The sequence below is a fragment of the Lathamus discolor genome, chromosome Z, assembly GCF_037157495.1.
Source record: "Lathamus discolor isolate bLatDis1 chromosome Z, bLatDis1.hap1, whole genome shotgun sequence".
In the NCBI taxonomy this organism is placed as follows: domain Eukaryota; kingdom Metazoa; phylum Chordata; class Aves; order Psittaciformes; family Psittacidae; genus Lathamus; species Lathamus discolor.
Window position 1 is genome coordinate 74511687 of NC_088909.1, and position 112984 is coordinate 74624670.

At 39.0% G+C, this 112984-nt stretch overlaps 1 protein-coding gene across 7 annotated transcripts; it reads left to right on the top strand.

Moving 5' to 3' along the window:
• Positions 1-5186: 5186 nt before the first annotated feature.
• On the top strand, positions 5187-107177 carry PIP5K1B (phosphatidylinositol-4-phosphate 5-kinase type 1 beta). 7 transcript variants are annotated; one of them, XM_065662560.1, is made up of 18 exons: positions 5187-5303; positions 20914-20970; positions 43039-43119; positions 43308-43451; positions 43757-43825; positions 57645-57775; positions 68167-68284; positions 72003-72155; positions 73923-74222; positions 82250-82461; positions 84745-84828; positions 84929-84977; positions 85517-85601; positions 86659-86823; positions 90036-90191; positions 90909-91053; positions 99965-100085; positions 106505-107177. In XM_065662560.1, the coding sequence occupies exons 4-18, from the start codon at positions 43422-43424 to the stop codon at positions 106505-106507; spliced, it is 1821 nt and encodes a 606-aa protein (XP_065518632.1). In that variant the 5' UTR covers positions 5187-5303; positions 20914-20970; positions 43039-43119; positions 43308-43421; the 3' UTR covers positions 106508-107177. The 7 variants fall into 7 exon arrangements, with proteins under 7 accessions (XP_065518632.1, XP_065518629.1, XP_065518634.1 ...); XM_065662558.1 differs by lacking the exon at positions 5187-5303 and adding an exon at positions 19974-20794; XM_065662559.1 differs by lacking the exons at positions 5187-5303; positions 20914-20970 and adding exons at positions 40461-41186; positions 42326-42414.
• The last annotated feature ends 5807 nt before the right edge of the window (positions 107178-112984 follow it).

Sequence of the window (112984 nt, forward strand, 5' to 3'; positions counted from 1 at the left end):
AAATTCCCTGCCGTGAATCTTGAGTACTTTCCCTCTAAAGCTGAGATATTTTCTGAAAGGAAAACCACAAAACAGCACTGAAAGACTTAACAAATCATTCTTGAGGGGGCAGAATCCCAAGCCTGGAGGAAGGCATCTCTCTACATGGAAGATGTTGCACTGGCATTAGATTTCCCTGCTAGACAGTTTTGATCTGCCAGACAATCAACTGCGAGTTTTATACTCGATTGTCAGAGAAACCTGATGCATGCCCTCAGAACAAAGTGTACTTTGATTCACTATCTCAAAGAGAAAGCATAGCTTTTAGGAGAAAGCCACAAAAGCCAGTAGAAGTCTGCAGGATGCGTACTATGGGCTAGTACCTGCATTTTTCATTTGCTTTGAGTAATTATTTGTTTTGTAGAATTTAAAGATGCAAACATTCATACTAGTTTGAGTTCAAACAGAATTTTCATTTTCCAGGTTTCTTCAGATATGAAGCAGAAATCTTACACTCCAGTAACACAGCATATTGTAAATTAGTGAGTGTATCATTAGTGAACATGTATAATCTTTATAAATGAAGTGTCACTTTAAATCTGATGCTTCTTTAAAAGGGTGAGTGCAAACCATCCTTTTACCTAAAATGACATTACTACAGTCATTGCAATGTTATTTTAAAAAAACTTGAGTCAACAACACTAGTCAACAAAAACCTTCAGAGAACATTTATTCTCAACATTTTACTAATTTCTTTCCCTCCTCTGAAGATTTTCCACTGGTTTGCATCTTCATCATCTAAGTAGTACAATCAACAGGAAAAGAAAATACTGGTTTAGAATTTCCCCATGGCTGTTCTTCCTAGCAATTATATCATTCCAGATACTCGTCCTAAACTGGGAAACAGAATTAATGTCATCTAGATCTTAACAGCTAGGAGAGCTCAACACTGCTGAGTTTTCAAGTGAACATGAGGAAAACTTAATTTCATTAGTTAACTGCCAGAACTTTGCATGCATTCTGGGCGGCAGTGCTGGCATTGTAACTCACACAGATGCTTCTCCCTCTTTTGCAATTAGAAAAGTTTTTACCACTTCTTTTCTCTAAAATGCAATTTCCTCTGTGGACTTCACTTAGAGTATATAATTGTCTTAAAAAAAAACCAGGAAATAATGGCAACTCTCAGACTGGAAACCCTATCCACATGTTTTCACCACCATATACATATGCTCTGCAGCCTCACAATTACAAAAACAAAGAAACCCAGCTTATTGCAGGACTGTTCACTACTTAGGACAAATACAAGGATAGGTGGTTGGCTAAAGGAACCTAGTCATGGATGAGGAATGCAGAAAGACTGAATGTATTCGTAAACTTGGCTGGATTGAAGCAAGTGACTCAAGGAGGAGACAGTTTACTATATTTCATTGATTCCAGAAAAGTGCGCTTGTTCTGTTCAGAGTAACAATATCAATGGTGCAAAGACCACAGTTTTGTTCAAAGGAAGGGATAAAGATGACTGATTTGCCAACATGTAGACAAATACCTGAATTGCCATGGGTCATGTGAGTATATGTATGAAGAGCTCTCTCATTTCTAGAGCATAGCTGAGCGACTAGTTCTGCACAGCTTTTTCCATTGCTTGTGGAACAGCAAAAAACAAAAAGGGGAAAACGAGCAACAGTTCTTAGACATCAGACTTTTGCTCTTCTGAAAGCAGTCATCAGAAATCCAAGTAAACCCTACTGAAAAAGGTCTGCTTTCTTAAAAGCATTCAGGGTCCTCTTAGGAAGCCTTCTCCCTTGCCCTTTCTTTCAGCAAACAAAATCCGGATTCAGGCTGTGGTGACGTGCTGGCATGCCATAGCTCACATTTCCATGGCAGTAAGAACATACAAAGCTTATGATATCTGCAATTACTAGACAGAAAGAAGAAACTGTCCTTGAATATTCTGTCAAATATAAGAGACCAATACATTTTTATTTCCTGTAAAGTGCATTATTAATAAGTTTGCTTAATATTATTTTAATATATATCAATTTTTGTTATTTTGAGAAGTTGATAAAATCTGTAGAACTGGAAAACTGTTTTGGTTTTGGGTTTTTTTATAACCTTGCATACTCTTCAGAGACATGGTGGGAGAGGAACATAGGACAGGGAACAAAATTACTTATTTTAATTAAGATAAGAAATAGAACCCTTTGTAGTTCTGTACCTTTCTTGGGGAAAAAAAAATCTCCAAATTAACATATCACAGAATTGTCAGTCTTGAAACAGTGTGTTGAGTTTTAATTCTTGCATAAGTAATGATCTAGAGGCAGGATTCTGATGCAAAAGACTTTGTTACCCATTACTACTCAGAAGGCCACCTTACTACATTTTTAGATTTCTAGAAATTCTTTCTTAGTCTCCCCTCCCCTTCCCTTCCCTTCCTTTCCCTTTTTTTAATGTTGAAGAAAGTCATCCTATGTGCAACTCTCCTCCAAAAATCGGTCCATGGTAACTGGGTATGTAGAAACAAAGGAACATATAAATAAAATTAGTAATGGGCCTAAAATACTACCTGTGCATGATACTGGATACTGTATGCTAAATGTTAAATATCTGCACTGACGGTTTCAGCATAATTCATCCTGGACCTGTGCACCACTGGCTGTGCCAGTAGCATATACTTGTTCTGGCTAAGGCATGGAACGTAATTACACTTCTCACCACGCAATCAAGAATGTAAGCTTTTGAGAGAGGAAAGATAAAAAACTCATCATCATGAAGCTAATTCATATAAACTGTCTGAAGGAGTCTGAACCAGCAAAATGAGTTTATGCCAGATTGTCATTGCTGCAGTGCTTTTGATCTGGAATTATGAGTCTTAAAACTGACTTAAGTTTATTGTCAATACCTGTCTTCATTTTATAAAACTAAATAATAGTATTCCTCTCATCTCAGGTATTTTGTGGCAGAAATAAACAGGCTGTGAGATGTTTTAATATTTTGAAACCATTAACATAAATGTCCTTGACATAAACATCACCTTCGATCCCTTCGAAGCATAATTGTACAAATCTGAAAAATGTGTTGGACTACCACTTACAGCTCCAGATTTCCTGCAGCTACTTTGCTAGCTCATATGATGTAAGCTGCAAAAATTGCTAACATGGAATTCTGTGTAGGGTGATCAACTAAAATGGTAATTGCAGAAAATTAGATCATAAGCAGCAAACTGTCATCATAGCTAGTAGCAACTCTTATCAGGCTGGTTTTTGTGTATCTGTGCAGGCTGTTGCTCGCAGACCCCAGGGCAACTAGCTACCAGCCTGGCAGTGTGAGGAGAAGAAAATGATCATTGAAATTCATAATGTGTCACTTACTGACAGTTTTCTTCCATCACATAGCACTGTTACTGAGTGCATGCATGAGTGGGAAAAAATATTCAGGCACCTGCTTAGTTCAGCACAAAGAAGAAAGAAGGAAAAAACTCTCCTACATTAGGATGCTTTTCTGAGGAAAAGGAATCAGGGGTTCTGTCTGCTCTTCTTCTTGGGTCTGGGACTTGGTGTTGACTGTTTGCCACATGTAACAGTGTCACTGATATCTGTAGTTCTTAAAACTTCCTTTGCAAGAGTTATGTAAGACATAACAGTCTTGCCAGTTGAGGTGAAACCTAACCTGAAGCAGTCCACCTTAAAGATCTGAAAGGATATTTTGAAAAGCCCGGGCAGTATTAGATTATTCTCTGTTATCTTTCAAATACTTGTATTACCACAAACTAGTTAATGCTGCAGATTTTGAATACATTCAGAAAGTATCATCCACTCTAAAGACTGAGAGCTAAGCCAGATGGCACATCTGACTGCAGTGTATAGAAGCCACTGTACTACTACTGGTGTGAAAAGCAGAAATTGAAGTACCAGGGGATGAGAGCAGAAGCTAGCTTACCAGAGATTTATCTTCCAGCTCTGACCTAGGAAAGTCATCACCATTTATGTGGTGTGACTATTGCATATTGATTTGAGTAAACATATGATGCAGCTGATCTGCTATCATTTGTTATAAATACCATGGCAGATAAAAAAGCAGAGCAAAGTAAGGACCTTGAATAAAATGCAACAAAATGGAAGTAGCATGTTGAAATGCGATGCGATTTCTTTAACACACGCACACATACAGTAGTTCCTTCTACACTTGGAATTCAATGTGCATGAGTCAGCTATCTGATATCAGTAATTACAGCTATAAATGCACAGCTATTACGTACTCATCTTGTGTAGCTTGGGAGTAGTCTATTCTACCATGAACAAAAAGGCCCAGAGTAGACACTAAAGGTTTGTAACCATTCCAGAGCAGAGAGCAGACACAGACACCTGTCATGACCGTCTTGGGTCATGCAGCAGGGATACAGCCCTAGCACTCTGCTCCCTGGGGAGAGCTCAGGCCCCTGGAGAAGAGACGTTCCCTTGAATGCAGCAGTGTTGCAGATGAGGTCCTCCCAAACCCCATTTTTTCTCGAGCACTCAATCTTTCTATGTCCTTTCTCCCAGCTTCCTTTCCATGTTCATACATCTACACTTGATTATAGTCTTCCTCACTGCCCTTTTCCTTGGTACTTTCCTGAGGCCTGAAAAACATAAACATGGGAAGTACATGATGTTGGGGGAATTAACAACTTGGACTTTTGGCCTTCTCAGTGTTGATGGGGATGCCTGGGTGGACGCTGAGGTAACAATACTTGTGTGGTCCCACTCAGGGTGTATGGGTCTCTTGGTGGCCAGCACAACAGTTTTATGGGACAAGCAGTACTTGGAGTTCACATGTGATGAATGAGTGTAATCCTGGAGAAGCAAAACATGAAGCATGGAAGTGAGCACGCACCACACAGTGGCCCTTGGTCCAGGCTGCCAGAGCTGGCCCCAATGGCCAGCTGGCCGCAGAGGCAAAGTACCTCCTGCCAGAAATGGGCCAACAGGTGCGGTCACATTTCAGTGCACCACCACGGCCTCGCACATCAGAGCAGCACGCACCCCTCCATGACCAACCACAGCCGCGTATCCTGCAGACCCAGGACCCCCAGCCACCAGCCGCTCACCCACCGTCCCCCGCCGTGCCCTGAACCACTTCCTGCGTCCGCAGAGAATAAGGAGCGCCAAACGGGGAAAGGCAGCCGCAGGCGGCCCCGGCTGAACGCGCACGGCGCACACTGGACCGCCTCAGCCCCCAGGGTGGGCGGGGCAGCCGGCCCGCGGGCGGGGCCTGAACCGCGGACCTCCGAGCCGCGCCGCTCCGCCCCGCTCCGCTCCGCCTCACGCCGCCACACACCGGCGCTGGAGGTGAGGCAGCGGGGGTGGTGCAGTTCGGGCGGGCCGGGGGCAGCGGCGCGGGCAGCGCAGTCCGCTGCTCCGGCCTCAGGGGGCTCGGGCGGGGTGGCGCAGGCAGGGGGAGGCCTCCGGCGGGCGGGAGGCGCCTCGCTGGAAGCCGTCACAGGCTGGCCGTGGGCTGTGCCGGGTGCGCCGGGTACCTCCGGGCGCGCAGTGCCTCCATGGGCACCGGCAGGGTTTTCCCCGCTGTGGGGTGGGCGGCCTCGCCGCGGGCATGGGGGGCTTCGGCGCGTTTGGCCGGCTGTCCCCTGGTTGCATTTTTAGACCTGTGGAGCCCCTTGGGCGCAGGTCTGCGGGGGACCGGGAGGAGCGGGGCTTGTGGCTGGGCGGGGGGCGCCCGGGGCCGGGCGCCTGTCCCCGCTGGGGAGCTCCGCCTGCGACGGAGGAGGCCGAGCCGGCTGCAGCGTGAGGGACTGACGGGAAACGCGTCTTGGTGCTGGGGGCTGCTGGTTGGTTTGGGGAGATTTTTCTGTGAACTTCCACGGACTTTCAAGCCTCTTAATTGTGGGATTTGCTCTTTTTAAGGGGGAGCGGGAATGGGGAGGAAAGGGCAACAGCGTGTGAGGGGTAGGCTTCTGCATGCCTTAATGCCTTAGGCGCTGGATATTCTGGGATTAAACTGTTGTGATTGAACGAGTTTATTCAGGTGCGCGCAGCCCGCCCCGTGGAGGTCCGGCTGGGCGCCGTGGGGCGACCCCTCGCTGGTGCCACGGCTGCTGCCTGTGGGAGGCAGGTGTGGGCTGAGGCGCAGTTGTCCAGAATGCGCATCTTCCTGAACGGTATCCGACAGAAGTACAGTTTAAATGGGAAACTTACCTCTTGGTACCGTACAGTGGCTTTCCTAGAGTAGCAGTGTTTCTGATACACTGCTTAAGTGATCAGAGGGATTTTGGCTTGTGGTTTGGTTCGGTTTTTTTCAGTTGGGTTTTTCCCCTGCATTCCCACACCACCACCCCCCCCCCCAACCCCCCCTTTTATTTTTAATGCTGCTTCTTTAAAAGAGAGCTATGGTACATGCTGTTGCTTTAGGAAAACTTTGTGCGGATGTTACGTTAAGTCTCCCAAAGGAAATGTAAATATACTTGTTTCATGTTGCTTCTAAAAGAATGTTGCTTAAGGTGAAGAAACAGTGGTTTTGTTCCTTCTACTTTGTTAGAGGTTACATATTCATGTAAATGTTTTGAGCTAACATTTGGATAATGTAAGGTGGAGGAGGGCTCAGATCGAAATTTATACCGCAGAAATTCTTCTTGAAATGAACCTAACGTAAGGAGCGTTGTCAGTCTGGGAATTCGTAAGTGTATATTGTAGCAGGCACTGGCTTTTGAATGTCTCCATGTAAATTTATAGGATGTTTATCCCATGGTTTATTACGGTAGAGATGCTTTTTAATAAACTTCATTAAATGGTCACTCAAAGTTCTTTGATCTTCAAAGCAGAGAATACATAGTCTGATGAATGCCTAATGTAGCTGTTACTCTGACTCTTCCAGAACCTAAAAAAAAACCTACGTAAGTCTTAATTTGACACATCTCTTCCTCCACCCAGATGCTTTCTCCCATCCTTAATGTACCTTTTTGCCTTGTAGCCAACTCAGAATTGATTCATGAAAACCAAAATTGAACACAAATACTAAAATCTGTTTTGCTTTTAAAGGTCAGTTTCTGGTAATTAATATATTGAGGAGAAAATAAAACATGATTGCAGAAATGTTCCCCTTCACTCTATTTTACTGTATTTAATCTCTTTCTTGGATTTTTCCCTTCCCCACTAGATAAAATGGAGTGGAAAGTCATGTTCTAAGTTTAGGAACTGATCCTTAAACCATTAGAAACAGCAGGAGGATTCTTTCATTGAGTTAATTGGTGCTAGTTTAGGGCTATTAATAATCTTTAGTTATTTATTTAGATCTTGATATCGGGAGAATCGAAATACATGCCTAAAAATAAGCATATGCTTCCGTGGTTGGCTGTAATAGGGTGTGTTTGTGAAATGGCTTTGATTTTTTTATTTTATTTTTTTTCCTCTCAGTTTTGTTTCTCACCTGTTCTGTAGATAGCTAAGGCATTTCTTTTTTTTATTTTGACATAAGCAGAATGGTCTGGAAACTCTAAACATAAGCAGAATGGTCTGGAAACTCTAAAAAACAGACTTTCTCTGAGGTTGAAAACGTGCTTAGTGATTGTTGCAGCTCCGTGTGTACAGTGTCCACTCTGTTTATGGCCTGTGTAACTAAGACACGTTAAGTGTGTTGGTGTTCCTGGCCACTTCAGCTTGGAAGCTGGCAACAGCCTTTCCTTAGGACCTGGGAAGCTGTTCATGAGGCACTGCCTGCCCTTTTCTCCCCAGCTCCTTTTTCATTTTAAGGGGAGATAAAGAGCTGGCACAGCTTCTGTGCAGTTTTCAGCACCCTGGAGGATACTATGCTGTGCTAACAATTGCTGAGAGCCTGCCTAAACATTTGTTATACACAATGATCACAGAATGTATGCTTGTTGGTGTTGCGGTATGGTTACTGTGGTTACTTGATTTCATCCTATGACAAGGTAACCTGTTTAGTGGATGAGGGAAAGGCTATGGATGTTATTTACCAGGACTTGAGTAAAACCTTTGACGCTGTTGCCTACAGCATTCTCCTGGGGAGACTGGCTGCTCATGGCTTGGACAAGCATGCTCTGCTGGGTGAAAAACTGCTTGGATGGCTGAGCCCAAAGGATGACAATGAACGGACTTAAATCCAGTTGGCAGACAGTCACAGCTGGTGTTCCCCAGTGCTCAGTACTGGACCCAGGTCTGTTTAATGTCTTTGTCAGTGATCTGGACAAGCGGATCAAGTTGTACCCTCAGTAATTTTGCAGATGACACCAAAATGGCTGGGAGTGTCGATATGCTGGAGGATAGGAACGCTCTGCAGAGGGATCTGGACAGGCTGGATCAATGGGCTATGGCCAGTGGTATGAGGTTCAGCAAGGCTCGGTGCTGAGTCCTGCACTTCTGTCCAACAGCATTCTGGCTTGTATTGATATAATGTGGCCAGCAGGGCCAGGGAAGTGATCATCCCCCTGTACTTGGCACTGTACCATGCCTCGAATACTGTGTTCAGTTTTGGGCCTGTCACTGCAAGAAAGACATTGAGGTGCTGGAGTGCATCCAAAGAAGGGCAGTGAAGCTGGTGAAGAGTCTAGAGCACAGGTCTTATGAGGAACAGCTGAAGTAAGTGGGGTTGTTTAGTCTGGAGAAAAGGAGGTTCAGGGGAGACCTTATTGTTCTCTACAACTACCTGAAAGGAGATTGCAGCAAGGTGGGGTGTCTGTCTGTTCTCCCAAGAGACAAGTTGTAGAACAAAAGGAAATGGCCTCAAGTTGGGCAGGGGAAGGTTTAGGTTGGATATTAGGAAACATTTCTTTGCTGAAAGGGTTGTGAAGCATGGGAACCGTCTGCACAGGAAAGTGATTGAGTCACCATCCCTGGAGACACTTGAAAGATGTGTAGATGTGGCACTTAGGGACATGGTTTAATGGTGGACTTGGTAGTGCTAGGTTAATGGCAGGACTTAGTGATCTCAAAGGTTTTTTCCAACCTAAACTATTCTGTAATTTTGTGATTCTACTGCTGGTAATTATATGACACTATAGTTGAAATTTCTGTATTATAGAAGCTAAAAACCAAACTTCACTGATCAGGCAAAATGTGTGCTTAGAAGCATATATACATAAGCAGTTTGTTCTATGTTGTAATATTCAACCCACCATATTGTTGAGGACTGAACAGCAAACTCTGCACAAGTTAAATGCAATTGAATGCTTTTTTAAATGAGGTTGTATTAACTAAGCAGGGATTGGGAACTCATTCCTGCCATCGAGTGTTAGGTACAGCTTGGACCATTCTTCATCTGCTAGGTGTAATTTGTGTTTGAATCCATTTTGTACTGTACCTGCTTGTTGTGGCCCCACACCACTGATACTCTGAAATTTATTTTCCCTAAATAGATCAAGTGTAGCAAAGTAGGGGGCAGTTACAGGTGTTGCTGGTGCCTTGTATATTTTCACCATTGTCCAGATGTGCTTATGTTGTGAATTTTGAAGTATGAGATGTTGAATAACTAAAAGTAATAGCAGGCTAACATTAGTTTCTTCAGTATGTCAAGGCTATGATCTGTCATAGTAAAGAAGTAAGTTACTTGTAAAATTCTGTGTGGTGCTGTGTATGTGCATAGTCATAGGATGTTTCTGTCTGGTAAAGCAGGTGCTGAATGATGGCCATTTGATTAACTGTGCTTATTTTTATTACTAGCTTTTTCAGCTCAAGATTCATGTATTTTGTGACTTCATGCCACCTGGAAAGCCCTCTGTGTTTGATACACTTTGGTTTTTATGTGATGCTTGTTACTGCAGTAAACTATAAATAGTGGTATACCTTTTAAAATGTCTCACAAAGGTGAGGGAACACCCCTATTATACACCCTGGAGCTAAGACACAGAGGCTGAAAGATTCATCCTGTGCTGTGTAAGAAGTATGTGTCTGCAGGTCATGTCCCAATGTTAAGAATTTTTTTTTTTTTATCCTCTCTTAGTGGAGACCAATTCGCTGTGAATCATAAAGCTCATCCTGTGGAAAAAAGTGTGAGGGATCTGGATCTGGGTTCTGCTTGGCTCATTTTGTCTCTGTCCAAACTTACTGAGTTAGCAGTTTTCTGGCCTATGAATATATAAATTTGAAAACCTATCTTGATTTCCTATGACTAGAGCTAATAGGTTATGATCAGAATTATATAAAGTTCAACAGGCACAAATACTTTAAAAGTTGAATACCATTAGGTAGTAGAAATATTGCTGTATTTACAAATGCAATTATTAAATCTTCTTCATAACTTCAGAAACATACTTATGCCATTTGAACTGAAGGAAACTTCTAACACTGAAATTTATAGCTTGATGAGCAGTGTATTTTAATGGGATGTTGCGTTCATCACCAAGGCTGACTTAAAAATACTACAACTGTTATGGTAGTTTGCCACTATTTTGGCTGTCGTTGCCAAGTTATTGGTGAGGCTTGGTGATAACATCAGATGACTGAACCGATCTAGGTTAAAAATAACTTCACAAGAACAAAAGAAATTGGTGTGGAGAGCAGCTATTTTTCAACTGGCTTTAACTGGTGCCATTTGCTGGTACAACCATTTGTGATGTTGTGTGTGGGGATATGTAAACAGCGGTGGAGAGGTGGAAAAGAAGTGGAATGAGTAGAGTGAGACCTGTTAGTTTCTTTTGCTTGTGAGAACATATGTGAGATTGCTGTCAGAATTCCTATAATCTAGTTGAGAGAGAAACTTGCTTGGCTGCAACAGCTTTTGCCCCCACCATGTCCCCAGTCTGCATCATAGTCTAATATCACTTCCTTTGCCTGTTTGGGCTTTTTCTCTTGCTGCTGTGCGCTATAGCTTAGAAAAGACTATGCTCAGACCTGTGTTGGCTAAGGAGCGAATGGGCTGTATTCTCCTTGTGCTGTTTTGTACCCAGAACTTCCCACCTCTGTCTGTCTGGGGAAGTAATTTGTTTTTTTTCTCCTGCTGAGTTTGTTTTCACAAGAATTTCTTGGCCTGGGTACCAGTGTGAGTCACTGAAATGTCAGAGGATACATCCATGTAGCTAAATGATGGCTTGATAGCAGAGGTTTGCCTGTCAGTTTCCAACTCTCAACATTGCTCATTGCAGCAGCCGCAACTGGGGGAGCAGGGAGGTACCAAGAGTGGCAAGCTGATGGGAACCCAGAACTGTGATGGAGCTTCTGTCCTGTTAGTTTGCTGCTTTTGCTGACTGTAGTGTTTAGAAAGGTGCTGGAATGGCACTCCCACTTACGGTTTTGTAAACTCTTTTTACAGTTTACAGTTACATAAACTCTTGTGAAGTCTCCTGCCATTAGCCACAAGACCATGACAGCCAGTAAGCGTTTTCTCTTGGATTCATTACAAAATGTTGTTTTTTCCCCAAATCTCAGGTTGACTTTTTTTTTCAGTTCATGAAGAGGATTGTCTGCATGAGATAGCATGTCTTAAACTGTGGTTTGTTTATTACTGATGATTTTTTGAGGCAACAGTAGTGTCAAAATCTGTGTGTCAAGTGCTTTGGTTTTGGTTGGTTGGTTGTTTTTGTTTTGTTGGGTTTTTTGGGTGGGGGAGGTTGTTGGGTTTTTTTCTTAAGCTTACTGAAGGTTTAAGCTGGTCTCTGAGTGATTTGGAGGTGTCCTTGATTCAGCAGTAGCAGTCATTTTTCTCCTCCTTAGTAGCTGGTGCAGTACTGTGTTTTCTGCTTTAGACTCAGTCAATTATGTCAGGCTCCATCTCTTGTAACAGTCTTTCAGGGCAGGAGAGATGGTGTTCTGGAGCTTGCTCCTGTTCCATAACCTGGGCAGTAGTGTCCATTGTTAAGTCTGCCCCTCGATCGCAAGCCCATCTATATGTTGCATCTCTGCCTTGATGGCCTGAGGTGTCATGGCATGACTTTATTCTCTGCTGATGATCATAACAGCACATATCTTCTTTTCAAAACCCAGAGTGGTGGATATGGCCATATAGCTGAGAATAAAGTCATGTGTTCTGATGTTCCTCAGTGGCCCGACTGTTGGGTACGTGAGTGTCTATGTGGCGTACCTTCACCACCAGGTTCTATAGAGAGGGTTTACAATCAGACTGTAATTTGGGATGTGCATTCTCCAGAAACCCACAACACCTAAGAATGAATGTGTTTCTTTCTTATCCCACTAGGGTACCCCACTAGTGTCAACAGCTGTTTATTTTGTGGTTACTGCCTTGTATTTATCACGTGACTCAGAAGAAGAATGATTTCAAATGGGGCCCTGAGCAACAACAAGCCTTTGAACAACTAAAACCGTTGGTATGTTATCAGCACTGTTCTCAGGCTAAAGTAGAAAACACAGCACTGCACCAAGAAGGAGAAAAATTACTGCTACAGCTGAACCCAGGTCAGGAGGACAGCTTGTAATCTGTAATCTGTTGGGTTATGAAATTTGGGAAATACGTTTTCTTTGGGTTGAGGTTTGGTGTTTTGGTGGGGTTTTTTTGGTTTTGTTTTTTTTTTTTTTTTTTGGTTGGGATTTTGGGTTTTTGTTTGGTTTTGTTGTTTGGTTTCTTTTTTCCCCCTAGCAAACTCAGTTTGTTGGTAAGCCATTCTGAGTGCTCAAGACACAGATAAACAGGGAACAGACAAGTTTTTATTTGAGTAGTGTAAAACTCCATTTGCAGCCACCACTGCTGCCTTGTCTTCAATTAAAAGATTAATGAAAATATTTCTTTTGGGTCAAGATAGCTGTCTTGGTGGTTTGTACCTTCCCTAATCGAGGCTGTAAAATTGTAGGACTATTGAAAAGGAGTTCAGAAATTCATGAGCTTCCTGTTACAACTGCATATGAAAATCTTCAGAGGATAATTGAACTAAATGGAAAGATTATGGGATTCCCTGGATATTGCAAAGATTACTTTCTACCCTGAAAGGTTCTGCACATGTTCTTCCCTTTGTACCTATTTAAACTCTTGGTTTAATGTGTCATGAATCAAGGCTTTTTGCCTAAGAGCAATGCAGCATTTGAATGAAGCCATGCCCAGGTTTACAGTGTGTCAGTTAGCACTACAGGGCTTGTTGATGCTTCCTTCTCAGTAGGAAGGTGTGCACATGCAGTAGCATGTGGCTAGCTTGTCTGCCAATCATTTATAACAGTAGGACAGTGCCTTTTTTTAACCTCTGGAAAAGAACCCAAACCATCTCAGATAAGAACACAGAACTTTATTTTCAGTAGTGCTATCTGAGTTAAGGTTTTTTGATCACTTTAAAGTTACTTCAGTATCAGCTTTGACATTCAGAGCTCCAGTAAGTGATGTGTCAGATGTGTCATGGACCTTTGTCTTTAGTGTGTGCTTCTCTTGTTCTAATGTCTTACAAACTTGAGAGGGCTTGTGTAATGATTTGTTTGAATATACAATATTTTTTAATGCAGAATTCTAAAAAAAATGAAAGGTAATAAACAATCCTGTTCAACCTTCTTTCTCCAGTATGTCTGCTGGACATAGAGGTTTACCTGAGGATGGAGGGGTGAAAATTTCTTGGCTAATGGAGAGGTTTCAGGAACTGGTCCTTGAGTCCTTTATTCCTTACTGAACATTGAGCACACTTTGAGGAAAAGAAACTTTCACATTCAGAGTGGTAGTGGAAGCTCCTGGAAGGGAGGAGAGATGTCCCACCATGTTCAGTCACTTTAAACATGGAAACAAAGGAAGTATTATGAAGAGGTTTTTGGCTAGGAAACAGAAAATGTTTTCATGAGAGTCTGCAGCTTCTGGTTTTGTTTTTAATACAAACATGATGATGTAACTAGTCATTTCATTAAATAATGATACTTGTACATTTCATGTTATTAGGTTTTGTTTACACTATAAACCTTTTGCCAGCTATTCACAGATTGCTATAGTAGGACACTGAAGTATTGCAAATGGAGAGAACATTATAATAGCTATAGGATAAGAGGTAATGGGTTTAAACTTAAACAGGGAAGTTCAGGTTAGATATAAAGAAGAAGTTCTTCACTGTGAGGTTGGTGAGGCACTGGAGCAGGTTGCCCAAAGAAGTGGTAAATGCTCCGTCCCTGGCAGTGTTCAAGGCCAGGCTGGACAGAGCCTCGGGTGACATGGTCTAGTGTGAGGTATCCCTGCCCATGGCAGGGGGCTTGAAACTAGATGATCTTAAGGTCCTCTCCAACGCTGACTGTTCTCTGATCCTACGATTCTGTTATGTACTTCTGAATGGCAACAAAAATGTAAATTGGAACCTTACTTTGAGGTTTCACCAGTCTTTACGCCAGAAGTACTTCAAAAATACTGGGAATTTAAGTGGGTAAGGATCATAGTCTTTCATGATCAGTTTTTCTCTGATTGTTGGACTCCTGCAGAAATGTGTGGTTGTGCTCCTGGAACTACTTTAATCTTCAGTCATGTCATATGGTGATTCTTCGTATATGCAGAAAGCAGAGATGACATTCTAGAAGAGGCAGTTTGACATCTGAAGGAGAAAAACATACATACATAGAATATTATTGCTTGGTGTGCAAATAATGGAATCCAAGTACAAGGTATTAAAAGTACCTAAAATTAAAACACATATACCTGTGTTATTTTAGGTGCATTTTTAAATTTTGCCATATCTAGATGAAACAATTTAGGAAAAAAATTTAGGGATACTAGTTCAGAGAAGGAAGAGTTTCAGAGCTCTTCAGTAAAATTATCTGTAGTAATTCAGAAGGACCTCTTAAATGGCAATGGGAATGGCAAATTGCTTTTGTTTCGTTCATGTAGAAATATTTGCTAAAATGTTCACTGTTAAATTAACAGTTTGTTCAAGAGGCAAGAGTAAAGAATTAACAGCTTGTAACTATGAATATTTAGGTTACAGTGGTTCATGTACTGCTTCACATCTGAGATGTGTTCAGAAAGATGTTTTATTCATAGAATCATTAGGGTTGGAAGGGGCCTCTGGAGCTCATCTAGTCCAACCCCCCTGCCAAGACAGGGCTAGAGGGTTTGAAAAAAGAAATTCCAACAGTCATAGGAGAGTCCTATTTGTAAGCTGTCAGAACTTTAATTAAGTCTTGGAGTATTGTAAACTGCCATCTTTGCTCAGCCCCAAACTCTCTGTCTGGAACTATGTAGAACTTGGGGAGCTAATTCTGACTTGTCTGTGAAGACCTATTTTACTTGTCTGCATCTCTCATGCGAAATAGTCAAGAAACATACCGGTTCCTAGCTAGACTGGATATTTTGTAAGGCTATCCCATGACTTTGTTTAGGCTTTACAAGGTTGCTTCTCTTTCTTTAGAGATCCTGTCAGTTTTTGCTGTGTGTTGGTATATACCTAGGTATGACTTTGGTCATGTGCTTTGTATACACTGACCATGCAGTCTGAAGTGTTGAAGCAGGCAAACAGACTCCACCTAGGATTGTCTATGGTGTTTGACTAGCTGTTTGTAGCAGAGTAGCAAAATGGGATTTTGATCAGCTGATGAATACTTTGTGTCACCTGCAGCCTATACAGCCTGCGATGAAGGCAGTGTTTCCATCATTTATGTCTCCTCATCTCAGCAGACTAGGTTGTTATTATGATGTGTGCACAAGCCTTCCTGTTGTGCTGTAATTAGCGAAGAGTGAATATACAAAGCTTCAGGGTAAAAGAAGAAACACATTTGGAGCTACTCTTAGGAAATACTGATTTTCAGGTTGCCCTTATTTCCTTCTATTAGCAGCTGAACTGATCAATTAAATTCCTCTTTCCAGTAGCAATCCAGTTAGTAATTGAACTAATTATTCCTTTGCTAATTATTACTCGCACTTTTTTCCTTTTCTGCATAGGGTTGATTGTAAAGGGGTGTCTGTAACATGCGCTTCTGTCTCTCTTTTAAAAACATACTACGCTTACTGCGGGCGAGCTGATTGTGTTGTAAGTTCAATGTACATTGCAACACCAAGAAAGGAAATTATTTGTGTCTTTCAGCAATGTACATTAGCAACGTTTTCTTACTATATGAATGGTTAGAAATGTTGTTTAGAAAGGAAAGAAGAGCCATGGTCTGTTCTGTCTTTGGGGGCTTCAGTTTCTAGGTTTAGCTGGATTCTTTGGGATCTGAACTCTGATGTAGTAAAGCCTAAACAGAGCCTGTCTTACATGTTACTGACCTCTAAGTTTATTTTGACAAGCCTTTTCAGTGTTTAAACATACCCAGTTTCTTTCTGCTTTCTGTCCCGTATGTTACAGAGCAGACAAGAACTATATAGAGTGGAAAATGAATTTGAGGTTGACATTTCAAGCTGTCAGAGAACAGCACCCTTTCTCCCTTAGCTTCTCCAGAGAAAAACTTGTGTAAGGATCCCTGCAGTAATTGTCTACTGCTGAACTAATCTTTTTACCTGCTCAGGAAAGGTCACTGTAGTTCAAGGGCATTTGTGATCAGACTGTGATGTTGCAGTGCCAAAGCAGTTATGCATCATAGGAGTATCCTACCTCATATTTTTGGTGCTTGAATTTATTTACCTGTGATGTAAGGATGATAATTTAACAGCTGTCTGACCTTATGTGGAGGTTAATCATTACCTAGTAAGCAGCCATGAACATCTGCACAATTACTAAGTGCAGTTACCTTTAGCACTCACCTTGACTCCTCCCAGTTTGTGCATACACATTGCAGAGACTATCTGTCATTCAGAATTGCCCTTTGCATCTCACCACTTGAATCGTGACAATCTGCAACCACAGAACGTTGAAACCTAATCAAGACACTTTCATGCAGTCCCACTGTTTGTGTTCCCTTTGTTAGTTTGCTGCACAGGCTTCTCATCCACAGTCTCTCCCTCTGACACATGTAGAAGCTGAAGTGGTGAGATCTGAGTCTGGGTATTCTTTGTGCAAGCAAGGGAAGTTCCTTCTAGGGGTAGGTGTGTATCCTGATGCAAAGATTGAAAAGGGCTTCTGCCTGGCCAAAGCTAGTCTGTACTTGCCTGCATTTCTTTTATGTGGGTAAAGACCCCTCTGGCCTTTACTAGCAGCCTTCCCAACGGCAGCCTTGCTGATACCCTTAATCAGCCTTGTGGCACAATGATCTGGGCAGATGTGCCCTAAAACACAGCTGGCAGAGGGGAGACATCAATGCAGTATTGATTCAGCTGACTCATGAGGAGGTGTGCATCTGGGGTACATATCTCTTCTCCCAAGTAACAACTGATAGGACAAGAGATAATGGCCCCCAGCTGCACCAGGGGAGGTTAGGTTGGATATTACAAAAAAATTCTTCACCAAAAGGGTGGTCAGGCATTGGAACAGGCTGTTCAGGGAAGTGGTGGAATCACTGTCCCTGGAAATGTTAAAAAAAACATGTAGATGAGTCCCTTAGTGATAATGGTTTAGTGGTGGTCTTGGTAGTCCTGGGCTAACGGTTGGACTTAGAATCATAGAGTCATAGAATAGTTAGGGTTGGAAATGACCTTAAGATCATCTAATTCCAACCACCCTGCCATGGGCAGGGATACCTCACACTAAACTGTGCCACCCAGGGCTTTGTCCAACCTGGCCTTGAACACCGCCAGGAATGGAGCATTTACCACTTCCCTGGGGAGCCACCTCCAGTGCCTCACCTAACAGTAAAGAATTTCCTCCTTATATCCAATCTAAACTTCCTCTGTTTAAGTTTTAACCTGTTACCCCTTGTCCTGTTACTACAGTCCCTAATGAAGAGTCCCTCCACAGCATCCCTGTAGGCCCCCTTCAGGTACTGGAAGGCTGTTATGAGGTCTCCATGCAGCCTTCTCTTCTCCAGGCTGAACAGCCCCAACTTTCTCAGCCTATCTTCGTATGGGAGGTGCTCCAGTCCCCTGATCGTCCTCATGGCCCTCCTCTGGACTTGTTCCAAGAGTTCCATGTCCTTTTTATGTTGAGGACACCAGAACTGCACACAATACTCCAAGTGAGGTCTCACAAGAGCAGAGTAGAGAGGCAGGATCACCTCCTTCGACCTCCTGGTCATGCTCCTTTTGATGCAGCCCAGGATGTGGTTGGCTTTCTGGGCTGCGAGCGCACATTGAAGCTGGCTCATGTTCATTTTCTCATCGACTTGATGATCTTGGAGGTGTTTTCCAGCCTAGTTGGTTCTGTGACTGTATATAACATACTGCCATAAAAAGAACTGATGCATGTACATAATGTCTGGCAGGCTTAGGTCTATGTTTAATTTAAAAATAAATTGTAAATGTCACTTATGTTTGAAGGGCTGCCTGATCTGATTGGTCACGACATGATACAATACAGTAACTGTAGCTTTATATGTTTCATTCTTCTTGCACCATGTTGTGTTTGAGTAAAAAAAAAAGTCTGGGGAAAAAAAAAGCTAATAAACATCTTTTTATTAAATTAAGGCATCTAGTGAGAATTGTAGTAATGAAAAAAGCATCTCTACTAATAGTGTATTGGAAGCTAAGTTGCTTAAATTAGTTATTTTCAATAATAACACTTACTGCCAAGTCATAATGTAGCTTGGATTGTACATTTGCATTTCAGGAGAGAGATACTGTAGACTGAGGGTTTGGGGTTGTTTTTTTACCCCCTCAACCTGAAGCAGCCTACCACAAAACTGAGGTGGTTTATTTCAGAAATATACGTCACATCAATTAAGATAAAATTTCTTTAAACTTTTTCCATGTATGGCATTTTTGCAGCTCTTATTTGCAGTAATTTATTTGAGCTCTTATTTGAGCTGAATCTTCCCTATTTATGACTGCACTGCTGTTCCAGGTTGACTCTGTGATCAGAGAAACCTTGAAAGTCAGTGGGAGACAGTAGTGTTAGGCAGTTCATAGCTCGTTGTGAAACTAAAGCAGATTTACCTTTGGTGGGGAGGGGCTCAGGTAAGAGCTTAAATCTAAACCATCACATTCACTTTATTTTAGTCTGAATTTACCTGTTCTATTCATTGTTCATACATACTGTGGTGTTCATACAGATACTACATATCTTTTAGTTGCATAAATTCAACTCACAAATATGATCTGAAATTACCTCAGTCTTCTAATTTATTTTTTTTTTCCCCATGCAAGCCTTGTCTGTCTTTTTTTATGTCTGGTATATGTCTGATTTAATGTGCAATATCAGGATGACATCATTAGCTATAGCAAATGCAAAAGCACACAAATACATTGTTTGGAATGGTGAAACTTGGAGGTTAAAGTGCCACTAGCAATTTCAGCTGACTTCAGTAGAAGTTAGATGTGTAGTAACAGACTCTGGTAGGAAGTAATTTGTAAGATGTTTGATTGGTTTTGTTGCTTGTTTTTTTTTTTTTTTTTTTTGTCACAGCATTCTTTAATAGAAGAATTTAGGTTTGCTCAGCTATACCTGCAAATGATGCTAAAATGCATGATGAGTATGACTTACAAAAGTGAGCTAAAAACAAAAGATGCCTTAGGATATTTTAGTTGGCTGCTATTGAGAAATGTCTCGATTTTTACATACACTTTCTAAGCAGAAGGAATTCAGCTTAAAATGTTAGGTTTAATTACAAGGACAGTAAGTTTCTTTCAGAATTTTAACTTGTTTGTTGAAATGTAAACATTTTTCTCAGTATTTGCACTCTGTAACATTATGCTAAAGCATCTCAAATTATATGAAAACTACAAGAAATACGTTTGTGTGAAGTAGTTTAAGAAGGTAATTAAGTAGGCATAATCAAAAATAAGACTTCTATTTGCAGTAATCTCTAGGGATATTAGTGATGAACCTCTGACTGGAATTTAGTAATTGGGGTAGAATTTTGTTGCGGTAGCAACCATATTAAATACATTGATTTGCTCATTTAGTGTTGCTTATCTTATGTTTTTATGCAGAACATGTTTAAAACAGTGGGGACTATTACATTTAGAGGCAGCAAAGCTGAGGCTGAAGAGGTTGGGAGAAAACAATTTTTGACTTAGGTGTTTTTGGTGGTACTTCTGCTAATTGAAAGAAGCAGCAGCTGTTGACATAGGGAGATGGAGGGTCAGACTCTTTCTGTGGAACCTCAAAGATATTCAATATAAACATTGATTGTGTGAATTTGTTGCTTCTACCTATCAACTGTAAATGATATTTATGAAGTGCTTTGCAAACTCTGAAAAATACTATATAATATGTATCTACAAAGTGAGAATGATAATATGTTGGTAATAGTTCACCCAAACTTCCCAGAATCACAGGATGGTTAAGGCTGAAAGGGACCACTGGGGGTCATCTAGTCCAACCTCCCTGCTAGATCGTACCTAGAGCACATAACTCAGATTTGTGTTCAGACAGCTCCTGAGTATCTCCAGGGAAGGAGACTGCACAACCTCTTTGGCAACCTGTTCCAATGCTCAGTCACCTTCACAGTAAAGAATTTCTTCCTCATGTCAGTGTAAAACTTCCTGTAGTTTAGTTTATATCCATTGCCTCTCATCCTGTCGCCTGGAACTGCTGCGAAGAGTTTGGCTTCATCCTCTTGACACTCTCCCTTCACGTACACATTGATCAGATACCCCCTGAGCCTTTTCTTTGACAGGCTGAATAGACCCAGCTCCTTTCCTTGTATAAGAGATGCTCCAGATGCTAAGTCATTCTAGTAGTAATTTGCTAGCCTTGCCTCAGGAGCTACTTGTCTCTCTCATACTGGGAAGCTCAGAAGTGGACACAGTGATCCAGGTGAGGCCACACCAGGGCTGAGTAGAGAGGGAAGATCACCTCCCTCAACCTACTGGCAGTACTCTTCCAAATGCAACCCAGGATGCCACTCACCACTCTGGCTATGAGGGCATGTTGCTGATGACTCGTGGACAATGTGTTGTCTACCAGGACCCCACAGATCTCCACAGAGCTGCTTTCCAGCAGGTCAGCCCCTCACATGTGCTGGTGCCTAGGGTTGTTCCTCCCCAGGTGCAGGACCCTGCACTTGCCTTTGTTGTATTTCTAAAGGTTCCCACCTGCCTCTCTCTCTCTCGCCTGTCTAGATCCTTCTGAATGACAGCACAGCTCCCTGGGATCCCTCAGCCAAGTCCTTGATAGGGGTAAGTTAAATAACACTGGACCCAATATTGGCCTCTGGGGGACACTGCTAATTACAAGTCTCCAACCAGACTCTGTGCCATTGATCATAACCCTTGACACCTGCCTTTCAGTCATTTCTCAAGTCACCTCATGTTTCACTTGTTCAGCCTGTACTTCCTGAGCTTGTCTGTGAGGATGTCTTGGAAGGGGGAGAAATAAACTTGGAAGGAGGAGAAATAAATTTTTTTCAATGGGTTTCTTGTCACTTCCATGAGGTTTGCTGGATACTGTTCTTTGCCATTAAAATGAAATGTAAAGCTGCAGACACAAATTCTATGATTGTGTAGGTTTTTTGTATAAAGCATCGGAGGTAGAAACATTTTATAAGTTCAGCATATAAAGCCTAGGCTAGAGAAGTTTTTTTTTATTAAAAACTTGCACTTAGGTTGTCAAGTTCAACTCAATGCTCTGAAACAAGCTGTCACTTAAAACCTGGGATATGACGAGAAAATTATGTCTTAGACCCTGACAACTTCTGAGTCACCACAGTCCCTTCTGGCTGTGAGGAATTCAAATTTTCCTCAGAAGTGAGGAATACAAATTTTCAGCCCTTTATGTGAGAGCCTGTTAAGGACTAAACAAAAAAGTAGCAAGTGCTATACTTTTAAGGGCTAACTGAAAAACAAGGAATACAGTATATTTAGTATAGGAAAGGGTAATGTCTTATGATGAGGGCTGCTATCTACATTGTGTTTCCTTCTGTCATTGTATCACGGTAGAACAGTGCACTCAGCCTGTTACTTGTCTGTATGCATGGTAAACAAATGCTGGCCGTGGACCTGCGTGTGCTGTAGGGTTTCTAAGAAACTCCAGCAGCACACAAAGTTGGTTTTGTCACAGTGAAGCATCTATGTTATTTAATGAATCTTGAGAATGTATTTCATGTTGTATATTCCATTAAGTGAATTTTTATTTGTGCCTGTAAATTACTGGAATCTATTCTACTAAGCCATACATGTTCTGTTGACCTATAGCGTTGTATACATGTGAAAATTAGGCAGTGTGAGGATGGGACGGGGCATTCACTGAATAGTTAGCAGTGACTTTGGGAAGTTATAATGTCGTTCTTGACCCTTCCATCTGTTCATTTACCCTGTCTTCAAGAGAATGAGGCTCTCTGCAGCAAAGGCAAACATTTCAGTGAACTAAACCCTCAGAGAGTGAACTATCATTTCAGACATGTGCAATGGCTATTATACGTAGAGGGGGGAAGAATCACACCATTTGTTCTGGTTTTAGCTTTGTTGTGCTCACAGCAGATAACAAAGGCAGGTGACAACAGTCGCAAAAGAGAGCTTGTAAGGAATAGTATTCTAGGTAGCCTGGGAATGGTATGTGAGAGATTCTTTTATCTTTGCTATGTTCATCCTGTTCATTTAGCACCAAGGATGATTAATACAGCCTTCTTTTAAAAATCTGTGTACAGAAGCAAAATGTATCCCAAAGTATCATCTACTTCCTGGGAAGAGAAGTTCCTATTCCTGCTCAGCCAGAACTGCAGTGATTTGGATGTGGTCCATGAAATGTTGGCAGTGCAGCTCCTTTGCCTCCTATTGACAAGGATTTTTTTCTTTTTGTGTAGCAATACAGCCTGAGAATGCCAGTAATCAACAGCAAGTTTAGCTAAGCAAGATTTAAACAAATGCAACAGAGAGTAATTTGTCTGTTTACTTGCTATGATAAAGATACAGAGATTTGAAAGCCTGGAGTCACTCAGATCTGATACTGTGTTGCAGTGCCATCTATTAATATTGTAAATGATTTTGAATATGTGTAAAACTAAGTTAAAACCAATCCCTTTTTATGAAAAGTCACTGACTTCCAACATCAGCTAAAGTATTGGTGAGGTGACCTGTTACTCGCTGATTCATAATTCATATTCTGTAATAATTTTAATAAATATAGTAATAAATTTGCTTTGATATTCTTTGTATTTCATATATTGTAAGAACATATCTTCTCACATGTAGGAATATATCTTTCTTAGGTGTTGTGGAGTTCTGGAGAATGCACATCCCGAATTACAGTCTGATTGTAAACCCTCTCTATAGAGCCTGGTGGTGAAGGTACACCATGTAGATGCTCAGGTACCCAAGAGTCAGGCCACTGAGCAGCATCAGAACAACCAAGTGGATAAAGCTGCTACAATTGAAGTGGCTCAGGTGGACTTAGATTGCAACACAAGGGTGAATTATTTTTAACCCTGGTGAGCTTATGGTGCCTCAGACCATCGATGCAGAGATGCAACATATAGAGGGCTCGTGATTGAGGGAAGGACTTAACAATGGACACTGTTGCCCAGATTGTTCATGAGTGTAAAGCATGTGCTGCAGTTAAGCAAGCCAAGAGGTTAAAGCCTCTCTGGTATGAAGGCTTTCATATGCTATATGGCTGAAGTACAAATATGGAGGCCTGGCAGATTGGTTGTTTGTTACTTCCCTTATCATTGTTATGATTGGTGGTAGCAGCAGTGGTTTTATATTGTACCTTAATCACTGGACTGTTCTTATGTCAGCCTGTGGGAGTTACATTCGTTAGATTCTTCTCCCCATCCCTTCGGGAGCGGGGCAAGGACAGAAGGTGGGGAGTGAGCAAGTGGCTTCATGGTTCCGAATTACCAGCTGTTCTTAAACCACAACAATGATGTAGTAGTTAAGTTTTCTAACATTTTAGATACTACTTTTCAGTAAAAACATCTTTTTTAGTGTAAGAGAGTTATACGGGAATGAATTACTTTTCCGTTTATATGTATATCAGCTGTATATGTGTGCATAAAAACAATCTTCAGCTTACTTCTGAAGGGCCTTTCTGGACTCCAGTGGGGTTTAGATCTTGTGTATTTTCTTTTGGCTCAATATACCTACCTGTGGCTTAAATGTATGCTTTTACAGAGATGAAAAGCATGTGCTCTTTTCCTGTGTTTCAAACATCGACTCTAAATATCAATGTTCTCAGATTTACGTTTATTTCTAGTAAGTTTGTGAATTCTTAGTGTAGGTTTTTTTCCTGTCCTGAATTACATTATGGAGGGAAAAAGAGCTGCGAAGGAGATAATTTTAACTCATATTTTCTTTGAAAATGTGGGAACAATTAAGGAGGTTCCCCCCCTCCCCCAGTCTTATTTTGACTCCTTAGGAACTTGAACACATCTTGAATGATTTCATTCTTCTGACTGTAGAAATTCCACAGGTTGCTTAAGCTGTAGAGGTCTGTACTGCCTTCCACATGGGTGGCTGTCTCTGCCACTTGTCCCACGGCTAGAAGGAAGTTCAGAAGATGTCTTATAATGTGCATAGAGATTTCTTGAAGTTGTAACTCAAGAGAGCTTCTTGTAAGCAAGTTAGAATTCTTACGTATTTGTGCTGCTTAGACATTGGAATTGAAAAATGCTCTTAAATGTCACACTGTTGAAGCATTAAAAAAAGCTTTGCTGTGCAGTGATGAAACGAGTAAGCATTGTCTTTTCAGGTGTTCATAGCTATCAAGTGGGCAAAGCTGTACCCCAGATGCTTGCAAACACAGCTTTGAGTTGCTCACCCAAGAGTTTATGATAGGGGGAAGAAAGAATTAAGACAGAAGGTGTTTCTCAGGTCTCTTGCCAGCTAAGTGTGAGAAAGTGTAGTGTACCCCTTTATAACATGTGAAAATGTGCAGAATTTTCAGGGGGGCTTAGAGGTGAGGAACAAGGAGAATGGTAGGAGTGTTATGACATGCTTTTTTTAAGGGAATAATAATGTTTGAGATGCTGCACTCCCGTGATTAGATGTATCTTCTTTTCTTGTGAGCTCCAGGTTGTTGGCTATCTAATTAAAATACAGACTGTTTTCCAATAAGAGATGGACATGTTTCTTACCTGAAGATGAAGATTTTGATGACGTAGTATATGAGAATTTCTCATTAGAGGGAAGTTTCACATGTAAAGCAGTGTTATATTTAAACTAACAGAAGTATTCAAGTAGTTTTTACATTCATTGTTTCCTCAGGATTAGTTTTGCTGTTGCTATTCTATGTGGATACTAATGCAGCTGTTTCAGTAAAGGAAGAGTTTTGTTCAGTTTGTGACCTAGGTACTCCCACTTACTTTTTTAAACAGAACCTGGTTCTGCAAGCTGCTAAGGCATCAAGAGTAATTTTACTTAGGCCATAGTGGTGCAGGAAGTAAGGAAGACACATTTCTTCAGAAACAGTATGCTTCTCTTATTTTTGAGTGATCTCTTATGGTACTTTTAACTTGTTCCTAATTATATTATAAATGTTATCTGGAAAAAAAAAACTTAATGGAGTGAATGTGGACTGTTCATCGTTCACTTAGTCTTGGCATTATTGCATTTTTCCCACTGTTACAGGCCCATGGAAATAACCATGCGTGGTGCCAAGTGATAGGAGAAAACTGTATTGGGAAAAGCATGCAGTGACAAAATTGGAGTGTAAGAATGCAGTGGTGAAGCTTGCTTATAAGAATCACACATACTGCAGCATACAGTCAAAATGATGTTGATTTAATGAGCTGCAAAGGCAGTTCTTGGACTTATACCTCAAATTTAACACTGATAAAATGGTGCATTCTGCAGAAAGCCCACTCAGAATGTATTTATGGATTATGTTCGTGTCCAAAAATACTAACAAAGTTTATTTGATGTGGAATGTTGGGGGTTAGGGAAAAATCACACTGTAATTTTTTCCTTGTTATCAAATGATGTGTTTTTCTGGTAAGAACTATATAGGAATGAGCTGCAAAATGGGGAAAAAAAATGAGTTTCAAGTTATACTGAGAGCATTAGTATAGTTTAGTGGTCGAATTTGGAGGTTAAGGTAGAAATTGTCTAGTAAGAGTGTGGGTCAGTTGAAATGACTAGATAGTTCAGATGTTCAGTTAGAAACAGCACTCTGAAAAATCACTCTTAACAATTTCAACAAGTACATGAAGGACCAAACCGGATAAATAACCTTCTTGTAGCTACGAATTACGTCATTGTGTCCAGGATGGTGCACTGTGAGAAAAATTCAGGCCTCTGCATAGTGTCTCCTTTTCTGCGGGGTGGGGAACAGAGACCTCAGGGATTGCATGTCGAGTGTGGTGGTTCATGTTCTGGCCTTGCAACAGACAGCATGTGGCTGAGGTCTGTGCAAAAATATAAGAGGTAGGCTCCTTCTGTGGCTATAAACTGCTAAACTAAAATTCACCCATGAATGCTATTTGAAATCATAGCCATGAGATATAAATGCAGGTAAATCACAGTAGTTATTTGCTGTATTTCTCTCTCAGGGCCTACAGATAAAATGCTATGCCTAGAAGAAAAATACTCTGCATGCAACCTTCACGTTCTCTGTTCTTTCAGTCTGTGATCTATTTTACATAGTATAATGACAGAGGAAAAGAAAGCACAGACAAGGCCTAGATGTCTGTGCTAAAGGCTCTCTGTTATCACAAAACATGTTACAGAAGTAACTTAAATCATTTAAACCTTTTCCAGTTTATTGTGATTGTACTTCTCATGCCTGTGAGGCTAACTTTGGCCTCTGATAACAGAGGTGGGGCAGGAGCTAGAAGTCTTTATTCAGTATGCAAGAACAGGGTAACACAAAATTCTGGGAAAATAAATACAGGTTCACATTTTGCTCCTTCAGCTGCTTCCGTTAGCTCATTGGTTCTTCTTGTAATGATCAAATTATCCCACACAGAGAATATGCAAACACAAACTATTTTCTGTATGCAAATATTACTGTCTGCTACAGAACATTGTGCACCTAGACTTCCAATTCTGTCTGTTTTGAATGGTAAAACACCATTTGGACGCTCATCAGGAATGTGGACAGTAATTCAGCTTAGTTGCTTCACAAGGTTTTAAAACATGCTTTAACAGCATCTCCTAGTAAAGATCGATATGTTTGAAATAACTGTGCAGAAGGTTATTTTCTAGTATTGGTAGCATGTACTGTAAAACGCAGGAGTAGTGTTTAATATATTGCTGAATTCTTCAGTATATTTGGTTTTTCAGACGTTTCATCTGGTTATTAAGCCATAGAACTGAAGTGTTAACTCCTTTTGCTCTGATTTCTTGGTACCAGAATTTTTTGTATGACTGCATTTCTTTTAGCCAAAATTATGCAAATGGATAATAGTTTAGATTGATCCATCTGCAAGTATTGCTGTACTTGATGTATTCCTCACAGAGATGCATCAAACTATGCAGTGGCTAAAAGATTCATATGTAGTGGTACATTTGGGGTTTTTGTTCTTCATTAAAGAAATGACAGGAGAAAAGAGGTATGAAGTGATTGTCTCAAGCCAATGATACTCAGCTGCCTGCTGAAAGAAGATTAGGAGGCTTGGTAATACAGGTGTGAAGAATTAAGACTGCAAAGTTTCTGAGAGGTCTGTAGGTCCCTCATTGTTCTCTGTTTTGGCTGTCTAAAATTGTGACTGCTTTCCACAACAGCACTACCTACATGAAGTGTAACTAAAAATTCTATATAAGAGTTTGGGATCACAGTGTGATATGGTGATATCCACAGTTAAGGATAATAAAAATCATATCTCGCACAGGTACACCAGCTGCAGGTTGTTACCAAGTAGTAGAGGAGAATATGAAAAAAAGTGTCTGTGTATGTATACATATGATTTTTCACTGAACTTCTGTCTGTAATTTGTGGTCCACTTAATAGTAGTTTGTGGTAAATATCTGAAAGCAATGAAGCCAAGACAGGACAATGTTTTCATTTCACAGTAGCTTGATAAAAGCGAATGTGATTTACTGTAACAAGCTGCTCAGGTCTGCTGACCTGTATCAGACTGGCTTCTGCATGAGCCAGTTCTTTGTTTGCATAGGCCCCTTCAGTGGTCCTTTGCTGATAAAAGCTCCACTGCGCTTTGGGTTTTGCTGGCTGGTTTATTTTGATCTGTCTCCTCGATCTTGACCATGGATTGACGCCATTTTGTTTAGGTAGTAGCAAACAAACAGGACAGGACTGAGTATCTAAAACCCTGTCTATGAGATAAATGTATATATATCTGTGCTTCACAGTCAACTGACCTTTATGTGTGTCAGGACACCTATATTGTCCTGGGGATAAAAATCAAATCTGTTTTCTTTGCTCTCTTCTGTACAACAAAACTTTATACAATCAGCACTTTATTGACTTTTTTTATTTATTTTTTTTGCCTCCCTTGAGTATCCTTTTGACTGTTCAAAGTTAATGGCATTGAATGCCTGTTTTTAGTAGACCAAAGCAGAAAGCCTTTCCTATCCATGTATTACCTATTAATATGTATTTCCCTTCTACTTTTACTCCTTTACTGTTCACCTACTACTGCTTCACTTTCCTCCCAGTGCCACTGCGCACAACCTGTTGTTGACTCTCCCTCCCTTTCTTGTCTTTCTCTTTTTCTTCTTGTTAACCATCTTAAACTGCCAGTTATGTTCACTTGCACCCTTCCTATCTGTTCTGTGTGTGAAAGTGTTCAAAGAGAAAGTTTGTTTTTCAGCTAGTTTTAATTTTCATCCTGCAGTGAGACAGAAAACACAGCAAAGCAAAAGAGCAAAATGAAGGCTAGCCCAGACAGGATTTCAATACCCTTGGCAACTTTCTGAGCAAAGAAGGGTGCACCCCTTAGGGCAATACATGACATGGAGGTGTGAAATACCCCTATAGATTCCTCCTATAGATAGATTCCTCTTCTGTCTGCCCACCCTGAAACATGTCAGCCCTTGAAAGCTGTATGTGTTATGCACAGTACTTGTGCTACCTTAAACTCAGTGGTATGGAAAGAGATTCTTCCAAAGCTGTGCAGAGACCACTCTGAGTTTAGGACCTGCTGGGCCCATTGATGCAAGAGGCTGTTCAGAGACAGTTGTACCAACATGGGCAAACCGTTTGGTAGTACAAATAATCAAAGTTTAGTTAATTAGAAACCCTTATTATTACTTCCATGATCTGGAGAAACTCCCAAGTGAAGTGTCGACCAAAAAGCCTTTCAGGACCTCTCCTTTACCAAGGGGAGAGTGGCGACCAAAAAGCCTTTCAGGACCTCTCCTTTACCAAGGGGAGAGTGGCTTACTGTTAGCTGCAGGGTTAAGGCTGTGTATCTTTCTACATCACAGCCTCACTTCACATCGTCTTAGCAACTCCTTCATCCTCTGGAGTGAAAATGCAAGCTTAGACCTGTATCGCCAAACCGGTACTTTCTGCTGAAAGACAGTTGCTTTGAAGGGAGATATGCAGTGTCCAGTTTTTCTGGCTTTTATGCCAGTCCAGTGTTAGTCACTGCTAGTTAACAACAGCATTTTTTGATGTGGTACAGCACATTCAGCCTGGCTTTGTGAGGCATTTTACAGTGTCTAGCCTGCCTCTCTTGTCACTCTTGCATGTACCAGAGCATTTCAGTAAAGTGTTTTAGCTGATCTCCTAATCTGCTTCTCAGACTAATGGCCTTCTCTTAAAAGCATTTGGATAATACAGTGTTCTGCAAGAAGCTGTTCACACCACTGTCACCGTTTTTGTGACCTTCTGCTGCAATGAAGGGGCCATCTGTCTGTCTTGTGGCCGTTCTTGCTGCTAGAATAATGAGGAGGGGTAAGCATGCAGGGTGGTCTGGCTGGCTCTTAATTGTCTCACTATTTTCTTGCCCTTTATTTGGTGATCTGTAGTAACTAGTGCAGGGCTGCAGTTCAGTGTTCTTACCAATGGTATTGTATTTCAGGCAAAACTAAAGACCAGTCTCTTTATTTGCTTTAAAGTAAAAGCATAGCTACCTAGTCCAACACAGTATTTTTTTTTCTAATTATTTAATTAATTTGCTCTTATCCTAGCTAGTTCTCAGTCTGCTGAGCAAGACACACAGCTGAGAAGTTCAGGGGGTAATGAGCACACTGCCAAATATTGCAAAGCAGTTTTCTATAAAAGCATTTCAACATATGTGCTGTTCAGCATACTGATTCTTTTTTTTTTTTTTTTTTTAGTCACTTTGGAGTAAAAAAAAACCCAATTGAGCAACTGGTAAAATCATAGGCTGAAAAAGGTATTTACTTAATCAGCTTATTTATTAATTCCGGCTGATTAATGCCAAGTAAGGCATATCAGAAAGTGTATCGCATTGTATACTTTAAATTGTAAGAACACTCTGTTCCTGTGAGAACGTATTGATTTAACTGATTTTTTTTCACTTTAGTTTCTGAAAACTTCATAATGTTCATAGCCACTGACTATATTTTATCTTGTTGGAATTTTATTCTCTTTCTAGTTAATGATTCATAGACCAGTATGCATTAGGCAAAAAGTGTGATTAATGGTTTGGGGTTTGTTGTTTTTTGTTGGGTTTGTGGTTTTTTTTTTTTTCCTTTCTAAATGCGAAAAGGTGTATTTTTACCTTTTGAAAACCAGGGTGTGGGCCATTAACTGACTTACAGATAGTACAGTATGCCTCTTCTAACCTAGTAATAATGATTCTTCTGCTTATAATGATGCATTGAGAAGTGTAGATAGTGTTTCAGAGAGCTTCTGTGTGAAGGAAGGAGATTCTTATTCAGGCTTCTCTGGAATCAGATACCTCTTTCACTTGTGGGAAATCTCCCACTCATATACCTTGGAAGAGCTGACAGGTTCTAAGTCTGTTCTCTTTAAAATTCGGTGGTGTCAGGCTGTGTATGGTTCTGCTGCAAAGTGCTCACCCACTGTTTGCTCTTGCTGCTGGTGGAGAGCTGTCTCCTTTTAAAGTCCCTTTCTCATTGTGTTCACTATATTTTCTTTTTTAATTGGAAAAGCTAATTCATGTGAAGATGTATCCATTGCTTATAGTGATAGTTTAAGATTTTTAATGTGCCCATAATATTTCAAGCTAGGTTATTAAAAAACCCAAACAGCTAGCCGTTTACAGAGAACTCCCTGGGGAGGAAGACTGTGGTGTTTATATATTATTTATAGACTTGCTTTTTATATATATATATATATATATATATATATATATATATATATATATAAATGTTCATATTGGTGCAATTAATGTGGAGTATAAACCATATCTAAAAAATAATGGAGTGTTTCACACTGGTAAAAAATAATCAATAATGGCTTAATTTTACTTTCTTCCTGCCAAAAATATTCAGGGATAGTTTTTTTCAGTTTGATTTGGCAAGTGGAAGCCTGTTGGAAAACAATTCACTTATATTACTGGACTGTAAATAATGACTTAAAAATGTTTATTTGAAAGCATTTATATCACCATTTAAAAATTCTGTGGCTATGTTTCCATACCTTAAAATATCTGTACATATCCCAAGGTACTCCTCACATTCCTTAATGTCAATAGGATAGGTATGCTGATGTGGTTTTGTTTCTGAAAGTACACTACAAGTATATTCATAATCTCCGATGAGTACCAAATTCAGCATACTGTCAGGTGACAAAGATGGTAGGTTGCTCATTCTGGTCTGCCCGTAGGTTGCTCATTCTGGTCTGTCCATCCAAGTCTTCTGACTTGCAGAACAGAAGCACACAGTGCCTTGTAAAGGTAGTAGTAACCTTTACATGTAAGCAGCCACACGGTGAGAGAATGGAATAACTTTTTTAAATACTAGCAGTTCTTTTGGTGCAGTTAGTGGTGCAGTTCTAATCTAGTGGCTGTAAAATGGCTGTTTCAATTTGATGACAACTAGACAACAGCAATGACAAATAGCAGCTATTTCTTCATGTGCTGAGCAGTTCTTTGTTTAGTTGGTTTCAGAATTTCATTTTATTGTATTACTCTTGGGTTTTGAACTAATCTTGTCTAATGCAGCTTCTGATTTTTTTTCCCCCTTTCTTGAAGATTTCTCTGTAGTTTAAAAAGAAGCAAGTTAGAAATCTTACCTAAACCTGCTCCAGCTTTTGTGCTTTATAGGGCGTTTTGTAAAAATGGGCTTATGGTCTCTCTTTCCATAGCTTTGCAAGTGATTTGGAAAAGGTCTCTGAGAAACTTTTGCTCTATAGGAAACTAAGACCTCTTAATCTGAGAAAAGGAATTTTGATGATGTAGGAGTTGTTCTGTGCTGAGAATGATTTATCTTTTTTTATGAGAATTTTTTTTTTTTTTTTTTACGTGAGAATGCTGAAAATTATTTTTTTTTAATTATTCTCAAGAATAAAGTGAGCTTTCTGTTAAACTCTCACTAAAATTAAGTTGGAAGGATACAAGGAAAACTTCTTCTAATTGCAGCTTAACTTTCCTGAAGGAAAATAGTGGGTTTTTTAAATAAGTCATAATAAATTTTATTATTCGGTGCAGTACCTTAAAAGTGTCTTTCATCTGAATTTAGAAATAACTTTCAGATTTGATGTTTACATCAGTCTGTTATATGCATTCTCGCATGACCTTATTTTTCACGAAAGCTAGGCACCTGAAAAACAAGTTGCTGTTTAAATATGCATTTGGAAATGTAACCTTAGATGTCTGTTACTGTAGATATTTCCCCCAAGCTAGTCTTGAGTTTAGCTCTGGTGCTGTTGCCCAGCCTGTTGGGCTGACACTTTTCACCATCAGTCTAGTTTCCTGGTTTTATCACAAGTGGACTTCAAACTCTGAGGTTATACAAAAGTATGTGAGTGATTGAAGCAACTGAGAACAGTCGATCTGTCATTCAACATGGGCCTGACGTCATATGTGTTGCATCATTCTCCTGATCTTCTTAAAAGCCTTTGCATTTCCTCAGGGGAGTCCATGTAAAAGCTGTGCTTGTCGTTGTAAGGAGCTCCATTATGATTAGTATTCTTTGGCAGATTACTTCGTTTAATTGTCTAGGTGACTTCTCCTGGGGCTGGAGGAGCACTGGTGACATAATAAGGATGCTAGTGAATGCATGCTTGGAAGGCAGGACCATAGCAGCACCAGCTTGGTTCAGCTGAAATTGTTGCAGATATACAGCCTGAGTGGGACACAGTGATACTGTGGAAACCATGAAAAATCGTCACAGGGTACCCAGACCTTTCCCTTCCTTCAAGACAGTACCAACTACATTTAAAACAGGTGTCTGATCTGGCAAAAAGTCTCCAGTGTTACCTATCAGATCTTCCAAGGTAGTCTCTTCCACTCCTAGGCTTTTTGTAGCTGTACGGCGGTGCCCTCAAGTGGAGACAGAAATAGGATTCTGAAGACTTGAATTTCTTAGATAATGTGGCTACTGTTATGAGAAGCTTAACTTAGCGACTGTTCAGTAATAGCTCTATGTATAAAATTTGAACTTGTGGGACCCAGGGTAAGGAAGCATAGATAACTTGAAGATCATGATAACCCACTTCAACACTGAGCTTAGTGTTTCTGCAGCACATCCTTCTGCAAACTTTGATTGATTACATGCTGATATACTAATGGACCAAATAATTCACTGTAGTCTTTCACTTACAATTTGCCTGTGGAGAACTGATGAACAAATTATGCCATCTATTTTAGTTCATGTGAATTATTTTAACCACAGATTGTGTGTTGTCCACTTGACAATCTTTTTTTAAATGTTGTTCTAAGCAAATAGTTCCAATTATCTTTCTTCATTATATGCTTAAGTTATGTTTGCATAGCAATTTTGAGTTGCTGAATTGAAATGCAGTACAGCTGACCTTTTGCTGAGGTGGGAAAAAGCAGATGAGTAGAGAAAACAAAGGTCTCAAAGTAGAGCATTACAACTGTTGTGAGGTTCTTGTTTCATAGGTGTTTCTCATCATAGTAATTTGCTCTGTGCTTTTCTGCCTTTGATCTTGTGTGTTCACTCTATGCTTTTTATACTTAGCCTTATCTGTTTGAACTATTTTCCTCCTTTATTTATTTATTTATTTATTTTTAATTAGGATTCTTTCTGGAGTTTTAGATCACTAAAGTTGCTGGTGTTTGACCGAATTCCTCTTCTGTGTTACTCCTTTAGAAAATAAGTAACACTTCCACTGACCTCCTTTTCCCCTTATATGAGATTTCATTCCCCGTGGATCTCATCTGCTGATTACATGAGTGATGCAGCTTGCCTCACTTTCCCTCCAAAAATCATGACCACCATGTTAAGGGATTCCTGACATTCAGTTATGCATGTACTGTCAAAGGCAAATGTAGAATTTTCCCTCTAATTGTGCTTTTTGGTTTTTTAATCAACCACCTGTCCCAACACGCTGCAGCATTTTGTCAGGCAGCATACATTGTGTGGCAGCGTTATCCCAAAATGCAGTGTCTGGTGTGTGTTATTAACATTACAGCCATTACTGTATCAAAGTTGCCAAGGTAAAAGAGTAGAGCTCTGGTTCTGGACTCCGCAGTGTCTTTTTGCCTGTGCCCTTCACTGTGATACTGCTATTTTCTTCTAATGCTTACAGCTGTATATGGTTTGCAGATGTTTCCTTCTTGCACTTGTTTAAAAAGAGAAAACCCATAAAATCTTGACCATTTTTATGAATTTGTAACTTGACTTTACTGAAAGATTGCTTGCCTTCTAAAAGCTACTGTTGTTGGCACATGAAATCTCAATTACAAAGACATAAGGAGCAATGGGGAAATCTCGCTATGTACAAATACACCTTTCTACTTCATATGCTTTCAGTCTGTTACAAAATAATGAGAAATTAATGAGGCCATTTAACTTTGTGAAAGGAGGGCCTGTAACGAGTTTCTGCAGAATACACAATGTGGCATCAGTTATGTCAGGGACCAAATGTTTGTTCTTTCTGCTGCTGGTCTGGGATCAGTGATTAGGTATAGTCCCATAGTTCTTAGTACATGAACGCCATCTACTACACAATAGAAAGTTTACTCTGCTTTCACAGTTGGTTTCTGGAAGTACACAAGAGATCCCTCAGTGCTTCTGGGACAAGCAGAAAACACAGCAGTTGACAACAGAGGTTAAATAGTTCTAATAGGCAGTAGAGGAGTAAGATTTAAGACTTTCAGAATGAATCTCTAAATTTTGAAATTCATGGAAGGAAAAAAGCCCCACTTTTTCCTAGAGGGCTTTCAAGTTATCTGTGAGGTGCAGAACTTAAAATTACAGAGGTTACAAATGGAAAACAATGTCTTTGCTGGAGGAACACAGTATGCTATGTTTCCAAGGACTTCTAAACTTTGATTCCGTTAATAAATTTGCAGTTTTATTTGCATTGTTGTAAGCAAGTTTCCATCTGAAAAATCAGAGATTATTTTCAAAACAGAGAATGTGATTGTAACAGAAAATAAAATATGTAGCTATAGCTTGTGCTATTGTTGTGACTGTTACTATGACTCTGGATATTACAGTTGTAGTCTGTTTTGCCTCAGGGAACAGGTTAATGCACCAGGAGGACACTTTAAATAGGAGAGGGCAGGACTCTTCTAAGTTGTCAGATCTCCTGGGTAATTAAACTTTATTCTGAGTATTTCTAAACTTTGGTGGAGGTAGTACTTGCTGAAGTTCTACCTTTTTATTTGGTTTCCCTTTCTGAAAGCTAAAGGAGAAGTATAGGTGATCTGACACTTCTTGCAGTAAATCAAAGCATTACAATATAAGCATATATAGTTTTTACTATAAATAATACTGGTAAATTACTTTTCAAATTCAGGCTGCAAATTAAAAATAGGTGGTACTCCTATTACACACTTTTTTTTTTTTTTTAGTTCAAATACTTTGCTGTATTCCTGGAAATAGGGGTCACTGTAGAAATCAAACACTGTCAGGATATTAGCCTCATACTGTGCTTGGTTACTGGGAGCCTAAAAGATCTGGCAGGGCACTGAAACTAATGTGTGTTATTAAGCTAAATAAAGGTGGTATGAACAGCTGAAATGTCTTAGATTAGATGAACAGTCTGAATGGCAATTTCATTATGCTTTTTGCTAGCTGCTTTCTCTATAGCCTTTGTGCTGTCGTGGTGTTATCATGAAGACCATGAGAAGGAGGACGAGACTTTTTCCATTTTACTTTGTATGTGAATTTAATGACTTAGATTAAATTAATCTAATTAATCTAATGACTTAATTAGATACTATTTCTGATGTACATCTCCCTCTTATTTTTGAGGCTAATTAAAAAAAAAAAACCAAACAAACAAAAACCAAACAAAAAACCAAACACAAACCAAAAGCCTAATTATCTTTATAAGCTAGTTGGGGTTTGAAACTGGACAAAGTAAGCAGGGTTGTTTTAGGAATAATAACTTGCCAAGGTAACAGACCTAACCATTTTTTTTTCTTTACTTTCCTCCCATTCTCCATTAAAATTAATGCAATTTGTTTTTTCTGCCAGATAGGCAGAAGAGAGTTTATTATTATTATTTTATTTATTTATTTATTTAGCAGTATGAATTGATGGTATCTATGATGCAGTAGAAAGTTTGCACTGCTTTCACAGTTGAGTCTGGAAACACTTAAGAGGTCCTTCAGTGTTTCTGGGAAGAGCAGCAGTCATAACGGTTGACAGCAGAGGTCAGATAGGCTAGCAGGCATTACAAGATAGGTTAAAAACTCTGAAGTTCTGAATTTGGAAAACTTATGGAGGAAAAAAGAGTTCAGATTTTAATCTTTCAGAATATCTAATTCTTGTTCAGTGAATTGTAATATGTAAACATTTACTCCATTCTCAGGATATATTGATTTAAAAATACATACTAACTTACTGCTTGGATGTTTCAGGTATGTTTGATCTTAGATGGCTCCATGAATTCTGCCGCAAAAAAGTGAATACATTCCACAGACCGGTGTTTGGTATATTATTTAAAATTTTAAAAAACCCCAACCAAACAAAGCAAAAAACCAAAAAAACATAGCATTAAATGACATGAGGTTTTTGAAGAGGTGGTTGAGTTGTGATGACTGTTGAGAAAGCTGTAGAATATTTTTTGTATTACCTTTTTTCTTACTCTGTGCACTATACAAAATTATGCTTCATTTCACTTGTTCATGTCTGCTTATTGGCACTCTGCCTGGCAGTGCTTGCAGGTTCTTTAAACTCCACTCTGCATTGTCTGACCACCTCAAAATGAAGGCAGTTAAGTCATGAAAATTACAGTCAGCATTGTTCTAAAGCATAAGGAAAAGTTTTGAAAAGAAGCTAGAATGTAATAAAAACATTTCAGGTCACAGTTTGCACCTTATACTAACAATTCAGCTGCCTCCTGAGCTTTCTATCTGTCACTGAAAATCTGGAGAATAAAAATCCTCAATACGAATGTAGCATTAAGAAGCACGCATTATTAATTGCAGCACCAGATGTACAGGGGATACTTTCACCTAGCATGCATGTCAGTTCTTACAAATTCCTTACAAGTTTCTGACTTCATGAGGAATGGTTCCCAGTTCAATGAGCTGAATAGGCAAGAATGTTCTTTTCCTTTTGTCTTGTTCCTTTTTGACATATGTATGGCTTTGTTTAGTTAAGGTCCAGCTTGGCAGTTTGCTTCAGCTAACAATCAGTAAAACAAGTCCTCTCTTGTCATAACCATTCTATAATGCTGAAAATAATGCAATGCAAAAGACCTCTGAGGTTCCTTCTCCAGTTCCTGTTCCCAGGGACACCCGGAAGTATGCTGATTCTTTTAACTTGATTTCTTGTGGAAACAACATATATGTATGCAATTTGTACGTGTGTTGGAGGACGTTTAGTGTGTCCTGAGCCCCTTCCTTTACACATAGTCCTACTAACAAATTCTACTGGAGAAAGAAGGGGAAAGCTATTGTCAGGTTTGGGACCTGAATTTGTCGAATAAATTTGACCCTCGTCCAGAGTACCAGCAAGTTTCATGGAAAAGCAGACAAGGCGAGATGATAATCTGATTGGGAAAACTCGTGCTGATGTATGTATCATATTAAGTAGCAGAGAATCCAGGCAGGAGGAACACTTTACAAATGCCTCATCTGTGAAAGAAGTTTGTTAAGTGACTAAAAAAGTATGAGTTTGTCTTGATCATCACAAGCAAGTAAGGGAGTTAGCTTTACTAATGTCTTTTGAGCTTGAAGCTACTCCCCTGTAGCTCCAAGAATACCATGAATAGTCTTGGTGCACTTGGGATGGGGATCGCAAGAGGACACGTACTTAATAATTTTTCATTAATGGATATATGTTAATGGATTTCTTCCTACTGTGAAGCATTTTTGGGTTTAGAAGTTTTTTCCATTTCAGCATCGCTGTTTAACAAAGATTTCCAATTTCAGACTTCTGGATGGGAACCTAGCTTGTGAGTTGATTCCCTCTTATGACTGAGAGACATAACAAAGTATGTTTTTTTCCAGAGTGTATTTGGTGGAGTATATATGTTTATGTTCATAGTGACTGTTGGGAAAATGCAGGAAAACACAGGTGTGCAGTTGTTCTATGACCTTCATACTTGACCGCACTGGGGCGCCTGGCCAACGCTCTTAGCCTGGACAACAGTGAGATCATGAGAAACTGCACGGCCCCACAAATAAACAATTACTGGCATAAAGCCGGTTGGCTTTCTAAGGGTATAAAAGCAGGACCCTCTTGTAGCTGAATCCAAAGCCTTACCTATGGGTGTACGCACCACATAGGAATTTTCCCAATTACCTGAGACTCCCGGCGTCAGCGGCTTCCCAGCTTGAAGTCTGGGCCTGGATGATGTTTCAGTGGTAGCCGGTAATATATTTCTTCTTAATCTCTGTTCTCTTTATGCAGCGATGATTTGATGCATTCCTAATTTTCCTCTGTACTTATATGGGGGTATATATATATATATATCTAATTTGCTTTATTGTACTTATTCACTATATATAGAGATATATACCTGATTCACGTTAGTGTGCTTATTTGCTTTAGTGTGCATATTCACTTCAGTGTGCGTGTTTAATTAACTGTGCATATTATACAGCTCAATGTAGTCATTTTGTGGCTTACCCTGCTTATTAGCAGAACAGCACTGGAGCTGAAATCTGCTAGTGTATGACTGTACCTCAAGTGGTTTGGTGAAAGCATATTGCCATATAGATCTCCAAGTCCTTTTAGGGCATTGAGGAACTGACTAGTCAAGCTACTTTCACAGCTAGCACAAGGAAAAGTATGACCATCAAATCTTACCAGTAAAGGTGACTTATGCAGTAAAAGAAGTGGCTGTGATTTTCATAGTTGTATTAAAAGATGCTGCTTTGAAGTCATAATAGAGGAGTGACAAGGGCTACAAAGGAATTTGACTTGATGACTCTTTTAAATGGAATGCAGTCTTGTGTTGTAAACTTCCAGTTACATCTCCATTTTTTTTATCTGCTGCTCAGTTAACATCCTTAATGTGAATTTAATACAAGATTCTGGGGGTTTTGTGCTGTTGTGGAAGAAGAGAACTGTTTAAGGATTAGAAAATGGCTATCTCTAACAAATAGGTTGTCTGAAATGTAGGGAAGTGTAAGAACCAATTTTCTGGGTTAGTTCCAAAATTTCTGTTTTCCATCCCAGTGCAATCACTTACCAAAAAAAAAAAAAAAGTGTTCCTGAGAATCCAGTGGTGTGTTTCAGGCTGTTAAGGATGAAAAATGTGCACATGTGCACCAGTCTATTTTATTCATATGTTAATGGTATAAAACAGGCATAATTTCTTCTTGTATTCTTTAACTTCTGGTATTCTTCCTGTGCCCACTGGAAAATGTTAAGTGCCATCTTGGTTTATTTTTTGTTTGGTTTTGCCTCCTCAAATTTAAAGTGATAGATTATGCCAATTGAAGAGATAGCAATACACTGTCTTTCAAATGATGTTTCTCTTTCTGAATGTACTCACCACTGTAGAAGTGCCAGCAGTACACCTGGGGAGATGGCTGTCTTCAAAGCTAGGTAAACAAAATATGTATTTTAACTGTCATCCAGGACAAGGCAGGAGTTGTAGTGAGAAGCTATATGGCTCGTATTTGGAATGTGATTTCTAAATAGTATGTTTTATCAGTGCTTTTGAAAAATGATTTATCTAAGAAAAGTAATTAAAGAGGCCAAGAAATGCTTTCTTTAAACAAATACTGTCTTTTTAATAATGGACAGAAGGCAGAACTAATTTTTGGTTGATATTAATATTGATATATTAATGCATGAGGCCTGTAGGTACCTAGATACAGCATTTGTGATGGATACTGGCTTTCATTGAAGTCGGAGAGAATCCTAAAATTTGCTTGAAATCGATCTGAAAGTCCATTCAAGTGTTAGTATCTGTTTCTGTGGGCTGGGCATAAGCAATTAAGGTTGTATTAAAACAGATAGTTGCATATCTGCAAAATGAATGCCTTATGTTGCCAGTAACAGGTGAATTTCTACTATATAAGGAAAATGCAGTTAAAAATTACAGAACAAAAAAAAAAATAGGAGCTAGGTAGGAAGCTCGCATTTGCTGTCTGTCACCTCAGCTACCAAAACTTTGCTGTGTGGTGGGCAGGCTAGTGCTGAAGTAGGCTTCTGGCTAGTCAGAGGAATTAAAAAGACACCATTTAAGAAGCATACAAGTCAATAGTTGTAGTGTGAGAAACTAAACTGTAAAATGCAGATTTTTTTGTTTAAAGGTTGCAGCACATATTGACTAGGTGTGATTCTTTTAAGTCTGCATTTAGGGCAAGGAGATGTTCTGAGCAGAGAGCTGGAGTTCAAGACTGTAGGCTGGGGAGCTGAACATGTCGTGCTAGTTTTTGCAGTGAATAAGACTCATGGCCAAAATGTTGACTCTTCAAGAGCATTGGGTAAAAGTGCTCTTTAAATTCTACTGGACTTCAATGTTTCCCTTTTTTCCTCATCAGGTAGGGTGTGTGGCATCTAAGAAGCTAAAGAGGAGATCTATAGCCCAGTCTTTGACTGAATACCTAGAGTATTTTTGAGACTAAATGCTCTCCTCCACTACACCCCCCACACCAGCCTTACTTTATTGTGAACCTGCCCTTTGTCAGATACATGGAGAGACCCAATGCTTTTGTTAATAATAGCTTTCTGCTATTTTAATAAATAAATAAGTAAATAGTTGTAGCTTAGCTTGGAAGTGGGTCAGTGACTAAGCTGTGACCTGTCTAAGCATTGTTAAACCTCAGTAGAACTGGGTAAGTAATTCTTGCTATGCATATTACTAAGCACGTGATAAGGCACCCTGTACCATTCCGGTAGCTGCAGAGAAGGTGAAAATACATAAAGTAACACTTGCTTTAAAAAAAAAAAAAAATGGAAGCATGGAATAGGAGACATTTGTCACAGCAGAGATCTTGAAAAGATGTTTAACACAACCCCAGGTAAGCACAGATGTTTTTCAGACAATTAGAAACTGAAATAATTCTATTTTAGATGTCTCTAGGACTGAAATGAACCACCATAGATAGGAAAAAAAATGCCTTCTATGTGTTTTTTTGAGTTTTTGTACTTGGTAATTACTGAACTTGGGATCTCACTGTCTGTTTTCCTGTCCTTGGCAGTATTACAGGGGTGTATTTTCTCATGAATGAAGTGTTCTTGAATAAAGAACAAGAAACAAACAGGCTTTTCTTCCCTGTTTGGCATGAGTGTTTTCTTCAGCTAACTTCTTACTTAAAGAGGGTTCCCATGTTGCAGTCATCTTTGGCTTTTGCTGAAAATGCATGATCATATTTTAGAAAGCTTTGGTAGTAGTAGAGTATCTTAATTCTGCCAATAGTCTTGAGGGTGTGTGGAGAATAACATTTTGGGGGGGTTTGGTGGTTGGTTTATTTTTTTATCCAGGTGTAAGTTTAAACAGTCATCTTCCTACCAGTGATTAAAATTACATTTATTTTCCTAGAAAAGCTGTTTTAACTAAAGTTCTTGATGCCTGTGTTCATGCACTGACAGAGTTACAAGTATAGATTGATATGAATTAATATAGAATGTGTGAGTATAGGTAAGCTAGATAAACTACACTCAGTTTTAAAAGCTACCAAAACTGAGTTGTTGCCTTTAAGTAGGAGTTTGATAAGTAGAATAATGCTAATGCACATCCAAGTAAAGGAATTACTGATTAAGATACATCAGTTGCATGAAGGCTACAAAGAAGACTGTAGCTGACTGCAGTTGAAATGTACTGTTATGTAACATTAGAAGGGGCTTTTGAAAGGAAAAGTGTTCTCAGAAAATCAAAAATCCAGGTTTCTATTTGTTGGGGGTTAGGGAGTGTTGCTTGGGTTTTGGGTTTTTGTCTCAGGTGCAGTTAATAGTCTGCTTCTCTGAATAGGAGGAAAATACTGTTTTGAAGCCTTTTTTGAGTAGGTTTCATAGTGGTGTTATGTATACCTTTCGGATTACTGGAGAATTAAATTCAGTGAATGAGGCCTAGGAATATTTCTTTGTAATCAATTTTTAGTTATGTATAAGATGCTGTTTGTAGTGATTAAAGACAAATGAGATTTTTTTTTCCTTCCAGTGTGGTTGAGAAATTAAATTTAAGAATAGCTTTACTGATGTGGCTTAAAACAGATGCGGAAGATAGAAGGGAGAGCTAATTCCAAATAGGTATCAAATAATATCTGGTTACATTATATTTTCTCATAGGTTTAGTCAAACCATGTTAACTATGAAATAGCTTACCTTGACAAGACTACTTGCAGACATTTTGCTGATAGTAACTACCATTATGGAAAACTTCCAAAATGAGTTTTTTTGTTATCTATAACTATTCAGAGTGCAGTCCTCCAAACCATCACTCCTATTGCTTATCTTTTTGGCTTTTGTGGAATTAAAATATGGGCTATCCCAGGTGAGTGGAGATACAAGGTTTAGTACTTTATTATTAAAGTCCTTGTGGAAGAGAGCGTGTAGTTACACAGCACTCCACGGCATGTATGTCTGCTGCTCTACATAAATGTTTTATTGCATGGTTGGTTGTGCCGCAGTAGTGAAATATCAATGGCAAAGGGAAATTAGACTAAACTGATTTTCTCCTGTGTAATACTGCGAGTTTCTAAGTACATTAAATGACCCATTAGTAGCCAAGTTATTTGAGATGATTCTTGAAAAGCATCACTTGTAGCTGGATTTTTCCTTGGGCTGAAGAATATCACAAAAAGGAAATCTAAAGCTGTTCTGCAAGATGTAAGTTTGTGATGGCATAATTATAACAGATTTTTCTTCTAATAGGTCTGGAAAACATTATCACAACCAGTGAATGGGTTGATCTTCACTCTCAGCTCCAGATGACTTGTTCTACTGTTTGTAAGGGTATGTGTAGTTCCATTGTGAAAGTGTTGGCAAAATCTAGAATGATTTTAAGATGTCCTTGTAGACTATTGTTTTATACACTTATAGTGACTGACTCAAGTGATCTGTCACTTAAGTGGTTTATTCTTGATCTAGCATTGCTTTAGAGCCATAAGATGCAATGTCAAATATCTCATTGCTCCTTTAAGGAGATACAGTGTGTCAATACAGCCAAAAGCCTTGGACCTCTGAGACTTGCCTCTGAAAATCTGGCTCACAAGCTTCATAGTTTTGCTCATCATTTTACTTTTCAAGATCATCTCATGCAGTCTGCTGAGGAGCACGATTTCACTGTAAGTTCTTTCTGTAGACCTGCATACTGGTGTGGGGAAAAAGAAATAGAGGGCTGTGTAGAATCAGTCATATGCTGGACATGTTCCTGGGGTAGTGCTGTCCTTTTAGTCTGCCAGAAAAATACTTTTAGAAATATCCTAGATATGTCACTGATCTTGGAGATTTCCTGTCCTCTAAAAAGTTTGAATTTAGTGAAAACCCAGTAATGAATTGTATGATTCATCAATTGTATGATGAATTGTATGACAAACAGTTACTTTTCTAAAGCAAGTACTTTGTTTATAACTTAAGCTTCTGTTGTTAGATGTCATCTGTTACTGAAAATGGAGGTGTTACTGCTGGAAAGCCAAATGAGGAGAAAACATATAAAAAGGTAAATAAGACTTATGATCTTCTCATTGCATGTTTTTCTTTTCATATTGGTAATTAAAACCTGCCATAAGTGAAATATATTTCAGAACTGGCTAAATACAAGAACAAACAAGAAATGTTCCATGGAATTTTTCTAAGTACAATATTCCTTCTGTGAAACCATACGGCATTTCTACCCACTGGAAGGCTGACTACTTGAAAGCTTGTTCAGTACAGCTTTAAAGTATAAAGTTGTGCTAGACTGATGGAAATTCTTTGCTCTTAGCAACAGATACACCTCTGGGCATAAATACTGTTGTCAGAAATATAATATGGTAAGTTCCCAAATGCTTCGAATGTTTATGCAACGTGTGTGGACTACAGACTTACCCTACCACTTCCTCAGTGCATTGCCAAACAGTACACTTTTTGTTTGCTTTCCTTTTTAAAAAAGAAATCTTGAGTAAGAGAAGACACATTTAATATAGTAGTGTGCGTCAAGGGTAGCAGCATAGGGCTCTTTAGATGTTGTAAGAGTAGCCGATACCTGCTTTTCTGTCACTTGCTTCCTGAGACCAGCATTATTTGGGTCCATCTAACACTGTTAATAACTAAGGGGAGCTACAAATGCACATATTCCTATACATATTTACACAATCAAATTGTTAGTTGCTGGATTTGATCATCTTATTGACACAAAAAAGTGGCGATTTATTTTTTTTTTTAAACTTCATTTCTGTAATCTAGCACAGAGATCCTCATGATCCTACAGTACATAGCATGGGTTAGGGTTTTTAATTTCTGAGTGTTGCCTACAGCAGTGCTTGTGAGTCAAGGAGAATACTAAGCTATTATTTTTTTTCCTCAACTCCTTTGTTAGCAGCTACATTTTCAGTATCTGGGTGGTCTTCATGTTCCAGATAATTTTCTTAGAAATGAAAGGAAGTAATGCTTGAGAAAAAAGATACGTTTATTTGGTTGGGTTTCTGTGTGTTGTTTTTTTTTTTTTTTTGTGGATGTTTTATTGCTTTTCTTTTTTCTTTTTTTTTTCTTTAAGTCTGAATTGTTCTTGACATTTATTACCAGAAAGTAGGAAAAGTTCAGTGCATGATGTGGACACCTTTGCAATTTTATGTTGCTGGACTAGACAAGACAATTCATGGGGGTCCCAGCACAGGTGAATTCCATTCCTGCAGTTGTCTTACATGTTATTCTCTGTTCCTGTTCAACTCTAACTTCATAATATTCCAGAGGAAGATTTCTCACCATGACACAAACTACTCTCGTGTATTTACTGAAAATACTTCTCTGACAAAACCTAGGATTCACAGCCATGTCACACTGGGAGATCACAGTGACTACCATTTCCAAATTCTGCCTTTTTCCCTGAATCACTAGTTGTCTGTACTTGTATCTTAATGCCAGTTTAATTCCCTTTTTTATACCCTCAGTTGTTCTGTGTTCAAGATCCTGTGTTGCATATGCCCCATAGTTTAGTGTTATCACCAAGGATTACCATTATGCTTCTGCTTTTTATGATAATTAAAAAAAAAAAAATTGACCCCACAATTTATCTATGCAGAGGTTACTGGTAGCATGGCTTTGCCTGATGCTTTCAGTTTTTAACAGTGTACCTCTCTTCTTAAGCTAAATTCCTTACAAACCTTTCACTTTCTGTTCTCACCTTCAGATACTCCACGTAGCGTTGTTTCATACTTTTTACAGAAGTCCAGAGGAATCAGCCACATATGTCTAGAAAGTTTGTTACAGGGTAAGCCTGACAGGACCTGTATTTGACAGAGGCATTTTATGTCATTTCCCATTTAATTCCCTATTTTTAGGTAACTTTCTCAAGGAGGTATCACTGTTTTTAAGTCTGGTTTACAGTTAAGACCCTCCTGTCCTTTATTACCCGCATCACATTCCTTCACTCTTTTATACAGGTATTGCATTTACAGTTCTCCAGTCATGTGTGTTTGCACTTGGTTTGTTTGGCTGGAGAATACTTACAGTTCTTTCTTGTCTGGGCTGAGTAAGAGCTTGTTTCCTCAGCTGGTGCTTTTTCAGCTACCCGGCCAGTTCCTTTTCCCATTTACCACTGCCTTTGATTGCAGTGGAAATACTTGGGTAAGATACATAGTTCTGAAGTAACACCATGCTTGCTAAGTCCTTTTCATTGCTCAGGGGCTTCACTTCCCCCTTTAAAATAAAACCAAAAAACCACCAAACCAACCAACCAAAAAATAAAGCCTCTTAAAAAACAAGCAAACAAACCAAACAAAACAAAAAACCCAAATGCAACATTATGAAAGTGAGGAAGTTGTGCTGTTCACCTTAGAAAAGCAAAGGACAGTACGTTGGCTTGAACTGAGGCAATTCTGGTTTTTACACTGACCTCTAATGTATAGCAGAGTAACTGCTGTTGAGGTGGGACTGAGTAAGCTTATAAAGGACTGTGTGACTTGGGACCTGTGGTACTGGTGTGTATCTGCCCTGGGTTCAGCAGTAGCAGTCCCAGCAGCCTGGGAACTGGGTCTGGCTCAGAGAGTCCTTGGCCAGACCAAACATTTGAGCAGCAACTGAAAACATTGGCGTTACCCGCACTATTCCCAGGCCAAAAAATCAAAACACAGCACTGCACTAGCTACTACGAAGGAGAAAAATAACTACTACTGCTGAACCCAGGACAGTATCTTTGGAATCTGGAATATTCTTTTCAGTGATGTGCTGTCCTAAAAAGATCTGGTAGCTGAAGAACTTGTGTCAGAGCAATAGTATAGCTGGAAGCAGAAGGGATAACTAGCACATAGTTCAGAAATGCAGACAATAGAAGAGTTTTGCAATGTCAGGTAATGTGGGTAATTTAAGGGGTTTCTGTGATAATTCTTGGAGATAATCATCCTGAAATGTGACAGTTTCAGTCTCAACCCCACCCCAGGTAAAAGGTCACCATTGCAAAGCAGATTGATTAGTGAAGGAAGAGTTAATGTCATCCTGCTATCGGCCTCTATTGTGGGACCCTCTGTTTCCACATGAGGACTCCGTTGACAGTAACTCTGCCTTGAGCTGTGTGAGGTTTGGTGTTAACTTCAAAGTCTTCCTTGAGATCTTCATCTTCTCACAGTGCCTCTGTCCCCTCACATCAGTTGCAGAGGCACTTGCTGATTCACAATTTGCAGTCGTATGGCAAAAAGTGTATGATACTCAGGCACATGCTAGAGTATCTATAATGCCTAAAATAAAATGAAATCTCTAGGGATAAGGGGAGCCGTGATACTGCCCTGCTGAATGGTTACATTTTCCTTGTGTGGGGTGGGAGGTGAGAGAGTACAATCCTCGATCTGATCTAAAAAGCAAACCAGCCTTTTCTTTCAAACATTTTTCCATTTAGCTTAAGTGTACCATGCCCATCTTTAATAATAGCATGTAAAGATTATATTTATGCAGCTTTAGTCATATATATACTTTTATATATATATATATAAAACACATACAAGCAGAAAAAGTGCTGTATAGAAAACATATGCTTTGTTATGTAAAATCCAGTGAGCTGTAAGAGAAACCCTGCAGAAAATTAGAGAAAATAATTAGAAATACATGATTTTATTTTTTTCCCCAGTGTAAATTTACCAGTGTAAATGTAACTACTTACCTTAGCCAATACCATCTGTCCCATTCATAAAAAGATGAATGATGGCTTACTAAAACCCATTTCCATCAGAAAACAAATTGTTTCTAATGGCCATTTGAAGAAAACCAAATTATTGCTGGGACATGTAGAAAACTTTCACGTTCTTTTCCTTGTAGTTCACTCCCCTTTACTACTGAAGACTCCGGAGTAGATGATGTAGGTTATGCTTTTAGTAGCAGCTGGACTGGGCTGACTAGTGTGGAAAGGCCATACCACTGCAGTTGCATCTAGTGATGTGGAACTCAGTTGCTGCAGCAGATGGAGAATGTGTGGGAACTAAAGACTCCTAAATCTGCTCCTTCTAATGTTGTTCCCTCTTCATTCTGTAGTTCTGCCTTTTGCCCACTTTTCATGCTGTCAGTGTGTGTGCACTGTTGAGAGTGATGTTCTTCTCTAGTGCAGCTCAACTCTGAGGACTAGTTAGCTGTAATAAATTAGTTTGTAGCTCAATGTGTAGAAGAAGCAGCTGAATCATTCACTGGTGAATATGGGCAATCCTTAAAGTATGCTTGTCCTTTTCCTTTGTGCATCAGTGTATTTTGCCTGCTGTAACTTAAGCACAGTTTGGCTGTGGGTGAGTTCCAAAAGGGATTACTTGCTTGTTCATCCTTGGTGAAAAAGGAATCTTGTTAATAACAGAAAAATTTATTTCTGACCTCTGGAATCTTTGCTATGCAGTAGCAATATGTTCCTGAATTAATTAATTCTTCATTTCTTCAATTTTGTGTATTCAAGCAATACTTAAGTTTTGGCCCTGTCCTGGCCCTGTAAATGCAGGACAGGCCCATTTCCCTGGCAGAAGAAAATTTGACTTGCCAGCTCCATGAATGTGAACAACTTGGAGCTCTAAGTAAATGACTTTACTAAATCCTTGTGTGAGGCTTTGGATGACCATTGCTGCAACATCCTTACAGACTCTGAAATACATAACTAGACCAAGTTAGTGGCACAGTTTCTAGTATGGATTGTGCTGCTTCATTCAGCTGTTGGTTTTGGGGTTTTTTGTTTGTTTGTTTGTTTGGGTTTTCTTATGTTCTAACTTGGGGGTTTTTTGTGTTCTAACTTTTGTGTCTTCTGTCAATGCAATCTGACATAAATGCTCTTGGGGCTTTTAATTACCTAATATGACTTAGTCAAAGACCTTGAGAGATGATGGAATGTGATTTTCTGGTTTTTGGTTTTGTTTTATTTGTTTGTTTTCTTCTCTTCTGAAAACCACAACCTTCCCTTGCATATTCTCTCTTTAAAGCAGTGTTATTTAAGGTGGGTCTCTGGGCTGTTCAGCTGCAGTCATTTGCTATAAGCATTATAATCTGTAACTCCTCCTGAGTTTTCTCTGTATCTGTAAATTGAAGAAGTTGCTAAGTTTACAGTGTGAATATCACCTAAAAAGTTTCAGTCACTCTAATCAACTTGGTTAATGAAGAAATTTCACAGATATATATTCCATGTAGCTTTTAGAATGGAGGATTCTAATAACTTTGAGATCAAAGAAATCTTAAATTATGCAAACTGTGGCCAGCTGTTTGAGGGTGGAGGTTTTCAGAGGTGTTCTGAGGTGTTTTTTCAGAAAGAGATAAATGGGGAAGAAGGGGAAGGAAGGAGGAGTAGGAGTGGGCTCTGATTATTTGTTCTGTCATGCTGGAAGATGGAAAGTAGCAAAGGAGCCTGGCAACAAAATGCAGTCATCATACTAGCTTCTTTTGGGTATCCATCACAGTTTATCCTTTTCAGTCTATCCATCACTGAAATCTGCAGTATGGAATAGCCACTTCTTTTTTTTTTTCCCATTTCCTCCCAATATTCTGCAGACTGTTGTGAGAAGCTGCTGACACTCATGCAGCTTTTGCATTGTAATGTCATCAGTCACACAGCAGCCCCAAAATCTGCTTCCTGACAAAATAGATTTCAGTAGCATCCTGATGCTTAATAGCAGGGGCGTGGCAAGAATGTGGCACAGATGTCTATCAAATCTGAGGGCTGCCACACATAAATACATTTATACTTTGTTTCTGGTTACTACATATCTTGAAGCTCTTCTGCTTAACATATTACACGTGTTTTAGATAACCTATTTGAAAATTTGTGTTGTGTGAGTCACTTTGCCAGGAGCAAAGGGAATTTTCCTCAATGAAGGAAACCATAACCTATTGTTAGAGCTGGCAGACATGTACAAGCAGCATTGCTGCATCATGTTTGGTACTGGCTTATGTCCTGTGTCTAATTTCTGCATATAGGGAACTTACTCTTGCACACTGAAGCTTTGCTACTGGAGTTTTTGCTGCACTGGGACCTATGTTTTCAGTGGCAGACGTTTGAGCACTTTGTGCATCTGCAAAAGATACCAAAATGACTGTATTTGGTGGCTTTGCCTGGATCAGCAGCTACTACCAAACTTGCAGGTCTCAAGTTCTTTTCCTCAGAGAGGCAGAGAGAAGGTCCAAAGCACTTGGATTCATAGCTGTCTGAAATTTCAGCATATATGTTTTGAAATGGAGGAAAAATTAGTTGAAAGACATGGAGTCAGTGAAAGCAATTTTGGAAAATTAAGGGAGATCAGATACAGGTTGGGTCAGAAAATCATTCTGAAAGCAGTTGAGCTGGAAGAGTCTGATGTGTAGATGTCTTAACAATTTCCTGGGAGAGCATCCTGACAAAGTTGTTAAAATTATTGGTAGAACTACAAGAAAACTACTTTTAACAACTTTGAACATCAGTTCTATAAAGCGGTTAAAAAAGACAATATTAGCAGTTGCACTTGTTTAGTCAGCTAGCATTTATGATGGCATTCAGCATAGTATGCCAGAAAAAGATAGGGTCTACTGTTTATATTTTAATAGCACATCTATTGATATGTATAATTTAGAAAGCACAGTCAACACTATATAGTCCAGCATGTAATGCGGATTAGGTTGTGCTGAGACATCACTCTAGGATGCAAAGAGAGAATGACAAAAGAAGGTAGCATAGACTTCCATAATTTCAGCACTGTGAAATGGGTACACCCTGGATATTTCAGCTCTGCTGCAGGCCTTTACTTTTCTGGGTGTATGTGACCATTTGTAATTACCTCTGCATTGTACAAGTAAATACCTGTCTTATCTTCCTGGTTATTTTGAATTAAAGATTGCCTTATTATAAAGAAAAATACTGACTGGGGTTTTCCTTTGGAGGTCACAGCTGCTTCTTGCAAAGCAGGCTAGCAGAACTAAGGTAATTTTGTTCTGTAGGAAGAAAGAGCAACTTAATACTAGCCATTCACAACCCCCCCAAGCCCTCCCTGCCCCAGAGCAAGACCCAGAGGTGAGGATGATGGGTAGTAGTCCAGGTTCGTGAAGTGTGACCTGTAGCAGCTGGGCAAATACTTGATAAAAACAGTGTGAACTGAAGGAAGAGTGAAGGAGTACCATGGCTGTAGTGACCCATGGTTCCAGTTAGAAACAGTAAAACTACTACAGTCGTGAGATTTCCTAGTAACTATTTTAATTTCCCTGTTTGCGTTATCATGTGTAAGATTTCAAGCTCAGATGTAGCAGCTGAAGAAAGCATGCTGAGATGGGGTAGCCGCATCCAGAAGCTTCAGCAGAAACAGCTGCAGAAGGTGCTGCTTCTGTGGGACTGTAAGCACAGCAGGCACTCAAAGCCAAAAGAGCTCTAGTGCAGAAGGAACGGACTAGACAATAACCACTCATACATCTTGAAACTAATTGCAACTTCTTAATGTTCAGAGAAAGCTCATTTTAAGTGTTGCTTGAAGAAGGCATGCTGGTTTTCAATAGGCATTCTCCTCAGGTGCTTTGGCTTAAGGGTTTACACAATTTGTGGAAGCTTAGTATCTTTTCAGGAGTCTGGGAAAGATAAACTGTGTTTATATGGGAGTGATAGTGTGCATGGGTTCCTCTTACTTGTGGCAGCTAGTGTAACTGAAGAACAAATGATTACTTGTAGCAGAAAATTCATATCTGGCCTAACCCATTTGGCTTAAATCACTTTGACCAAGTGAGATCCTGTGGATTTAATTTAATGTTTTTGGGGTTTTCTTGAGCTTCACTAGAGAATGCTGCCTAAAAGAAGGCAGCTATTCTACATTAGTCCAGTTCATTAAACCCCACCAAGCAGCAGAATGGGCTAGTGTGGGACATGAGAGCAGGCTTCCTCACAGATAGTAGACAGAAGTGAACTAATGGAAACTACACTGCGGGAAGCATGGCTGCAGAGCAGTGCTGATAGGGGTGGCTCCTGCTCAGATGCCTTTTTGTTCCCATCTCTTACACAGAACCTTGGTAACTGGGTATCTCTACTGTCTCGTTAGTCAGATTTTAAACAAGTGTGAATGATAATAGTACAAAGGGTGAAAGAAAGGAAGCATGATCTTGCCTTCCAGGGTGATAAAGAGGTGGAGTTCCTGGGGGCAGAGTTGTTTGGTTTTTGTTTTCTTTTCTCATTGCTTTATAGCACCTGCAATAAGGCATATGTTTTCTAAAAGAATCACCATCTTTGCTCCAGAAGTTCATAGGCCAAACTTCACCTGTGATAAAACTAAAACTTCAGCTGTGATAAAATGAGTTATAAACAGGGAGAACAGATAAACAAGGACAAAGTTTACATCCACGCAGTCCTAAAGGATGTCACTAGGATTCTACTTTCAAAGAAGGCCAGAATTTTTTCATGAGCTGCTTGTGGGGAATGCATAAAGACCTAGCAAGAACAATTTATAGTTGAAAGAAAAATGCGAGAATAATTTTGTGAGAGTAGAGGGGAACTTCTGTTATATTAAATGAAGCCTGTATTCTACTCAGTTCCTCTCTGCTCATGGTTTGTTAAATAAGTTGTCTTCTGTCAGTAATAGTCCCATACTAATATGGAGAGAAGACAAGAAAGCTGGTTTAAAGGAAAATTATTTACCATATCTGAAGTCTTTGTGTACCATGTACTCGGTACCAATCCTTTACATCGTATCAGTGGTTGGCTAGGTTTGCCAGCCATTTACAACCTGCACACTCTCATAGAAATAATTATTGAGTAACGTGTATTTTCTGGAACTGTTATACGAATATTTTTGTCATCCCTGGATTTTTATTTTTTCTTTTCTTAAATGAGAGATTTTTTCAGTCCTTTCAATAGACTTGTCCCTAACTTGCACAGCTGTTAAATAGCTTTATTAATTTAACTTTTTCTGTTACCTGAAGGTTAATTGCCTTTACATACATTTGTGTGTCTGATTAACACCTTTCTCTTGTGAAAATAACAAATGTAAATTTTAGAGAACTATCCTGAAAGTAATTATCTGTAGGAAAAGCAATGTTAAAATCCTTCTTAGTACATCTGTGGGATTATGCGCAAACTCAATACCTGATTTTGAAAGGATTTAAGTTCTCATTTATTTTGCTACTCGGAAAAAGGATTTCAGCTTGGAGTGATGTACAGTGAGTGAAAGACCCATCTGTAGAGAACAGTAATTCATGGGACAGCACATTTAGTGTTAGATTTTTTATCAGTGATGCAAATATTCCATATACCTGTCCATATTCTGAGTTACATTCTGTTTTCATCCTGTAAATTGTTACGATTGGTGACTGTGCATGCAGTTTTTCATCTCTATAGGCCTTTTACCAATGCCATGTGGCAAATACAGAGAAAATATATAGTTACTTTTGGAAAAAGGGGCAAAGGTAGGCTTTGTCAGAATTAAAAGAACTTAAGCTTTTATATGCAGAGATAAAACTGTGGAAGCACTTTTTATCTCAACAGTTTGGAAATCCTCCTGATGCACTTTAACCCCAGTACATCTCTTCCTGAAATCCAGCTCTTTTGCCTTTGCTGAGCTGCTTCCATTTAACAGGCAACTGGTGTTAGATAGGAGAGAAATGTCCCTACCTGCTTTGAAATACTGGCACTCTGGGGCAAGAGTACAGGGAATGGGCAATTTCTCAGTTTGCATGGCTGCAGGAATTGTAATATATGTTATACTTAATTGTGTAATTCCATGCTTTCCTTCTCAGTATCTATGTAACGCACAGTTTAACATGAATTTGTGTGAAAGTCTCTGTTTTCTCTCTTGGACTAACTTTTGTTGAAAACCTAGAGTTGAGAGAAGCTATACCTGATTCTGATTATGGATTGATGAGAAATGCAGGGGTCCCGCTATCAAGACAAGCGTGTGCTGGCTGGCTATATGGCACAAAACACAGAGATAGTATCAATTCAGCGTCCCTTGAGATGTGTTCAGAGGTGATGACACATTAATTTTGAGGAGGTAGGCTTTTTGCTAGTTCCAAATTGACAAACGTAAGCCCTATCCAATTTGGTTTATTCTGTGAGGGTGTGAGATGGGTTTTTTTATTCAGCTGGGTGGCTGACATTGGTACTTACATGAATTGGGAAACTGATAACCAGTGAAAACTTCTGTCAGCTCTTTCATAACCAGTGTGGCTGAACACAGAGAAACTTGCTGGCACAGCGGGAAGAGTACCCATGCATAAGTTTTAGGGGCTGAAAAGTAAAGAACAGGTCTGTCCTTTTCACAGCACCACAAGTGAAGATTAGTATAAGTCAGTAAGACCTTGGTTGGTCTGAGAGGTGAGGTTGTGTGCCCATTCAAGTTTATGCTGTTACATGTTGCCAAGGACAGATTCTGGCCTGGCATGTTAGGTTTCACAGTATCAGAGCCAGTAAAAGGTAGTTTAATGTGAAACTGCCAACATTTTTATGGGTTTCTGTTTTCATTGTTGGTACAAAAAGCACCAAAGCACCTGTGCAGTAGACAGTAGTACTCTTAGTCAGCAAAAGGAGGATGGTAGTAAAATTTTTCCTTTGTTGTGCCTCTTTAGATAGCAAAGACAGTTGTTGTTGCAGTGTGCACCATTTGCTACAAATCCATTTAGTCTCCTAGTCTAAACTTCATCAACCGAAGTTGTTTATCCTGCTGCTTATTCTCATGCTTCCATTTCTTACACCTTCAGAAGCTGTTGATAATAAGTAAAAAAGTCACTATACAATCGGTGTCTCCTGTCAGCTATACCGTTAACCACTGATATATAGACTGAAGGCCACTTTCTAAACCTCTGCATGAGGCTCATAGGAAGGAAAAATTAGTTCAGCCTCTAAATGAGAGAACTTCTATTACAGAAGGTTGCTGAATGTTATTGCTTGTTCTAAGGCAGGAGAGTAATCAAGAAAATAAAATAAAAATGGGGCTTAGGTTTAAAACCACATTTTGCTGCTTTCATGGGCATTAAAAGAGGTGCCTGAGTAAGGAAAAATGAGTGAGAGAGTTCATTTTTCCATTTGCATTTATTGATTCCAGTAAATACATTTTCATAGTAATAAAATTGATTAATCAAGGACATTTCCTCTAAGGCTTAAAGAGCAGTTTTTTCTTTTCTTTGGATTCCTTTCTTAATCAGGAAATAATAATAAAGAAGTTAAACCAAGACAAGTGTTTGCATTGAGACAAATTTCAAGGTTTGTTTTGTTTTCGTTTAAAGGCTTCTGAAAACAGAAACTTGGCATTTGATAAGGGGATATTGGATGACCAGTCTTTGTTAGGGTTAACTTGTAACAGTGATTAACAAAGACTTGACTTTGGGCCAGCAATTGCCTTCAGCATCCTGTAATTGCTATCAGTTTGTTTCAAAACAGTTGTTAAAGTATCCTGAATGCTTTCATAACATTGCTTTTCTGTTAAAGCTATTGCTGTCACTGCTCCAGAAATGATGGGTGACTACTAATGGCACGTTTCAATAGGAGTGGAAATTAACAAGATATCCTTGTGGTTAAGGTCTACACCATCATGGTAGACAGTGTGCCCCTCAAAGGACTGCAGGTCTTCTTTTGAATTTTCAGAAATTCTACAGAAATTGTTCATGAACTTGAAAGGTGATCCAGAATTCTCCCCTTGAAATCACATTGCCAGGCTACCTGCCTTGGTTTGAGGAGGGAGTGTGTGTGTTTTGATTTGGTTTGGGGTTTTTGGGGTTTTTTTGGAGGGTTTCTTTGTGGTTTTTTGTTTGGTTTTTTGTTTGGGTTTTTTTTCTTTTTTATTTATTTATAGCTTATCCTCTCTCATTAATAAAATACAGTACTGTGCTATTTCAGACATAGTCCCTTGCTGTGGCGCTGAACAAGATGGGCATCCAGCTATGAAGCAGAAACTGTTTGAAGCAGAAACTATTTGTATGAGTATTGGTTTGATCGAAGTTACATAAGTACTGCTTTTGTTGGGCATTAATCATTCATGAATAGAGGCCTTTCAAGGAAAGAAAGATACGAATATTCTTATGACACAAAACCAGATCTTTTTAGTAGCCAAAGTAGTAGTCTAAGAATGGTGGTGTTGTTTGTTCCCACCAAATTGCCTGTTCTAAACTGTTATGCAAGTGCAAGTTCTGCTTGGTGTACAGTCTTAATTATTTAGGACCTACACATCTGTCTTTTATTTTCTAAAGTGAAGCACTGACTCTAGTATATGCTGTTCTAAGAACTGTAACAAGAGTAGTTTCATGTTCTTGAACCCTTTCTTATGTAATTCTCACTCCTGAAATGTTTTGCTCAAGTGCTGAAGTAGTTCTGATCATGAAACTTCTGGTGTTCTTTGCTTCCTCTGATACAGTCTCTTCCTTGTTTGGTGAGTGGGAGGTAAAATCTGAAAAAGGACACCAAAATGGTATCTTCAGACTGGTGAAAATATACCATACCAAGGAAAGATACTGATAGCCTTCTTTCCCTTCTCAATGGTTTTCTTTATTCACTCTTTCAATTTTTTCATAAGAATTCCTTTCTTTACCAATTTAACTCAGTTCTGCCATATTTTTTAATCCATCAAGTAGGATTGTCTCGTCAGTGTGAGAAAGTTTCAGAGATAGTCTCAATTTATGTACATACATTTATCTATTCGAGTTTTGTGCTGTACTTTTGAACCTTTCCCTTTCAAGCCTTATTTGTTGTATTGAAGTCACTTCACTCTGATGTAAGCATCAGATGATGTTAAGTCACTCTTATGAAAGCATACTGATGATGGAAAAGTGAACAAATAACCATAGAGAACTAGAAGAGCATTGCCAGGGTGTGCAGGGATGCAGTTAGAAAAGCAAAAGCTTGAACTGAAATTGGCTTAGGGAAAGGCCTACAAAAACCAACCTACAAGAAAGGGTTCATCAGGTAAAAACAAGTAGAAACAGATGAAAATATTGTCCCACTGTTAAACAGGAGAGGTAAATCAGTAATGAACACTGAAAAGGCAGATGTTCTGAACACTTCCCCTCTGTCTTTACTGGCACTGTTGAATCTCAGGCCTTGGGATCAAAAATCCAGGTTGATGCAAGGGCATCACCAGCAGAGATAAAGGAGTCATTATTCCACACTTGTCAGGAATTATTCCACACCTGTAATACTGTGTTCAGTTTTGGTTTCTACTATATAGAACAGATGTGGGCAAGCTGGAGAGTATCCAGAGAAGGGCCACAAAGATGGTGAAAGGGCTGGGTAGCCTGTTATATACGGAAAGGCTGAGAGAACTGGGTTTGTTTAGCTTTGGGAGAAAGAAGGCTCAGGTGAGACTTGATCACCATGTTTCAGTATTTAAAAGGTGGCTACAAAGAAGATGAAGGCTGCCTTTTTACAAGGAGTCACCTGGAAAAGATGAGGGGTCATGGGTACAAGTTATTCCTGGGAAGATTCCACTGGGACACAAGGGGAAAATTTTTCACAATGAGAACAATCAGCCATTGGGAAGGTCTCTCCAGGGAACTGGTGGGTTCCCCAAAATTGGACGCTTTGAAGACTCATCTGGACAGGCTGCTGAGATACTTTGCTAGACTGTAGCTTTGCCAAGAAATGTTGCATGAGATGATCGTTGGGGTTCCTTCCAACCTGGTATTCTGTGATTCTCTGGTCTTACAACCCACTGTCCACATTTTTGGGGCAATTTGAAAAGTCGCAGTCTGTACAACCAAATAATTGATTTTTGAAGCTTCTGCTAAAACATAGTGCTTCCTTTGTATTTTTAATTGAAAAGCAGTCATCCCTCTGAGGTCTAAGAGGTAAAGATGACACTCCATTATTATTACAAAAATTATTAAGAGTTATAATGTTACTGTTAAAGAAATCTATTTTTAGCAAACTCATCCCTGACTTCTTACTTTCTGTACAGACTGCATCCTCAGCTATTAAAGGTGCTATCCAGCTGGGAATAGGATACACAGTGGGAAACCTTACATCAAAACCGGACAGAGATGTTCTTATGCAAGACTTCTATGTAGTGGAAAGTGTCTTTCTACCAAGGTAAGAACATGCCTATTCAATTTATTTTCAATAGAATTTCATAAGGAAACTCTAACCAGATACTTCAAACAATCGTTATTTTCCAGTTCTAATGAAATGGGGTTAGAGTAAAATCCATGTATTATAAATTGAACGTTATCATATTCATGTCATCATTGAAAATGAAGGCAGGTAGAAAACTGAGAGTATCACACTTCAACTGAAGATTTGAGACTTGTCACTTCTGGAGAAGGAAAGCAATTGTGACACTTTCAATTAAGTAGCTGTTAATTACAATTGGAAGTGATTTGTGGATCTATATGCAATTAAGTATTATGTCCAGCACTCACATTTGTTTAGTTGCCATTTAGTTTCTAAAAACTGAGAATAATACTCACCATTTTGTTGAGGTGTTGTCAAAATTTATGAAAATTTAAGTCCTACAGTGTTAAGAGTAATATAAGAATTTACACTACATTATAACATTATAGCCAGGACTTCAGCTGTGATTCAGCTGTTACTAGCTGTCTACAGGTTGTGCACAATTACTGCTTTGCATTTGTCCACCCTAGTTTGTATCACTGCCAAGTTGATGCTATAATCAGTACTGCTGATGAGGGAAAACGATGTCTGTACTCATTTGGGGGATTCAGAAGCTGAAGTATAGGGCTATGTAACTTTTTCAAGTTATGTATTTTATGAATGGCTAAAGAAAGTTTAGGAAAAATAAAACCAGTATGGCTTGCTTTGTTCAGTATTATCTGGGTCCTTAAAAGTGCTGAGTCCCAGTAATGCCCAACATTCTGTAAGGATATGTGATGTGTGCAGTATTCCTTGAATTTTTGAAGGCTTTCTAGGAATTTTTATAAGTTTTGTTCATGTGCAGCTTGAATGCTATTTCATAAATGTTTTCTAATAATTTACAATCATTAAAAATTACTAATGTTGCTAAAACAAAGTTAAATTGACAACGTACAAAATAATTGCTGGCTCATGAAAGTTGTTCTCTCCTCACATGAATTTGCTAGATGCAACCCCTGCTTTCCTCTGAGCTGAGGTGTCATTTAAGGAGAAGAAAATTTATTTCTTACATGAAATAAAGCTTTTACATTACACCCCTTAGTTTCTAGTAATAGAGAGTATTCATATACTTGTTCTGGTGTTAACTCTAAGGTTTGTGCAGTTTTGTAGCCTTTCTCTTCTATATTGGATAAATATAGAGAAGTTTACTATATGCATGTGTTTTCATACTCCATGGTCACAATAGTTTGTTTAAAAAAAATCCAAATTACAGTTGAGAAATCTGTGTATCGTAACAGTTTTTATTGGTTTGAAAAATGGAGTGAGAGGAAGTGAGCCATCATACTTGTGAAATGTGTGACTGACAATGATGCAGGCTTTTGTGCTTGGTTTGGCTGCAATAACGGCTTTGTTCATGGAAATTAATTGAAGTATACATGCTAAAATTGTTTAATTACCTAGAACAATTTTGGAAAAAAATAAGCTATATCCTTTTTAACATTATTCTAAAGCAACAAGTAAAGTAAAATAGTTTGTAGTCCATAGTGTTGCATATATTTTCTGTGAAACTTCCATACATGTACACTCAGAAATTAGATTTCTGCGTTTTGTGTTTTTTTTAAGGGAAAGGTGGGAGAGATCCCTTCTGGCTTAAAAAGAAAACAAAGGCATCAGAATAGCCTGTTTGCTCTAACATAAAATGTATTATGAAAGTTTTAGTAGCATCTTTCTGAACAGTTTCCTATAAATGAATAAATAACTCATATAAGGAAACTTAGACAAATGAAAGTAATGGCCAGAGCAGCATAGTTTTTCTTTTTTGTTTTTCATAGCTCTCTAGTAAGCAGGAGTATATAACATAGTGAGTCATCTTGGCTGTAACAAAGAGCTTCTCTTATAAAGAGCACTTGCTGGTAACATTCTCTGTAAATAAAAATTGGCTATCCACAGCAATCTCTTAAAACCATGACACTTGATTTCTTATGCTGATGCACAGAAATGTTAAATTTCAAGTCCTTCCTGTGTCTCAGTGTAACATGCACATTCATCTAAAATGGTTTCAGTACAAAAGTGATATTAGTTTTCATAAATTGTAATAATTTAGGATTACATACAATACAGGCTTCTTTCTTGCTGGTTAAAGGCATTGGAATGTTGAGTCTTTCATGACGGTATGATACTGATCACCTATTTATAGGTAGCTTTGTTACCCTAGACAGAGGGTTGCACATTTTTAGCAAATGTTCCCACGTCAGGTGCTCTTCACCGTTTCCTAGGATGGTACCTGTATGTGAAGGAGTATTGTTAAAAGTCATCACTTTGAGGTTTTGTTTTGCCTCCCCCTTTGGATTGGTCTGGGTTGAAAGCAGTTAGTTACACCTGCTGGTCTAGTGGGCTTACTTTTACCTGGAAGCACCCCTGGAGCAGGCTGAGGTTAAGTAAGCTTTTTGCCAGTGTCCACAGCTGGAGGAGAATCTGACAGTACAGCAAGGGTGGTGCTGAAAGCAGGTGCTTACCAAGCAAGGAACACATTTTTCCACTTGCTTTGTGTACTCATAATTCAGCTGCAGCTCCAGGCAGGCTATTAGATGAGCTTGCCCTTCACTGTGGCCAACTCATAACAACAGCTGTGCTACTTCACCTTCCTCCCATGTTTTCCCTTGTGTCCCCCTTGCTTCACTCAGGTGTGGCAATGAGGTGAGAGAACAGCTGTTTTGCAGAGTCACAGGCACACCTGCTGCTTTGACAACAGGAGGCTATTATGGTGGCAGTGACAAAATAGACCTAGACTAGTAGAAATGCAATGAAACAGCAGCCTGTGCTCCAGTGAGCAAAACAGTGTTCTCTGTGCCCTTTTACTGTTAGTCAACAGCTGTTTATAAATTCTATCAGTTGCAGAAGATAAGAAAGCTCTGAGTCTTTCTCAGCCCCTGCAGTAAACCTCAGCACTGCCTGTACCTCAGCTTTAGTAACCACAGCAAAACAGTTCCAGTGGTGTTCAGGAGTCATGAAGGAGAGAGAAAAATGCTAGGGCTATAAAGTGGTCATTCAGACCTGAATGTTAACTGCCCTGCTTATTGTGGAAGCCACTGATGTAAGTCAGAAGTAACTCCAGAGCTACAAGATATGCCTGGTCCTGAGTTACTTTGTAACTGGATTAAATTGGTCAGAGTTTAGCCTAGGTTCATTTAAGTGTTTGTTTCAGGAAGTGACTTTTTGGGAAGTACAGGTAGCTCTGTACAGTGGGTGGATTTGAATTGCAGAGGTGCTTGCTTTCACTTGTACATTGTAGTGTTGGAGGGGGTGGAAAAGTGCCTTTGTTGTTTTCTGCTTCACATTGTGGCATCTCCTTTGTCCCTTTCTCTTTGGGCTGCCCAGGAGTTGATAACGTGCTGCTTTTGGGAACTAAGGTAGGTATTACTAGGGGCTGCTATAAAAGATTAATTGAGAACCACCATCCAGTTTAAATGGTACTATGCAAATGTGCCATTTGGACTGAAAAAAAAAGGCAGCTTGACCTAGTTGATTCTGGAGACAGTGTCTGAAGTCTCCCCCAGCTCCCTGAGTAGGGTGAGAACATAGGAGGAACTACGCCCAGGTAGCTTTTTTTCTGGCTTTTAAACACTGCTGTGGAAACCCAGCAATGGAGTTGCTTACCTAGTGCTGCAGCAGTAGCTGGAGGGTTCAGTGGGAAGGTTGTGCATCCTGCCTGTGCTCTCTGTGCCCTGTCCTGTGACCCAGCTGTGTGGGGCATATTCCCCCCTTCCTGCATTATGCTCTATACCCCTGACTTCCTTGGCTGGAGCCAGTTCATTTCTTGGTGACACATTTTGTCTCCAAACCAGTCATTTCTGCAGTGTGGCCACAGCAATGTTTTCAGAGCTGTTTGGTTCAAGTGCAGAGCTGGCTTCAAGTAAGGTGGCCATGGTTAGAAAGACTCGTTGCTGAGCTAGTAAGGCTGTCTGTATCAGACAGTGGTGCCTCAAGCTGGTCATTGGGGTATGGGGCCATGAAGCTGCCTGTGAATTGGCAATGTGGGCAGCTTCCTAAGCTCTTCCAGCAGACACATACTAACTAAATAGGCTGATTTTCTAAAAGCGGTGCTTGACAAACCAGACAGAAACTGCTCCATTCTGTCAGCTAGCTTTGGCTAGTGAGTCATATGCAGCTTCAGAAATGCAGAGTATTTGGAACAGACCAGTATGTTTCAAACTCCATCTCCTTGTTTTCTTAGATGGAGGCTGCTGCTAAGCACACCTGTGAGTGTGACCTTTTTGCAGCAAGGTGGTAATCAGTATTATGCACTTCCCTGGCTAATATGCTTTATTTTTAGGGTCTAGACCCTTCATATTGAGACACTTGCTATGATTTCTAATTTAACTAGTAAGTCTGTTAGATGCTGTTGACCTGTATGCACCCTACAGCTGCAGTCATCTGTATAGGAAACTGGCTCAATTGCATATTGCTTTCTTGTGATGCTAATGAAATATTATTCAGTGCTTTCTGCTATTTAATGCCAAAAGCTCAGTATTGTATTATGATAGCATTTGGATGACAGACGACATAAGTAGTCCGAAGGGGGAAAAAAAGGACCACTCTGGATTTTACCCTATGTCTAAAATTGAAGTGTAGTGTTTTCTTGTATGTTTTTGAGGACTGATTTAGGAAAATGAGGAAAACTGACACTTGCCTTTAGAAGTATATTTGTACCAAACCTATACATTAGGTTTCCTAACGGGCTAAGTAGTGTCTTTGTAATTAAAGAAGTATAGAATGCTCTGCAGGCTCAACGTGAATGATACTCAAATGTTCACACTGATGCTTAGTTGTTGTGTAACTTATGCCACTATATATGTTTCCAGTTGGGCAGATAAGAAGGATAAGAAAGTGCCCTGAAGTCTTTGATAAAGTGCCGCTGCTCTTCTTTGGTGCTTCAGTTGCAGAGATACACAGAATGACCCAAGTTCTGACACACTTGTTATAGTTTGTCAGTAGAGAAATATACAGAGAGGAGGGAATAATTTCTGTTTGCAAAACAAATAGTATGTGGAATGGGGTTACTGTGGCAAAAAAACAAAAAGACATTTATTATAAATTACTGGTCTTAGCTACTTCTTTTCCCATAGAAGTGGTTGAATCACTATCCCTGGAAGAGTTCAGAAAACATGTAGGTGAGTCTCTTAGTGACATGGTTTAGTGTTGGACTTGGTAGTGCTGGGGTAAAAGCTGGATTTCATGATCTTAAAAAGTCAGCTAGGTTGGAAAAGTCATAGAATCATAGAATAGCTAGGGTTGGAAAGGACCTCAAGATCATCTAGTTCCAACCCCCCTGCCATAGGCAGGGACACCTCACGCTAAACCATGCCACCCAAGGCTTCATCCAACCTGGCCTTGAACACTGCCAGGGATGGAGCACTCACAACCCCCCTGGGCAACCAATTCCAGTGCCTCACCACCCTAACAGGAAAGAATTTCCTCCTTATATCCAATCTAAACTTCCCCTGTTTAAGTTTTAACCCGTTACCCCTTGTTCTGTCACTACAGTCCCTGACGAAGAGTCCCTCCCCAGCATCCCTATAGGCCCCCTTCAGGTACTGGAAGGCTGCTATGAGGTCTCCACGCAGCCTTCTCTTCTCCAGGCTGAACAGCCCCAACTTCCTCAGCCTGTCTTCATACGGGAGGTGCTCCAGTCCCCTGATCATCCTCGTGGCCCTCCTCTGGACTTGTTCCAACAGTTCTATGTCCTTTTTATGTTGAGGACACCAGAACTGCACACAATACTCCAGGTGAGGTCTCACAAGAGCAGAGTAGAGGGGCAGGATCACCTCTTTCGACCTGCTGGTCATGCTCCTTTTGATGGACCCCAGGATATGTTTGGCTTTCTGGGCTGCGAGCGCACACTGCCTGCTCACGTTCATTTTCTCATCGACCAGCACCCTAAAGTCCTTCTCTGCAGGGCTGCTCTGAATCTCTTCTTTGCCCAACCTGTAGCTCTGCCTGGGATTGCTCCGACCCAGGTGTAGGACCTTGCACTTGTCGTGGTTGAACTTCATCAGGTTGGCATCAGCCCACCTCACAAGCGTGTTGAGGTCCCTTTGGATGGCATCCCTTCCCTCCAGCGTATCAACCAGACCACACAGCTTGGTGTCATCGGCAAACTTGTCCTATGATTCTATGATGCTGTCAAATTCTAGGTAAACCTGTGATAACCTGAGTACTTGTGTGATTATGTAGCCATATTTAAATTATTTCTACAGTACTCTGATACCTTTTGCTTAAAGGGCATTTCCAGTTGGTTGAGAAATAGCCATTATCATTGTAAGAAAATGTCTGTGTATTCAGCTGTTACATAGATATTATTGACTTTGCTTGTTTTGAAGATACTTACTATTCACAGGTATATTTCAAGGCTGCCTTGAGGGCAGCTGCTTAGGATAGCATATAGTAACTAAAAGTATAGGAGAGTATATGGTGGGGAAACAAGGATATTACTACTGGACTTCATCCCACAGTATGAAAAAAAAAACCCAACACACACCTATTTGTATATGTAACCATAATATTTATTTCCATCATGTAGGAAATAATTGCTTTCCTGAAATGATATCTAGAAAATGAATACACCAAAGCACTACCCAGTCTGTCAGTAGGTATTTATTGGGTACAGTTTGTAATTTAAATTTAAACACATTTTGATTGTGAAAGAGCAGCTTTATCAAAGAACAGGGAAACTGAGATTGCATACTTTTAGTTTGTAATATTGGGAACATTCAACTTTAGGTGTTTTATTTTGATTTAAAATTTTTAAAAGAGCTGTTTTTTTAAAACGAGAACTGAGGTGTTCCTTCTCTTCACTCTTTTTACAGTACATACAAGAAGGGTGTACATGGGCCCACAACTACAGTGTGATTATTTCTTTTGTTAACAGCTACATCAGAGCCTGTTAACATCTCTCTGCAATGAAGGTTTACTACCAAGAGATGCAGTTGGCCTTCTCTGCCACTTCAGATAGGTGTGCTGTCTCCTAAGTATGTCCTACCGGGGTGAGGCCACACTAAAAAAAGCTGCTAACAAATGTATCTGGGTCTCTTGGTTAGCAAAATTCTTGCAAGCCACAGGGCTGTCCATTAGAAATATAGTTAGTTTGAGTTCATTTTTAGTTTGATATTGCACTGTTTATGCTTTAAATCAACCATAAACATTTAGTAAAAAATAGGTCAAGATGAACATACTGTCATTTCTAGGTGTGCTTGATTAAAAAAAAATAATCTAAAATTGAAGTATTAAATCAAACTCACACAGTAAGTTTAATATGTCTTTTTATTGTTCTACCTGCCAAGCTTTTGCTTTTGTGTGGTCTTACAGCCAAGGTTATTAAAATACCTCATAAGTTACAATTGCTTCCTAATCTTTCCAGCTATATTGCTTGTGGTAGCTTGTACACAGAAACTTGAATTCCTCAGGATTGCCAGAATCAAAGCTGGTATTAAAAGCCTTTATTTTTGCTTTCCTAAACTATCTGACAGGAAAAAGTAGACGATTACCTCCTTTTTTGTGATAGAGTACATTTCTGTTATATCCAAAGCTCTATTTTGCAGATTAATTTTTTGTCAGCAGATCACAGGTGTTTTTCTTCTTCAACTTCAAAGACATAATTGTCCCCATGAAACTCCCTAACCTGATTAAAAATTGTTATATGTGGTGCTTTGTGCATATACTTTATCCAGTGAGAGTGAAACACCCTTGTAAAATGTGCCAAGAAAATGTGGGGAAAAACCACAATTCTCAAGAGCTAATAAAGTAGAAGGTGAATAATTTCATGTCTAAATAAGGTAGAGGTGTATTTACTTCAAGCATTCTGTACAGTAGAAAATGTCCTTTTCAGGCAAGAATAAGGACATACTCAGCCACAAGGAATTTGAAGTTTTCCATTGCTGTAGGAAGTTACTGGAGGTAAGGCTACTTTTTCTGTTAAAAGTAGCAACAAAAAAATATTAAAAACTTTCTTCCAGAGGAGTTACCAATAAGTCATAAATTTGTGTCAGGCTTGCTTCTTGCATCACACAAGAGCTTACTGTTGGGATCCTGTAAACTATTCTATATTTAATTTAGACTCATGGTTATTGTCATAGCAAACCTATCTTCGTTTCAGCCTGGTGAAGTTCAAATCATGGTACATACGCTGGTATAGTAAAGACATGAAATCTTTTTATTGCCACACTTTCACAAAAGAAGCTTTTAAGTTACAGTTGCAGGAAACAGTTTTATAAATGTAGTTATGTACTGAAAGATAGGACTTTTGTGTAAAGTTTAGATGATTAATCTTACCTGACAGTGATGTGGTGGTTCAGCAGAAGAGAAAACTCTGTTCTGCATTTTAACTGTCAGCTTCTTACAGCAGTTAAATGTATTTACAAGTATGCCTCCAGGTCCCCAGTGTAGCCATATGTTACCCTGTGGCATCCTCATATTGCACAAATATTCAGTGAGATGCCATCTATGTATATGAAACTTAATTCAGATGAAACTGTCAGTGTTCTGATCAGCTGAAAGGCCTTATAAGAAAAAGCATTTGCTAGTCTTAACTGGAAAGAAAAACTACCAACTTCAGCCTAGCATTCTACTGGTTTTCATTGTATACTATATAATGGAACAACAGAATGCATGTGGATTTGATTTTAATGACTTGAAATTGTGATACAGTAGATTATAAAGTGATGAGTTGATTAGGACTAGATAGCCTTCACTAGCTGTTAACTGTATGGTTTCAAAATCCAAGAAGTAGTAGTTTTCTAATGTTTTTGTCTTCATTCTTGTTTTTTCCACATCTTATTTTTTTGTAATTTCCAGATAAAAATCAGGTGGTTTTTTTCGCCCTCCTTTTGTCTCCTATTTAAGAATCTAGAGTATATGCATTATCAGTCTAGAGCCTGAGAAAGCTTGTTCACCAGCTCACACTGTTTAATTAGCAGTTCAGTTCTGTTGGATTTTGGCGGTACCTATGCAGGGGCAGCTAAGGTGGGTTGTATAGAACTCTGTCATCAAATGGTTATATATGGAAGGTGACAAATTCTTATGACAAGCATTAATTGTACAAGATCAAAGCTCTTAAATAGTTTCTTGATGCTTAATTTAGCCTTTGCAGGAATGTTGCTTAGAGTTTATTCCTTTTCATAGCTGTGTGAATTTATAGCTTTTTTTCTTTTTCTTTTTGGATATTACTTACTTTGGATATTCTTCTTGCCAGTCATAGAGGTACATGCTGCATTTCTGAATAATTTAGTTAGGGTAAATGACTAAACAAGTACTGGAAGAGCTGGTTTCATCCACTGTGTCAAGCTATGGATTTTGTGCTCATTTATCAAACCATTCAGAGACTGACCAAACTTTGTCTTAAAACTGCTCTTGTTTGCGTTGAAATCATAGCATAGAACTTTTCTACTTAAAAGCCTTCTTTTGGTCCCATCATAAATGAAACCACAAGCGAGTGGGGTGAGGGGGGTGGTGTTGGTTTTGCTTGGTTTTGTTTGTTTTCTTCTGGCAGGATTTGCTGCTGACCTCTTCCTTCAGCTGACTTGTAGGCTGGTCACCCTAATAGTCTTTGTGCCTCTTCTAGTTTGAATCTGTAGCTTGCATATAACTGCATACCATTCTGCAGAATTCCCCTAAGGGTCTGTACCCTGTGTTCCTATTTAACCAACTGAGCATGTAAGCTAGTGCTGGTTTAGACTGAAGTAAGGTAAAACATATGACTTGACAGGAAGACAAATAGAAAACCATTTTAAAGTCAGAGACTAATGCTGAGAATGCTGTTTCATAAATAAGGCAGAGCCAATAAATGTTTGCTGGCATCAAAAAACGTGCATAGTCCTGCATCCTTCCCATTGCTCTGGCTGCATGATTCTGCCCTCTGTGCTGTGCTGTCCTTAGTATCCATCTGACTTCCCTGCAAACCAGTTCAGGTCACCAAGTGAGTATGAAGTTGTTTTGCTGCACTGACTTCCAAAATTTTTGCAAGAAGTTACATGAGGTGGTGGTGACCCTTCCTGTGTCAGTAAACTATTAGGCTGGCTTACCTTGGAGGGCTATGAGAAATTGTCGCATTAGTTAAAACCCGGTATTTATGTAAATGGATATGGGTGGTGAAAACAGTTATTCCCTTTAAGGTGCGAAAAAGGAATTTGCTGGCGTATTGTATTATATGTCTCTCAGACATTTCTATTACACTGACTATAATGGTGATAGGGAGGTTTAGCTGCATATATGATTTTTGTCTTGGAAGGCCAATGGTTGAGTTAAGCAACTTTACAGTAAAACTAGCTGCAAGAAGGAAGTTGCTGAAAAATGCTCAAAAATAATTGGGTTTGGTTTATTTTTGTTTTTGTTTTCAGTGAAGGGAGCAATCTAACCCCTGCTCATCATTACCCTGACTTCAGATTTAAGACGTATGCACCTCTTGCCTTCCGCTATTTCAGAGAACTTTTTGGTATCAAGCCTGATGATTACTTGGTAAGAGATTGCAGTTTTCTTTTGAGTTACAAATTATTATAATATGTACTAGTTTCATAGTGAAAGAAAAGGATGCTTTAATGGTGCCTAAATGGATAGTAAATTTTATTCGTGAAGTAGTTCATAACTAGTGAATACTTTTAGTGTTTTACAAACATTTTAATTCTGCATCTTTCCTATAAAAACCAGCCTTGCTAATTGACTAGTATTAATGGACTTGAGTCATTCGGGTTTTGGTTCTAGAGAAGCTATAATCAGTAGCTATGTGACTTCTACCAATTCAGTTCTAATAAAGTACTCTTGTATTATTTACATTCACTTCATTAAATAAGTGTTTGCCTGCAGATCTTCCTATGTAGCCCTGAGAAAAGTGAGTGGCAGACCAGAAAAGAAGTGCTTCAGAGTATCGCCTTTGTTCTCTGTCTTTTATAGTTTGAAGACTTACTCCTCCTCAGTATTGACCTGTTCAAGTGAGAGAGATGTATTTGCTGCTATCATAAAAGCAGTCTTTACTTGGTAAAACCACTTTGTGCACTGTCAGGAACAAGAATCCGCTATTTTACTTAACAGGTAGCTCTGCTTTTGGAAGGGTAGTGTTAAAGAGCTAGATTTTCTAGATGTTTGCCTTGTGTCCAGTTTGTCCCATGGCAGTCCGCCCAACAAATCAGAGTCCCAGTACAAATTAGCAATTTTATATGTCAGAGTTTTATGTTAACTCATTCCTTTTCATTTTAAAGCTATCCTGCCTTGTCCTATCACTGCATGTCGTTGTAAGAAGTTCCTCTCCAGGTTTCTTGTAGGCCCCCTTTAGTTAGTTGAAGGCTGCTATAAGGTCTTCCCAGAGCCTTCTCTTCTCCAGGGTGAACAAACCCAACTCTCCCAACTTGTCTTCATAGGAGAGTTGCTCCAGTCCTCTGATCATCTTTGTGTCTCTCTTCGGGACTTGCTCAAGAAGTCCAAGGTCCCTCTTGTGTTGTTGCTCCCAGAGCTGGATGCAGTACTGCAGGTGGGGTATCACGAGAGCAGAGTAGAGGGGCAGGATCACCTCACTCAACCTGCTGGTCATGCTCCTTTTGATGCAGCCCAGCATATGGTTGGCTTTCTGGGCTACAAGCACACACTGCCGGCTCATGTTGAACTTTACATCAGCTATACTGCCAAGCCTTTCTCCTCAGGGGTACTCTCAATCCTTTCATCCCCCAGCCTGTATTGATACTGGGGGTTGCCCTGAACCACGTGCAGGACCTTGTGCTTGGCTTTGTTGAACCTCATGAGGTTCCCATGGGCCCACTTCTTGAGCTTGTCAAGGTCCCTCTGGATGGCATCTCTTCCCTGCAGTGTGTCGACCACTTGACAGCTTGGTGTCATCAGGAAACTTGCTGAGGGCACATAATCCCACTGTCCATGCCACCAACAAAGATATTAAACAGCACCAGTCCTAATACCAACTCCTGAGGAACACCACTCATCACTGGTCCCCACTTGAACACTGAGCCATTGACTGCAAGCCTTTGAGTGCAAACTTCCAGCCAAGTCCTTATTCACGGAGTGGTCCATCCATAAAATCCATGCCTCTCCAGTTAGGAGACGAGGATATTGTGAGGGACAGATGTGTCATTATGTGATAAGTTGCTTATGGATTTGGCAAAAAATGAAGTATGCAGGCAGTGGTGTTAGCTGCTAAAAAGATTGCACTTCCTAGAGTAAAGCTATTGTTACTTGCAACTTAAATTCCATCTAAGGAAGCATTTGCAGTAGCATCAATTAAAGATTATAGAATGACTGCTTGCTGCTGTTACGATATTTGTGACACTGTTCAATTGCAAAATGTCTGAGGGAAATTTCCAGTAAAGGCAGCTTATTGCAGATTCTTTTTCTTGGCACAGCAAAAGACTAGTGGTATGTTTCTAAGAAAAGGGGGCAAGTAGAGAAGCTAGCTTCAAGAATAAGTGCACCTTCTTTTCTTGAAAATGCAAAAGCAGATTGCCTTCAACAAACATATTTTTCTGAAATACAGTTGGAATTTCAGTGTGTGTTGTAGTAACTGATGGATGCATCTGTTAGGGTTAGCAGGTCAGGATCTGTTTCTGTTGTTTCTGATTCTAAATGGGCAACACTTCGCAATCAGAGCAGGTTGCAGTCCCTTGAGGTCCAGAGGCAGATGTGATCAGAGGGGGGGTACTATGATTATAAAACGAAACTAGTTTTAGTTTGGGCTGCTTTTCCAAACTGGTCATGAACAAAACCATCTGTTTAAGAGTTTGTTCACTATAGTATGTGTCAGGATTCCGGCTGAACAGACTCCCTCTTTTCTGTGAAATGTGAATCTATCATGTTGTGAATGAAGTTCCAATTCAGTATGTAAAATTCACTATTATAACAATATGCCAAGTGTTGGTCCAATTGTGGGTGAAGGGGAAAGTAAAGTAAAAAGAGGAGAAATTACAGCAAGCATATGTGAGTTGTCACTGTTGTTTTGCAATGAAAAAGCCCAAAGATTTATAGTTTCACCTTTTCCAAGGAGGTTAAGTGGTAATGTGCTATAGGAGTCAGGCTCGATAACAAGGGTGAATATATTTGAGCAGCTGGTAGAATTAATTGTCACCTCATGAGGTACTGGTATTTTGCAGGGAAACTTCTTGGTCATAAAGTACTTAATTGCCAGGGACTTGAGGATTTTCTTATTTTTTAGTTTTGATCTGGCTTTCACAAGCATTCAGTCAAAGCTAGCTGGGCTGTTTGTATAGCAGCAGTTGCTGGGTAGACATATTTTACAGGAATTAATTCAACTGTAAAACAAAACAGTTTAGGTTAATAACTTGTGCTTATGCGATACTGTTTTATTGAGCTTTAATGTTTAAGATAATTGGTTTCAAATGCTTACAACAATAAGAATTACTCATGAAGCTTTATATATTTTGGCAAGAAAAACACAGGGGTTGCAATACAACTACTGGTTTGTGCAGAACCTCTGTTATTACACACCAGTGTTGTTCTATCAGTAGACAAGGGCAACTATAGGATTAATAAGAAAGGACTCTGTATTAATTGGAACTGACTGAACTTGAAGAATGAGGGAGAAAAAGAAAACGTTCTTATAGTTTGCAAAACTCTTAAAAATTGTGATCATGGGAAAAGCCTCAGTTAGAGCCAGGATAAGAAAGTGCATTAAAGTAGTGCTTAGAGTCCATGGGAAGCATGCTTCTTTAGTTCAGGTTTTCACAAAAGAACATACTTATTAGATTGTATCATTTTTCTTTGCTATCACCAGTTGCTGAAATCAATGTCAAGACTCCAGCTGAATTTAATGAAAGCTGTTTTCAAGAAACAAAACTGTTTTTTTCTTGTGGAGTCACTCAACTCGTCTTCGGCAATACACAATAAACCAGATATTTGTTACTAAAACCATTAAGTCCTTTTGCTCTGAGAAGACTGGAAGACATACTGTACTGCTAAGAATAGTTCCCTGGTGCCTACGCTACTCACAATTCACATCCTGTGTAATTTTGTTTCTTTTAAAGACTGAAGCCTTAAAATATTGGCCTGGAATTTTCACTGTAAATTTACACTGCTGTAAATTTAGGGTTTCTGTGGTTGAAGACTGAAGAATAAGCTCCATGGTTCTCTTGTGCCTATCTGAACCTGCAGTTCTTTGTTTTAAAAATGTGTTTGAATAAAGCATGCATTGGTAGTGAAAACCAATTTTTGTTTCTTTCAGTACTCCCTATGCAGTGAGCCTTTAATTGAATTATCCAACCCAGGTGCCAGTGGGTCCTTATTTTTTGTAACTAGCGATGACGAGTTCATCATCAAAACAGTTCAACACAAAGAGGCTGAGTTTCTTCAGAAACTCTTGCCAGGTTATTATATGGTAAGTAATTTAAGTCTGTATTTTACCTGTGGCATTCCTGTTTCATGTCACACTTCTGAAGATTTAGTTTCATTTGGTTTTTAATCCTTCATTGGCTTTATCCATGTTTCTTGATATTTTTGTAATTTTTTACCCCTAACGGAATGAATAAATCAATATATTTAAGATAATAATAGCTGCTATTTTAGCATTCAAGATGAAGCTTAATGTCATCTTCTGATTTGATACCAAACTTTGCTTCTAGTAAGTTAGTGACAAAAAAAGGTTTCTCAATTTGTAATTTTACTTTTTTTCTCCATTTTGTGTTCGTTGGTCCTTTGCATTTCACTCAGTGGACAAAGAAACTAGACTGGTCAGTTTCACTTTTGTTTCTGGATTAGTTATAATTTCCATTTCTTGTGTGTTAAAACAATGATGTAAAAATATATTTATACATATAATTTGTTCAAAACTATATTTTTAAACTGAGCTTTTTGAGGGCTAATGCTAAGTAGATTGTATTGTTTCATGTGTGTCCATCATCAGACAGGGAAACCATTGAACCAAAGTTAAGTAGGACTTAATTCTCCTTTTCTTTTTAAACAAAAGCCACTCGTATATGACTGTATGACCTTTGAAGGTCCCTTCAAACCCAAGATATTCTATGGTTCTATACATACGAACAGAGATTCTTCCTTACTCTTCTTTCTTTGGTTTCTTAAGTAGACATTAGAAAAGTTACCCTCTCACTTGTACTAAAAGTGACAAATATTGTCATTATTACACTGGAATACATGGATTCACTGCTTAAAAAAAAAAATAAAAATGCACTGGCAGTATCAAAAAGAACAATGGTGGCTGGTACTTTTTCTGTTGTTGTTTCTAATCTTGATAATCAGCCTAGCATAAGTTTGAGTTAGTACAAGTGAATATAAGACCACTTTGCTTTGTTCCTGTTCACTGCTACCACATGCAACAGTTTCTATAGTATAAAACTTTAATCACTGTGATTATTTCCTTTGAAAGCACTTTCTTCCCATAGTTGTGTATTGTGACTTACTAAGCTTGTGAGATGTGAAGTTGTTTTTCCCATCTTACTTTTCATGCCAAAAAGAGAGTAGTTTCAGAAGGAGGATTTTTGCTCTCACCTCTTTTATCCTCTCCTAGTTGTTTGTGGGGTTTTTTTTGCCTATTGCGGAATTCTGATTATGTCATGCTTTTCTGATGATTAGTTGTTGTTCTGTTACGACCTTACACACCTGTGGAGACAGCTTGGTCATTTGGCACTAACACTTAATGTGGAAAGCCTTGTGCAGACAGGGGTTCTGTTTTTCAGAATCCAAGTCAAGGTAATGAGAACTACGTTTGACCAAAACTCCTTCCATCAGGTGGAAATGCAAGGTTGTTCAAGTCAGAATAAATAAACTAAATCTTTGGGAGTGTTGTGGTTTAAACTGTACCATCTACTAGAAAGAAAATTAACTCTACCTCAGCCAAAACGAGCCCAGGGATGCTTTAGTCTGTTCTTTTTGTCTTCTAGTCTGCTCTTTCATGGAATGTGAGAAAGCCAAATCTGGCATAAATGCAGTTATTGCTTAGCTCTTGGCCTATCTAAGTTCTTGGCAAAAAAGCAGTATTTATGCTAGCTGTCTCAAATACACTCTCACAAAGAAAATTAATTGATCAAAGAAACAGTACTGGGTAAGAAAACATGTACAGTTCTTTTGATGCTTCTTAATGTCCTTTGATAGTGAAAATAGATACATTTAACAATCTCTTTTGTTTTAGAATCTGAACCAGAATCCAAGGACTCTTCTACCTAAGTTTTATGGGCTGTACTGCGTTCAGTCAGGAGGCATTAATATTAGAATTGTTGTAATGAACAATGTTTTGCCACGAGCCTTGAAAATGCATTTCACATATGACTTGAAAGGCTCCACATACAAACGGAGGGCATCAAGAAAAGAGAGGGAGAAGTCCAACCCTACGTTCAAAGACTTGGATTTCTTGCAAGATATGCATGAAGGGTTGTATTTCGACTCTGAAACACACAGCGCACTAATGAAAACACTACAGCGGGATTGTCGGGTAAGTGAAAAATACTATTTCAACTTCTGTGCATCTGTTCTATATTTACCTCAGCAAAACAAAGAGTGGGATGTGGCTTTGTAAATTTAACCTCCATTCCTTTTCTATGGAGTTTAATTAGGAAAACCTGTGAATGTCAAAGCACTGATGAAGCCTGTATTTTAGTTAAGCAGCTGGAATCTGAGGTCATGGAATCATATATGGGAGTTGAAAGGGATCCACAACAGTCATCAAGTCCAACTCCTGATGCCCACAGGACAATCTGAATATTAGACCATATATCTAATACTGTTGTGCAAATACTTCTTAAACACCAACAGGCTTGGGGCCGTGATCACTTCCCTGGGGAGCTAGTTCTAGTGCTTGACCACCCTCTTGCTGAAGAACTTTTCCCTAGTATCCAGTCTGAAGTTCACTGAGCAGCTTTGAGCCATTCCCTTACATCCTGTCACCAGGCACCAGAGATCAGCACCAGCCTTTCTGCTCCCCTCGTGAGGAAGTGGTAAACAGCAGTGAGGTCACCCCTCAGTCTCATGTTCTCTAAGCTGAACAAATCTAATCTCCTCATAGGTTTCTCACAAGTTAAGTCCTCTAGTGCTTTTACCAGCTTTGTTGCCCTCCTTCAGACAAGTGTTAATATTCTTATATTGCTTTTATTCTGTGGAGCCCAAAACTTCATACAATACTTGAGGCGAGGCAGCACCAATGCTGACTGTACTGGGACAGTCTTTCAACCAGTTTGCTATACTGTGGTTAATGCACCCCATGATAAGGGTGGCCATTTTGCATGCCAGGGCACGTTGCCAACTCACGGAGTTTATCATCCAGCAAAACCTAAAGATCCCTTTCTGCAGGCTGTCTCCCTGTTTGTCTGTACATCCAGGATTACACTGATCCATCTGTGGACCAAATTGCTTTAGGAAAGTAGTCCAGTAGGGGCTTTTTAGATTCTAGTTCTTGCTTTCCACTAATTTGGAGATTTTAATTATTTTTTTCTGAGGCACAATTAGCCCTGTGGTACTGTTGTTACATATGATAACAGAGCTTGTAACATATGATAAGAGAGTTTTTAACATATGATTAGCAAGCTTGTAGAGCTGCAAGCTCAGTACTGCTTCAGTAAGTCTGTAAATTAACAAGAACTAGGAAACTGAAGGGTGTGTGTGTCTAGTGGCAGCGGTCCTATTTCCAGAGCAAAGTACTTTCTTCCTCAGTGAAAGGCAGTGCTTAGTGTCTACACAACATCTTCAAGGCAAGAGAAGGATACCTGCCATTGTCCTTTGAGAGGACATTAGTGAATGGACTCAGTGCCTATTGTGGACAGGGAAAATTGCTGTAAAATGGATTTTTTTTCTGTTCAAAGGTAAGAAAATATGAAGTAGGTAAAAGGGGAGTTATCCAGGTCTCAGAGTTTCATAAGGTTCACAGTTGTGGTGGAAAGAGAAGATTGGCTTTGTCTGGGAGGAATCCTGAGTGTTGCATAATGAAACAACTCATCACATAGAAGAGGCATCCTGAACGTCGGTTTGTTGTTTGCTGCCACCTGTGGTGCAAGATGGAAAGCGTTGTTTTTGCACATGAATAGTACTTCTTGTTTAATTGTCACATAAGTCTGCAATGTCTTGTGCTTGGTTTGTAAAGCTGGGTGATCTCATGTTCAGCTGCATGTGCAGGGTGAAGCATTTATCTAACACCACACATTGTTCTTTCTGTAGCCTCTTGCAGCGAGCGTTTTCTGAGCTGCTGCCATGTGTGATAATGCAAAATGCATCAGTATGTCACATCTAGGGATCTGGATGCCCTTTTGTGCATCCTCCCACTTGTCAAAAGTTACCCAATCAAAGCCAAGGGGGGTCTATTATATAGAAAATAATATATGGAATCTTAAACGAGGGAACTGGACAAAAAAGTGAAAACAAGAATCAATCGTTTCATTGTTACATAGGGTACTCTTACTGGTTCTTTGAAAGTAAGGGTAAATTCTTGCTACATATTACTTGAGTGCTGAACTAACCATCATGTTTCTCAGTGTGTGGCTTGTGGCAGCCTGTCATGGTCTGGTATCTCCAGTAGCAGCTCCAGATGATGTTCTGGGACAAGTACAGCTTGATAGTGTTCTCCAGTTCCTGCATTCCCCTGCTTGTTATGTTCATCACACAGTAGGTGATAGGTCAGAAAGCTGTGCACACAAACCATTTCACATTTTTTGCACCTTAGCTAAACCAAGAAGTGTAACATTACATAGTATTCCTGAAGATGTAATATTCCTAAGTTTATCATACATAAACAGCTGAAAATTTGAAGTAGCTTTCAAATTCTGGACTATTGCTGAGACTTATTACAGCTATCCTATCCTTGCCAGTAGGCACTATCATAGTTACCGGGGGTGTGGGGGTGGTGAGACAGGGAACACACTACAGGCAAATGGTACTAAAAATAAAGAATTTCACTTGTCTGAACAGCTTTCCTAAAAATCTTTGGTTTGAAGCCTTTCTCATTTCAGAGTTCTTTGATTTGTAAAGCCTATGTGGCTGTAGTTTGTATAATGGTAAATACGGAGAGTACTGGAAGGTAGTTTCAGTAGCCGTGATTTATTTTTAGTAATCATGCTCTTTGCTAGTCTGATTATTATATAAAATTATTAATTATTTAAGAATAGATGAGACTCTCCAATTTCAAATAAAATTAGTCATATAAATATTAACAGAAACTGTTCTGCTCATGAATGAGATAAAGAATTTAAAGTTCACTAGGAATTAAGATTTAAATAATCTTTATTGATTCCTTCTTCACTTCTTTCTGTAAGACAGGTCTTGCTGCAGACAAGGAAACCAAAACCTTTCCCAATGGTCAAAGGTTGACTTGCTGTTGTTACCTCTGTGGCAGAACACTTAAGTTTTGTAGTCAACTTCTGCATTAGAAAATTAGGAGAATGATTAGTTGCCTCATAGGAATATTGTCAGGACTATTTAGCTATTATCTCCACTTTAATCTGGAGGATAGTTTGTGGATGCCATTTTTTGGTCTGTGGTCAGAAAAGGAGTTCATGTCATGGAGTTTTTTTTCTTTCTCATTGCTTAAAATCTTTCAAGACAAGGACAAAATGCATCGATACTAGGATTTTTAAGTAGAACTAGAAGCCAAACAACAGAATTCATAGAATATTTGTTTTGTACTGAAGCAATGGTGACAGAGACCTTGTATAATCAATTTATTCACTGGATTTTTCAACAGCCTTGATAGTGTGGGAAGTTGTTGATTTTCTTGTCTTTTTTTTTTTTTCCCTACCTCAAAGGTTCCTCTAAATTATCTTTAGCCCAGATAATTTCAGTGACCCAGTCTACATCGTCCTTACAAACAGTAGTGTTGGCACAACTTGAAGGAGTAGTGAATTTGCACTACAGAGCAGAAATAAATGGCATGTCATGGAAGTAAAGAATGTGCTAATCTTAGATGAAGGCCCTCTTTGTAAAAAATGGTAGTTTGAGGAAAGTGGACATGTAGTGATACTGCCAATCTCTTGTATCTTTAGGTATTATAACTCCTATAGTATCAATTTAAATTCAAATGTCTCTTCATTTCTACTTTGGAAATCAGAAACAAGATTGTGGGTTTTAGGAGTTAACAGTATAGGTAACAACATGTTTTAAGAATTCTGTTGAAATGAGAAGTGACTCCACATGTGCTTTGGAGGGGTTGGTGATACATTTTCACAGGATAGATTGTTTCTAAACCAGACCCATTGCTACACGTTTGACATTTACACAATTGTTCCAAAAAATGCTTATAATGCAAATAGTACTTTATTTTGTGGGATTTTTTATATATTTCTTTATGTTGGAGAGTAATTATTGATTGAATGTAGTATCAATCTTCTTTATGTCAGTTTCTATGTCCCATTTCCAAAATGCTTGTAGAACAGGAAATACTTGCATGTGTGGTTAACCTTTTAGGGTTTTTTTGTATTTCATAAGCTTGTGAAATTGTTGGGGTTTTTTTTGTTTGTTTTTAGTAGCATTTTCCTTAATTCTTTTAAGAAAATGACCTGCTGCCTTGAGGGTTTTTGCATGTTTTGCAATATGAATGTAGATTTCTCCGACAGACATACACAGTTTGGGCTGGCTGTATCTGAAATATAAATTCCATGACAGAAATACATTCTCTGCTCTGTCAGTCAGTGGCTGAGATAGCTGAATGTAACCCCATCAAAGATGATTCACAGAATGCTTTAACATCTGATTAGCTCAGATTGAAAAACTGATTCAGGGAATTGTTTTTCCATGTTTTGAAACAATGTATTTTGTGATGCCATTTCACTCTGGGTTTTATGTGGTATGAAAGCAAAATAGTGCTTAAGGCTAGAAGGGGATAAGTGACACTTGCTGTCTGAAAGTTGTCAGAGCAGCCAAAGCCAGCCTTGTAAGCAGTACTTGGTGACCAAGTGACAACATTGTGCTGACAGAATCTGTGTAGCTAGTGAAATACAGATATACAGATTAGATGAACAATTTATTGTCGAGTTAATTAATAGAATGTTTAGTTGTCATTATTGAATAAAACATTTAATCATGCTGTTTACTAAAAAATAAGAATATTCTTGCTGGGATCTTCCAATGCCATTTTGCTAGCAAGGTGCATTTCAGAGCAGTTATATGGGTACAGATTGGATTTCTCTCACTTTTACTATACAAGGAGTGTATTTCTGGGACGTAACATCAATTTCTAGTCATCTCACATGGATGACAGAATCATAGAATAGTTAGGGTTGGAAAGAACTTTAACATCAGATGCTCTGCAGGACTTTCTCAGTTTGCTATGAATATAGCGATTTGTTTGTTTTTCAGTAGATTAGGATCTCATTTTGGTACCTTCCTAGCGAAAACTTGCTGCTGCTTCTCAAAAGTAGTTCCATCTAAAATCCTCAAAGCTACTTGCAAGCAACTCTTGACCTAGGAAAATGCTTACAACTTTTTGTGTTAACATAGAATGCTGCATGTTAAGAAATAGCTTGATGTGCTGCATCTGTAACTTTTCTGTAGCAAACCAGATTAATTTCTACAACTGTGTGTGTGCAAAATGTGTTACTTACACATTCAAAAATCATCATGGCTTCTGATGTTAAATATTAATGGTGATGATCTTAAGGTCCTTTCCAACCCAAACAGTTCTATGATTCTGTACATATGTGAGGACCTTTCAGATATATTCAGCTAGAAATTCCACTGTCTGAAATAAAATTTGTCTTAATACAGACTAAAGAGTTTGACATGAAGTACGTTCTTGTTGAATGCTGATGTCCGATATTCTTCCGTGTTATTCAGGTTAATTATTTTGTATGAGATTTTTTCTTATAAACAAATAGGGGAGTAAAACATGCTTAGATTTGGTCAAAAGATCTGTATTTGCATAAGGACTGGTTGATTTGGTTATCAAATTTCTAAGGGGAGATAATCAGAACTGTGTATAAAACCAGTAGGCAGACAGAGGGGTAGATACTATTATGATATCCTGAAGACTTTGTCGTCTACGCAGTCCTGCATCTGAGTAGGACCATGAATAGGGTATGCCGGTGACAAGAGCTGAAGTTCGTATGCTGTGTGCTATTTGTAAGAATCTGTACAGCAGTTAATTCATTGGATGTTTTTATGATATTTTTCAGTAATCCTAGAACAAAGTCATAAATAGTCAAAGAATAGTCCATTTTATAGTACAAGTAGTAAGAGTTTAAGTGACAGTGGTGAATTGATGCAGTCAGAAATATGAATTTTACTGCATTAAAGGTACCCTGCTGAAGAAGCAGCAGCACGTTATACCACAGCGTTCCACGAGGCTACATCCACGAGGTTATGTAATTAGGGCAGTTAAATCATGATGTGTCTAATGTAATCTAATTCAAAAGGTGCTAAAGAATAGGCTGAAGACAGAGCTGTCAGCTATTACGTTCCTAACTGTAAAATAGGAGTGGCGATGCTTTTTCCAAGCCTGAGTAGCTGCTGTAATCTGGCTTTGCATAAACAGTGTTGCTGACTGTACTACCAAGGTAAGTATTTTTGCAGATGGTGAACTGGTGTGAAGTTTTTGGTTTTTAGTTTGGGGTTTTTGTTTTTTTTTTAATCTTCCTTGAATCTACTCTCAGTATTTGGTGGCTGACATCCACTGATTACACACGCACCCTGTGTCTGTGCCTTTGTACCTATTAGTTGCACTATTTTCACCAATTCATAACTGTAAAACAAGAAGTTTGTGTTGGATAACATCCACTAGAATATGCTAAATAGTATTTCATTTCATTAATTAGATTGGAATTAGATTTCATCATCATGGTGTATGGTAATTTAGAAATATGCTTTTTTGTCCTGTCCTGAAATCCTGTGTCACCTCTGTCATAGGAGGATGCTCTGAAGTACTGAGGGTCATAGGTTAGCAGCCTCCTTCTTATTCAATTTGAGCTACCCCACCTCTGTGCAGGATTATTCCAAGAAAGATGTTTTATAAAATCCTCACTTGTGTCTAGAAATCTGAATGAGGCTGTGCCTTTCTATACTTAGATTACAGTGTGTTATGTTTTGTTTCTTCACTTTGGATGCTTAAAACAATGCCAAAATTAAGATGCCATGTTCTTCATGGAAGAGAAATGCCAGAGATTTAAAAGAACTCAGCTGCATTGTACATTTGGCTTCTACTAAACATAATGAGTACATAAGAAGTACGGATGGAGTTGATGGAGTGGAACAGAGCTTTCTTACCTCTGCCTATATACTTTTAGCACTGGAGTTAAAATTATCTCTAAGAAAGTATTAAGTAGTAGATTCCCTTTTCTTCCTCATACAGTTTCACAGGCCACTAGACTTTTTCTGGTGATTGCCAAGAAAAGAAATAAATCTCACTTTGGATTTGCAAAATGTGTTTCAGAGGTCACAAGCTGTCTTGTTTTTTGTGTAAAAAATATTTATACTTTGATAGTCTTCATCAAAATTACATACTTGCAGTTACTGCTCTTTTTTTGTCATCTCTGCAAAATCAGATTTTGTTCTTGTTCATGTAAAAAGATGTACTATTGCCTCTTGATTCTGATCAAAAATTAAATGAATTGTTTGTTGTTGAGTTGCATGAGGTGAAGGAGAGGTAAGTGGCACAGCATGTCCTTCCTGGTTGCTCCCGGCTTTTCTCCTTCACTTAGTATTGCTGTTATGTAAAATACTGAACACAGTTTGGTTATATTGCTAGATGTGATTGCAGACTGTTATAGTTCACCTTTGCATAGTGACTTGAACTGTATTTCCTTTTAATGGCACTATGTCAGACTTCATAATGATGTAACTGACTAGAAACTTATGATAATACATATGCATGCAAGAAGAAAGGGAACTTGCCTACTGACAGAGGCAAAATGGTTAGTAGAGCTAGAAGAGAAAGCTGTTTGGTTAAGTCATGCTTCAGAAATAAAACTGCCTAATAAAGGTGCATGATTTTTGCACCAAATTTCCATCCGCTGTTAATGAGACAGTGGTAGCAAATGATTTTTTTGGCACTTGAAAATTCTCCAAGTATACTTTCTCAGTTATAAATAGGAGGTGGAAGAGAGGTAGAGAGTAGTGTAGGAAAAAATGCTCTGTAAAGTCTGGAACATGCATTAGCAGTGACTTTAAAGATGTTTGTAGTTCCTAAGTGTATGGTGGAACTATTAATAATTTGCTATAAATAAAAAAAGGTGCTCACTGGACATACATTCCTTGACTGCAAAGTAACACTGGGTTACCTTTCAGCTATGCATCCTTCATGCCCATTTGTAACAAGAGCATTGAGCTAATTAGGTAACTAGCACTTTGACTTATGTGGAGGTTTTGTTTATATTAATGTATGATAATATAAATATATTTTTAATTATAATTTTACACATTTTGCTAATAAGATAAATTGTGCTTTGAAGGACTACTTCTACTGAAGTTTTCAAAATAATGCTGTGTAATTTGTATTGTATGTAGTCTTCATTTGTTTTAGTACAGCTGTTTCTTCTTTGTTGATAGGTTCTAGAAAGTTTTAAGATCATGGATTACAGTCTGCTACTGGGAATCCACATACTGAACAGTAACATGAAGGAAAAAGAGGGAGAGAGTTCCCAGAGTGCATCAGATGCAAAGCGTCCTGGGGGGCAGAAAGTTCTGTATTCCACAGCCATGGAGTCTATACAGGGCCCTGGAAAGACAGGAGACTCTGTCACCACAGGGACAACAAACACGTAAGTGCCAGAATGTGCTCTTAAGGTTACTATTAAAACTTGCACTTTCTGTTTCTTCAGTCTGTGACACTTGGTAATAAAAGGCAAAACATTCAAGAGTACACTGCATTTCAGAAGCTGAAAAAGTGAGCCTCCCTCCCCCTTCTTTCCTCACCCCCTACCCTCAAGAAAAAAAGCTGGACCCTCAAGATCTGCTGCAGAGCAGGAAATTAAAGTGTTGATTAGTAGATTGTTCATCTTTAAATACACAATGACAAATTTGGTTAATTCAGAGTGACTTATGTATGAACAAGGGCATTCACTTACGAAAGAGGTATTATGAGACAGCTATTACAAGAATCTCAGGTATAATCTTAATTTTAACTGGAAACAGCCTGATGAGCCATACTATTTATCAATATTGAAATAGAAATTCCTACAGTGGTTATTTTCATCTCAAATTATTATATATGATATGTAGAACTCTGTCATCTACCACTGAAGTCCAGTCATATCCACGTATGGGGGATACTTCCTCAGATAAGAACTGCTGCTTTACTCTTGTTTTTCTACCTATCAAAAATTGCAGTAGGAATTTAAGTATATAGAACAGTAGGTTTTGTATTGTTTCCTCTGGAATACATTCAGTGTTATAGTGTTATATTCACCATTCTCATTCTATATATTCAGTCATTCGTTATAATAAGGGTTTAATTTCAAATGAAGGATTTCCTCTTCTGGTTCTCAAGTGAGCTGTCTAGGTAAATACAACTAATGATATAGAAACATGCTTAAATCTACAGCTAACAAATAGGAGAATTATGATATTTAGCATTTGCAGAGAGTTTCCAGATCTTCAGAGCTCTAGATATAAACTCAAGCTGAATTTCACTCAGTTTTCACAGCATCACTCACTTTCACACAGAAGAATGCTCTGTATGGTGGCAGAGGTGTTGCACAGGTAGTTTTGTGGGTGTTGGGTTTTGGTTTTGGTCCGTTTTTTTTAATGGAAAGCCAAACCTGATTATATAGATCACTGTCCTGGTTTCAGCTGGGTTAGTAATTTTTCTCCTTCCTAGTAGCTGATGCAGTGCTGTGTTTTTGCTTTAGTCTGAGAACAATGCTGATAACACACCGATGTTTTAGTTGTTGCTCAGTAGCACTCAGTAGCGCTTACCCTGATCAAGGACTTTTCAGTCTTTCATGCTCTGCTAATGAGGAGGGGCACAAGGAGCCAGGGGGAAGCAGAGACAGGACACCTGACCTGAACTAGCCAAGGGGGTATTCCATATCACAGCACGTCATGCCCAGTATATAAAGTGGGGGGAGTTGGCCAGCACATGCTGATTGCTGCTATTATTATTGTATTTCACTTAAACTGTTCTTATCTCAACCCATGGGCTTTACTTTCTTCTGATTCTCCTCCCCATCCTGCCCAGGGAGAGGAGCTGTCTGTTACTCAGTTGCCAGCTGGGCCTAAACCAGACACTGAGCCATACAAGTATGAGGATGAGAATGGATACCCAGCAGCAATAACTGCTGTTTGTACTGGATTGCATTTATAGTCGTAGCATCCAGGAAAGGCTGACAGAATATAGTTTTGTAAACCACTTAACACTTCTGAATGTCTGACCAGTTAACTGAGCTGAAGTTTGTGGTAGTAAGGTTTTACAGTAATTTAAACTCCATTTGCATTTACGTGGTTTCCTTTGTGCTTAGAATAATAAAAAACACCCCACTCATATCTTCTTCCCCCCCCCCCCCCCCCCCAAAAAAAAAAAAAAAAAAAGATAGAAAAGATGGTAGCCCTGTTTTGTCAGGGGAAGGGACTGCTGTGTGTTAATGGCAGAGTGGGGAACATACTCTCGCCTCTTTGTTAGCTGTTTCAGGTGTGTATTATTTGTTTCTCAAACTGTTAAAAAAGATTTGGAGGTATTGCATGTGTTGCGTTCTTCTGTCTCTCTTCTAGTTTTGTAGAGGATCCATCAATGTCAACAAAAGCTGCCAAACCAAAAATTGAATTTAATTTTTTCGTTCCTAAAACAATGGTCCCTTTTTTCTAGATAATTGCATAGGAAGAGTTTACAATAGACATTTACCATTGGATCTGAGATACTTTCGGTTTGCTGTTTAAAATCAGTTGTCTACTAACTGACTTACATGTGTCTGACTTTGCAGTGTGGCATGTAGGTTTAATGTTGTGCCTATTTTGTTGGGTTTTCATGTGGGTACAATTCACCTAATAAATGATGATCAGAGATACCTTAAAAGATAATCTAACTATGTTTTTGTTGTTTCCCTCAGAATGGGAGGTATTCCAGCTAAAAGCCATAAAGAAGAAAAGCTGCTTCTATTTATGGGCATTATTGATATTCTCCAGTCTTACAGGTAAGATTAATTTCAGGTTTTAGTGTATAAGCTATTCTGAAATTACATACCAAAGGGGAAATCTTATAAAGCAATTCTGATTTTGTGTTTACATGATTAGATTAATGAAGAAGCTGGAACATTCTTGGAAAGCTCTTGTTTATGATGGGGTAAGTAGATTTTTTTTTTTTTTTAATTGCTGATATTTTAGCTAACGGAACTTTGACTTACGTTGACCAGAAAAGAGCTAGCTTCAGTGTATTTGTAGTCTGCTGTCACCACATGGTTTGGGCTGTTGCTGAAATCTTTTAAGTCCATTTCCCAATGCATGCTCTGATTTTATCTGTTGATCTTTAAAAAGCAACCAGATGATCGTTTTGTCCTTCTAACTTACAAAGACAGTGGCCACTTAGCAGGACATTGAATCTGTAATTAAAAAATGTATATATAATGTGAAAAAAGCATTTCAGATGCTAGGAAGATTTTGCAAAATATGGCTGTATAATTCATAACTCAAAATTTCATAAATGAAATACCTAAATTTCTTGAACAATTAACTTTTAAAAAGGAAAATGTGTTAATTTTCACTTCTTTTGAGTATGCATGAAATGTATGATACAGTTTATCTGAGATGTTCAACTTCTTTCCTGACAATTTATGTGTCATATACTTATGGAAAATGTGACTGAGACCTTTTTCAATCTTACAGGATACTGTTTCAGTTCACAGACCAAGTTTTTATGCAGACAGATTTTTAAAGTTTATGAGTACAAGAGTTTTTAAGAAAGTTCAAGGTAAGAGTTTTACTTGTTTATATTTATATAATCATTACTTTATAATGCTCCTGTCCTGGCAATAGAAGAATCCTTTCTTCAACATCATGTAGCACTCACATTGCCAGAAGGTGAGTTTCTTCAGTGGAGCTAATGGGATTGTACTCAAAATTACATAGAATTATTTGCTTTTTTTTTTTTTTTGTCACATTACAGGTATCTGTAGGTAAAACGGGTTCCTGTATATTAGCATTGATATAAAGATAAGTTTAATGATCTAATGCTATGTCCAGTCCTGCATCTTATTCATGGGATATTGATTTTAGTATCTTTAATTTGCAGATTATTACATACAATATTTGAAAAGCATGTTTGAGAAGATAGGTATTCTTCCCTTTGATACAGATTTCTTATGTGCTTTATCAAAGAAAATATCAGAAGTTGGATATTAATAAAGTCCTTTGTCTTTTTCACACTCACCTGTTTCTAGCCTTCCCCTCCTTTTCTCCTTTCTTAATTTCTAATTAATTTTCAAGGGTAAGCTACAAATCACTGTTAGCTACTTACAGGGTATGGTGACTTGCCCTTGGCTGGATGGCAGGTGCCCACCAAAGCTACTCTATCACACCCCTTCCTCAACTGAATGGTGGGAGAAATATACAACAAAAAGCTCATGGGTCTTGATAAGGACAAGGCGATTGCTCACCAATTACCGTCAGAGGCAAAAGAGACTCAACTCAGGAAAATTAATTTATTACCAATCAAATCAGAGTAGGGAAATGAAAAATGAAACCAAATCTTAAAACACATTCCCCCCTACTTCTCTCTTTGTCCTGGACTCAACTTCACTCACGAATTCTCTACCTCCACCCCCCGGGCAGTGCAGGGGTACAGGGAATGGGGGTTGTGGTCAGTTTATCACAGTCAGACACATTGTCTCTGCAGCTCCTTTCTCTTCACTCTCTTCCTGTGCTCCAACATGGTGTCCCACCCATGGGAGACAGTCCTCCATGAACTTCTCTAGTAAATATCCTTCCCTCTTCTTCATTAACTTCTCCAGCGTGTGTCCTTTCCACAGGGTGCAGTCCTTCAGGAATAGACTGCTCCAGTGTGGGTCTCCCATGCGAACACAAGTCCTGCAGCAAACCTGCTCCAGCGCTGGCTCCTCTCTCCACAGAGCCACAGGTTCTGCCAGGAGCTTGCTCCAGAATGGACTATCCACAGGGTCACAGCTTCTTTCAGGGTACATCCAATTGCTCTGTGATGGGGTCCTTTTGTGGGCTGCAGGTGGATATCTGCTTCACCGTGGACTTCCATGGGCTGCAGGGGCACAGCCTGCACCACATGCTGCAGGGGAATCTCTGCTCTGGTGCTTTCCTCTTCCCCCTCCTCCTTCATGGATCTTGGTGTCTGCAGGGCTGCTTCTCTCACATATTCTCACTTCTCTCTTCTGGCTGCTGTTGCGCAGTAGTTTCCCCTTCTCAGATATGTTACTCCAGAGGTGCTGGTTGGTCTGAGCTGATGGACTCAGCCTTGGTCAGCAGTGAGTCCTGAAATCGGCTGGCATTGGCTCTGTTGGACATGGGGGAGGCTTCTAGCAGCTTCTCACAGAAGCCACCCCTGGAGCTACCCTGCTACCAAAACCTTGCCACACAAACCCTTCCCTAGCACAGGGGAAGGAAAAAAAGCCAAGAGAAACCCCCCCCTCACTATAGAGGGATATCTCTACCAAAGGATTAAGTCTTGCAGCAGTAATTTAACTGTTGATTGTCATTTCTCTCAAAATTAATTTATTTCTGTAACTGAAAAATGTAGATCCTCTTAAGACATCGGGGACAGAGGGTGAATTGATCCTACATAGGTGAGTTTTTCCTGTATGTTATGGCTTAACACCAGTGAGCAACTGAGCCCTACACAGACAATCACTCACTCCCACCCCAACTGGATGGTGAAGAGAATAAGGAGGGTAAATATGAGAAAACTCTTAGATTGAGGTAAAGACAGTTTAACAGGGAAAGCAAAAGTAGCTTGTTGCCAGCAAAGCAAAGTAAGGAATTCATCCACTGCCCATCAGCTGACAACTGTTCAGCCATATCCAAGAAAGCAGGGCTCTCTCACATGTTATGGTTACCCAGGAAGACAAATACCATAACCATGAATGTTTCCTCTTTGCTCCTGTTCATCCCATCTTTTATTGCACTGCGTGATGCCATATGGTGTGGGGGATATCCTTTTGGTCAGTTGGGGTCAGCTGTCCCAGCTGTGTCTCCTCCCAACTCCTCCTGCATCCCTAGCCTCCTCGCTGGCAGCTCAGTGTGAGAAGGCCTTCATGCTGTGTAAGCACTGCTCAGGAATAACTAAACTTTGGTGTGCTATCAATGCTGTTTTGATCACAAATCTAAAACACAGCACCAGAGAGCTACTATGGAGAAAATCAGCTTTATCCCAGCCAACGCCAGTGCTGTGTACCTTCCGAAGTGTCCAAACACTGCATAACAACCATGTATGAAGTTACATAAGAAGTTAGATTTCAGCAAAAATGTTTGAGAGATAGCAATCTCACTTTGTTTCTTGATTCCAGACTGAAAAGAACAAATTAATGTTGCCTTAGTCCAATGGAGTAAGCAGTATAGATATTTTATCATAATATGGGTACAGCTGTGAAGCAAAACAACAGAATTTGCAAGTATTAAGGAACAGATTTATTTTTGGACTTGCTGCATTTAGCCTGACTTTGAAAATGAACAGGGGAAATTTGCTATCATTCAAGAATTCACATCTTGAAATAAGCTCATATGTTCATATCTACTTTGAATTATAGTTCCTCCAGGTGTAATAAGTATATTCTTATTACAAAATCATAAGAAAATAAAAATCAGAAGATTAGAGACCAATCTTCTTACAGGCTTCTTCCATGAGAAGTTCAGATCAGGTTATATTTTCACTAAATTTTCGACCACTGGAAGGCAGCGTCTGATGTAATATGACAAAATATGAAGCAAAATTCAGCTGAAAGGAGGAAGGCACCTCTTGAGAGTCAGGTATCTTTGAACCCTAGAATAAATTTAGTGGGAGCTGTGTTGTCTGAGACAATATTCAAAAGAAACTCCCCTGCACAGATAGAGAGCAAGGAGCAGACAACTTGATACTTCCATATGTTGGACAAAATAAATGTTTCATGCAGCCATATATCCTTGCTAAACATTGAGTCTTTTTTCAATTCTTTCTAATTTTGACTGCTAGATTTATGTCACAAGACACAATTTATTTTATACTTGAAAGCTACAATGTGCAATTAAGAACATCATGCCTAATTTTCTCCCTAATCTTAATTTGTCTGTCTCATTTTTCCAGGCTATTAATCTTTCGTAATACCTCACTCTTACTGATCTGCTCTGCATACAAAGCTATTAATCTAATTCTGTATAGCTATATTAAAGGTTCAAATGCAAAATAAAGAATTGGAAGTCTTCCTGCCTTCAGCAAGACTGGTTCTAAATTTCAATTAGATATTTCAGTTTAAACTCTTAAGCCCTGTTCTGAATCTGTGCTTCTTCCCCGTGTGCACAGAACAAGCCTCCATAAATGAGAACATAATAATCAGATTCAGCCTTGGGCAGAGGCTAGCTCAGCCGCTATCTACTATGTTATTTTTTAACATCATCCTGGAGCTATGCATCTGATTCTCTTCTTCTGTCTTTAGCCAAGTAGCTTTGATGCTTTTAGTTTGAATTCTGTAATAGAGCACAGTATGTACTACTGCAGTGCATTTGAGGTAACTTTGCAGCCAATGCGTGGAGGTCAGCAGCTGGCAACTGGAAAACACTAAATGAACTGGCTGGCATCTGTAAGAACCACCACAAATGGGGGTTGTGGTTCATTAGTAATGGAAATGGTCAGATCCTAAAGTTTCACCCAAACTGCCATTGTAAGTAGGTAGGCATTGGTAAGAATTATAAAGGGGATGCTCATACGTGAGTGTACAAACCATCAATATTTTGGAAGTGTTTCTTGTACCCAAAGATGTTTGCCATGTCTCTGAATTAGAAATTCTGCAGTAGCACATACATCATTATAATAGCAGTAGTTTGCAGCTTAAGAAAATGATCATAACTTCTCAGAATACTCCAAATATCTTTTTTTTTTTTTTTTTTATGCATCATTCTGTTTCTGGGTTGATACTTCACAGATTTGTAACTCGGTGATAGCAAAGGTGGTTAACTGACATGATCTTTTTTTTTTTTTTTTTTTTCCTATTAGCAGTAAGGAACCCCAGAAAGACAAAAATACTTCACTCACAGATGACATAACAATGCCTTTGGCTCTTGTTTTTAACATAATGTTGAATAATTTGGTTTCTATCAGGATGTGTTCTTTGTGTATATTCAAAAAGTCTAGCTTTATAGATGGCTTGCTTTTCTATATGGTGTTAAAGATGTTCATTTGGTAATGCAGCTTTAAAGTCTTCACCTTCAAAGAAACGGTTCAATTCCATCACGGCTCTGAAGGCAACATCACAAGAAATAGTGTGTGCAGTTAGCCAGGAGTGGAAGGATGAAAAGCATGGCATTCTTGCTGAAGGACAAAGCTATGCCAGCCTTGATGAAGAAGGTAATGTGTTTCAAATCAACAGCCTAACTAATGTTTTTAAAGGAATTTAGTATAAACTGTGGAAGCCCTATAAGCTTCCAATCCAGCTCATCTTTCAAAACTTCAGTCAGGTCATTCTCATGGAAACAGTTCTTAGTCATATGGCAGAGTGGACCTTCAGGAGCAAGAGGAAGTCAGAATCAAGGCTGTAGCATGATCTTAATCTTTTGGATTTTGGGGGATCCTAAAAGAATTTATCCACCCTAGGTAGCAGATTAAGGCCAGAGCCAGTGCTATTCTTCTCACTTGCTTTTAAACAAACATGTCACGTGAAATGTTTTGAAGCTCAGGTCATTGTTCCCAGAGTCTTTTTGAGGAGATACAGTCTTTGAACCTTTCAGAGATAACCCCATCTGAGAACTGGGCCCTGCTAGTGTGAAACCAGTCACAGAGCTTAGATTTCATCAGATATTCATACTACTTTAATATTTTTAATATTTGACCTTGGGGTTGCTCTGTATCCTGCTGAATGTACTGGCTAAAAGCTGAAGCTCACCCTGTAATGCAAAAGAATGTGGGTATGGCCATATGAATATTACACTCTCATCAATTTAAACATAATTCCTAAAAGCTGTTGAGACAGCTTGAGAGTACGAGATGCCACACACTTGCATAAAGATTCTTGGATTCAATTTGAAATGAAGTTTTTAATGCTGTTCTTTATTTTTGTGTGTGCAGTACTAGGTTCGCACCACCGGCCAGATCTGGTGCCAAGCACCCAATCTGTCTTTGAAGCGACTTCCCTGGCAACCACAATTTCTTCTTCTTCCTTGAATGTAGATGAACATTGTCAACGTGATCAACCTATGCTCTACTGTAGCAGGTAAAGGCTGTATATGTGGTAGATGATTCACCACTATTTTGCTAAGTGTGACCATACATGCAATGGTAGGGGGCTCTGTGAAAGAAAAAGGAGAAGGGTCAAGTGCCTCTGTAGCTCATCCCTGAACCTCTCCAGTGAAGGAAGGGTTGTATAAGCCCATGGGATTTGTTATGTATTTGTTAGGCGTTATGACTGGGGTCACAAATTAGAAAACATAAGCACAACAGAAAATGTTAATAGTATGCTTCATATTTTTTGTCATGTTCCAAAACTAAACTGGGCACTAGAAACTTGCTCAGGCCTTAGTCTGTGCCGTAAACCAAACTAGACATTAAGATCAGAGTAGGAAATACTTACAGTAACTTGTCTGTAGCTGAAAACTGCTGCAGAAAGCTATGATGTGCTAGGGAAAGAGACCTACTTTCAAGTTGATCTTTATTCTGAATGCACGGTGCTTAATGCTGTGCCTTAAGTTATTTCAAAATGACCGTTTTCTAAAATGAATTTTTATGAAACATGGCCATGTAGTGGCAGGACAAGGAGGAATGGCTTTACACTGACAGAGGGGAGATTAGATATTAGGAAAAAATTCTTTGCAATAATGTTGGTGAGGCACTGGAACAGATTGCCTGGGGAACTTGTGTATGCTCCAGTCCTGACAATGTTCAAGGCAAGGCTGGACAGGGCCTTGGGCAGCATGGTCTAGTGGAATATGTCCCTACACATGGCAGGGGGTTGGAACTAGGTGAGCTTAATCCCCTTTCCAACCCAAACCATTTTATGATTCTATGAAACTTCACCCATTGGTGTGATTAGTGCCTGTATGATTTTGACCCAGGAAGATTAAACCCCAGAAGATCTCAACAGAAGTTGTGCAGATGCGTATGAACTAGATTGACTACGATTTGACTTGTGTTTGAATATACTTTAGCCATGATGGTCCAACACCATGCTCATACCAGGAAGTCTTGCTGGGATATTGTCTGGGTGTATGCCTGTACTTTACTGTGTACACCTGAAGTGTGCTGTGTTATGTCATCTTGCCTGCTTGCAGATCTCTTTACCATGTGTTGTACTGCTGGACAGCCATTTCTTTGTGTGTTTTTGTCAAGAAGGGTAACCATTGTGAACTCAAGTACCTTGAATTTTGTTTGAAATAATTTGGAATCCTGAAATACACAATGTGTATGTAAATTTCGTAAATTTTATTGACTTACCCATGTGCTGAGTTCTTTACTGTAAACTGCATGTTGTCCAAAATCATCAAGTTGCTTTAAAAGCAGTCTTGAGGCAGTAGGATTTTACCTTATATTTAAATTTGACCATCTGCATTTTCATAAGAAGTAAATTGACTTGTAGAGTTGCTTGATCAAAGTAATATTTGCAGCTTCCATTTTCATTAAATTGAAATGAGTCTCACCTATGTGGCATCTTCCATAGGTGTGATGTTTTGCTATAAAAATTTGGAATGAGGTGTGGTTTGGGGTGTAACAAAGATGAAATTTTAATTACACAACCATCACAAGTTGTTCCAAAATGGACCTATATAGGCTTTAGGAAATAAAATTACTAATGAATACACATTAGTAGAAATACAGCTCCTTCAATTAAGCTTCTGTCAGTCTTGTCCAGTTTGTGCAAAGTTAGCTGTAGGACTTCAGTATTCCCTGGTCTTTTACCAAGTTTTATCTTCACTAGAAATAAAGTTATAGGGTACTGGTTTTTTTTATTTGCTTTAAGCACCAAACAAAACTACAGAACTACTTTGTATTAGCATCTGTCAGCAAAGGAAAATTGTGGAGTTTTCTGGGTAGAGTTCAGATTTACTGCAAATATTTCAAGTACTCCAACATTTCAACATTTCAAGTACTCTATTATATTTTCCTGTAAAGTTATTAAAAATAATTCTAAAATTAATAAGGTTTTTAGTAGATCTGTATTTTGGTTGTATGTTTAGACTCACTCTCCAGTTGTAATTCAGTCAATGAAATAACCTAAAATGTAGTACATGTTTTCAGTTATGTGTTTACCCTGCACATCCTTACCTTACAAAAATCAGATTGTACCTGTATTGTCTGCAATCCAGGTTTGCATACTGGAAATTGATCAGTAAAACAGGACACGTGCTCTAACACAGCAGACCTTGCACCAGCATTCATAGATCATAGAGTCATAGCTTAGCTTTGGAATGGACCTTAAAGATCACCCACAACTTCTCTGGGTGACCTGTGCCAGTGTCTCACCATTGTCACAGTGAAGATTTTTTTTTCCAATATTTAATCTAAATCTCCTCTCTTTTGGTTTAAAACCATTCCCCCTCATCCTGTCACTACATGCCCTTGTAAAAAGTCCCTCTCCAGCTTTCTTTTAGGCCCTCTTTTAAGTACTGGAAGCTGCTCTAAGGTCTCCCTGGAGCCTTCTCTTCTCCAGGCTGAACAAGCCCAATTCTCTCAGCCTGTCTTCATAGGACAGGTGCTCCAGCCTCCTGATCATCTTCATGGCTGTATTCTGGACTCACTGGAGCAGGTCCGCATACCCCTTGTGTTGGGCACTCTGGAGCTGAACGCAGTACTGCAGGTGGGGGTCTCACAAGAGCAGAAGGAGAAAATCGCCTCCCTCAGCCTGCTGGTCACACTCCTATAATGCATATGTTCACCATACAGGTGGCTTTCCATGTCTTGTGTCAAAAAAAAAGACCTTTAGTAATAAGGAGTTCTGCCACGGGGGTTGACCAACTAACATCCTTGCTTGTCTAGGTGCATCCTCTTCAGCTTTTCTTCTTACCAAGTACTGTTTTGTGTCACAATATCAGTAGGTATGAGTCATGAAGATTACCTTCCCTGTCATAGCTAATGGCTTTCATATAGGATTTGAGAAAGCTGCTAAGCATGCTCAGTATTAAAATAATTTCCCCAAGATTATTCTGGATGCTTGCAGTTTTGTACCCACCTCTGCTTCTGCATCTACAACATGGTTCTTCCTTCTTCATGACACTAAATAATATATCCAGCTGAAGGTTTTTTTTATGTTTTTATGGTACATTGGAGAAACTTCAGTCCTCCAATGAGAAAAGCTGGCAGGGAAATAAAAATGCCAAAAAAGACCCGAACCATGCTACAACAACACATTGAGTTGTAAATATCTTAGATTTTTCTTACTGGAATTTTGTTTTTGAGTATCACAAATACTGTGATGCAGGACTCATCACTTTGCCATTTGTCTCTGATGAGCAGAAACCCTGGAGGAATCTTTGAAACAAAGCTTGAATGAATGAATTGTTTACAAACGCGAGCCCACTTTCAATCTTGAAATATGTAATTTACTGTGACATTCTGCTTCAAGTTATTTAATAGAATTAGTTTGGCATAATCTTCATTGGGCTTTTCCTTCTCTTTCAAAGTCTCCTGGCATAAAGTACAGAGTATACAAATTTCTTGCAACCAGTCAAAAACCTCTGGCTTATGGTACTAAAGGGAGATAATCCTGCATGCACAGTAATAACACAGTATCTGCACAGCTCCTTGATTCCTATTAACGCTAATGAGCTGTGTGTGCATATGCCAGTGAGAGGACTTGTTAAAAAGAGAACAATAATACTTTTGGATACATCAAAGCAGATGTGTTATGCTTAGCTTTGGGTTTTTGGTGGGTTTTTTTGCAATTGCACTCTGTTTCTACCAGCCATGAAGGTAACCATGCTTCAAGGAGGGCGAAATGGCATTTTATGAGAGAAAAGAGCTCAGCACCATCTCTCCTTGAGAGTGCCCTGCACTTGTGGTATGAAGCAAGGAACTGCTACCAAAGTGGTTAAGCAGACAGAGGTGTTGCTGAGTCAGAGACAGCTCCTGAGGCTGTATCATGCAAGGAGGGTTGATATATCAGGGATTATTTTTATAGCAGAAGTGATAACAGATTTTTACCCCCTCCGGGTAAAGTTTTTCTAGTAAGTACTCATGAATTAAAGGTGACAGATCTGAGTGTCCTGAGCAGTATGCCTGTTGTCTCAGCTGACATTGCTTTTAGAATTGCAAGGAGCTGAAGGAGGTGAATGCTTTGCAGGTGCATCTGGAAATGTTTTAAACTAGAGGTTTCAAGATTCAGCAGCAGTCTCTCTCCAATGTATCTTTCAGCAGGTCTCATGGCTTCCAGTGACAAATCCAAACAAAATCCCATGATGCATAAAGTGGTAGTTCACTTCTCTATCTTTAGAGTAACCAATGCAGGTTATAGAAAGGGGACTGATGAGTTCTTCTGATACATTTGAGCCTAGGAAAATAATATTTATGAAATCTGATTCTTGTTTCTCTTTATGCACTGTATATCTTTATTCTGTAAGATAAGTATGTTATGGACTTCTGCCTTCTCTTTCCTATTCTTTCTGCTTTTCTGTATATTTTTTATTTATTTGTTGCCATACTGTCGTGGTTTAAGCCCAGCCGGCAACCCAGAACCACACAGCTGCTCGCTCACTTCCCCCCCCCCCTTTTCCCCCCACACTCCTTTGCACTGCTGGTTTTTAGTGGATATCACTTGCAACTTTGGAAGGCTTTGAGTTGTGGGGGCTTTTTTCTCTTACACAGACAAAAATACCTGAAATGTCCAGACTTTGAACTGAAATGTCCCATGACTTGCATGCTATCAAACAAACTTCTCAAAGACAGCTTAGAAAATACATGTAAAAATTTCTGCCCTTTTTCTCAGTGGAAGGGATTTGTAGGTATTAGTTTTTCTGTTGTAAGGAATACTTAATCACACCTTTTGCCAGTCTGGTTTTCTATGCAAAATTTTTTGTGTCAAGCTTAAACATCTTTGCCTGTCTGCCACTACCACCCTTAGCTTATGAAGCTTAGACAAATTTGTCTGAACATGAATCAAAGTGGATTAAAATTCGGATAAAAGTGGATTAAATTCATGCAAGCTTTGTGAAAATAAACAGCTAGGGAGAGGAAAAAGGCTTGAATGCTCTCATGCTAGAAGCAGATACACTGAGACACTGGGGAAGTCCCCATGGGGAAAGAAAGAAGATTTTACTGTGATCGAAGTAACCTATAGTTGTGGCTTAAAGAAAAACAAGGCTTTCACAGTTCCTCTGTGATGGAATTACTTTTGCATCCTTTTTACTTTTTTAATTAAGAACCAAGATAAAATAAAATAGACTGCTTTAGCAAAAGTAGGGCAACAGCACAGTTGAGCATATTCATTGTGGGTGATCATTTTTTTTTCTTAGCTTTTTTTTCTTTTTCAGTCTAAAAATTAAGGATGAGAACTCAATGCACTGAGTCGCGACTGTTGGTCATGGTAAAATTGATGTGCTTACTGCGATCTTTACTGATTCACGTGTCATGGTTTTCCATTAGAGAGAATGTAGTAGCACAGATTCACTGCCAGACTCCTTCAATTGAAGCAGCATTTAGAAGATGAGACATATCTATTGTTCTCTCAGGTCTGTGGTTTTGATGTTTCTCAGCAGTGTTAGTGAAATATTACAAGGGAGTTTTACTATGTTTGACCTATATTTTTTTTTTTCTTTTAGACATAGGTAACTTATGAAATGCTTTAGAAGTCATATAATACTTCAACATTGTAAACAATGGACTAATTAATGCATTTAGTTCAACAGGTCTATTAATATCTGTTCTCCCTGTTCACATTTGTATGTATGCAGAACAAATTTTCTGCAACAGATGATACTGAATTGTACCTTAGAACAATAGTTTTACTGCTCATTTGTCCTGAAAGACATTTTTCTGACTAACTTCTGTATGCAGAGATTTCAAAGATCAAGACTCATGTTGCAATGAGCTGATAATTTCTTTCAAAAGCTTATGTAAGAGTTTTCAAACACACTGGACTTTGCAAATGTGCTGCTATTTAGGGGATAAATATTCTGTGGGATATGCTCTAGGAGAGCATATTTGACATCGAAAGTTAGACATCAAAGCCTATTTTTATTGGAACTCTTCACAACAAGGGAGACACAGTGGCTTATTCTAATTCATGGCTGTTGCATTTTGGCACTCTCTGAAAAAAGCTGATAATTATGTTGTACAAGAGCTGTTCTTCACACTGCAGGAGGGGAAGAAAAAACAAAACAAAAAAAAAAAAACAAACCAAAGCAAAACAAAAAAATCCCACACAAAGCCCTCAGTGAACAACTAAATCCAAAACACACATCAAACTTCTGCTTCGGTCAGTTGTTACTACTTTGCACTGTTTCTGCCATTCATCAAAGGCTGTGCAATGACTTAGAAAGGAGCCTGAAGAGTTCTACCTGTCCTGCAGGCTGCCTCAGAAGTAGACACGTTAGGATGAGGCATATTTGTTTTTCCATGAAGAAGACACTTCCCAAAGTGGACAGCATTCTTTTAAATAGAGACAAACCGTACTGTTACTGAGCTTAAGGTTCAGTATGTAAGAAAGCTCTGTCTTGCAAGTTTTCCTACACTTTTCCTTTTAATAGTTCTTCATGCAGATGAGTCTTCCTCACTTGCAGAGTTCATCTCTAATTATTCAGTGTGAAAGTCACAGCAGCAAGGAGATTGCTATCTGCAAATAAGTTGTGGATCTTTGATTGTAAGAAAAAAGGTGGACTGATACCTGTTTTGTTTCATTCTTTCATGCCTACTGTTGTTCAAGGCACTTTAGCCACTGCTGGTTTTCTGTATGTAAGATTAATATACCTTTGTACTTGTCCCCTTTCTCCCATTTATTTCTGTATGTTAATATATGTATTTTGTATATTATTTGTTTCTATAGGTTAAATCTCTTCCTTAGGAAGTTTACTAGTAAATAGCCAAATTGTGACATTTATAGGGGCTTCTCTTTGACTTTTATTAACATGCTGGATTTGTTTCAACCCTCATTTTCTGCCTGACTGTATACTGTATTTCTGTAACAGCTGAGGGAAAAAAAGAGACATACTGCAAAGGGGAGATGATACTGTCTTTATCCTATGTTATAGCTAAAACCCCGTAGTTTAAGAATCCCAAACCCAAGTGCTGAGTTCACATTGCTATTGTTTGCTATCCACAAGAGGCTGTGAAACAACATAGATTATAATTTAACAAACTAAGAGGAAAAAGAAGCACAGTGCCTTCTAATGGAAAAGTAGAGAAGAGAGAAAATAAATAATAATAGAAGGACTTGCTCTTACTGTTCTGGTACATGCAGGATATAAAACATAAAATGCCACTAGTGTTAACTGCAGGATCCTCTCCTCGTCTTGAGTGCAGCTTCCAGAGGTTTTCTGGATGTGAAAGAAGTTATTTATAACAGCAGGAAAGGTGGCAGTGATGTGGCTGGATATTTGTGTGTGTGGATATTTGAAAGAAATAACCAATATTTTTTGCTTCTAAACTAAACCTGATGCAGAAACAAAAGCCAGGTATACACCACAGCCTGCTCAACTTGCTTTACAATTAGTAATGCAGAGCACTGTTTTCCACAAGGAAAGGCTAACCACTGGGTTTGCATGTTTTTATAGCAGTCGTGTCTGCTCACTGCACATTTATGTCATGTTGTTTTCATATACGGGCCTTTGCACATTCAGAGGCCTGAACTGTGCAACAGCAAAGATCAAAATTCTGCAAGCAGAAGTGACTCTCCTCCCCTCACCTCCCCTTTTGCCAAGAGTAGTATCTTTGGTGACAGAGCTTATTTTGTAATAAAACATAGTTTCACATACAGCAACAGCCCATTTATTCCCTTCCCATCTGTCCTCTCCCCTTCAGTAAAACAAAGCATTGGCAAAACCTGATGTGACTGAAAAGTTACTTAATAGAATATTAGTAATGAATGTTAATGGGACCTGAGTCACCCTTGGGACAAAAGAAATAGTCTTACAACTGAAAAGATGCCTAATACACTATATATTAAAAAGAACATTGTAATGTGGTGAAGGTAATATGACATGAGGGTGACTGATGATTCATTATTTTGTTGAGTATTTGAATTTTTCTACTTTGCATACTAGCTTTGCCCTTTCTGAAATTGTACCCCAGCTGAAACATAAACTACAAAGTATTGCAGAGGGAGGGGGAAATCAGTCATTTCTGGACTGATGGCTGTAACTATGTTTTTGTACCCAGTTATACTAGACAATTGTTTGCTTTTCACCTTGTGTGTAAATAGGTAAGAACTTAAAATACATCTCTGCAAAAATTACAGGTCAGTTTTCAAGGCAGCCTGGAGTCTGTTAGTTTCTGGCAGGTAGTGAGGACAAGGGATAATGGGCACCTACATCTATTAAAACACATTAAAAGTTTCAGCTTTGTGATTCCAAGTGTGTTTACAAAATAAAGCAAGATTCCTGTGCCCTTTCACATTCTTTCTGGATAGCAGATAACAATCAAATCTACGAATGAAATAATACAGTGCACCTGCTCTGTAAATACTACTTCCTTGCAGAGCTGTACTAATTACAGTACACTCCTTCTCCCACTTTCCCTTTTGAACTGTTGTATGCTAGTGATACCATATCTGCATGAGAAAGTCCAGTGCTACTCTGCTAATTACGGAGTTTTTTCACCTATTTTGTATTAAGAAATGTTGCCAAATTTAGATAATTTATAATGCAGAAGTAACTTATTTTGAAATTAATGAAATTATCACACATTTACTGTGACATAGTTTCATTCTTTAAATAAATATCAGAGTTCAGGAACAGCATTACTTGCTGGTAAAACTTTAGTTAATGAAAAGATAGAAACTGTGGCTTGTGTATGTTAGTCAAATATGAGCTGCCAATTATCTAGCCATTGTCAACATATCCATACTTGTCCATTTGCATTCTTTCTTTTCAAGTATTCAAAGCTTTTACATTTGAGAGAAACTTAATTTAAAATTTTCAGCTACAACCGAGCTGTCCGTAACTAGTATTTTTGGTTCACTGTAGTCTCCCTTTTCTTTGCAGTAAGGGCTCTTTGCCTTCGAGTTCAACATTCACTTTAGAAGACAGTGCCATCTATTTGACTTCAGAACAGAGCACACTGGAAACAGAAAATGATAATGCTTCAGTTCTGGATGTCTATTTAGTAAGTTGTCAAACTGTTTCTAATGTAATTTTCCCTTTAATTCCTTTGACTGTAGCTCAGCAGGTGACTAAAGTACATGCTTCACTTCAAGATGCAAGGTTTCATTGAGGTATTTATTAAATGGGACATATGCCTGAATACCTTGCCAAAGCAAGAAAGAATCTATGTGCCTATTAATTGTGTTAATAATGAAGTATGCCAAAATGCCCTTCAGTTTTTCTTTAGTGGAAGGATTTCTTTTCCTGTTGTTTTCACAGGACAGGGGAAAAAAAAAAAAAAGAGGGAATGAAAGAAAAATCTTTCCATGCTGAATATTCCGATATTCCACAATGTAGAAATTATTTTTTTTCAGAGAGTGAAGTTCTATGTTTATATCCCTGATTTTAAAGCCAGTGAAGTAGAGCTCAGCATGAAGTACATTGGAGCTCAGTACGGAGCTCAGTATGAAGCTCCCCTTTCTGCTGTAAAGGGTTGTCCAGTTGAGGTAGCTGGAATATGATTAAAAATATATATTTTCTGGTTTAGCTCCTAGTGAGCAGTTTATGTGACTGCTGAAAGATAAACTCAAGTCTACATCTTTGTTTGTCTTTATATCATCCATAATTTATAAATTCCCTTGGTATCTACAGTTCACATTCCACAGGTACTAAGGATGTAGGCACCCAACTTGCATTCCAGTTGAGGGAAGTTTTGTGCACCTGACCTTTTAAGGCCAGTTTGAAATTCTCGATATAAATACGGGAGGGAGCGAAGTTAAGGTTTTTTTCATGAAGGTTTGGTTTCCTAAAGCACAAATTGAACATTCTGATATAATCCTCTATTTTCGTAAATAGATGTCTGTGACTTTTGTGGCAAGAACTGTACTAGAGAGGAAGGGTCAAAAAGGAAAGTCTGTTCATTAGGTTAATGATAAATGTTTTGTGCAGGCCTGGTTATATAATGAAAAGTAACTTGCTTATTTTCAGTCACTTCACTAATCCTTTGATGTGTTTGTGTCCTGCTTCTTGGACAAATTTTAGTCCTCTAGTATATTAAGAGCTATGAATTTTTGATCCCATGAATGAATGAAAAAAAACCCAAACCATGTGGTAAAATAGCAGCGTGTTAACATACTGAAAAAAAAAAAAAAAAAGGCGCTTTTTTTTTATTTATTTTTTGGAACAGTGCTATGTAGAAATTCAGACAATCAAGTAAGGTAGGGTGGAGCAGAGACTGTAAAAAGTAGTTCCTGGAGGTGAGAAAGGGCATTGGGTTTGGGGTGTTACATTAAGGAATGTCCTGGGTTCAGCAGCAGCAGTCATTTTCCTCCTTCTTAGTAGCTGGTGCAGTGCTGTGGTTTTGACTTTCAGCCTGGGAGCAGCGCTGATAACACCGATGGTTTTAGTTGCTGCTCAGTAATGTTTACTCTGACCAAGGACTTTGAGTCTCATGCTCTGCCTGGGAGGAGGGGATGCCGAGAGCAAGCAGAGACAGGACACCTGACCCAAACTAGCTAAAGAGCTATTCCATACCACAGCACGTCATGACCAGTATGTAAACTGGGGGCAGTTACCCAGAAGGGCTAGGGCACTGCTCGGTCAGGCTGGGTATTGGTTGGCAGGTGGTGAGTGGTTGTATTCTCTTCCCTTGTTATTTCCCCTATCATTATCATTATTGGTGGTAGCAGCAGTGGCTTCTGTTATACCTTAGTTACTGGGCTGTTCTTATCTCAACCCGTGGGAGTTACATTCTTTCGATTCTCCTCCCCATCCCTCCAGGAGCAGGGGTAAGAAGAGGGGGTGAGCGAGCAGCTGCCTGGTTCTGAGTTACCCGCTGGGCTTAAACCACAACAAGGGAACACTGTGCGAACTCACACTGTGCAGCTAATGTCAAAATTGAGATTTTACCTGGTAACAGCAATAATTTTTGTTCCAGGACACCAGTACAGAGACATCTTGAGTTTGCAGCTGCAGAGGTGGTCTGGGCCCAGAGTTTCTCAGTTCTGAACAAAGACCAGGCTCAGCAAACTAGCGTTTTGTGAACCTGCCACTCTAAGCAGCACAGTTAGGAACATCCTCAAATCCAAGTTTACTTTAAGATTCCATTGCTTTATTTTCTCATAAGTCTTTTAACCCAGATAATAACTTAAGAAATCTAGCTTTTATCAATAAAATATGACTAACCATGATCTGCACTGAGCACTAAGTATAAGCTAAACTAAATTATTCCAAAATATTCTAGCACTGTACAATGAGAAACAAAAAATGAATATTCCATAAAATATTTTAATTAAAAAATGCAGCAAGATAGAAGCAGATACGTAAAGTAGTTGGAAATTTGCAGTGTTTCTCTGCAGAGAATTAAAACATTAAAGGGTTCTTCCTTTATGTAATACAATGATAGATGAGGTACTTAGAGTAAAAGATGTAATCTGAAATAAAGTGTCCTGTACATAAGCCAGCAATAGACAAGGTAACGTTCTTCTATTTAGTATTTAGCACTTTCATGTAGAAATCCACAAGAAAACCCCAACAAACAAGCACAAAAACACCAAAAAAAACCAAAACAACACCACCAAAAAAAACCAAACACCAAAAACCTGAAAACCAAAACATCACAAAAAACCCAGAGTAAACTAACGTTTACTTCTTCCTCCGGAAACAAAGTTTATCAGCGTCATCAGCTGATACAGAAGCAGAAAAGCATGAAATATCAGCAAACACTGTTGAACACAAAAGTCTACTGTGTTCTATGGAACTTGCTTAGTAGGAAACATAAACCCAGTTCTGCAAAAGTTTTTTAACAGATATCAGCAAGTGCAGCTGATCCGGAAGACCTAAGTCCACTGTTATTAAGGATTGGTACCTAAAATGGAGGACCTTAGAAGTGATAATTTCACTTAGGAAGTAAAGAATAACTTAAAGTCACCTCATTCCTTCTGTTCTGCAGTGAAGTCCCAAATTCTTTAACTGAGCTTTCTGTCCCTGGAAGAGCAACATGTGCAATTATGAACTACCCCACTGTGTTTGCTTAGCCTATCCCTGAAATTACTTACAAAGGTAACTGACATATTATTCTGACAAATTACAATACCAGAGTAGTAAGGCTTAAGAATTACTTTGTTTCACTGCAAATAGGCTTAATTTCCTTTACAATTACAGTAGAACAAGAATATGCATATAAATAGCATAGTGATAAACTCTGAAGTTTGCTTCATTGTGATGCTGCACACCTCAAGTCATCTCGTGATAAACATAGGATTTAAATAAATATATGCCTTGCCTGTAAGATTTCTTTAAAGAACTATTCTGCTTGAAGAATACTTCTTTATATTTAACTGTAATGGAAGATTCTGATGTCATACAGAAATTGTTACATAGAAATACAGCATTGCCTCCTGTTACTGAACAAAGGGCTCACAAAATTTGTATATAATTCAGAAGTCAATACCACTGAAAATATGGCTGCAAATGATTGATAAGGACTTCAGTGAAATAAAAGAATGGAATAACTGTAGCGATGTGCAAGCCCAACGTATTTGGAGTCTGGTTAGTGTAGCTATGAATTGTGTCATATGAATTGCATAGATAATATTATTACATTTAGAATTACTTAGTGTTGTGGTTTATGTCCAAATACGAATTTTATTATGGATTCTGAAGTCCTAAAACATCACTGGAGACTATTTTTGTATTTCAAACCTGCTGTAGATGCACAGATAAACAGATTTACAAATATTGGTCTATAAAATGCTGTTTAGCAACTGTCAAACTATCTGGGTGGTCTTATTTTTCAGTGCTCTTCATCTTTTCTTCTGTTCTCACTCTTGTAGTTCTTTATTAAAGCCCGTCCCTTTGAGCATTTCCTAGTTCATATTCAACGTCAGATATAACTTTGGCTAGGGGATTGTACTTCCATCATAACTACATGTTCTAATGCCCAAGGCTTTTAATGTAACATATGAGGAAATCAATCACATCAAAAATATACCCATGAAAAGAGTAATAGAGCACAAAAATGCTCTGATACAACAAGCCTCCAGTAGGCTTAAACACTGTAAATCTGTTATATACCCAGTGTGAGACATCTCAGACAGTGATTACAGGAATGTATCCTGTAGTGTCATTTGTCCATTATTTATCATTTTGGACCAAATTATACAGCCAAACTCAGTCTTTATCACAAAATAATGTTTCTTATATCTGCAGTGAAAATAACCCCAAAGTTGTGCAGCAATTACATAGTTGCTTAGAGGATCATGTCCTGCGCCTCGAAATAGGTGGGCTTTTTCCAGAATCATATGCACAGAACTGGACTGTACTTGACACAAAGTTGAACATCTGAAAATCCCACCTTCTTAAAATGGCGTCAGTACCATGAAGTATGTTTCTGTGACGCACAGCAGCTGCTACAGGTTTCTGTCAAGTCTGTTTTCTCCAACATCAGCAAATTTTACTGATATTTTTTCCATCACTGATCCCTCTGAAATGCTCTGGAAGGATCAGAGGAAAGACATCAAGAATAAACTGGTCATAATTGCATTATGTAATTAGTGTAATAGTACAAAGCTAGCATCAGCAATACTGCTAGTCTCCTTTGAGAGTAAAAAAGTAGTGATGAGGGCAGAGGATCTGAAGTTGTGCTGAATGACCATTAAGTCTGTGAAAAATTGAACTGCAGCCATTCTGATCTGAGCTTTCAGCCACAAACTAGATGGTGCCAGTGTAAATTTTGACTCATTTATCTTGACTTCATAAAACATTATTTTGTTTATTCGTACTAGCATTTTATTTTTTTTTTCCAAACTGACACTTTTTTTTTTAATCCTTCTTAGCCTTATGTCATATTCTTTTTAGAATATGACTTCAATTTTACTCATTCATCAGTTTCACATTGCATATTAAATTGTTCTGTGTCCTGCAAGTATATACTACTTTACTCTGTTAGCACGTTCAGATTCTAACATAGCAGTAGATAGACTTTGACTGCCAGACTACAGCTACCTAGAGAGAGAAAGTCCTTTAAAAAATCAGCACTGTGCTCACTAGCATCAGTGATTATGAACACCCTAACACTGGTGCACAATACAGTAAAAGGTTTAAATATCATTCTTCAAGGTTGAAGGTCTAGTGCTAGAAGTCATAACTAAAATATTGATTTAAATCTACTAGTAACCTTTCTCTGAGATAAGTTATAAAAATGCCTTTGGAGATTTTTTTGCTGTTCATAGTCAAGATTAGATTGCTGTTGAACTATTTAAAGGTTAGTTAAATGCTTGTATCAAAAAGCACAATTTAAAGGTGACCTTAAAAGTCTGTTTAATAAATGGAAACTTGCATCTTCATTGTATTTTTCGCAAGGTTTTATAGTAAAAAAGTTCATTACAGATGTCTTTGATTTGATGCTCCATGTTGGATATATTAGCTGAGATGCATTCAGTTTACTGCAATATTTTGTTCAGCTGTCAGTTTACACTTAGTTTGAGCTGTAGTAATAAGGTGTTTAGTGAAGAACAGTTTCTCTTTACTTTATCTCTGACTCCATAGAGATGCTAAGAATCATAGCATCATGGAATAATTTGGGTTGGAAGGGACCTTAAAGCTCATCTTGTTCCAAACCTGCTGCCATGGGCAGGGATACCTTCCACCAGACCAGGTTGCTCCAAGCCCTGTCCAACCTGGCCTTGAACACTGCCAAGGATGGGGCAGCCACAGCTTCTCTGGGCAACCTGTGCCAGCGCCTCGGCACCCTCACAATGAAGAATTTCCTCCTAGTATCTAATTTAAATCTACCCTCTTTCAATTCAAAGCCATTCCCCCTCATCCTATCACTACGTGCCAAGAAGTGATCAACTATTTGTATTGCGTAAGAACTGCCTCTGTAGGAGATGATAGTGTAGAAAACTATGATTCATTAACATTACTATGTGATTTTTTGGTGAAATAGAATGACCTTGACTAGAACATTAGTTGTGCCTTAAAGGTTTTGGATAGGTATGATATTCCATTAGGGAAGGGCATCATGCGGAAGCTAACAGGACTTCCATATATGATCTACAAAGACTGCTGTTTTCCCCTAATGCTTTGAAGTTACAAAGGCCCCAGTTGATTCTACAAGGTAATAAAAGCTGTAGTGAACTGCTGGGTGCTCTCAGTTGGGACTGTCTTCTCTGGTGTCCAGTGTGTTCAGCACTTTGCAGCAGCAAGTAGTTAGTTCAATTTCGTGTAGCGTAAGTGTACTGCAATGTCTGTAAAGCCATGGGAGTTACCTGTTGTACAAGAAGAGGCACCCAATGCCTTTGATTAGAGGGCAAGGTAAGAAAAGAATCACTGCCAAACTGTGCTGCAGTCTGTCTAGGGGAAGAATCATGTTATCTGTTCATAATTCTGTAAGAAAACAACCACAACTCTTGACTTTGCTTGTAATTTCTGTATTTCCAGTAACAAAGAATACACAGACTACCAAGGTTAACGAAGAGCGCTTTCTGCACTCCTCATTTAAGAAGGAGGAATTTTATGAGCCTAACAGATGAGGAGTAATAGTCAACTGGATTTATTCTAAGAAGTGTCAGGATCTTTGAAAGGATTGATGGACTTGGCAAAAATTACATGAAACATTCCACTCTGCTATCATCTGCTGTTGCTTGCTGAACTGTGAAGAACTGTGTATTCAGGCTGCTTTCTACTATATTGCCAATCACCTTTTACAGACTTGGAAGTGGTATTTTCTTACCAGCTCTCTAGTGGTTTTATTTGCATGCATTCTGTAACTATGCACAAGCAAAATCTATTGTCTGCTTTACCTATTTAAGAATAAGCACAGTGATTAATAAAATTAGTTTTGATCCTTCAGTTCTAATCACCTAGGTCCACATTAATGGAAATTGGAATTGATGTCATACAAGGGTTAGGGTAAATCTCCACACATACTATATAAAAATGAGTCTCTAAAGATACTTTCACTGCTGGTGAAAAGGAGGAAAAAAAAAAGTTATTTATAAAAAGGCCTTATGTTGTGTATATATTGTCTTTGAAATATTTTTGATTTTAGTTTATTTCTTGTAAAAGAGAAATTATATAATTTATTTAGCAAATACTACTGTAAACTATAGTTTTACTGATGAATAAAATATTTTGTTCTCAGAACTATCACAGTTGTCAACCTGTTCTTGATCTGTACAAGACTTACATTTGGTATTTCTCTACCTTCATGAGACAGTCTTGAGAGGTATCTCAAGAGGTATGAGAACCACCCTATAAAATGGCATCTCTTTTTGGCTTTGTCTGCTACCAGCTCTATAATGAAGAGGGGAATCTTGGAATTAGAACAGAAAAAGCAGCAGAACATAATCAATAAGCATTGCTTCATAAAAGCGTTTTCAGGTTTTTCAGTATGGGCAGTCATTTTAAGGTAACTTTAGAAACTGTTCTGGTTCCTTTATTTACCTAGCAGCAGAAGTATGACCCCCCACACCAGTGACCATCAGTCAAAGGTTTTGTGCTGTGATGTAGTGATATATTTAAAAACTAGATGGGTGTCACTTTGAAAGTTAATGAAAGCTATTGGTAATAACATTTCTTCTAGGATTTAGGGAAGCAAACGTGCTGAACTGGCAAAACCAAAACTTGGCACTTCAATTCCTTCAATTCCTTCAATTCAGTTATGCTTTGTACCTCTGCAGAATTTTTCATTTAACATTTTGGTACATTTGGGGGCTTTTTTTGATGTAATCCTGTAACCCTGACAAGAGGAGGGTATTAATTCCTCAGTTATGTACAGAACAGAGAAACAGAAAGGGTTGAGTCTTTTCTCTAAGCATGTTGAGTGTCTGTCTTAACTTAGAGCTTGTGTCTTGCGATTACCTTTTCTCCAGGCTTGAAAATAAGATTGCTTAATCTAAAAAGATAATTGTTCTGCAGTGTTCCCTTTAGAAATTCAAGAGACCAATCTGCATGCCCTGTAAACAAACATTCTGTACATTCACGTGAAGTATCTGGTCCTTCCATGCACAGGTCATAGTATATGTAAAATGTCTCTATACAAGGTAGATATTTCTGATTAGTCTTATTTGGGGAAAACCATGAAAATTCTTAAACACCAGATTAACCATTAAGCACATAACATGTCACTTTTGCCAATTACCTAGTGACTGTAGTGTCTGAATCATTTGACCTTAGGAAGTCCCCAGAACACACAATTTCACTGCAACAATTCTGTCAGGTTCTGAGCCATCCTTTGTATACAATCCCTTTAACACATCCATTTATAAATTAAAACAGTCATTTAACACTTGAAAAAGGAAATCCTGTATAGCCTATGGAGCCTCCTGGGAAAACCTTCTCCAAAGCATGTGCATTTAGGGTTTTTTTGTTTGTTGTTTTTGTTATTTAGGGTAGATGGGTGGGTGGTTGGTTTTGTGTGTGTATGTGTGTGACCAAATGGTTCAACTGTGATGAAAGAGGGATTACAGCTAAGCAATGTTAATGATCAGTAACTTGGAACACATTTCTTTCTCTAATACACAAAACAGTGTAAAGCTTCAAACATCAAGGAGTACAGGAGCTCATAAGGATGCTTATGTTTCATGCTTAAGTATTGTGTTTCTCTTCATCTTGCATTGATATTTTTCACTGGTAGCGCTCTGAAAATTTAAAGACTTTTAAACATACCTATAAAGCTAAGGAAGCAGTGCATGTCACGTAAAACTAAAATACATACCAAAGGTATAATCAAATCCCTATGGTACTGAAGTAATGTATTGGTCTATTTCTCCAGGTCTAAACAGATGCAACTTACAACAGGGAGCAAACTTTAAAGAATCAGGTCACAGACATGGGCAATCTGTGTGCAGTGGTACCTGAATACTGTGGCCCTGCAAGCTGCCCAGAAGGATAAAGCACAGGTTGCTGTCTGCTTAGAGAAAGGTAGGAACTAACTCCAGATTTGTAAATCTGACCCTGTGAATTAATTATGTGGCATTCAGAGAGAAGGTTCTGCCTTTTGTGGTGGCATGTAGCAGTTGTCCTCAGTTCTAAAACACGAAACAAAAAACCCAATAAAAGACAATTTCATGTCCTTGTACTAGAGTTTAATAGTTTGAAAATACTAGCACCTATCCCAAGATCTGTGTTCTTGTTGACTGTGCTTATATTTCAGACAATTTGATTTCATATAACTCAATGCTGTTTTCCCAAACCCTTAACACTAGAGAGTGATGAAAAAGTAATCAGTAGTGTGTTCCACCTGTTTTTCGTAGAAGCTGTTTGTGGACCCATTTGCAGTGGTGCGTGCATCTGCATGCAACAAGAAAGTTACCAGCTCTTTCCAGACAGAAGGTGATGTCCTGGTCCAGGAGGACCCAAGTCGGTGAGATTCACTGTTAGAGTGAGCTTAAGATACAAGAGGCCAAATGCTGCTAATCAAAGAAATTTATTGATTACTTGTCTAAACCAAGTATTTATTTACTGTGGTAAGAAAGCAGCGATAGGAAAGGCAGAGAAATAGAAAAGAAGGATATCTAGCAAACAGTTGGGATAGAGTTGCAAGAGACAGTCACCACCATGGGTTCAGCTATGTCCCGTTGGTCCGCAGCCTCTGTGTACTTCGGTGACAAGGGTCCCACCAGCCATTTGATTGCACAGTCCTTTATAGAGTATTACTGCATTCCTGTCCCAGTCCTGCCATGCAGCTCACACGATTACTGTGTGATCATTTACCATGGACTGCACATGCCTTGGCAGGCTGAGGTGGTCACCTATGCTCAGGCACATCCCACAAAGCGACATGACTGTTCTTGACCTCTGTGTGGAAGCTGGTTTCGGGTGGCTGTGCCTTATCTGTTCACAGCAGCTGAGCTCAGTTAACCCACCAGGAAGTCTTGAAACAAGCTCACCAGGATTGCAAACAAGCTTTGAGACAGTCACCTTAAGATACGGTCTCTCACAGGTGTGGGGCCTGACTGTGCAGCAATTTTGCATCTGGAACTGCTTTGCAGTCACTTTACACCAGACTAAAAGATACTGATACTGAAGTGTTGTGATATGAACAACATTAACCTCAGGGACAAGGATGAAAAAAAAAAAGTTAAAATATTAATTTAACATATTTAATTATAACATCTATTAATACATTAAAATTGCTAATCCCCAAACTCAGGCCCTTTGGAAGTTGTGTGAATGATCCTCACTGGTAATAACATCCTGTAAAGCTCATGAACGTGAACAATGTTGACAAATTTTTAAACAATTTGGTAAGTGAGACTGGTAGTATCAGAGAAAATACCTAATCTACAACAATTCATTGATGTAAACTTAGAAACAAGAGATACACATTTCCTGTTTAGAGCTGCATATGGCTTTGGATGATTAGAGAAAAATACTGTTTTTCCAAGGAACTACCTGGATAATACCTGAAAATATCTTCTGACACTCTTTTTATGGGAATGGCAAGATACGTAAAAAAAAACCCAGCTTTTACTAGATCAAATGCTACATAAATAAAATACCAGGCATTCCACTGTTCTGCCTGCTGCTTTCCCCTCTCCCAGATATGAAAAGGGAACTGTTTGCTTTACTAATGTACTCTGCAGTCTGATAAAAGTTTTCTCCCTATAGGCCTTATCTCAATATGTAGGCCATTATAACTGCACACACATAACTAGTTCCTTCCAGAAGTGATAAAGAGTGTGGGCTGCTCATTAAGGAATTAAAGTATCTTGTATTTGCTCAATGTGTAAAACTTTTCCTTGCAAAATCAGCAACAACACAGACTCCTACAAGGTCTGAGAGAACATACTGGTGACAAACACACAGGCTCTGCTGGAAAGAGGCAAGAGGGTGACTAAGCTAAATAATATGGTTTGGTACAGAGAACTCTTAACTACAACAGACCTCAAACTCTCAGTTGAAATTCCCACAACCAGCTTGAATTGTCTGGGCTTCTGCCCCTTGTGTAGTACAAAGTAATTTCACTTTAAAGAAATAATACAAATCTTGGCGAGAAACTTGACAATTTACTCCCTAAAGTGTTGAAAGATGCCATCTGCTTCTTTGAGAGTTTTAGGAATGTAAAAAATATGTATCACAGTAAAGAGTGGTAAGTTTCTTAAATACATGTATGCTTTACATATTTACAGTTTTATTTGCAACTGTGGTATCTTTCAGTCCTGTCCTGTGGAAGGGTTTGAAATTAAATTTGTCTGTGCTCCCACTGAATGTGCTTTTATTTAAGAAACTTTTTCATCAGAATTATTTCTGATCTCTCATCTCCCTGGTCCCTGGTAAGCCTATTTATGTTTTTTTTTTTTTAGTTTAAGTAACAATAGAAGATGTTGAGCTTGGACTTCTGATATCTTCACATATCATTAATGGTACAGTATGACCAGCATTTAAATAAATCAGTAGGAACAACATAATTTCCTTTCTCCTCCTTCACTGTTTTTTAAAGCACTTCATCAGAAGGTCTATCAAACATATGTCAGCTGTGATAAATGATGTGCTTTATTTTCCTTTTACTGTATCAGGGTAATATTTTACTTACAGGAGGTAATGGATCATACTACTTGCTAGCACAGCAAATACCGTCCTAGAATGGGTCCTCAAGTGGATGCTATAGCCTTTAATAATGCATCTTTCCATTGGCAGAGGTATTCACACAGCCAAAATAGCTCCCGGACAAACTGCTGGCTGTTATCCCAAGTGATCTGCATTAGCTGCTCACATCAGTGCGGTAACCTGGAACTTAGTTATTGCTCAAACTGCAGTTAATGTGAACTGGAATCTCAACAGGGTTTTTTGTGTAAGTTCCAGCTATTCCAGTTTTGGGGAATGAATCCATTGTCCAATCAGCCTTTCTAAAGTTTGAACCCAAAATACTAGTCCTGGTCCTTGTCCCGTTGCTTCTTCTCTGTACTGCTAGTGTGTTCTACAGTTCTTGCCCTAAATTGTTAAGAAAGAGGGAACTGCTATGATTGCTTAGGTCTAGAAAAACTGTAGATACTGTACTTTGAAAAGACGACAGAAACTGTAGAATAGCACAGCCACAGGAAGTAGATTCTTACCACGCACCTTAGCAAATGACTGCTATTACAACACGCTTTCAATTTAAAGTCTTTTGCTTTGTAGCTCAGGCTGCTGAAATGAGGGTGCTGTCAGCACGTGTGGCGTGGTATGTTATGTATGTTACAATCACTAACACAGCACAAATAGAAACAAAAATAGCAACTTTCCTTTGCCCTGCTGGGACTGCTTCTTTTCCTTTTTTAGGGCGGTGAACGGGCAGGGTAGGGGGGGGTGTACCTTTGCTCGTCATTTTTGTCCTTTCCAGGCTCCAGCCTCTTGTACACCTACCGGGCAAGTTCACTGTGCCTGGGCAGGTCCCTGCAGAGCTCCACTCAGGAGCAATGACTCCCTGATCCAAGAACAGCAGCTGACCTGAAGGTGCGCAGAGGTTGCAGCCACGTTACAGAGTGACCATCTCAGCTACTTGTCGTTATGACACCGGTGCGATCCGAGGTCCCCGAGTTCTCCCATGCCCGTGAAAAAGCCCGAGCAGTACAGCAGGGCCCAGCACCCCTCTTTTCTAGGCACAGCCTCGCTGCACGATGCTTGTGCTGCACGGCGGGGGAAGGACACCCTCCCTCTCCACTGGATGGACTGATGGGGAAACTGCCGCGGCCGGGAGAAGGCACGCGGCAGGGAAAGGCCGTACTGGACCCCAAGGCAGCTTTGCTGTCTCGGCAACACAACACTCCGGTGAAGCGTACGGCGCCTGTGCTGCGCCGCGGTCAGCGGGGGCTGCGGCGTCGCACACGCTGCTCGTCTTCCTCAGCCGTGGGCACGCAGCAGGCGGCACGACCGCCGCCGCTGCTCGGCCGCAGCACCCTGCCGACACGCTTGCCTGCGGTCAGCACGCGTTACCGG

Coding starts and splice junctions, on each gene's coding strand:
- PIP5K1B (XM_065662560.1), top strand. CDS start 43,422: ATGCAGTCTGCTGAGGAGCACGATTTCACT. Junction 43,452..43,756: donor CTGAGGAGCACGATTTCACT/GTAAGTTCTTTC, acceptor TTCTGTTGTTAG/ATGTCATCTGTTACTGAAAA. Junction 74,223..82,249: donor CACTACAGCGGGATTGTCGG/GTAAGTGAAAAA, acceptor CTTTGTTGATAG/GTTCTAGAAAGTTTTAAGAT.